General features: G+C 41.8%; 6 protein-coding genes across 14 annotated transcripts; 3 read left to right on the forward strand and 3 right to left on the reverse strand.

The window, feature by feature from the left end:
• The first annotated feature begins 2,975 nt into the window (after positions 1-2,975).
• On the forward strand, positions 2,976-88,574 carry sgip1a (SH3GL interacting endocytic adaptor 1a). Of its 6 annotated transcripts, none has more exons than XM_054752136.2 (24): positions 2,976-3,329; positions 4,094-4,138; positions 43,613-43,676; positions 45,214-45,238; positions 45,923-45,985; positions 47,335-47,398; positions 48,131-48,309; positions 53,264-53,275; positions 54,738-54,759; positions 54,841-54,925; positions 59,054-59,139; positions 59,763-59,843; positions 60,886-60,960; positions 64,128-64,895; positions 65,572-65,693; positions 65,794-65,947; positions 73,590-73,649; positions 74,516-74,627; positions 75,729-75,884; positions 76,653-76,788; positions 76,873-77,075; positions 77,858-77,922; positions 82,112-82,276; positions 84,663-88,574. In XM_054752136.2, exons 2-24 carry the CDS (start codon positions 4,129-4,131, stop codon positions 84,683-84,685), a joined length of 2,730 nt encoding a protein of 909 aa, XP_054608111.2. In that variant the 5' UTR covers positions 2,976-3,329; positions 4,094-4,128; the 3' UTR covers positions 84,686-88,574. The 6 variants fall into 6 exon arrangements, with proteins under 6 accessions (XP_054608111.2, XP_070410356.1, XP_054608109.2 ...); XM_070554255.1 differs by lacking the exons at positions 2,976-3,329; positions 4,094-4,138 and adding exons at positions 38,126-42,570; positions 66,631-66,690; XM_054752134.2 differs by lacking the exons at positions 2,976-3,329; positions 4,094-4,138; positions 73,590-73,649 and adding exons at positions 41,673-42,570; positions 66,631-66,690.
• A 2,900-nt stretch (positions 88,575-91,474) lies between these two features.
• On the reverse strand, positions 91,475-93,262 carry insl5a (insulin-like 5a). Its single transcript, XM_015970976.3, has 2 exons — positions 92,966-93,262; positions 91,475-91,929 (listed from the first exon to the last, which is right to left on the reverse strand). The coding sequence occupies exons 1-2, from the start codon at positions 93,135-93,137 to the stop codon at positions 91,793-91,795; spliced, it is 309 nt and encodes a 102-aa protein (XP_015826462.1). The 5' UTR covers positions 93,138-93,262; the 3' UTR covers positions 91,475-91,792.
• Positions 93,263-99,726: 6,464 nt separating this feature from the next.
• On the forward strand, positions 99,727-102,502 carry pars2 (prolyl-tRNA synthetase 2, mitochondrial). Its single transcript, XM_015970977.3, has 3 exons — positions 99,727-100,225; positions 101,004-101,249; positions 101,317-102,502. Exons 1-3 carry the CDS (start codon positions 99,911-99,913, stop codon positions 102,196-102,198), a joined length of 1,443 nt encoding a protein of 480 aa, XP_015826463.3. The 5' UTR covers positions 99,727-99,910; the 3' UTR covers positions 102,199-102,502.
• Positions 102,503-103,279: 777 nt separating this feature from the next.
• ttc4 (tetratricopeptide repeat domain 4) lies at positions 103,280-109,917 on the forward strand. Of its 4 annotated transcripts, none has more exons than XM_015970978.3 (10): positions 103,280-103,530; positions 103,613-103,730; positions 103,810-103,971; positions 104,056-104,133; positions 104,431-104,555; positions 104,664-104,750; positions 104,923-105,164; positions 105,474-105,558; positions 106,294-106,376; positions 109,772-109,917. In XM_015970978.3, exons 1-10 carry the CDS (start codon positions 103,420-103,422, stop codon positions 109,869-109,871), a joined length of 1,191 nt encoding a protein of 396 aa, XP_015826464.3. In that variant the 5' UTR covers positions 103,280-103,419; the 3' UTR covers positions 109,872-109,917. The 4 variants fall into 4 exon arrangements, with proteins under 4 accessions (XP_015826464.3, XP_070410365.1, XP_015826465.3 ...); XM_070554264.1 differs by lacking the exon at positions 109,772-109,917 and adding an exon at positions 108,578-108,731; XM_015970979.3 differs by lacking the exon at positions 104,056-104,133 and having other exon boundaries at positions 103,810-103,986.
• A 6,911-nt stretch (positions 109,918-116,828) lies between these two features.
• Positions 116,829-117,868, reverse strand: LOC107392637 (placenta-specific gene 8 protein). The gene is made up of 3 exons (XM_070554265.1): positions 117,609-117,868; positions 117,324-117,511; positions 116,829-117,252 (listed from the first exon to the last, which is right to left on the reverse strand). Exons 1-3 carry the CDS (start codon positions 117,673-117,675, stop codon positions 117,040-117,042), a joined length of 468 nt encoding a protein of 155 aa, XP_070410366.1. The 5' UTR covers positions 117,676-117,868; the 3' UTR covers positions 116,829-117,039.
• Positions 117,869-132,957: 15,089 nt separating this feature from the next.
• Positions 132,958-134,586, reverse strand: LOC107392904 (uncharacterized). The gene is made up of 4 exons (XM_054752130.2): positions 134,517-134,586; positions 134,276-134,436; positions 134,007-134,183; positions 132,958-133,167 (listed from the first exon to the last, which is right to left on the reverse strand). Exons 1-4 carry the CDS (start codon positions 134,584-134,586, stop codon positions 132,958-132,960), a joined length of 618 nt encoding a protein of 205 aa, XP_054608105.2.
• Between the last annotated feature and the right edge of the window lie 8,762 nt (positions 134,587-143,348).

Genomic DNA, 143,348 nt, shown 5'->3' on the forward strand with positions numbered 1-143,348 from the left:
AAGAGATGCAGCAAGACAGAAATGAAAAAGAAAATGGAAGACAGAGAGAAAAGTGATGAGGCGTGAGGAAATTGTAAACAACAGGCCCAAGGCAGAATAAACGTTGGAGAGCAAATGAGGGAGAGGAGGAATCTAGGAGGGTTAGGACGAGTTTAACCTGATTTAAGATTGGAGGCAGAGAAACCTGCCTTTTGGGGAATCTGTTCACACAAAGGAGCTGCATCAAGCGGGAGGTTAAAAGGAAATGACAAACTGACTAATGAAAAGGCCACAAGACAAAATAATTCAAATGAAACAAGCGCAAAATAAAAGAAAATATAAAACCTAGCAAAAAGGAAATGTAAGCTTTGGATTGCATATCAGACCTAATGATACATTCAAGTGCGAGCAACACCTAAATCAACTTCTTTTGCTGATAACCTGTATAGAGCTCCGGACGTCACGTGACTCTCAGAGAGTAGATGCCATGTTGGCAGGCAAAAAAGTTAAGCAAAATGAACGTGATCGGCTTGGATTTTACTCCGTCGGAGTTCACTTCACACTTTAAAACTGAAGAAATCGTTTTATATAGTCAGAAATTAAATAGACTAAACATCTCCGGCCCTTAGTGTGCCCCTGGAATACTTTTTAAAACGCCAGAAGCTGTCGGAGCAGACCTCTTACCGGATTTGAGATACCCTGACATTTATAATTTCCTTGTTAATTTTCCCTCATCCTACTCCGGAGCATCGCTAAGAGCATACAAAAGCCTGGAGGATACAAATGGACTCAATCAGGGTTTGTTGTTAGTATCCAGATCTGGATTCTTCCTGCAAAGGACAGTGTTGTTGTCACTGGGAGGGTAAGTGGAGATTTTTGTTACCATTAGCAACAGCCCGTTGCAAGATTATGTCTGTGTGATCTGATAATTGATCAACCATTGCTTAAAAATGAAATACAGCTTAGCCGGTTCATTGCTGTGATCATAAAACACGTAAACGGCAGCACGCAGAAATCACGAGGCAACGTTTTACGTGATGTTTACTTGTTGCTATGAGTAATAAGACCGAAAAAGCCACGCCAAAATAAGTTCAGGAAGCCCACTAAGAATCGTAATAAAAGCATTTAAAATAAATACCATACACAGTTGAGGAAACGTTGGTTTAAGTACCTGATATGAAGTGGTCGCTGCATAAGTGAAAACCTTTACTCTCGGGGTCCCACAGTTTCATTTTAGACTGGAGGCTAGCACGTTTCATTCATGAAACAATAAAATTAGAATATCTGTTTTTGGAGAAAATCAATAAAGCTTTTCTGAATTTCCTTATAGAAATAAACAAATAAATAAATAATAAGGAAATATCATAAATAATGAGGAAATTACTTTCAATCAAGCAGTAGAATTGATCATAAGTTAATAAAAAAATGTTTTGAACTGCGTAGTGATGCAGCAGGTTGCAATGTTGACTCTCAGTGAGATGATTGCAGGTTCAAATCCTGGCTGTTGCCATTCTGCATGGAGTTAGGGTGTTATGTTCTCCCCCTGCAGGTGTGTGTTTTCACTGGGTACTTCAGCATTTTCCTACTGACCAGAAAAAGACACATTTCAGGTAGAGATTTTTATTTCTGGTTTGTGTTGTTGTGTTGATGGACTGAAGGTCTGTCCAGGTTGTCCTCCCAGCCAATGGCTGCTGGACAGAGACACTCGCACCCAGTAGATGTCCAGTATAGAAGATATAAGTGATAATAAGTTTAATAAAATTATTGAACAACACTTTGGACAATGATGGACGAGGAACATCCTGACACACACGCACACCTGCATGAACGTGTATGCACACACACACACACACACACACACACACACACACACACACACACACACACACACACACACACACACACACACACACACACAATGCTTTAAAAGATCAAACGCCTTTATCATTAAAGATGTTTTCGTGCTTCATGCTGAAAGTTAGAGAAGTTTTGGTGTCATCTCACAGAACACCAGCAGGTGGCAGGATTTGTTTGGTTATTTTTTCTTGGGAACCAATTGAAAATAGTTATGCGTTCAGTTTTATAAAACATGTTGTTCGGTTAACTTAGCTGACCAAATTCTGAAGCTCTAAGATGTCAAAATAATAGCTAAAAATGCATATTTTATTTTTGTAGTTAAGATAAAATTCTCAACATTTACAGAAATGTGTCAGTGCGGATCTGCTTTGCTGCTGAGGGCAATAAAGGAATTTTCAATTTTAGTTTAGAACCAGTTTCTTCATGATGACTTAATTCCGAGTTTAATTAAATTAAATTAAATCTAATTTGAAACACCTTGTTAAACGTGTTATAGAATTTAACAATTACATTTGTTTTCTGTTATTTGTATCATAAATAAAAATGGCTTTATTTAAGTAATTTTGCTTATTTTTAATAAGTAATCTTTTTGTAACAGCAACATTTTTACATATAGATAAATTAAATATATTTGCATAGTCATTTAATTAACTAAAACGAAAGAAATGAATGGATACATGATTTTAATTTGTAATTAGTGATGCACCATTAATACTAATATGTTATTACTGAAATAACAGAAATAGATTTACATCAGAAAAAATAAAATTATAAAATTTCATAAACAGATGAAAGATTACAAATTTGAGTTAAAAATAAGAAAATAAAAGAGTTAGTTAGAAGCAGCTTTAAATAAAAGGGTCTTTAGCTGTTTTTTTAAAGTGTCCAAAAATTAACCCAATTTTTCTATTAATATTATTATTATTATTATTATTATTATTGTTGTTGTTGTTGTATTATCCTAATCTTGAGCTTTCAACCCAAATACACACACACACTAAAAGAAAATGACTGTGCGCATGCACAAACACAAGCACACCCTCCTTCCGGGGGCCGGTCTGTTGACAGACGTTTGTGCTCGTTGGTTGCAGCTGTAGCCTGCATTGCCTTGACGTCACGCTGATCAATCCTGTTCCCAGAGCGGCGCACACAGACAGGAAAAAGGTTGCTGAGTGAAACAGACTGTCAGAGAGAGGGTAAGGTGGGAGGGAGCCACGGGGGAGGAGAAAATAAGAGGGCAGTGTGAAACCACAGTGTTATTCCATGCAGGGCCGGACGTAGGGGCAGGCACACACAGGCAGCTACTGCAGAAGCTGTTAATGCTCAGCACAGGGCAGGACAGGATAGATATTTTATGCATTATTTAGTCTCCTTCTGTTCTTAACCTGGGATATGAACTGACCTGACTTACTCCCACGTGTTTGTTTCCTTTGTGACCAAATATTTAATGTCGTTCACCACTTGGCAGACTTGGATTCTTGCACTGACATAAGGTAGGGTGGAAGTGAAGGGGGGGTGCGTTGGCATTCAGATGCATAATTTGTACAGTTTCCTGTGTGTGTGTGTGTGTGTGTGTGTGTGTGTGTGTGTGTGTGTGTGTGTGTGTGTGTATACATGTATTTTTGCTGTCTTTGCCTATTTGCATTTGCACACATGTACGTATTTAGTAGCTTATGCTCTCATTTATTTCTGAAGCCAGAGAGCGATTACTAACACAGCGTCCATCCTCTTGGGCCATACTGTCAGGAGATTCAGGCGTAAAGCCATGTGACTCCACAAAGAGCTGCAGGGATTGGCTGAGGTCATCCGTGACCTCAACATGCTGCCTCTGCCACCCCCCCTACAAACACACATACATGAAATCCCCCCCTCCCCTCCCTCTCAGTCTCTCCGCCTCCCTCCTTCCCTTCCCTCTCCCTGCTCTGCCTCTTTTTCTTTTTTTTCCTTCAGCTGGTTTTTTCCTCAGTGCTCAGCATCCTCGGCTGTGTGTAGGTTAGAGCAGCAGCAGCAGCAGCAGCTGTAGGATCATCTATGGCTCAAACCTGAGCATAAATCCACACCTAGCCTGGCTCCTGCCCCTCCTCTTTCATATCTTTTTCTCCCTCTCTTCCTTCTGGGCCAGTTGACAGGCGAGTTAGCCAGGGCGTTAGCCACAAGCGTACAGCTGCTCTGCTGCACATCGAACCTACTGTCCATCTGTAACCGGGGGGATTCTTCTCATCTACCCATCTCTCTACACATCCTGCTTTCATTTCAGGCTCTTTGCAGATAGAGGAATGAAAATCTGCAACCATGATGGAAGGTAAGAAACCATTTTCCTTCCTTAAAACATACCGGATGATCCTCTCACATGTCCTTGTCCCAGAGCCTTGTTTGTTGGCAAGTGTGAGTGTAAATGCATGTGTGTTATGGAGGCTCAGATCTATGCTACCCTGTGATTTTTTTTGAGTGCATACATTTTAGTGACGTGCATGTTATTCTTAGGAAAGGGCACAGCCACAGAATGTCTACCACAGGGACACACTGGTGAGGCCAATTGAGGCATTCACCTTTGTGAATGTATGTGCATATGTCTGAGGACCCCCCCTTTTCCCACTTCCCATCGTGAGGGATTATTTGGATTTATTGTGCAGGACGGCTTACATGCCCAGCTGGTCCTCTTGTATAAATTCTCTTTGTATGATGTGCTCTAAAATGTGTGCTCGCCCTCGCCGTGCTGCTCGTCACATTGGATTCCCTCCCCTCATGAGGGCTGCACGTCTGCCAGTTCATATCCTGCATCAGTGCTGCTTCTTATGAATTTGGTCAAAAAAGGAAGGTGTTGATGACGGTGTTTTAGCATGATGTCCCTTTAACTGATGACATCAGAAGCAGGCCGGTGATATCGAGATGAATCCCTGCGGCTCTGCAGCTGGCAAATGAAACCCTCCATCCATCTGTCTCATTTATCTTTTAATTTTCATGTTTTCGGTCTTTTCTGTGTACAAAATGTCAGCCAACCTTGAATTATGTAAGATTTCCTGGTCGATGTTTTGTTGCTGCAGATGCATCACTCAATCTATTTGCATAAAGAAACATATAATACTGTTTATCATCTGTTTACTCTGGTAAATTTAGGTAATAACCTCAACGCTAAACTAATGTGCTACGGAAGGATCTTATTAGCAGGCTGCCTGGTTGCGTGTGCATATTTAGAAATTAGTGGATGTAACTGCTTTCTGCTGGTTTTCCTGTGCAGAAGTAGGCCTCCAGACCCGCGGTGACTTCCATAATGACAAGTTAAAGTGAGATTCAAATTATTTGGACTTTATGAAAAACATTAAAACTCTATTACATCTTTATTCACTTTGCTGGTTTTCTAATCTGTGGTAACTTTTTAAGACATATTTGTAGATTTCTGTTGGTGAAAACAATGAGAAATGAATGAAAGTGGCTTTTTTTAATGTGTTAAAGTCACAAGTTCAGAAGTCCCAAACCATGTATAAGATCTCTCATTGCTCGTCTCAAATGTATGGAACACTGAGAAACCAGTTTTAAAATCTTATTTCTGATTATAATCAGTCCCTCTGAGTTTTTCATGCAGGCTGAACATGGAAATAGTCTCCTACACTTATCTCCTGCATTAGCTTCTGATAGAAAATAGATGGTGAAACTCTAGGATTAGAAAAGCCTACGAGATCTACGTCACACTGTCACCTAACATTCATTGATTCACCCATCTTGGCTTGCAACGGGGAAGGCAGTTGTTGTTTTAGCGTCCAGGAATCAGCAGAGAACACCTCGGCCAGTAGAAGCTTAGCATTAGCAAAACCAGTGCAGCAAACAGAATCAGTGGTAGAGCTGCGTTGCTGTTAGCCAGTACGAATACAAATATCAGGAAATGAGACTCCAGATTTGGGCTGAAAGGAATCATCGATTGATTCGAATAGTTTGATTAATGAAATTCCTTGATTCTTTTCTTACTAATTCAAGGCTTCTTTAAATGTGCGCACCACAGTCTGAACACACTGGTAACCCAAGTGCTGTGGAGGAAAATAGAGAAACTAGCAAAGACGCAAACCATTGTAAAAGGTCCCAAGTTTGGGATCTAGAGTTAAACTACGAGCAGATTAGCTAATGCTAAGCTAGCTCGTAGCACGCTCATGATCAAATGGGGAAAAACACGATGGAGGTGAATAACTAAACTCCACGAGCAGAAGAAAAATCCCCACCATCCCCTTTATTCGTGGATGTGTGGAGCTGCAGCAGATACCTCGAGTCTGGTGGTTGCTACAGAGAGTCAGAAACTCTAGTCTGCTCCACAACAGGAGTAAGGCAAGCCGTTGTAGCATGTAATTCACAAACGCTTCTATTTTTAAATACAATTTAGACTGGATTATGTTGCCAACCTACATAATAAAACAGATAAGCCACCATTATATTGTTACTAGTAGAAATTAAATGTCATTAGCATTTCCAGTAGCTTACTGCTGAATATGTTAATGGAATAATTCAATTCTACTGTGATGTGGCTCACTTCTAGTTCCTGAAACAGGGGCATCAGAGCTTTGTTTCCCCAGAGTGCAACTTATAAGGCATTCATTCCTATAGCGACCACTGCAAATGTATTGATAAAACGAGTGATCCGTTATGCTGTAATATAAGGCTGAAATGGAAAAAGCTAGAGTTGGCCAAGCAGATATAAGCAGGTTGTAAAAACAGCCAAGAACACCAGCATGGCTACACATTAATACGCAACAGCGAACCACTCAGTTGGTCATCTCTTTCTGTTTTCATCTTTTTATGCCTTACACATGAAATTTAATTTTGTTTAAGCAGGAATTTAAACACAGCTGCTCTATAGCCAGTAGTTAAGGTTATAAACAGATTTTTTTTGTGATTACTTCTTAGTCTGATTACCTTTGTGTCTTGAGTGATTAAAAAAAAAGGGTTTCCACCTTTGGAGTGGCAGTTTTAAATGTTTGTTAGGTTATATCTCCCCCCGACAGAGCACAGCCATATTTAGAGTACTGATCATTTTTCCCCCTTTGGCTTAGATTGAATTAGGAGGAAAATATCACAAAAGCAGAGTAGCTTGAGATGAGTTTGGCAAAATAACTCCTGAGTTTGACAGCTCGAAGATAAATTTCAGTGAAAGCGTTCCCTTTTGACCTCTAAAGTGGAAGCTAATGAGCTAATTTATTGTTGCTCTGCTTCCTGCTGGTGTGTTGTGCTGTCGCTGACAGACGTAGGTTGTTAAGTAACTTATTCAACAGAAAAACAGACAGTTTCCAAATGCTTCCCATCCATTAGCATGGTTAGTGCAAGCTTAGCATGGGCTGTGTTACGGCAGGATTACAATCAGGTGTTAAAATTGAACGCTAATCCTCATTAGCTCTGCTTTTTAAAGCCCAATGCCATGGCCAGCGTAGGTTGTCTCTCACTGACACACAAGGTTCAAGATGTGAACAGGTTACTTAAAAGTATTTGAGAGGTGAGAAACCTCATGCTCTTTTGAGTGATGGCAGATTATTTTCCTTTGGACACGATGTTGGGAAGAGGACAGAGGAAAAAATGAGAAAAGACAAACTGGAAGCTTTTTAATTGATGCCTAAAAAGGAATAGTTTTCTAGTTTTGAGGCTTTTAATTTAAAAGTTCGATATGTGGCCAAACATGGTTGCACTGTGAAATCTGAACCATCTTTGTATAACTAAATGTAATAGTTGAATTGTTATTCATTGGTACCGATATCCAACTCAGTTTGACCCATAAAACAAGTATCAGTGTCTAATTGATAGTATGAGACACATTTTACATTTGAGGCTTTTTTCAATCTTGAATAGAAATCACATGTAAGGCCTAACATGATGGTTTACTTAAAATCCCCCTTGAATCAAGTGTGTGCAGGGGTGGTGGTGAAGAGTTTACTCAAATTTTTCGAGGTGGTGAATCCCATATGTTACTTCATGTGGATGACCAGAGTCCTGTATGCTACAGACATAATAAAATAACAAAAGTTAAAACAGATTAAAAAGTAAGACCCAATAAAAGAAATGAACTATTAAAAAACATTAAAGTAAGAGCTGTCAATTCTCACTGTGCATGAAGAATAGAACAATAGCATGGACTTTATTGATCCCACAGTGGGTAAATTCACTCATTAGGGCAGAATATACACTTAAGCTTGGGGCACACTGGAGACAAATGTGCCGCGTTGCGCCTGCGCAGTTAGTGAGAGTGGCTACAAGGGGAGCGCGGTGTTGGGTCCCAGAAGTGCCGCTTTGCAACGCTGAAGAAAGGCGCCAGTTCTATTTCAAGCACAGCAATGCCGCGGCTGTTTACAACATGCTAGGGTACTTTACAGCAGACATTACGACGCGCAACGGCACAAACCCAACTTTAAACTCCCAAAACACAACGGCAAGTCTGATCATGTAAAAACAAGAGTCACTTTCCACTTCCTGTTCTCAAGTCCCACGTGATGTGACTATCATGCGACTTTCCAAGATGCGCTCAGTGGCGCGCAGGGCTGTTGCTAGCTATTTTGGTGCCCTAAGCACAAAGGCTTCGTGGTGCCCCCCCCACACACACACACACACACATACAGAAAAAACAACACAATAACACAGTATGTGCAAGCGCTTCGCCTTAAATTTTCTTTAATTCTCTTGTATGCACAAACTGCTTATTATTTTCCAAAAAGTAGGATTGATATTTAGTGTGTGTGTGTGTGTGTGTGTGTGTGTGGGGGGGGGGGGGGGGGGTCATTTTGCCTTGGCCCCCAAAATGTCTTGAAACGGCCCTGGGTGTGTGACTGAGTTTTGAAGGTGATCTGAATTGTATCAAATGTATAAATATTACATGTGTATAACTTATTGTTTTATACAGGTAGAAACACGTAGTGGAGATAAATCTACCTACATTTTACTTTTCAACACTTTGTTTTGTTTTCTTGTTTTTATTGAACTATTTTCCTGTCCTGTCTGTCTCTCATCTTCCTGCATCTCCTCTAAACTCTTCAGAAAAACTGCTGCCTGGATTCTTACTTTTTCACCTCATTAGTTACTTCTGAGCAGATCAAAGGGATCTCCTGACCGCAAAGCGGAGTGCGCGATTCGATGTTGCGTCAGTGAGGTGAAATCACCGCAGTGCAGGTGATGAGCTCTGCAGTAGCAGAGCTCTTCAGGCACGAATAAGACAGAAAGTAGAGAACATGAGCGGACATGAACGATCGTGTGTAAATTATATTTTTTTGGTTGCGCCACTTTGAGAATGGCTCGTGCGCTGGACGCAGCAGCCTGGATCGCTGCGCAACAACGCAGCGCTGTGTCGCTCTCTGTGCTCTCTTCTCAAAAGAGTCAATAAATGATGTAATATAGGTAGAAAACTTTTTTCCGGCTCCCCTGGATGTGTAGGATATACAGCTCCCCCATAATTCGATCCCTGCTCCTGGATGAAAAGCCGGATATTTTCACAAGAACCCCCAGTCCGGACGTCCCGGACAGAGAGTGAAAAGTGGACACGGTCCATCTCCTTTCCTTTTTGTATTGTTTTCTCTCTGTAAACATGCTGTTAACTTGCTTTGCACATCTTCTAATTGAAATCTGTCTTTATCATATATATATTATTTTTCATAAGCTTGCGTTTGGTGCCCCTTCCCCGGCGTGGTGCCCTACGCGCTGTGCGTGTGCGGAGCGCCGGCGCTGGCGGCGCGTCCTGTGTGACTTCTTGACTTCTTAAAATCGTGTTGCTTTCGTGGCGTGGCGCATCTGTCTCTGCTGTGCCCCAGGCAAATAGGAAAAATATAAAACAGGTAAATACACAAAGGCAGTAGGCTAATAGTAGTAATCTAGTAGTAATCATCTTTCCTATGGTATTTTAAAATGTTATAACTTTGTTTTTATCTTTATGATTTTATGACGTTGTTATTTGTTTTGTGTTGATTTATTTGAAGCACTTTGTCATTTTCTGTCTGTGATGAGTGCTATATAAATTTACTTACGTACTTATTATTGTAATCTTCAGCAATGAAAAAAATGAATAAAATAGAAAATACTGAATATAGTACGGATGTTAGCAGCAAAGAGGATAATGCCAGTACCAGTTAAACTTTGAAGTTCTACACTCAGTGGGAATGAATTTAGCGTTCTGTTTTACATCTGGGATGTTTCAGTTTGCCATTAAAAGAGTGACAGATGAAGGCTAAAGAGTAGAATTGAGTCTTCAACCAACATTTAAAAACCTTTAGGGATGGAGTCTGTTTGACACTCACCAGGAGGGCAGAGTAAACGGGTCTTTTCATTGCAAGACTTTATTGTTGGGTTTTGTTTGGCCATTTATCAGGGCTCCTGGGCCATTGTGAGCCCCAACAACGTTTCATCTGCTAGACAGAAGCTCAAAGAATAGTTTCCAATTGTAAATATTTTTACTGGGACCCCTTTTATACTAGTCCCGTGGGGAACTGAGAGCCAGTGAAGGGATGCGATATTGTGGTCCATTGTAAATAATAAAAATGTTTCCTTTTTTACCTTCCGTTGAGTTCATTGTTTTCAAATTACGTTATCTTAAAGATTATAGGTATGATTACTGGGATTTTGATGTGAGGAGTCATGTGTTCACACACATTTTATTTTAAAAGCTTGTGTGAACAGTGTGACCTTTGGTTTTGAGCGGAGGGTAAGTTAAAGCTCAACACATTTAAACTTAATGTGCTTCGATCTATACTCGAGCACCCCAGAGTCTAAACATTTTGTTCTCTGTACATTTGTGTTTTGAGTGGAAAAAACCTTCTCCTTTCTAATGACCCTATGGCATTTCCTGTAGCACTACCAAGAGAAGCAACTTAGCAGGGAATTCTCAACACTGGTATGGCTCAAACAATAAAAAAGCTTCAGATTCTTGCATGAATTGGGCTAACAAACTTTTTTCTGCAGCTTGTTCTGAGGAGTTGGGCTCTTTGTAGACACATGGTGGGCTTTAGACACATAGTCCCGTTAATCCTTGTTTCTATCAGTCGGAATTAGACAGTCTCACAGATCGCCTGGCTTGGATAAAACCTGGATTGGGGTTTAGCAGAGCATTTAGCCATATGGTGGGCTACATGGTATTTCTTTAGGTCGGTTTGCCGATTACTTTGAAACAAGTATTTGATTATTTGTTAAAGAATGAAAGTATTTATAAATACAGGATTTATTGCGGTAACAAATTTAGTTCACTGTTTAATGTCCCTGTGTGTCTCCGCTCTTAACAGGCTTCAGGTCGTACAGAACGCGGCAACCAGGTTTTTAACAAACACCCCTAGAAGAGACCATATCACACCTGTACTGGCGCGGCTTCACTGGCTACCCGTAAACTTCAGAGTCAAGTTTAAAATCCAGATTTTTGTTTTTAAGGCCCTGGTTGGTCTGGCTCCGGATTACCTGTCTGATCTTGTCACTCGTTATGTGCCAAACCGGGCGTTGAGATCTGCTGATTGCCTGCTGCTTCGCGGTCCAACAATGAAATACAAAACGCGGGGGCAGCGTGCTTTTGTCCATGCTGCTCCGACACTCTGGAATGCTCTTCCTCTTTCAGTGAGGCTGGCACCATCCCTCCTCCGTTTCAAGTCACTACTTAAGGCTCACTTTTACGACCAGGCATTTTTAAATCCCTGACTTTTATTATTTTACAATGTGTATTTTTATTGACCGTGATTATCTGCTTTGTTGTGTATTTTATTGTTTACCGTGTTTTGTTTTTATGTTGTGTTTTTACTTTTTATTCTGTACAGCACTTTTATCGGCTGCCATGCCGTTTTTAAATGTGCTTTATAAATAAAGATGGTATGGTATGGTATGGTATATGATACGTTTGTTGCACACATCTGTTGACCCTGCTTTTGGCAGTAGTATGGGGTAAGCTCTTTTTGTTGTGCTTGGATCTGTTGCTGGTGCTTGGACTGAATTTTGTTATTGATTAGAAATCTTTAAATCTGTAGAACATGAATGTTTTAATCAACTGCATTTCTCTTAAGCTTAAAGTAACACTAAGTTGTTTTTTTTAAACTTCAAGCAAGAGCGTTAACATTGATCTCGGTGATTGTTGCGTTAGAAACTTGATCAGTTTTATATTTGACACCACTACTGCTACACTACCAGCCCTCTACTGACCAGATACTGCACTTAACAGTTTTGGTGGCACAGGTAGGTGTTTTATAGGAGGATCTCTTTACCTGTTTTATGGATGTTAGCCGTTATGCTAGCAGTTAGCTAGGGTATCAACTCAATTTTGTCACTTCATTCTACAAATTGTTGTTTGTTTCTATTCCTGTTAATATCTAGTTTTTTGGGTGTAGCACCCCAGATGTGCTGCACATTTCATCACTGAGATCAAAGCTTGGTTAGTAGTACGTTGTATGCTTCCTCTTCTGTACATTCCTGCTATGTGCTTCACGCAATCTCAGACCTAAATGCCATCTTGTCTTGTCACTGATCCAAACTCAGTAAATCATCAGGGCAAATGAATTTGAAGCAAAGCTTTATTCACCTACCATATGGATATGAAACAGACCAATATATCTCAAAGAAAGGAGACCGATTTTACAAACTGACACCTATTTAACATTTAGTGTCAGTGAACATAAGCAAGCTGTACCACAAACCAGTTTTGGGGATTTCCCATTCCTCCTATTTAGTTTGGCTTGATTAAAAACCACAGAGGCAGAAACATTCACCACAGCTTTACTTGCTGTAACTCTGATACACAGGATTTAAATCTGAACACAACTCTAGTTTTAACATACATTTTGTTTTTAGACACTTCTGCCCAAATTCACCAATTGATTGAGCTAATCTTAGGTGTGTTCTTGCTGTGTCGTGGTTCTAATTCCATGTTTTCGTTCTTTTTAAACACAGAAACAGTTTTGTTTACCTGTTTTGTAGCTACAGTTTCGCAGACGGCTGCCGGCTTCTTCAGGCTGATGCTGATCAGCGTCAGCCTGAAGAAGCTGGCAGCCGTCGACGAAACTGTAGCTACAAAACAGGTAAACAAAACTGTTTCTGTGTTTAAAAAGAATGAAAACTTGATTGAGCTAATATTGTGAGGCACAATAATGTTTAGCATCTTATTCAATTCACATCCAGTTGATCATAAGTAAAATGACTCATGATGGACCAGAACCATAAAGTTATGAGTTTGCTGCACGCCCCAGAGGGCAGAGACAAACCAGAGGGAGAAACGATCGGCCAAAGCAGAAAGATCAAGGAGGAGCAGTAGCGGGGTTGCAGCAGAAGGAGAAGAAAAAGAAGAAAATATCATTTATATAGAGCCTCTCAAGATAAAAATCACGAGGTGCTTCACAAAAACAAAAAATGTAAAATATAAAAAAGAATTTAGAAAATGGTTAAAAATATATTTAAAATGAGCAAAAAGTTGACAATTGTGATTAAAAAATGTTAAGGAGAGAATAGGAAAGAGGGAAATCAGTGGATCCTGAGGAAGGTGGAATAGGTGGGGAGAGCAGAATAAAGAGAGTGGTGAAGAAGGTCATACAAAAGCCAGCCTGAACAAGTGAGTCTTCAGCTGCTTTTTAAAGGAGACCACTGAGTCCACTGATCTCAGGCTCAGGGGGAGAGAGTTCCAGAGTCTGGGGGCCACAGCAGCAAATGATCTGTCACCTTTGGTCTTTAGCCTGGTGCTGCACAATCAGTAGGCTTTGGTCACTGGACCTCAGGGACCTGCTGGGGGTGTAGGGACCAAGGAGACCACCAATGTAAGATGGTGCTTGTCCATTTAAGGCCCAATAGACCAGAACCAGGATCTTGAAATGAACCCTGAAGTTGACTGGCAGCCAGTGAAGCTGGAGGAGAAGCGGGGTAATGTGGGTTTGTTTGGAGGACTTGGTCAGAAGCCGAGCACAGGCATTCTGAACCACCTGTAGACGGTTCAGGGAGGTTCTGCTCAGACACGTGAAGAGAGAGTTACAGTAGTCTAAGTGTGAGGAGATGAAGGTGTGGAGAACGGTCTCAAGTTCAGAGCGGGACAGAATGGGACTCAGCTTAGCAATGTTCCTGAGATGGAAGAAGGAAGAGCGAACAAGAGAACTGACATGAGAATCCAGGGTGAGAGCTGGGTCAAAGGTCACACCAAGATTCCTGACAGAAGGTTTGGTGTGAGAAGCAAGCTGACCAAGAGAGTCTCTGACTTTTGGAACCAGCTTGTCTGGGGCACAGATGAGGATCTCAGTCTTATCTTCATTCAGCTGTAGAAAGCTCCCAGCCATCCAGGTTTTAATAGAGTCTAAGCAGGTGTGTAACAGCTGCAGCTTAGACATCTCATGGGGCTTAAAAGACATGTACAGTTGGATGTCATCTACATAAAGATGGTAGGGGATTCCTTTGAAGGAGCTCAGGATGTGCTGAAGAGGAAGCAGATAGAGGAGGAAGTGCAGAGGTCCTAGCACAGAACCTTGTGGGACACCATGGGTAAGAGAGGTGGTGGAGGACCTAAACTTGGAGATGGCCACAGAAAAGGAGCGCTCAGAAAGAAAGGTGTCTTGTGAGTTAACCATGTTAGCTTAAACTCGTGTGCTAACATCGCAGTATTGTACAGATTACTATCGTGTACCAGACAATTAAAATATTATCAGTCATTTAATATAATATTAATACTAATGAGCGTCTGTCAGCGGTTTCAGACTCGCTAATATCCGTTCACGTTTCGTAGTTTAGCTTAGAGAGAGGGAGAGAGACGCCTGTCATCCGGTTCTCGAGCTCATGCGGGCTTCTGTGAGCTGGATCCGACCCAGACATCAGCAAGCCAGTTGAGCTGATATTTTTTAAAGCTACACATGATCTTTCTCTTGAGGTCCATGGTGGTTCTGATCTGGTTCCGACCCAGAAAGCTTGCTCGGCTGGTCTGCTGAGCTGAGAGAAAGACGCCTGTGATCCGGTTCTGGAGCTCATGCGGGCTTCTGTGAGCCGGATTTGACCCAAACACCAGCGAGACAGTTGAGCTGGTATTTTTAAAAGCCGCACATCCTCTCCTGGTGGTCCAGGCGGCGGTTCTGATCCGGTTCCTACCTGGAAACCAGCTGGCCTGCTGAGCCGCGCATCTCTTCTGGTGGTCGGTTCTGACCTGGTTCTGACGGTAATCTGAGCTCCAGAAATCCGCATTTAATTTTTTAAACCCTGCCTCGGGTCTCTGGAGCCCAGCGCGGACCTCCCTGTCCCGGTAAATACCAATGCGGGCTACAGAAGTCTGTCTTTTCAGCTGCACAAAACGCCCTCAGACACGGAGATGGAGGCGTTGTTTCTCTTGTCTGGAAACCCGTGGACTCGATGTCCGGACACGCTGGAGTTGGTACAGCCTTCACAAACTCTAGTTTAGCAACATGAACACAACCCAAAACTAGTAAACACACACACCGACTGGATAACATGACCTCTACCCTACAACTAGCCACTCTCCACACTGAGCTGAGGCAGCGCCGAGCTTCTAACTCCCTTTGGTTACATCAGAGGTTCAGATTTAGAAAAAAGCTTTGCCGAGAAAGGCCACGTTCTACTAGAAAAACTCTGCTGTTATGTATTTTAAAACCAAATAGCCACAATAAGCTATTTAACTAGTATTTTTGGACAGCATTTTATATGAATTAGAAAAAAAATTAACCTGCAATTTTCTCTTTAAGATTAAATTCTCATTAGTTGTCACACACACTGATGAAATGTGCTCTCTGCATTTGACCCATCCCCGTGGGGAGCAATGAGCTGCACACAGACGCGCTCGGGCACTATTTGGTGGTTTAACCCAAAATCGAACCCCTTAAAGCTGAGTGTCAAGCAGGGTGGCATTCAGACCCGTTTTTAAGAGTCTTTGGTATGGCCTGACCATGTATTTGAACCCTCAATCTCCCAGTCTCAGGGCAGACACTCATGCCACTAGTCTAAACAAATTCCTAGTAGCTGTATGATACTATTGTGCCTCTATTTGGCAATAAATGTGTCCCATTCAGTTGACACCATGCTAACTAGTGTGTGGCTAGCTACAGTAAGATGTATTTGTTGTGTTAAGTACACCTATTTAATGCAACAGGCATTACAAACCTTCCATTACTCACATATGTTATTTATGCAGAAAGATGAATAAAAATGAGAATGATCTTTCATGTTTGTAGAAAAGAAAACACCTGATGAAAAAGCATCTTTGCAAAGAGGTGTTCTGTTGTTTTGGTGGAATTAATCAATGATTACCAGTTGGGACTTCGGATTAAAGACCAAAGGGCTGCTTAAATCTGGGGGGAGGGGTTGCAGTCGGAAATGGGATTTGACCTCGTTCACAAGAACAACAACCTTTAGAGAAACATATCCAAATGTTTGCTTGTTTTCTAGCCACACACACACACACACACACACACACACACACACACACACACACACACACACACACACACACACACACACACACACAAGCTTATGTAATGATGTTGATGATTCTGGGCCAGATAAGCAGACATGTTTTTCTAATCCAGTGCCAGTAAAGGAAAGAGGGGTTCTGTTTTCTAACTGATGTTTCAGACTCGCCGTGGAAAATGTTCTGGCCAGTAAAATTAAGTTTATATTTTCTTTAAAGTTTGTGTTTTTCACAGCAAAGTGTTTTGAAGATTTTTATTTTGATCATCATTTTCCATTAATACCTAATCTTCTTGCATTTGTAGTTTTCTATATCCCTATTAGTGCTGCACGGCTTTATTTAAATAAAGATGCAACCCAGGGAAAATAAGAATCAAACAGGAAGTGGTGAGCATCATTAATCCCTGAAGACTAATCGTGCTGCGTCCAGCCTGACAGGGCTCTACATTATGGCTGTCAGTGATTTGGAGTCACAAATGTGCCGTCTAATTAAATCCTGGAAGAGTGACTTTATTTTTCTGAAGAAAAACACACTAGTGTTGTGGTTGCGTTAGCGCTAATGTCATCAATTTAAAGGCGCTGTGGGAGAGTGTTTTTTAATGTTGTTAATGATCAAAAAAGCAACAGGAAGAGCCTCATGAATCCATCAAAAGGCAACATTTAGGGGAGAAAAATTCAAATAAATTTAGTTCAGTGCCTATTAAAGAACGTTAATGAGAGGATGGCTTTGATTTTTGACAAAATGTTCAAATCTCCAGAGACGAGGCTCAAGTCTCCTAACTTAGGTTTGGCAGAGAACTCGATGGTGAGCTAACAAGGTTTAAATTATGCCAATGGATGTACATGGATGTACTTGTGTGTCCTTTTGGTTCATACCTAGCTTCCTACTAACAAATGTAAGTGTTGCGTCCCTCCCGAGGTAAGATGGCTGTGTTCGAGGGAGGGAGGGCAACACATGTAGCCTACTTGAGTTAAAGTTAGCGGGTTTTATTGTTTACAGAGGTAAGAAATCCTTCCCAAAGACCGGGAAAAACTAACAGAAAACTCTAGCACACCCTTTGGTGCAAAAGTTTAACAAACTGCCAACAAAACGTAGGAGGCGAAGTTACCATAAGTTTTTGCGGTAACTTAAATCAACACAAAAGGGCCTCCTACACATAAAGAAAACTAAAAGAATTCTAAATATGAATTTTTAAATGAATGAGGTTGCAAGACAGAAGGGCCAACAAACAAATTTGATTTTCAAAGGTTCACAAAAAAAAAAAAGAAAATACAATAAAATAAAGATCCAATGCACAACCTGATTTTTCTTCACCTTGTAGTTTTTTCAGAACACAACAGAAACTTAACGAGCTTACATCAAAGAGTCAAAAAGGATCAAACTACTCAACAACTCTCAAACGACACCCAAAAGGTTTCAGATGAAGGCAATTGGACTTCTTTGGTTTCTTGAAGACTGATGAGAAGAAAAACGTCTTTAAGAAACCAAAGAAGTCCAGTTGTTTTCATCTGAACCCTTTTGAATTCCACTTCACCAAGCCGGCTGAACACAACACAGCATGCACATAACCTGAGCACATACCCACCTGGACAGGACAGGGTTTTCAGAGATCCCCCATAGAGTCGCTGAGCAGGACTTTTGGTTAACTCATGCTGATGGTTAGAACTCAGTAGGAAATGACATCAGCAGATAAATTTGAAAAGTTGCTTGTGAAGCAGGATGGCGTCACAAGCAAAAGTGTGACTATGCTCCACCCCAATGATGCAATTCACTGGTTCTTGTTGCCTCACAGAGCACCATAAAAACTGACACTTCTTCTGGTCATTGAACACCACATTGTACATCAAACAGCAGCTCTCCCAGTCCTCCAAATGGATTGAATTGCTGTACTTCAACAGGATAAAAATTTTAATGTTACTGTAGATGCTGTAGAATTTCCCTCTGGGATTAATAAAGTATTTTTGAATTTTTGAATTGAATTGAATTTTAGCGCTGAACAGTGACAAAAGTCACTGCTGAAGCGGTTATGATATACTGACGTCTTTGCAAAGACAACAGATATGAGAACCAGGCCATTCCTGCTCAGTTTCTCCCCTCTCAGAAATTACCCTGAAGTTTCTACAATGGAAACACGTCCATAGCCTCTAAAAATTACTAATAACACAACAGAAATCAGCTGATATTTGGTAAAGGGATGTGTGAGGAGTATCTTCGGATCCCTAGAAGGAGCATCGGGTAAACAAAGATAGGACTGGTGCAGTTAAGAGAGTGCAGGATCTCCATGGGGGAGGTATGTTTTCTCAAGGGGGAGGAGAAAAAGAAAAAGAGAAGAGAGGACAGGCATCATGCATTTTGATGACTCACTTCTTATTTTTATGTAGCAAAAGTGATGCTTTTAAAGTTGGAGCTCTAGTGAGGAAAATTGAGAAGCACCTACGTCTAATTCCATGTCTTTCAGCCAACATGCCTGATTCCCTTTGCTATTCCTGTTCCATCTTCCTAATTATTGCTGGACTGAAAACAGGGTGGTGGGAAAGCCCTCTGGGATGTTGGCTTTATTTGGCAATTTAATATTGATGTGCCCCTCTAGATAATGTGTTCGTCTCCCAGTCTGATTCTTAGCGCTTGGCTCGGTCTCGTAACTTCACTTAATAATTAAATAACTGCAGTTAGGCTGAAATGCATGTAGTCTTTTTATTTGTTTGGTAGATAAACATCAGAGCATTTAACCATTAAATGGTTGATTCAGGCCTGCCTGGTCTCAGTTACAGATTTCAACAATCAGGTCAATGGCGTGGTTCTGCTCTGCAATGCGCAGGAATGTTACAGGGGCTGAATTAAAGGAATAGCAATGCCACGTTTAATCAAGATTATCCATTTGGATGAGATTATAATTAGATTCCCATTCACGGAGCCAAAGCATATAAAGACTCTGGATTTAGTTTGCCCATTTTCCAAAACTTTTATTTACTTTTGCTTTAAAGACTAGAAGCTATGAAACCCTGATATTTACAGCAAATGATGTCTAAGCCAGAAGAATATACACACAATTATAGGAATCACAACAAAATTTGCTTATAATAGTATTTTCATTAATTATATGTTCACGTTTTCATTTATTTCATTTATATATTTAGTTATTTTTTTATTTTCTTTAGCTGTAGCTCCTAAATTCATTGAAAAATGTCTTATAGTGTGGGACAAATCAGCTCTTTGCCTGGGTTGAGTGCTGCATGTTCACTTAGAAGCCATACCAGTGCAAACAGATGTCGTTTCCAATCAGCTGAGGATGCACTGGTGCAGTGACGCAGGAACAAAGCTACAGGAAGAGATCAGCAGTGTTTAGTTTGATACTGGGTGGGTTGAGAGATATAGGGACGAGGGATGAATTGAAATGTTTAGACGAGAGAGAGAGGGAGATTAATGCAGAAGATTTACGGTTATGTAGGTTATTTTAAGGAGGCCCTGGTTGTGTAGCTTCATCTCACCAGCTGTGTGTGACACATTCCTGGGTTCAGTCTGTTTGTTTGGCATCACTGTGTTTGTGCTGCGTTACCATGACACATTGCTGTGTGTGTATTAGACTATAGGCTTGACTTTCTGGAACTAAAGAAAACATGCTTCTCTGATTCTTGTTTGTAGAACTCAAAGTGCAGTATTGTGCACTTACTGGCAACCCAGTGTCATTTTACAGCGTACCAGATCCATTTGTGAGATGTTTTGATTGAACTTCATAAAAGGGGTGCGAATTGGCAGGAATCTGGCAGTACAATATACAGTATATCACAACCCCTAAAAACAACTGGAGGACAATGGAGACAAAGGGTGTTTCTCAATGCCAAGGAACCTCACCTTGATGTCTTGGTTCCTCCCCAGTTGCCTAGGACATACGTCATCAGGAACCACCAAGGCGTGTTACAATGTTCATACCCTACCGAGGCATCTGTTCTCCATTTGTAAGCCGTTTAGCTAGCTGAGCAAGGAAACACAGGAGGTGTCTTCTAGCCTAGCCTTGGTGAAAAATTTCCCAGAATACAGCGCAGTACTTTAAAGTTTAAATGTAAGCTGTAGCTATCGGGTTGATATCTGAAATGTTTTTTTTATATCCAAAGCAGTTAGCTATGGTTGGTTAGTTGCTTAATAGTTGCAGCTTCGGTGGCTAGCGGGTCATAACTCGTGTGCATATTTAATTGAACAAATATATACACAATTTAAAGAGTAAAAGACTTGTTATATATCTATGTTGAAACATACATATTTTTACAGTTAAAACTTCTAAAGTTCAGGCAGTTTCACTTTTACCCCTTAAATAATAAATATTTCTGTGGAAATATGCTGTAGACATCAGTGCCAGATGCCAGAACAGTTGCCGGACGGTTGTTGGAGGAAATACGCATAAAGGAAACATAACATTTGGAAATGTACATTAAAATTGTCTCGTATAATGCACGAGGACTCCCAGTGGGGCAGAGTGGAGCTGATAAATCACAACGTTTGGTTGTGAATGAAATTCTGGAGTCATGTTACATTCTGTGTGTCCAGGAGACATTTTTACCCAAACAAGATTTAGAAAAGCTGAACTGTGTGCATGAGCACTTCCATGGAGCAGGTGAATCAACCTCTGACCTGAGCTCCAGAATAGTTCGTGGCAGGATGCCTGCTTGTGTTGCTGTTTTTTGGCACAAAAAATATGATCACATGGTTAATCTTGTCAGACTGAATGTTGATTGGGCAATAGGAATTGAAGTTAGAACTAAAGATAAGCATTTCCTTATTCTTAATGTTTATATTCCCTTTGAGTGTCCCCAGAATGAAGATGAATATCTCTGCAGGTTGGCTTTTATAACATCTTTTATTCAGGACCATGTATCCAGCTGGGTTTATACTGTGGGTGATATGAATGCAGATGCACCAGATTGTAATTCTTTATTTGCAGATCACCTACAGAAATGTTGCTCTTATAATGGTTTTATTCTGTCCAGTAAAATGTTCCTGCCTGGTAACAGTTACACTTATATCAGTGAAGCGTGGCATACAATATCATGGCTTGATCACTGCGTTACCACAGCAGATGCCCATGATGCCATAGAGTCCATGAGGATTGATTATGAATTTGCTGCTACTGACCACGCCTCATTATCATTTATAGTAAATTGGGATGATGTTCCAGCAGTTATGCCTGTGAACACTGGCATAGGTGTGGGGAAAATAGACTGGTCTAATCTAACCGACGTGGACATTGTGGAATACCTGAGTCAGTCTGACAGCTTGCTGGGTAAGATTGAGATACCAAAACAGGCTGCTGCATGTTATGACATCAATTGCAGACATCCTCAACATGGGGCTGAGCTGTGCGCTTTGTTTGAAAATGTTGTGGAATCACTTTTTGCCTCATGCAGGTTCCTGTGTAAAACTAAAAGTTATAAGGCTAAAACAGGGTGGAATGAGTATGTGGAAGAGCTTCTTGCTGAGGCTAGAGAAGCATTTAAGGATTGGGTTGAGGCAGGTCAGTGGCTTTCGAGCAGATCACAGAATACCTCTCACAAAGCTGTCTGCTTGACCCTTACCAATCTGGGTTCAAAAAGGGCCACTCCACTGAAACTGCTCTGTTAGCAGTGACGGAATCCTTAAAAGAAGCTAGAGCGACTGCCAAATCCTCAGTGCTTATCCTGCTTGACTTATCGGCTGCATTTGACACTGTCAACCATGGCATCCTTTTGTCCACACTCTCTAGCATCACAGGGCATCACAGAGAAAGAACACGCCTGGTTTGAATCTTACCTCACAGGACGATCATTCAGTGTAGCTTGGCTTGGACAATCCTCTACTGTGCACCATCTTGCCACAGGAGTCCCCCAGGGCTCTTTACTAGGACCTCTTCTCTTTGCCATATACACCACCTTGCTGGGTGAGATCATTCGATCACATGGCTTCTCCTACCACTGCTATGCAGACGACACCCAGCTCTATCTGTCATTTTCACCAGACGACCACACTGTCTCTGCACGAATATCAAACTGTCTCTGACATATCAAATGGATGAAATCCCACCATCTCCAACTCAACCTCTCTAAAACCTATAATAAAACCTATTTAGAAAGGCGCCATCTTGCATAGCAACATATTGATCATAAAGTATAGCCGCTTGTAGTGCTAATCTAGGATATACAGATTAATCCGGCCAGTTGAATTAGCTCTTATATCCCAAATTAGCTGTGTTTACTTCTGCACTCAACACATGTTGTGTTTGTAAGATCGAATGTGGCCATAAAGTTTTACACGTTTGTGTTTGTGAGATCATAAATGATGCTGAGGAGATGGTTCCTGTGCCTGTCGCTGCCCAGGCAGCTATCCGAGGGATGAAACATGGCAGATAAGATTTCATTAGCAGACATCAGGTCAGACCACGGGGCGGAGAGCCCATTGATTTTCAACATGTCAGCAGGGTGAGACGGCAGGGAGGAGGAGAGGAAGGAGAAGAGACTTGAGAACCCAAAGGAATGGGAAGACGTAGAAAAATGCACCTCACTGAAATTAAATCACTAACTAGAAAGTAACTGTTGTATTCAGTGTAGGAAGCTACCACTCAGCAGTGTGAAAAATGCATTGTACCAATAAAAGACAAGGACAGTACAGTATGTAAGTTCTGACTCATTTTATGGTTGAAATAACCAGTAAAGCTATTACTGAGCCAACCTAATATTCTTCTAACAGATGCACATTATAATCCCCTATAAATGACCTCACGTATTTCTGTTGTCACAGCCTGCACTCCTTTCTTCGTCCACTGTTCTCCTGCATGGATGATAATTATTTGTGTTTTGTCTGCAAGACTCAGACCTCCAGAAGTCTCATTAACCCAAAAAGACGTTTGAAAGTTGGGATTTGTGATTTTCCTTCTCGACATATTTGTGGTTTGTTCTTGAAAATGTGAAAAATCTTGATTCCTTTCAAGCCCCCTTCACCACAATGTGTGATTGTTTGGTTTGATGCTCAGAAAATACATAAAGTTGGAGATGATGGAATAAAGCTAACTCAGCTGGGTTGGAAGGTATTTTTTGTATTACTTTATATTTACCCTGGTCTTACATGTAGTCTTTTAAACACACAAATACATAATTGTTAGAGTTATGGTCTAATATGGTTAAATTAAAGGAGAACAGCAGAAAACGTTTGACATTTATCTAAAATGCATCTAGTTTTGTTTCTGGTAAAGATTGATGTATAAGGTGTGCGGTGTGTGAAATTTGTATCATTAAAGAAATAAAAATCCGTACCAATGATATTTTATTTTAGTGTCAATATCTGCCAATAATTTTGGACATCCCTAGTGGTGGTAAAATGGACAGGGCCCAGATTCAAACAGTGCCCCACACAAACCCTAGCCTGACCAGCCGGCCTCATGCCTCCTTATGGGATTCAAATAACTCCACCCCCTGAGAATTTTAACCAAGCCAATCAGCATTGAGCAGCGTACGACACACACACCGCATCGCTGAGTAACATAAACAGTGAAGTTGGCAACTGAAGCGGAGTTCGTTGCAGCTCTTTCCTCTGTTCTAAATGACTTGAACGTGTCTTTAAAACCACGACGAATAGAAGTGCTAAAAGCCTTTCTTCTAAAAAAAAAAAAAAGATGTTTGCACCATCGCCAGACACCATTTTTGACTACAGCTAAAAAACTACAGCATTGCGCGGTACATTTCCACCTTTTTCTGGATTTGTTATTTTGTAGCTGGCTAGTCCCGCCCCTTGTGTGCCTCTCTGCCTTTGAGTAACATGACTAGTTCTCTGTGTAGAATTAAATGGTAAATGGCCTGTATTTGATATAGCGCCTTCTAGAGTCCTGGAACCCCCCAAGGTGCTTTACAACACAATCAGTCATTCACCCATTCACACACACATTCACACACTGGTGGTGATGAGCTACGATGTAACCACAGCTGCCCTGGGGCGCACTGATGGAGGCGAGGCTGACGAGCACTGGCGCCACCGGTCCCTCCGACCACCACCAGCAGGCAACGTGGGTTAAGTGTCTTGCTCAAGGACACAACGACAGCGACAGACTGAGCGGGGCTCGAACCTGCAACCTTCCGATTACTGGGCGAGCACTTAACTCCTGTGCCACCGTCCTCCACAAGTAAACAGTACGAGTCTGGCAGGCCAGGCCACACAAATCCAAGAGCACCGAGTGTACCCCACATGGGTCAGCCTCACATCCGTTTGACGCAAGCAATTGAAAGAAATACTGTCATCTACTTTGATTTGGTGCAGTTGTTGTGCTGGATTCTCCCACAATGACCCCTTTTGTTAATTTACACTTTCTAACTACTTGCATAAGGCTGACTTTAACAGAGACAGGGTTTTTGTTACGCATAAACAATACAATTTAGATTTTACTCCCTGTTTTGTTTACATGGAGTGTGTGATCACTCGTGTTGGGTGTAGTTGACCAGAGTGTGTAAGTGCAGTTCTGATCACTTTGTGGGTTATATAAGTCTTTAGAGAAATAAAGCTGCTGGGCTTCAGAGTGACACTTGAATTGATGGTGCGTTTCTTCTAACTGCTTCCAGATCCCGTGCTATTCATCATGGTTTCTCTGCCTCCATTAATGTTCCTTCCACTTGTCCTCCTCTCATTAGCTATAAACAGTTCTGTGGGCTCTGACTCTGAAAAGATGCCGTCGGTGATTCTCTGTGAACAATAGTCAGTCAGAGCTGGTGTTTCTTTTGCCACTAAAATCTGCCCAAACCTGTAATCTGGATGTGGGAAGGGGAGGGATGCAGTCTGTGGTCTGCCCTCACCCGAATGAACTGGGATTAGATTGTTGGGAGGAAATAAGGCAAATGTAATCCACAGGAATGTGGGACAGCTTTTTAGGGTTGTCGCTCAATAAACGGGACCCTTCTGAAAGGGTTTCCCATTCCTTTACTCATTTTCCTCCCTCCTTTTTTCCTCATTTTCATAATTATGTTTATTTTCTACAAACTGAGTACTTTTCTGTGCCTCCCCCAGGGCATGTGGAAGAAGAATGTGACTACTTCATGTGATGTTAGCACGTGGACACATACATACACCCATCCTGATTGCTCCTCATGTGGAAACCTTTCATTCTGCAGACTCAAGAACTGACTAAAATTGTGTTCCTATCATTTTGAACATATTTTTCACCATCAACCAACAAATTAGCATACTCCATTTACATACCACTACATTTTCCAACAAGTTTTCTCTTTAAAGGAGCAATATGTAAGTATTCCAGTGAAATAATCACAAAACATGCTAACATCTTAATCATGTTGGAAGGAAGGTTACAGTAAAACAGATTTAATTCTTAGCTGGCCAGAGGGTTGTCAGTTTTTCTCCTTCAAAAAAAATACTAATGAGGGGCGTAGTCACTGTTACACTCAGTGAATTTGTGAGGTCTCCGGCGAGCTAACGCTGTTAGCACCGGCTGCCAAAAAGCCCCAGAGTTGTTTAAAGAACCAAGGCCACTAAATAAGAGCGACTCAGAAGTTTTTTCTTGTACCCCAAACCTCTACGTCACACCGGAAAGCATCATCGGCACAGATTTCAAGTGGAACGTCACTGCTTCAGATAGAATCCATTATATCGATGGAGGTGATTCAAACCAGCCGCGACACGGAAATTTTCAGGCGCATCCCAGAAAAGATAGGATCGGGTGCTTTTTTCTTCTTCTTCTGAGGCACGTCAATTTACACAGTTAACATAGGGCTTGACAAGAAATCACATACGGTTTCAGTGTAAAACGGTTTCAGTGTAAAACCCCCTGGTAATTTCACAAAGTAAAAGACTATTGCAACAATACAATTTCATATCTTTGTAGATTACATAAATACGTGTGACCTAATGGCTTATTTACTCCCAGCATATTCAAGAAGTGCAGAGGTGTGCTTTTCATAGTTTTAATGCTGGCAATGGAGAGGAACAACATCACATGACAAAAGCAATATCAAACGTAATTTCCTTCTTTTTGGTTTAGTGGCGAATGTCATAAACTCGAGCCGTGTACTGTGCAGCGAAAGTTGCAAGTAAAGGGTTCCGCTCCACTGATGCTTCCAGTGTGAAGTAGGGGTAAGAAGCCACGTAACTTTTTGTTTTAATCTAATATCAGTTAAAGAAGTCTAGAGGATGACACTAAGTGCTAACAGTAACTTAGATGCAAATAGTCAGCTCTAAAATTTCTCAAGCTACTTTTTCAATTACCAACAAGTTGATATTAGAGTGAAATGTGTGTGTGAAGTGAATAATGAATCAATCGTGGTGTTTTACTCCCTTTAATGAGTCGCTCAGGACTATGACAGCAAGCTAACAGCAAACAGCTGCACTTCTTGTAATGCTGGAGAAATATTACAGTAATAAGTGTAGTAAGTGCTCCCTACCGTGAAACACCCAAGAATGCTAACACCATATGACAATGTATTAATTTACTTATCAACTTACTGTCTATGAGTCATCTTCCTTCGTCATCTAGAATCTTCTGGTGCTGAACCGTAACTGACAACAACCATGAACAGCAGCGTGAAAGTAATTGCAGTAACCAAATTTGACCATAGGATGTCATTCTTACATATTGCACCTTTAAATATAAGCTCAGAGACATAATAAACATATTTCTTGTCTACAACTAGATATTTTGATGATTCAACATGCATTACACACCATAAAAAAATAAGTGAACTGCTTGATGATGTAAAATGATAATTTCCCTTTAGTTTTTTTTGTTGTTTTTTTTTTTTGTTATTTGTTCATGGCCAATCTGTTCAGAAAAACGGATTCATCTCTGACTCATGTCAGATGTGGTGGGCTTGTGTGGTTGTAGGTGTATTTGTGTACAGAACGGTTTCTCACCACTGACCATCCATCCTTCATCCTCCAACTTCGTCTCTCAATACAACAAAAGTTTTAAACTCAGTGAAAGCACCAATCTGAAGCTCTAAAGAGCTCTTTTCCTCTCATTAGTGAATCACACGTCATGGTACACCTACACCATCTTCTGCCACTTGGCTCAGCTACTTAAAGGTGCAGCATGATTGTTACATGAGAATAAAATGTCACTGAATACATGTGGTGTCGACATTTATGATTCATGCCTGCATACATTTTCCACATTAATGAATGTTTATTATTAATGAGTAAGAAAAATTCCAAACAGCTTTCTGAGACAATGCTCTCATACTTTTAGCCAAATAGGAATGTGAAGAATAGAATAGACTTATTGATCCCACAGTGGGGAAATTCACTTGTTACAGCAGCGCAAACACGAGAATAATTTGAAGAAAAATAATAACAGAAGTACATGTAAATGCACATTAGGGCTGCAACAAACGATTATTTGGATAATCGATTAATCGGATGGGGTCTCGACACGATTAATCGATTAATCGGATTACATGGGGAAATTTTTAAAAACTGCTAGGGAAACGTTATTTCTCTCCTTCCTTCACTTTATTTAACACAACATTATTAGAAAACAGTTCAATAGCAGAAAAACAACATGCCATCACCTAAATTGTCTTATAAGGTGTATAGACAGAGACCCTAAGCTACATCTATCTGTGACCTAAAATGCTTGGTCCAAGTTAAACAGCTTAAGGGCAATTCTCATCTGTTTTGTTTGATCTCATCTGTTCACATTTATTTTAAATGTAATTAAACATAGGCTGTGAATTAATCAAAATTGATCACTATTTCCAAAACTGACTGAAAAAATACCAAATAAAACAAAAGTAAATGAATGCCATCCTCCTTGCGATGATGCCCTGGGCAACTGCCATAAAGTCACATCAAGAAATGCTGCTGATCATTCCAATGATCCCAAATAGACTCACATTAGGCCACATGAAAGCAACTGAACCCAAAAATATATTAACCAGTATATAACTGCACTCTCACACAACACGCCTGCAGCAACAGTTAGGACTCCTCCCTCCCTTTTAAAAGCGTTTTTGCTTCTGAGGACATTGTGGTTGTAAAACCACATGCTAGTAGTCTGGCCCCGGTGTGATCAACCAGTTTCTGCGGGAATGTGACGGCGGAACCAGGGCCAGATTAACACTTTGTTGTACCCTGGGCAACAATATTCAAGGGCTCCATCATCACGACCCAAGGATCACCATAATGTGGTCACATACAGAATATTTTACTGTAATATGCAGTAAATATACTCAATACTTGAATGCCTGACAACACGTAACCCGCCCAGAGTAACCTTTGACCCACCTCGTGTGGACTGACCAATGAGGAGAGGGTCTTAACTTGAGGCCCTCTCTTCATTGGTCAGTCTGCATGAGACTGACTCTCAACTGACATTCAGTCGTAGGCAGCGAAGCGTCTCTGTGCAGCGCAAAAGCCCGGGTGGACAGTTTGTTTAATATAGGGTAACCATATTTCCATTTCCAAACAAGAGGACAGGGGATCTGTGCCTATGACGTCACACTATGGCAACGCCACACAAACCATGTTGGGGCCCATTTTTTGTAAGAACTAAATTAATATCAGATTCTGCCAATTAAAGGGCTCTAAAACAATTCATATATAAATATTTAGCATATTTAATGCAAAATCTAATTTTTCTGCTTTAGTTCTGCAACAAGGTTTTATTAATAATAAATTATTATACCTTTTGTTTTACTACAGCATCGGTACGCTTCCTGTGCAGATTATTAAGGATGCTTGTTTCAGCTGTGAGATTAGACGATAGGATCAATGAAAAAATAACTAGTCACACACTCCATGGAAACTTTCAGAGAATCCACAAATAGTGGCTTTCAAATGGTTTTGTTACTTTTTGCAAGTTTATAAAAGAAGCAGATGAGACAGCATGTCTGATAATTTAGTTTTTCATCTGATAATATTAGAACATGTCAGTAATGTCTGAGGGGCTTTTATAAACACCATATAACTAACACTACTGGAGAGGGCATGAATTACACAGAGGCTTCTGGGGAGCCCAGTTATTGGGGGGGGGGGGGGGGGGCATTTTGCCTTGGCCCCCAAAATGTCTTGAAACGGCCCTGGGTGTGTGACTGAGTTTTGAAGGTGATCTGAATTGTATCAGATGTATAATTATGACATGTGTATAACTTATTGTTTTTTACTGGTAAAAACGTGTCGTGGAGATAAATCTACCTACATTTGACTTTTCAACACTTTGTTTTGTTTTCTTGTTTTTATTTAACTATTTTCCTGTCCTGTCTGTCTCTCATCTTCCTGCATCTCCTCATAATTCTCCAGAAAATCTGTTGCCTGGATTCTTACCTTTTCACCTCATCAGTTACTTTTGAGCAGATCAAAGGGATCTCCTGACCGAAAAGCGCAGAGCGCGTTTTCGATGCTGCGTGAGGTGACATCACCACAGCACAGGTGATGAGCTCCGCAGTAGCGCGCTTCAGGCACAAATAAGACAGAAAATAGAGAACATGTGCGGACATGAACGATCGTGTGCTAATTATAGTTTTTTGGTTGCGCCACTTTGAGAATGGACCGTGCGCTGGAAGCAGCTGCCTGGATCGCTGCGCGACAATGCGGAACCGGTTCGCAGCAGCGCAAGTCTGCCGGCTCTCCCTCACGCTGATCTGCGGCTCTCCCTCGCGCTGATCTGCGGCTCTCCCTCGCGCTGATCTGCCGGCTCTCCCTCGCGCTGATCTGACTTGCTCTGGTCTGCGCGCAACGGCGGGCGGGAAGGGGGGGGGGGGCTTTTGGAAGAGTTGTGCGACACAACGAATCGATGACGCAATTCGTTGCCAACGCTTTTAGTAATCGATTTTCATCGAATTTATCGATTTGTTGTTGCAGCCCTAATGCACATAGGCAGCAATCTAGTATTGTACCCTTTGACCACTAAAAACTACAAATAAAAAATGAATAACTTGGGTTCTAGAACAATGCAACAAACTGTAAAGAACTCAAACGTACTATATAAATCTGGTATTGCTCAGGTATTGAACACATACTGAATATTGTATTGATGTTATTGTGTACCAGGATAATGCCAGTACAGCTTAAACTGAGTAGTTTTACTGTTACTGCAGAGGGGATGAATGACCTACGGTATAGTTCTGTTTTACATCTGGAATGTCAGTCTGCCTCTGAAGGAGCTGTCCATGGTCTCCACAGTGGAATACAGTGGGTGGGAAGGGATTTTTAAGATGAAGGTCATCTTCCTCAGCATCCTCCTTTCACATGTCTCCTCATATGAATCCAGTGGGCAGACCAGAACCAAGCTAGCTTGTTCAGTCACTTCCTGTCTCGGTCAAAGCTGCCCGCACCTTAACAGACCAGAGCAGAGTGGATAACCGAGCCAACAACAGAGTGATAAAATGATTCTAGCAGCTGGGAATTAACTCTGAAGGACCTCAGCCTCCTCAGGAGGTGGTGGCAGCTTTTGCCCTTACACACAGAGCATCTGTGTTGTTGGACCAATTCAGTTTACTGTTGAGGTGAAACACCCAGGCACTTAAAGGTATCCACCACCTCAACGTCTGCACCCTTGTTGTTTACTGGTGAGTGAGGAGGAGTGTTTCTCTGGAAGTTCATCACCATTTCCTTTGTCTTACTGATGTTCAAGTAAAGGTGGTTACGCTCACAACAGTCCACAAAGTCCATGATGACTGGCCTTTACTCCAGGTCATTCCCCTCAGACACACAGCCAACAACGGCTGAGTCATCAGAAAACGTCTGGAGGTGACAGCTGCTGGTGTTGTAGGTGAAGCCTGAGGTGTAGGCGAAAGAGTGAGAGCACCGTACCCTGTGGAGCTCCAGCACTGCACACAACCACCTCAGACATACAGTTGTGCAGCCTCACATACTGTGGCCTGTTGGTGAGGAAATTGATGGTCCATGCAGTCAGATGTTCATCCACTTTTGCACCCCTCATCTTCTGCTGCTGTAGACACGGCTGGGTGGTGTTGAAGGCACTTGAACATGATTCTCACAGTGCTGTTTTGCATCTCGAGGTGAGTCAGAGCCTGGTTCTGCAGGTAGATGAGCGCATCTTCCACTCCCATGTTTGGTTTGCAAATTGTAGTGGGTCTATTTCCAGGCTCACCACTGAATGTAGATGGGTGAGGATGAGTTTTTCCACGGTCTTCATCAGATGGAAGGTCAAGACGTCTGGTCTGTAGGTATAAAAACTGAAGTTAAAAATAAAAAGAAATGTCATTCTGAACTTAAACTAAGGGTTATTTTTATGCTCTGCAAAGTTGTTTCATGTTTTCATGATCCAGACAATCAGACTTAGATACATTTCTTGGCTTTGTAAGAAAAGACCTGTGTGGTTGTAAATGAGGCAGACGGGACTGGAGCAGTAGCTCAGGATTTAGAGCGAGTTGTCCAGTAAATGGAAGGTTGCAGGTTCGATCCTGGCTCCGGACAGAGAGTTCTGCCGTTGTGTCCTTGGGCAAGACACTTAACCCACCTTGCCCATTTGTGGTGGTCGGAGTGACCGGTGGCACTCGGCAGCCTTGCCTCTGTCAGTGCTTCCCAGGGCAGCTGTGGCTACAAAGTAGCTCACGACCACCAGCACGTGAATGGATGAATGATGCACTGTAGTGTAAAGTGCTTTGGAGTCCCCTGACTCTGAAAGACGCTTTGCAAGTGTGGATCATTTATTATGAGTCAAAACAATCTTGGCCCAAAGGCCCAAATAAACAGAGGAATCCTAATCAAGCTTCTTGGTTTCATCAGGAGCCAAAGTCCCAAGCTAAAGAAATTTTTTGGGGTTCCACATACTTTCAGTTCAGATACAGGATAGCTTATTATGATGATGATGATGATTATTATTATTATTATTATTATTGGTAATAATAATAATAACTTCAGGGCTCATTTCAAGATCCTGGTTCTGGTCTATAGGGCCTTACATGGACAAGCACCATCATACATTGGTGATCTTCTCAGTCCCCACACCCCCAGCAGGTCCCTGAGGTCCAGTGACCAAAACCTACTGGTTGTGCAGCACCAGGCTAAAGACCAAAGGTGACAGATCATTTGCTGCTGCGGCCCCCAGACTCTGGAAAGCTCTCCCCCTGAGCCTGAGATCAGTGGACTCTGTGGTCTCCTTTAAAAAGCAGCTGAAGACTCACTTCTTCAGGCTTTGGTGTGACCGTCATCACCCTCTCCTTGTTCTGCTCTCCTTACCTATTCCACCTTCCTCAGGATCCATTGTTTTTCCTCTTCACTATTCTCTCTCTCTCTCTCTCTCTCTTTCTCTCTCTCTCTCTCTCTCTCTCTCTCTCTTTCTTATTTTCTTTACATTTTTTAATCACAATTGTCGATTATTTTGCTCATTTTAAATATATTTTTAACAATTTTCTAAATTCTTTTTTATATTTTTACATTTTTTGTTTTTGTGAAGCGCCTCGTGATTTTTATCTTGAGAGACGCTATAGGAATGATATTTACTTCTTCTAATGCAATTGTCAGGGACAGGGAGTGTAAAAGCAGAACTCGTGTAGCCTAACAAATCCACTCAACCATGAAGGTCTTTATTTTTATTGTGTATCCAGTAGAAACATCATCCAATCAGCTTTAGGTCTTAAAAACAGACAGGATCAGACTAGCGAAGGCCAGAGTCCAATTTAATCTCCAGTCGGAAAGAAAAAAGAAGTCTGTCTTTTTGATGTTTTTGAAAAGCAGCTGACAAACACATCAGTTTTGAATCTTAGCTGTAGCATTTAAGGAGCTTTCCCATTATTTTTAGTTTGTTCAAGAAACCCATGTAAAACATCATTTGAAAAGTGTCTTGAAAACACTTTTCACTGACTCACAGGATTGTTTAGCCATTTTTTTAAAATGCTGGTTAACACTTTTTAATTGTTTTTAAGAGTATCATTTATTTAATTCATCATAAATTTAAAGTCTGTCTCCCATTTAGCAACCATGCTGTTAACAAAGACCAGGATTATTTTTGAAAAATAATTCCAAATCCAGAATGTTTAACAAAAGTTGATGTCCCAATTTCACCTCTGAAAGGCATTTTAAAAAAATCTAATGAGTTGACTTCTGTTATTTTCCTTTTTTATATGTTAATGTGGCTCAAGTGGTTGACTGCAAAGTGGAAGTTATATTCCAGCATGTGGAAGTGTTTCTATTTGTGGGTCCTTTTTAATACTATGGCAATTTATTGTAATAGCAGCTGTTTGTAGGACTCTCCCTCTAATGTCAACATCAAGAGAATGGAAACAAAAAGATGTGTTATTTAACATTTTAATTTACTTGATGCAATAGGAGTTGGAATTGACTGACAGTCAAAGGATCAGAGGAAGCTAGTGCCTAACGCCAGCAGTCTTTGGTAGAGGGGACATCCTGGACACAGATACAAACACTCAGTCACAAACTCACTCACGCCTATGGACAAATTAGTCTCCAATTGACCTAACATGCATGATTTAGGTCTTTGGGGGGAAAGCTGGAGCATCTGTAGAAAACTCACACATAAGGAGAACATGCTAACTCCATGCAGGAAAGCTGCAGACAGGATTTGTCCTGTAACTTTCTTACTGCAAGCAAAAAATAAAAATAAAAAACAGTAATGTGCAATCATTCAGCCCTGGAATTGTAATTTAACGACTAAAAAAAGAATCTAAATTAATTATATGTCATTGTTTTAATTGAATTATATTTAATATTTGATCAATAGTTGTAGTTTTGATCCTTTTTATATTATTCAAGGTCCTATTGATTTTATTATTGTTGTTGTTGTTGTTGTTGTTTTTATTCAGTGTTTGGTACTTTTGTTCTTGTGGTTTTGAAATGCTTTATAAATGAAGCTACAGTGGTATTCAAACATTCATATATAAATGTTTTTGTAGTTTCCTTTTTTAATTAATTTAGTGCAGAATTGTCTAAATTCTGCTCTAATAAGGTTAAGTACGGGTCAACCCTATGATGACGGTAATTAACATGTAGAGCTGCTGTGTGAAAACAGTTGAACGTAAACTTGTTCTCAAATGTTTTATAAACTCGTCTGTTTAAAACACTGTAGATCATCCATATTGATTCCTGGGAGCTTAAACCATCCTAATGCACTCACGGTTTGATTTTACACGTGAATTTAATTTTTTTAAAGTTCAAAAATAATCATGAAATATTTAGATTCAAGTGATTATTTGCTATCTATAGAACCGCAGGTGTTTCCGGTGATCCGTGTGAGACGTGAGCAGGATTACTTAGAGCTAAATACAGAAGGACACTCCAGTTCTCATATCTGCCACTCTGGTCTCTGAAAGTCTGGACTGACCGCTTTAAAAAACATCTTTCCCTTGTGTCTCTGTGTGGAAATCCATGTTAAAAGCTACTTTACTGGCCCTGCCACAGGGTCCTTGGTGGTTGCTATTTAGAGCCTCAGGATGAGAACCGTGTGTGTGTGTGTGTGTGTGTGTGTGTGTGTGTATGTGTGTGTGTGTGTGTGTGTGTGTGTGTGTGTGTGTGTGTGTGTGTGCGCGTGTGTGCGTGTGTGTGTTTACAGTATGTTTCAGCGTATAATGTACAATGCATTTGTATTGTCACATGTTTATAATGCAGCCTATCAGTAATTTTTAGTTCTTTCTGATTTTTCCCTCCAGATGGTTAAATTAGTTTTAAAGGTGCATTATGTAAGAATGACACCATGTGGTTAACTTTGGTTACTGCAATCACTATCTAAATACGTTCGGTGAGTTTCATGGCTTTTGCCAGTTACAGATCAATCAATCAATCAATCAATCAAAGCTTTATTTATAAAGCGCCTCCCGCAACCCTGTCAGGAAGCCCAAAGCGCTGAACACTGTTCAGTTGAAGGTAAATATATTGAATTAATCAAAAATAAAAGCAATTCAAATTACAAAATACAAATTACAAAATAGGTTAAACATTTTGGTACAGGACAAATGTGTAAAACAATGGATTTAGTGAACCAATGAAAACTGTGAAATAAATTCAACATAAAAGAGGGCCAAAATCAAACATGTTCTGGAAACGCCAAGCGGAGGAGGTGTGTTTTTAGGTGACTCTTAAAGACTGGCAGAGATGGGGACAGCCTAACTGAGGGTGGCAACTGGTTCCAGAGTGACGGTGCTAGGACTGAGAAAGCCCGGTCCCCGCGAGTACGACACCTAGAACGAGGGACAGCGGCACCAGAAGTTTTTAGATAACAAGCAAATAAGATAAGTAAGTAAAGACAAGTATATAAATCTATTGTCATATTTGGTAGGGCACACTTACTACCCTTACTACGGTAGTGTGCTTCTGTCATGAGAGGAGTTTGCTGTCTTGCCGTTAGCTTGCTGTTGTAGTTCTAAAAGGTTTATTGTAGGAAGTAAAACACCACAATTGGCCACTTCACACATACATTTTACTGTAATATCAAGTTGTTGGTTACAGAAAAATATCTTGAGATGTTTTTAAGCTATCTTTTTGCTTCTAAGTCACTGATAAAATTGTTAGCTCAACGTTAGCGTCTAGCCAGCTTCACCTGATATTAGAGTGAAACAAAATGATGCTGTGGCTTCTTGGAGTACAAGAGATCATTTTTAGGTTGCTCCTTGTTTATTAGCTTAGAGTCTTTAAACATCTATAGAGCTTTTAGACTCCAAGTATAGAATTATACATCTCGGCACAGCAGTTAGCTCACCAGAGACATGTTAGTTTGTTAGCCGTTTAACTAGCTGAGCAAGAACAAATGGGAGGTGCCTTGTAGCCTGGCCTTGGTCAAAGTTTTCCCAGAATACTGGCCGAATTTTCTAAATTATGGTGGGTCAGAAGCCGGTGGCTACTTCTGGGGCAAATTTCAAGTTTAAATGTAAGTCAGCTAATCGGGCTGATATCCTAAATGTTTTTTTATTTATATCCAAAGCAGTTATCTATGGTTGGTTAGTTGCTTAATAGTTGCAGCTTTGGTGGCTAGCAGGTAGTAACTCTCTTACATATTTAATTTAACCAAAATATACACAATTTAAAAAGTAAAAGGCTCGTTGTACATTTATAGGGAAACTTATATTAAAACTTATGTATAAAGTATAACATTACCTCTCGTGTCACGTGACGTTACTTGCATCACATGACCGCGGCTTCTGCAGCAGTCATGTGATGCAAGTGTGTTCCATTTAACTGTTTGACCAAGGAAGGACAGCGTCCTTTTAAGCCAGACTTTTTTTTAAAAGGAGCTAAACTGACAACCCCCCAGGCAACTGAGAAGGAAATCTGTTTCAATGTAACCTTCCTTCCAACTTGATTGAGACATTAGACTGTTTTGTGATTGTTTCACTGTAAAATTCTTACATGTTTCACCTTTAAATTGCTACAATATTTTTCACATTTTCTGATGTAAAAGCTGCTGTTTTATGTCATCATGCTTGATCTAGATCTGCCACCATGATGTTAAATTGAATTCAGACAGTTTAATTGAAATTGTAAGGATTTTAAGCAAAAAGAGTCCCAGATGAATGCATCATCCCCATCTTCATACTCCTTTGTTCTGTGAACCAACTGCCAACACACTAATATATGATTTCTGGCCCTGACCCACTTTCTGTTAGAGGTGGCTGATGTCACTTGGCAAAATAACCCCCTTTTTAGAAAGTGTGTAGCATTATATTAAATCAAACAGATCTTGCAATAGTCTAGTCTACAAATAGAAGTATTAGTGCATGATCTGTTGGTGCATGACAAGTGTTGGATTTGTCATCTCACGGTGCAGCCACCTGGACGGTCTGGTCGCGTTCTAATTTTAGCATCCCCATGCCTTAATGCAAACCCTCGCTTTGTCTTAGTGATCCAGATGCTTTCCTGGCATGCCTGATGAGATTCAGTTGTCACTGCTGATTTCTGGAGATTTGCTTTACATCTGAATGTTTTTTCTCTTGTAAGAATTTCCCATTTTAAGTTAAAATTGGATAAATATGGAAGATTATCATAACAATGTTAGAGAAAATGCAATAAATGGTCATAAAGATGAAATGCAAAAGGTTTTTATTTTTTATTTGGTTTCAGTCAAAACTAGTTTCCATCTATCTTTGTATCTGGTGCAGCTGGATGTATTATCAGTTGTCACAATCCAAACTAAATATTTAGCTCTAACTTTGCCAAATAGTGCATCTTCGTAGGTTATGGTTCACATTTTTATCCAGTTGTCTTCCAGGGCTTTGCATCATCCTCTGGGATTATTGGATTTAAACACATTTTGCTCACCTGTTTCCTCCTCCTTGTTCCAACAATTTTAGGTCGTTTTTAGCCTTCTGTAAGCAACATTTCCACCGTATCTCTTTATTTGTCTGTTACACTGATGAACAGTTTTTCTGCCTTCCTGTCTCACTGATTCCACTCTTCTTCCCATTTCTACATGATTTTTTTTTTGCCTCCCAGCCTTCGCGACACTACTTGCTTAATGTTTACTTACCCACCTGCCTGTCTGTGGATCATCATGGCTGCGTAGCAGCTTGACCTTTGCTGATGTTCTGTTTTTCTTTCTAAACATGCTCAGACATGCACACATCGCTGGCTCTTACTGAATGGAAAAGACTTTCTTATCCATTTTTGGGATAAATGCGTACAAGTACAGCCACAAGAGCGTACTGTTTATTTACCCAGGTTAGGATTTAAATAACAAAAGACATTTAATCTCTACTAAAAACATCTTTTTAAAAAAAGCCTATGTTGTATTTTTGTCCTTACTGCTTACTATTCACAGCAGCACAGGTCTCCCATTCAGTCTGGAGTGGTCTGGCCGTGTCCTCTCCTCTGCAGTTGGCAGTGCAAGCTGTGCCCCTGTGTGTGTGTGTGTGTGTGTGTGTGTGTGTGTGTGTGTGTGTGTGTGTGTGTGTGTGTGTGTGTGTGTGTGTGTGTGTGTGTGTGTGTGTGTGTGTGTGTGTGTGTGTGTGTGTGTGTGTGTGTGTGTGCGTGCGTGTGTGTGTGTGTGTGTGTGTGTGTGTGCGTGCGTGTGTTACTGCTTCGTTGGCTGATAGTCTCTTCATCTCTGCTCCCTTTGGGGAGGCTTGTTAAACAACTTTTGCCTGTCCAAAAACAGACCGATCCTTTGAGCGTCCTGAGCAGCTGTCAGAATTTGAGTCCAGGTTTTTGTGAATATCTCTAGGGGTTTGTGTTTCTGAATCACTGTTTACCTATCCATTTAAATTTTCTTGTTCTGCCTCTTGTATATGTGGGAATGAAACATCACTTCCTATACTGGCAGATAGAAACATGCAAACCCATTGGAAATCACATAAAATCCTCTGACTAGAATCTATGTGCCTAAAACAAGCGATTTCAAAAAGTCTCTGTTTGTGACATCACAAACAGGAACTTTTTGTAGTAAAACAGGCATGGGGAATCCTGGTCCTCAAGGGCCGGTATCCTGCATGCCTTTGCTCCAACACTTCTGAATCAGTGGTTGAATCACTTGTGCAGCAGCTCATCGATCTCTGCAGAAGCCTGTTAATCACCTGCTGATTGAAACCAGGTGTATTGAAGCAGGGTTGAAATTAAAATATGCTGGAAAGCGGCCCTCTATGGACCAGGGTTCCCCACCCCTGTAGTAGAAGAATAAAACCACCTCTCATGCGCAACAAAGAGATGCTGCTGGAGGAGCAGCAACCCTACTCCAAGCCCCTCCCTGATATCTGAGCTTGTTAGCTTATAGCAGCCTGAGCGGGGGATGGGTGGGCGTGGCCAGCAACAGCTTGTTTTCTTAAAATGATAGAACACTGAGATGGCTCATTCTGGAAGATACTGAAATGGCCGATAATAAAACTGCTGAAATTGTTCAGTGAGACGGATTTAGTGCAAAGAACTTCATGAACATGTTTTTTTCTACCATAAAACTATTCTAACTTAAGAAAAAAGGCATAATATGCCCCTTTAATACAAATCAAATGAAAGCTATTTACTTGATCAATTTTTACTGATAATTAACCAAAATAATCAATTACTTAAAATCCAACTGTGAAATGAAAAGAAAAAAGTAACTGGGGTGATGGTGGCACAGGAGTTAAATGATCTCCTCGTAATCGGAAGGTTGCAGGTTCGAGCCCCGCTCAGTTTGTCGCTGTCGTTGTGTCTTTGGGCAAGACACTTAACCACTCCTTGCCCGCTGGTGGTGGCTGGAGGGACCGGTGGCGCCAGTGCTCGGCTGCCTCGCCTCTGTCAGTGCACCTCAGGGCAGCTGTGGCTACATTGTGGCTCATCCCCATCAGGGTGTGAATGTGTGTGTGAAAGGGTGAAAGACTGATAGTGTTTTAAAGCGCCTTGGGGGGTTCCAGGACTCTAGAAGTCCCTATATCAAATGCAGGCCATTTACTATTTAACTGATGCAGACCTTAAACAGGTACAACAAAGATTTAGACTTTATTTTCTGACAAAACTTAATCTGTTACTTAATTATCTTCTTTTCTCTTATTTAACACAGTGAAGTAAATAGATGCTTCTTTACCTTCGGCTGACATGTTTCAGCCAGAACTTCCGCCTTTGTCAGAGTTTTAAAGATAAATATGGATAATCTGTTTCTATTTTAAAGTTTATTTTTGCTCATTTTTAAATATTAAGCTGTTATTTGTTATGCCATTTACACATAAGCTAAATGTAATAGCGACAATGACACAATTGTAGTGTTTTAATGTTGTTTGTGTTTGTAAAAACTAGTTCCTGTAGGCTGAAGGGTGGAACAACATTATAATAACACATTTGCTTCTGCTCTGAGTGACGTTCCTCCCGCTGTGAGTTTGTTTTCACATATTGGAAAATCCAGACTGAGTTACGCATTTTCTTAGAGAACAGGTGAGCGTTAAAACTATTAAACAATGCTTGGAGAGGAATTCTTATGAGCTTTTTATTGTGCAAATCCTCTGAACAGTTGAGAGTTTTTGAAATAATTTGTTGGCCTAATTTATTTTAGGTTTGGGAACTTTTCTCTTGTTTGGATTAAAACTTTTTGGCGTTTCCTGGAATTGCTGTGTCTTGAGGATACACCACTAATTATGCCAGCACTTGAATTAGCATTCCTCTGATTGGGAGTCCTTTTTAAACTTCACCTCATACGCGTCTCAAGCATGTATCTTTAATTTTTCTTCTCTGCTGCAGCTCATGCATGCTTAACTTTCCTTTCTTGGTGTGTTCTTTTAAATGCATGCGGTGTGAAGCTGCCATCTGTATGCTACTGAATACTTTCCCTCGCACTGCTGTAAATCTGTCGGCTTTTATTTGGAGCCAAAGTGGATTTATTGGAAAGGAGAAAGGAGCAAAAAACAGAAAACTGATTAAAAATGTTCGAAAAAGTCTTGAAGGCTTTTATTTTGCCCTTTTGAGGAAACGATGAAAAAGCAAAAATGTTCACGTCATCAAAAAACTGAAAGATCAATGAAAAACTTGCCATGAGAGGTAATTTATATGTTATGTTTGACCATGACTATTTCAGTTAGTATTACATCACCAAGTTCAAACTAAAACACACATTACAATAATAGAATACCAAGTCTTATTTAAGGGTTGACACAGTTTCCTGAAACTTTTAAGCATTTTTAAATTAAAAAAATTCAAATTCAGACATCTGAATAAATACTGTAAAAATGGTGAAGATTTTTATTTTATTAGAACTAGAAGCCAAATACAGCAACCATTACCTTTTTGGTTAAAGATGTCTGGATGTGGAAGTAATGGAGGGGTTACGTCCCCGACAGGAGGTGTTTAAATGTGAAGGAGGGGGCAACATAAGAAATGTGATAGTGGAGTTAAAACGGGTTTAATTGTTATAAAAGGTTCTAAAAACAAGTGCAAACAGATGGCGAGCATTATTAAAATTATGCAAAACGAAAAATTCACTATAAGGTTAACAGTTAAAAGACAATTCATCAACTATATAAAACACCTGGTTAAAACTTTATTAAATGTTTTACCTAAACCAAAGGTGTTTTAAAAACACAACAAAGTTGATAAAAGTCTAAAAACTAAAACCGAGTTAACCTTAAAACAGAGTCAACTAAGTTGACATCAGCCAAAGATCCATGTGGATCACTCAGAGTTTTTCCCTTTAAAACTTCTCAACTCAGAGTTAAAACTCATCACAAATGAAAGGGTTGAACCCAAACTGAGACCTGGAGGACAGCAGAACCCCTGCACTGCTGCCTCCCAGACTGCTGAAGGCACCGCCTTTTTATCCCAGGTGTGGGTCATCAGGAGGGTTCCGCTCAGCTGTGCTCCTCAGCAGCCTGGAAGAGAGGATGAGGAGGGGCGATGTCGGGCTGATCACCAGGGCTGGGTGATCCTGGCTCCTGCATCCCAATGGCCAGGCTGGTAGCCGTAACAGGAGGGGACCATCTCGGTGACAGGAATTCATTTGTGGAAACCACGTCACAAAGAAATCCAAAAGCATCAAGGCATTCGAGAAAAAATGTAAATTACAATATTGAATTTGTTCCAAAATTACAATTTATAGAACTTGTATTTTGAAAATAGGGAAACATTAAACAAGAATCCTTTAATGTAAAGATTTGGAAATACAATAAATATGGATTGTAGAATGTTTTGGGATACATTTTTCATTTGTAAGTATTGTAAAAGAAAACTAATTAGAAAGAATGTGTTTGTAACAGTAATAAGGAGCATATATCATGAGATTACTCTTCTTACTGCGTCTTTTCCTTCGCGCAGAATTGTTTTGATTCTTTATTTTTAGTTTTATAAGTTACAAATAATTACGTGTTGACCTTGTTTTTTTGCTTCTGTTGTATTTATTAGATTTGAATCCATTGTTGCTCTTTTTAATCCAACGAATGACTGAATTCTTGCAGACGCGAGTGCAGCTGTGAAATGCTGTGGAGGCCTGTTTTCATGAATATTGATCAGGGTGTGGCTCTGTGTTCATGTCACTGAATGCAGAGACTTTTCCCTGTTACAGCTGCTGCCTGCGTCCTGTAAGCTTTCGTTTGCGTCCCTCATGGCAGGATGTTTACTGGAGCTCTGACTGTAAAACCGTAAGATGCAGATAACTGTGTCCTCTCGTGTTGAAGCTACTTCCCTTGTTTCATTTCCTGTTTTGGTGGTTTTCTTTCTGGGTTCATGGGGCGCTTTCAGACAAAGATTCTAATTTTCAACAACTGCTTCAGTCATTGACTCATAAGTGCAGTTACTGGTGTTGAATTCTAGAGCGACATGGATCAAGGACAGGATACCTGATCTGCATCGGTGTGTCGTTTAAACCAGAGGCAGCATCAAGTTCCTCATCTGAGGAACGGCGTGTATCTGCAAGTGGTATGAGGAAGAGGTCAGTAGCTAGGTTTTGTAATGATGAGTTCAGAACAAGACAGAGACGAGGGAGAATGAGAGTGAAGGAATCGTCAGAGAAGAAATGGAGGGGGACAACTGGGGTTTTATTCTGGGTAAGGAGGAAATGGAAGTGTTTGAGATTAGTGTAACATTTACAGGAGATTGAGGTTAAACGTGAGATGCCATAGAGGGCCGGTATAAAGCAGAAATGAATTGCCTTTTTATGAGGAACAAGAAAAAAGAAGCTCTTTTCATGCTTCATTACAGTCAGGGGAAATAAAAGACATTGATGGACACTTTGCAGTTGAAGCTTTTATTTAAAGCTGCTTTTACATAAATCATTTGTTTTCTTATTTTTAACTCAAATTCGTACTTATCTTTCATCCGTTTATGAAATTTTATCATTTGATGACTTTTTTCTGATGTTAATCTATTTCTGTTTTGAGATCATTATGATTTTATGACTTTATGTTTTATTTTTATTTTTTATCTATGTGAAGCACTTTGGGATTCTATGTCTGTGATAAGTGCTATATAAATCAAATTTACTTATTACTTATACAGTTAGATTAATCCATTTTGATTTAAAAGAAATCAATAGAACACATGTAAATTTTAAAATATTAATTTATGTTTCCAACCTGAATAGGCTTCAGACTCATTTAACAACTCTCATTAGCGTTAGCATGTTGTTTACCTCAGCATCTCAGTATTTTTCCCCCAACATTAGTTCAGTTTTTTTTTTTCAGTCAAATCAGTGCATTAGCAGTCTTGTGCTGTATTGTGTACAATAATATTGAGTTTTGTGTCTGACCTACAGTAGCTTCCTCCGTCTGCGCTCAGCAGCTGCCCCGGTTAAACTGCTGCTCATCGATTTTCACAGAGCTAATGAAGTTTCCGTTCAAAAAGGTTTCCTTGATGACTGCAGGGTCGTACTTTCATCCGGGATGACCATGAACACATTTATAGTTTACACTGTGTGTGTTTTTAGGTCTGTGCTGACAGTCACTCGATAATGCATGAAAATGTTGCCTTTGATGCCTGGGATGAAAGATGTACAGCTGACCCCAACGGGCCTTTAACCACCCACTGAAACCACCTTTCAGCCTAGCCTTTGCTTTCTCTTTGTGAGTGTTTCCTCCTCTGTTTTCCCAGGATTGAAAAAACGTACCAGGAAGGCCCTTGGGTTACGGAAGAAAGAGAAGGACAATGACTCCGCGTAAGTCTTCTCATTGCTTTGCCGTTTCCCGTGTTGTCCAAAATGAGCAGGTTGGAAGGTTAAATAGTGCAAGTTTTTGGTTTATTTTAGAAAATAATAATTTCATTAATCAAAAAATGTTATTCTTTGTGAAATATCGTCCTAACTTCACATTAAACCCCTGCTGGCATCCATGAAGTATTTAAAACCTGCCATTTCCAGTCCTGTACTCGTCTACTGCCCTCTAGTGGAATATTTTCACGTGGCAAGGGCCAATTTTATTTCTATACATATGAAATTTGAAAAATTAGAATAAGGTATACAAGTTTATTTATTTCAGTAATTCAACTTCAAAGGTGAAACTAATATATGGGATAGACTCCTTACATGCAAAGCCAGATGTTTGAGCCTTTATTTGTTATAACTATGAGGATTATGGCTTATAGCTTATGAAAATCCCAAATTCAAAATCTGAGACAAATAGAATATTGTGAAAAGGTTGAATATTTGGGTTAGGGTTGGGGTAACAGTCTAATCAGCTAATGAGTCCATGAATCATGAGTCCCTGAGCCTTTAGATCAAGGGTATTCGGTTCTGGTCCTGGAGGGCCGATATCCAGCAAGTTTTAGTGGTTTCTCTGCTCCAACACTTGACTCAGTGGTTGAATCACCTGTGCAGCAGCTCATCAAGCTCTGCAGAAGCCTGCCAATTACCTGCTGATTAAAATCAGGTGTGTTGAAGCAGAGTTAAAACTAAAACGTGCTGGATACCGGCCCTCCAGGCCCGGAATTGATTTTTAGACTATTATATTGTTATAGAATTACATCAATAAAGTCAAACTAGCCAGGAAATTGTTTCATTTCAAAACTACATTTTTGCTATTTGTATTCTCAGATTTTAGGAATGAAGGGGTTAACGGTCTAGCATTCCTTGAGGGAATGTGTATAACACCCCCTTGTTGATGAATTATGGCATTATATATGTTTTGGTCAAATAGGTCGAAATAAGATTGTGTGTGATTGCAAGCAACGTTTCAAGACTATGGGTTCTGTCAGCCTTTGGATTTGCATCCAGTGTTTCGTGAGAGATTCTGCTAACAGACGTTCAGGGCTGACACCAGCAGCAGTTGGTTGATGTAAGGGCAAAATCTGAAGTAAAGAGAACATGTTGGAGACAACGCCATCAGCTCGTAGCTCAGTTTCTGTAAAACGTACTGACCTATATCTGTGTTTGCTGAGGTGCATTAATTCTGTCGGCCATATTGATTTAGGTTAACTTTAAAAGTTCACAATTTATAAAACTAAAGTATGCTTTTATGAAAATCTAACCCTAACCCAGTCATTTATGTGGTATCTTGCTAACAGACAGGCACAGACAAAAATAGTATGGCCCTCATTTGCCTGTCTGGGGCAGATGACACAAATGAAAGATTGTGTTTTATTTAACACTTTTAAAACCTTGTGTGTGACTCTTGTGGGGAGCTTTTTAAAAATGTCCTCTTGACTAATTTCAGTAGTGAATTTTCATGTTTTTTCCCTTCTCTCTCTATTTCTCACAGAGGGTCCCCGGAAAGAGACAGCGGTGTAAGTAAACTATCTTATTAGAGGAGTTTGGTCATTTGTACATTTGTTTGATGTAAGTATGTGCAGCCTATTTTTGGAAGTAACACAGTCTTACCAAAAGGAGGTAAATTAATTATTATCTGTGTTCTTTTTGCCTGCCAGGAAGTCCAGGAGGCTGAGTCGGTACTGATCTGCTCAGAGTAGACTAGCAGCTAGGCTAGTTGTGTGTAGCATTTAGATTGGACTTAAAACCTCATAGTTTTGTTGTTTAGCTCAGCAGTCACAGTTTCAGCTGTCTGAAGGGTGTGTGTGTGTGTGTGTGTGTGTGTGTGTGTGTGTGTGTGTGTGTGTGTGTGTGTGTGTGTGTGTGTGTGTGTGTGTGTGTGTGTGTGTGTGTGTGTGTGTGTGTGTGTGTGTGTGTTTGGGGGGGGGGGTCATCATCAAGACACAGATATGGAGTTAAAAAGAAAATAAAATAATTTCAATTCTTGTCATGATAAGTGTTTGCAAAATTGGAATATTGGACAATAAAATGTTCAGACCTTAATTTATAAAATAATCTGGGTTTACAGGATGGATGTTTAACGGAGAGAGCTTTCTGAAACAAAAATCCTGCTGTGTTGTCGCCATAGTGGAGGTCTTACATAATATACTTTTCCTTGAGTGTCTGGAGGGATTTTAATCAAACCGTCTCTGTTTTCTCAGTCTCAGAAGAGGACGAATGGGGCCCCTAATGGCTTCTATGGAGACATTGACTGGGACAGATATGTAAGTTAAATTCTGTATTCAAGTTTGAAACTCTGACTTAACTCTTTCTGTTTTTACTTGCACATAGAAAACAGATATTTTATACTAGATGTTTTAAAGCTCTTGTGGACATTTTGTTTAATCAGAAAATGTAAGTAATAAGTATATTTTATTTATATAGCACTTATCACAGACATAGAATCACAAAGTGCTTCACATAGATCAAAACAAAATAAAACATAGTCATAAAATCATAATGATCTAAAACAGAAATAGATTAAAATCAGAAAACATAAAGTCATGCAGTTATAAAATTTCATAAACTGATGAAAGATTACTAATTAGAGTTAAAAATAAGAAAATAAAAGGTTTAGTTAAAAGCAGCTTTAAATAAAAGGGTCTTTAGCTGTTTTTTTAAGTGTCCAGACTGTCAATGCTACGTAAGGATAAAGGAAGATCATTCCAGAGTCAGGGTGCAACAGTCTGGATAACTGATCACCTCGACTTTTGTATCTGGTCTTTGGAACTTCTAGAAGGTTCTGGTCGGTGGACCTGAGGGCTCAGGTTAAGGCTTTAACAGTTCAGTAATATAGGGAGGAGCGTGACCATGTAGAGCACTGAAAGTTATAATCAGGATCCTAAAATGAACTCTAAAGTTAACGGGTAACCAGTGCAGAGACATTAGAATAGGAGTGATGTGTGCTCTTCTGTTTGCTCCAGTTAGGAGCCTCGCTGCAGAGTTCTAGACCAACTGAAGGTGGTCAAGGGCCTTTTTATTAAAGCATGTGAAGAGTGTGTTACAGTAATCTAGATGAGAGGAGATAAAGGCATTGTTAACCATTTCAAGTTCATGTTTTGACACCGACTTTCGCAGTTTGGAGATATTTCTTAAGTGATAAAAACAGTTTTGCACCAATTTTTCTGAGTGGCCTTCAGGAGACATTGATTGGTCAAAATTAACACCCAAATCCCTTAAATTTGTCTTGACGGCAGAGGATAAATGACCAAGTTTTAGACTAATCAGGGGAACCATGCTCTCAGGGGCAATGATCAGACATTCAGTCTTTTCAGAGTTTAACTGAAGGAAGTTATCTTCCAACTAGCTGGTGAAAACTTATAGACACTCTAGTAATTCACACAGTTTATAGAACTCAGAATCCTTAGAGGAACAGTACAGCTGAATGTCATCTGCATATAAGTGATAAGAGACATTATGAAAAGAATCAATTTTCTGTCCAAGAGGTGTATGTACAGCAGAAACAAGAGTTGACCCAAAACAGAGCCTTGGGGTACCCCAGAAAATTTTGACATTGCACACTGATGCATTTTCTTTTTGATATACTTACATAGAGTATATATGTGTGTTTCAGAACTCTCCTGAGGTGGATGACGAAGGCTACAGTATAAGACCTGATGAAGAGTCAGAGGAAGGAGATATCCTAAATCACTTTCAATCTAAATCTTTTGATTGTTTTTAACCAAACTGCAGCTGTGTAGCCAGGTTTTCTTATTAAGCGAGACTGTGTGTGAAATATCAGCTTCAAATAAAAGGGCCTAACATTTGGTGGGATTTTTTCCCCCAAAAGAAATCATTGAGTTATAAACTGCAAATCTAGAAATTTCCAAACTGGCCCTTTAAATCATTTAGTCCTGCAATGTGGGTCTTTACCGTCTACAAAAACTCCAATATTAAAAGAAATCTATTATTTTATTTTTTAATCAGCGTTTAGTTTTAGGTAATATGTGCCTAAAACAAACAGTATCTAAAATTCCCTGTTTGTGACATCACAAACGGGGAAATTTGACCTAGAACCACCTGCAGAAGAGCAGCTGATGCTGAAGGAGCAGCAGCTCTACACTGAGCTCCTCTTAGATATCGTAGGTTCTCAGACGATAGCAGCCCGAGTGGGGTATGGGTGGGTGTGACCAGCTGCTTGTTTTCTTAAAGTGACAGATCCCTGAAATGGCTCATTGTGGAAGGTACTGAAACTGTTAATAATAAAACTGCTTGAACTGCTTTAGAAGGATTTAGAGCAAAGAATTTCATAACCATGTTCTTTATAGACTTTTTTTAGCCTAAGAAAAATAGTTTTGATATATTTCCTGTGGAATCAGTGGTTATTATGAGGTTATTTTCGCATTGTTTTTCTTTGACATTGCACCTACTACCAACAGCCAAAAAGTCCCACTTCTTCTCGTCTGATGAGTCTGAAGAGGAGGAAGACCACAGGAAGAAATTCAAAATCAAGATCAAGCCGCTGCCTGCTGATTGTGTTATTGCGGCACCATCAGTGGATGAGCTTAAAGCCTCCATAGGCAACATAGCTCTGTCCCCTTCTATAGTGGTGAGTAGGTCCAATGTCACTAACCAGCCTCGATGCTTAGGTTGTCATTTGAGGCTCATTCTTCTAACTTCTTACACTTTTTAAAATAAATTATAGATGTTTATAAAGTATGCAGCTACTATTGGGATCTCTCACACACACACACACACACACACACACACACACACACACATACACACACACACACACACCAGAATGTCCATTTCTCAACTTTTGTTTTCTAGCATGCGTGCATAGGTGAACACTTTTATTTGCACACACACTCACTCCAGCTTTCCAGGCTTCTGTCATCATGCAGACTTGCGTCTCCTCCTCTCCTGTATATAAAGATGCAGGAGTGCTGATTACTGATGCGCTCTAGCCGTGACACGGCACATTCCCATTGGCACAGCCGTTCGGTCCTCTCCCCACAGACGTGCTCGTCTCAGCGCACCCCCACAACATTTTAAGGCTGTAAACCCCCTCACTAAACATTTTATGCACTTTTCTCAGACAGGCATTAACATTTTCACACTTTTCTCTCTTGTTTAAACACTCTCAAAGTTTAAACGTGTGTGCCTGTGGACGCAGAACACAATGTGCTGTTGAAAAAAACATGCAAAACTACACTCACAAAAAATCCGCAAAACTGCGAAGTCACGAAAGGGACCACTGTAATCTGTTTTGAAGACACCCTATGGAACAGTGGACTGATTCCATACTTTTAACTCTCCATGATTTTAGGGGTCAGTAGATTTACATGATGGCTTATATTTCATGTAGCTAATTTGTGAGACCTCTGCATTCTCTTTAGCTTGACGTTATTTAACATCAGGTCCAGCAACAGAAGCGGTCTGTGTCTTGATGCCAAGAAGCGGAGTTTTAGTCTTTGTGCAAAGCTATACAGCTCATTTAAGGAGTCCGAAACAACCAAACAAATCCCTGTTTCACATCGTGTAATTAGCTGTGGGATTCCTCTGCATGCTTTGGTGTTTTTATGCCTTTCCAAATGCAAACCGTAGTCCCGGTCTTTTCCATAGAGGACAGTTAGCTTAGGTGTCTGCCTTGAATAATTTACGTAGGAAAGTGGGCACAATGAACTTGTGTTTCAGTCTGCTGCACAGTGATATTACCTGTGGTTATCCGAGCTTCTGGCCTCAATAATTTAATCCAGCTTCAATGTGTTCACCTGCTGTCTTTGTCCATCTTATCAGGTGTGAAAGTCTTTCGTGCTTGTACATGTGCTTTAAATCCTATTGTTGCACAGTGAAAAGAGAAGACTTTGACTGTTATTGACTATGTGTGTTATTAGGTTACACATTGACAAGTTTCAGGTGTTATTCAGCAACATTTGTAGTAACAGATTCATTAAAACGTTTCGTTTCAGCTAGTTAGATGTGAGTGTTTGTTGCAGACTGTTAGGTCTTGTCATGGTCTGTGTCTGCGTTTTTCCCCATGTGTCTCCTGATGTCCTCCATCCCTCTTTAGATTCCCCTTTTGTGTCTCTTAGCACCCTCATGTGTCTTTTGTCTGCATCTTATTTATGTGCCTTCTGCTTGTAGCCTTTCAGGTCATCCCCAGCCCCTCCAGTTGTAGCTCCAGCCTCTTTGTCCCCAGCTCTGTGTGTGTGTGTGTCATTCCCCAGCTTAGTGTGTGCGTGTGTGTGTGTGTGTGTGTGTGTGTGTGTGTGTGTGTGTGTGTGTGTGTGTGTGTGTGTGTGTGTGTGTGTGTGTGTGTGTGTGTGTGTGTGTGTTCTTCTCCAGTCAGGTCCGGTGTCCTCCCCTGCTCCTTAATAGAAGGATTTGAAGTTCGCTGAACCGACAGCCATTTTCCCTCTATTTTTCTCTGTGTCTGGTTTGATGGTGTCACTTTGGTGGTGCACATTTGTAGTCCTGGACTTATTTTCAGACAAAACGTAAAGTAACATTTCCCTCTATTCGAAAATAAGCGCTTTCTTGGTATCAGAATGTGTCTTTAAAATTCATGGACGTCATATGTGAAATTCATTGCACGCAACAAGCAGAATTAGAAAATAGCATTTTTAGCCTCGTTGACTTGCATTAATTTCTTTGTTCTTCCGGGGACCCATGGTCCATAAGTAGATGGGTGTGACCTAGCCTTCCTATGTGAGCGTTTCAGACACCTATCAGCTGCAAAAGGATTCCACACAGCTGGTCGTGCAAAGTAATGAAATCACTGGGGAATTACAAGATCACATATGATTTCACCAGTTCACGCAACAAGAAAGGAGAAAGACGGCAGTTTGTACTCTAAAGTCTCTACTCTATTTTCCACCAGTTAAGCAACTGGAAATCTGCACGTGTCGTTAAATTTGAAAGTCGTCCTGTGTTTGGTTTGCTGTCCGGCTCGAACAGGACTGCTAAGCTTGGCGTGTTCTGGAAGCATGGCACGTAAAAAAATAGACCAGAGGCATAAATTTCGTGAAGCAACACGACACTTGGATGCGTCCAAGACACCCCGCTTCACTGCCAGTGGAAACACACCTGACTGTAACAGTAGCTGGCTGTGTATTAAGCATTGTGGATGTTGTGGATGCTGACACAGCTGGGGTGTCTCAAACCCATCTGGATCCTGTCCCAGTTGAGCTGTAATGAGTAAAAAGGTGTAGGAAATAAAGATAACCTAAGAGGCTTTGCCATCAGATTGAAGATAAAATTAGGGTTAATTTGAATTTAATTGAAACGTAATTAACTTGTGATAAAACTGCATCAAGAAAATGTTCAAATTTTGTGTTACATTAACCTTTTTTCTTCCTATTTGCAATTAATCTTTTGCAGAAATATTCAACAATTTAACTGAGTATTAAAACTTTTTCTGACTGCCAAACTGTTGGATCAGTGGAGTCAAACACAAACTCGCAAAAGTTGGACAAAGTTGTGAAATACTGACTTTTACTTGCTGTTATTTTTTTATCTTTCATTCAGCTTGTTGCATAAAACACTTTATTTGCCCAAAAAGTGTCTCTGCCCAAAAAGTGTCTCTTAAGTGCCATTAAATCTCACTAAAGTATTCCACAACGTGTATGTATTTAGCTGTGTTGTGTGTAAATATGAAGGATGGATAAACTAACACTTGGTGTTTTACCACCCGGCATCTACAGCTACTTTAGATGTTATGTTTTATCTGCAGGGTAGCTGCTGGTTTCACTCAGAAGCTGAAGCAGAATAGAAAAATCACACGACTGCTTTTCTTTGTTGTAATTCATTTGTTTACCCGCTCTTGTGTTCCAACTGTTAAATGTCATGTTGTGGGGCAAGAGTCTAACCCAGGACATGCAGAATCAGAGTCAGATTGTATAAAAAAAAATATTTATTGACGAAACGGTGAACTAAGGGGCGCACTGGAAAATCCAGCGGGTGCAGAAATGGGAAGCGGCGTCTAGGGGGAAAAGTAGCAGAGGTGAGTATGGGAGTTGTAGAATGGCAGGGGAATTGCTGGCTGAGGGACTTACAGGTTAGATAGATGAGAAGCGTGTGGGAGGGGTGAGCCGGGGTAAGTCCAGGTAATGATTGTAGAGCGGTAGAGGTGAATGAGGAATGGGATCCAGACCGATGTGGTTCTGGGAGGGAGCGAGAGGTGGAGGAGATCGGGTCGGCACTTGGAGGAGGGTGAACCAGGAAACGAACTAGATAAAAATCCAAAACGGCATCGGGGAAAACTGATGATTATCCATTCCAGACCTGAGGTGGGGTAAAATCCAAAAGTAGAATTAATCCAAGTCACGAGGGAAAAACACGAGAGAACAAGAGCAGAGATAAGCGAGGGCTAGAGACTACCAGTCAGTAGTTAATCATCCGGCGTCGAGTCATGTCCACCTTCCTTCTTATAAACCGGCCCGCTGATCAGCTGATTGGAAATAGCTGTTGCTCCCTCTCCTGAAACCAAAACACTCAGAGATAGTGAGATGATGAGATGAGTACTCACCCTGGCTCATGACATTAATCTTCTGTTAGAGTTTTTAATGTCGTTGTTTCCGTTTTTTGTTTCTTTTGTTGCCTTACGCGATGCTAACCTCTATAGAGGAGTCCGGTAAGCCTCTGCTTTGTTTGTCTTTTCTCAATAATTGCACCTTTTGTCTCTCTTTTCTCTTATAGACTCCTTACTTATAAATCAACCTGCTTAGTTGATTTCTCTGCACATGAGACGCACACAAAAAAAATCAGTATTGTCTGACAGGGGTGGATCTGGTAAGGGTCAAGGGTGGGCCAGTGCCACCCTTAACAACAAGCCTGGACCACTCTGTGGACCCCCCCAAAAATTACAAAAATGAGATTTGTTTACCAAAGTATATAATAAGTACAATTTCTACTGTTCATATTGTATTTATTTCTAAAAGAAAAAGCAGAATTAGTGCTAAAAGATTATGCCGAGTCATGAAACCGAGATGCTCTTCCTGTTTACAGGCACGGTTTGGCCCACTGTCGTTACTGAGCCACGTCCTTCCCCGTTCCATCCAATAAAATAAACTCTTTCCCCCAGCTCGTCCCTCCCACTGTTACATCACTTGAATCACTCGTGGCTCGCTGCACAACTAGAGCGAGCACAAGAGAGAGGGGTTGACACGAGGTGGATGAGCAGGCGAAGCAAATGAAAGAGACGAGGAGGGCAGATGTTAAGGGAAATTTTGAAGGAAATGCAGAAATTGGGTGGCTGAATTACATAAGAAAGAAGGGCAACTGAGTGGTTCAAAGATAAATAGTAATATCAACAGCTCTATAAGAGCTGACAAGTGATTTTATTCATTTCCCATTCTTGAATTTCTACAGTTTGTGGACTTTTTTCTGATAGCAGAAGCAGAAAATAAAGCTCAAACAACCTGCTTCTACAAAACGCAGTTAAAAAATTTTCATTAGAGCAGCTTAAAACCAACACTCTGATGCATAAGCTGTCTGCTTTACTGATTTGTCACTCTCTGATCAGGTATCTCTTCTCTCTTCCTTTTTGCTGGTCACAGAGACGTAGCCCGGTAAGTATCCTGTCCCTCCGTCTCAATGGGGTCGGACTAACTTTGTGCTGCATGGCCTCTTTTCTTCCTCCCTTGAGACTCTTGTCCAGTAAACAACAAGTTACGTGTTCTTCTGCTGAAAGAAGTTGAGCATTTATTATTTAAAGCTGCAATAGCAATCAGCAAAACAAGCTAGCTGTTGGTTTTCACCCCCAGGTCTGATAACAGAACCTGCATTGCCACAGTAAACCAGAGAGCGCTAAACACCAGTCGCCGTTTTCTAGGCCCTAACATCTTCTGTTGTCCGTGACTTCAAATAGTGTTTTCTTTTTGTGACTCTGGTAGTTTGTCCTAGGGTTGAAGTGGTAGCAGCCGGCTGTTATTTGGGAGTGGAGAACCTCTCACACCAGTGGTGTTCTGCTGCAGAATGTGCGTAATGAGTGGATTACCCAGGTTATTGCCTAAGTGCGGTGGTCGGGTGCGACAGACATCCTGATGGTCCAGTTGTTGCTTGCCTTTCAGAACGAGTACCCCTTCATTATTTTTTTATTTTGTTTCATCCCATAAACTAGTTATAGCTATATGTGTTAGAATGTTGTTAAGAGGCACGAAAACTATGTTTTAAGCTAGCTTGTTTGGCAGATTTGCTATTGCAGCTTTTATGTGTTTGTGTTCTTGTTTTTGAACAACTTCAGACTTTGACTGAGAAAACATTTTCACTTTTTTTGACAGCTGGTCCCTTTGCTGTCTCGTGTTAGTCAGTCTTTGTTGTATCTCTTCATCTGTTTCTTTCTCCTCCCCTCTCTTCACTCTGTCATCTTCGATGCATTTCCTAGCCCCATGTGCCCCGATCACACTAAATCCACACTTGCAGCGGGGAGCTTGGGATCGTAGCTGGAAAGGAAATAATGTTTGGGTTTTCTTCTCCATTGATAAACAGCTTGCAACTTCAGGGGTTCATTTATGCTCCAGATTCATCAATTTCTCTCTTTGTCTTTGATGACAAGTGAGGCTTCACACAACTTCAAAAGATATTCTTAAAATAGATATTTCTTGCTTTTTGCCTAAATCTAGTGGTTTTATTGACATTAACCTGCTGCAGGCAGCAGCAATGCACCACACTGATATTTTCTTCCCTGAAAATATATAGTTTCACTAGAATAGTTTCAGTCTTGTCTGATTAAGAAGAGAAAATATTTTTATGTAGCGCCTCTATGGATAAAAATCACAAGCACGACAAAACATTTAGAAATGACTAAACAAGATAATAAGGAGAAAAAAAATCCTTTTAAGATTCAAATTCTTGTTCTAATCTGTCCTAACCTTCACAGTACAACCAGTAGTTCTGTCCTAAACACTAAATATATGTTGTACAAGCTTTTGTAATACGGGTTAGGGTTGTTTGCAATGTCACCGCATACAAATGCGTGTTATTCTTTGACTTTTTAACAATTTACTGTTATCATTTTTCCTCACATGGCAGGGTTTGAAAAGGAACACATCTAGTAAGTTGTGATTTTGTTGCACTTCAACTCTCCAGTGATGTAAGCTTTACGTGTGGTGAACGTATTATTTTGTGCTCCCAGGTGAAGAAATTGCCAGACCGAGACGCGCCATTCCTTCTGTGCCCGCTGTGGCCCCCACACCGGCTCCAGCACCCCAACCACCCAGGTAAGAAGATCCTCTCTATGACAGCCTGAATGCTTGCCAGCACCCTGCCCTAATGCTTCATGTCTGTTTTATTCCTTATGTAATAGTGTCAGAGGTCGGATCGCTCAAGGCACTTTACAAAGTAATTAGAACATTAGAGCGACTTATATTATGCCAATGTTTACTTCCTAAGGAAACCCAGCAATCCCTCATTAGCAAGCATGTGGTGACAGTGAAGAGGAAAACTCTAAGAAACAGTCTCAATGAATAAATGATAAATGACCTACACTTGTATGGTACTTTTCAGGGTTAGAGAACTCCAAAGCACATTTGGGCAGCAGTAGCTCAGGTGGTTGAGCAGGTTGCCTCATGATCGGAGGGTCATGGGTCATGGGCCCGATTCCAGCTCCCGCAAGGGGTATCCTGCTGTTGTGTCCTTGGGCAAGACACTTCACCCATCTTGCCTGTGTTAGTGGTGGTCAGAGAGGCCGATGGCGCCAAATGGCAGCCTCGCCTCTGTCAGACCTCCCCAGGGCGGCTGTGGCTACAAGTAGCTTACCATCACTAGCAGTGTGTGAATGTGAGAGTGTGAAAAGCGTCTTTGGGTGTCTTGAAAAGCGCTACATAAGTTCAATGCATTATTATTATTATTATTATTATTATTATTATTATTATTATTATTATTATTATTATTATTATTACAGCACACTACAGTGTATCATTCACCCATTCACACACTGGTGATGATCAGCTAATGCAGCCACAGCTGCCCTGGGGCTCAGTGACAAAGGCGATGCTTTCTAGCACAGGCATCACTGGTCCCTCCAACCACCACTACAAAACAAGGTGGGTTAAGTGTCTCGCCCAGGGACACAACAGCAGCATTCTGTTGGGAGCTGGGATCAAACCTGCGACCTTCCCATCACTGGACAACTAGGGCTGGGTGATATGGCCTAAAATTAATATAACGCTATACTGAGGATTTCACCTTGATAACGATAAGTGAACGATGACTACAGGTATGTGAAGAAACAAAGTTGTCCACTAGATGGGGCTGTTACATGTATCGTGTTGAGTCACATTTTTGCATGAATCAAGGTGGTACAGCTTCTTAAAGGGACATGACCGTTGCCAACCTACACACATCTTTTCATTTTTTTATTATCATATTTATTGACATGGGACAAATTATCACGATAAGAGTCAGAAATTTCGATAACGATACATTTTCGATTTATAGCCCAGCCCTATGGACAACCCACTCAACCTCCTGAGCTACTGCTGCCCTATAATCCCCCCCCCCCCTCCCATTGCTGATGTACAGAAACACACCTGGCACACCTCCTCTTGCTCGCATTTAACTTGTTTTAAGGAAATGTTGAGAACTTTTGAATTCTCTGAAAAAGCACTTCAGTGAAATACATTTTAATGTTTACCAAGAAGATGCAAACATTCTGGTGACTTTAGATTTAGTGAAATAATGAGAAAAAAAAACATTATTTTGTTGTGTCACTCTTGTGTAAAATGTAATTTGACAGGGTGAATAACATTGAATTATTTTAAGCAGACAGCTACAATTATGGTATGAATTTTTTACAAATTGTTTAAAGAGTTATCTTATGCTGAACGTTAGGGCTGCAACAAACGACTCTTTGGATCATCGATGAATCGGATGGGGTCTCAGCTCGATTAATCGGAATAAACAGGCAAATTTAAAAACTTCTATGGAAGCAATTTTTCTCGCCTTCCTTTACTTTAACAACAAAATGTGATTCGAAAACAGTTCAGTAGTGTGCAAAACAACATGCTTTCACCTAAATATATCCATAATTAAACTATGATCAGTAAATGTAATGTATTTCATTAACGTGTTCAGTAGTAAGCTACTGGAATTGTTAATAGCATTTCATTTCTACTGCTGCAAATGTAATAGTGACATATCTACTATGTACGGGTTAGCAATAATCCAGTTTAAATTATGTTCACAGACAGGCACGTTTGTGAATTACATGCTACAGTGGCTTGCCTTAATCCTGCTGCAGTGTTGAGCAGAGCAGACTCAAAGCAGTAACCTGATTGCAGCAGTTCTGCTCCATAGTGCTGCAGACAGCTGATAAACAGGATGGGGGTGACTTTTCTTCCGCTTGTAGAGATGATATTTTTAGTTTCATGACCATCGTTCTTTTTCGAAACCCCATTTGATTGTGACCCTGCTACCAGCTAGCATTAGCTAATTTGCCTGTTGTTACCATCAACATATATACTGGACAATGCGTGTCCATAGGCTCCAATAATACGTTTTTAAGCCAAAATGGGAGGTGACCACCACCGCCATTTTGACCGTGTCACAGGTTCCGTCAAGCCCAGACAATTCCAAAAAAGGGAAAAGAGTTGGAGCTGAGGGTGGGGCTGTAAGGCTGGGATGTCAAATGACGACACCCGTCGAACTGAAGCAATGTAGCTACAAGCTAACCCAAAGCTAACGCAGAGGTGGGAGCTAAACTAACGGAGGTAGAGACCTAGCTACAACCGGAGTTAACCGTGCACAACACCAGAGCTTCTGAGTCAGAGATGCGCCGGGCTGACCGCTGCGTAAAACAGTGTGGAACACAGAGGTCTCCCGAGAGCTTCACAAGCCGGCAGCCGCGCAGCAGACAAGCGCCACTGCTATCAGAGATGCGCAAAGCTGCCGCTGGGGAGAACCGGGTGGAAAACATCGGTTTTCATCCAAGAGCTCCACAAGCCGGCAGCCGTGCAGCAGACAGGCGCTGCGGCGATCAGAGATGCGCCGAGCTGCAGGGAGGGGACCTTACCGATAGTCGGAACCCAGCTCCACCAATGTGTTATATTTCAACCCATTTTCAAAAATGCAGCATTGTGTTAAATGCACTGGGTTTTACCCTATTACATTTAAATTTCATGGTGAAACAGTACATGTTAAAATCTAAGCTCAGCTAGTGCAAAAGCAGCAGTGACCTAAAATACATAAATGTAATTTTACTTATTGTAAAAAAATTAAGTGGAGACTTGTTGGACGCTCAATTAATGCAATTAATACTACAGCAAGTCATTTTGTCCAACAATTGCACAAATTATATCCAAAAAAGAACGCACAATCGGCACAACTAATGGTCTAAGTTGAGAGACTAAAAATCGCGGAACAGTTTTCAGACGAGGCCTTTCGCCGGAGCTAGCTCTGCGGTCACGTGGGTCTGATGCTCATTAAATATTCAGAATTTTAGGCATTTAATACACTTAAACAGAAGAGTGACAAAAAATATTCAACCCCCCCCCCCCCTCAGAGTTGTCATGAGTTTAAACTAGTTCTATTAAACATAAAAACATGTTTTGGTACCAGGCTGTAAACATGTTTATTTCTGCTGTGAAATTGGTATTTTCAACATGGGAGTCAATGAGGATTTGCTCGCTTCTGACACCAGCCCCCCAGCGGATGAGGGTGGAACTGCAGTTTTTGTCACTTCCGTGTTGGCTTCAATTTCATACCAGTATTATGGGGGCTTGGTAGTTACATGCGTTGCCAACGCATTTCTTAATCGATTTTTATGGATTTGTTGTTGCAGCCCTATTGAATGTGCACAAAGCCTTGACTTATTGACTTACTGTACTTAAAAAGTGTTGATCTTACATAAAATGCATGTTTACTTGTTTTTAGGTTTAAACATATTGTATAATTCTCACGGAATTGTATTTTAGATATGTGGCGTTCATGGCTCTCTCAGACAAAAGGGGTCCCGACCCCTGATCTAGCCATCATTTGCCAAAGCAAATAGATTTTGCTCTGCATTTTGTATATATTCACTTATATAGGATGGCTTGTCAGGCTAGCTCCATACAACTTTACTCACAATGATGTAAATGTCTTTTTTAAAAGGACATGTTGTCTTTGTCTCTGTGTTTTCTTCCTTCCAGTAGTATTTACATTTATTTGGGCTCAGACCAGTTTGTATAATTGAAAGGATGATGTTTCCTCCCACAGAAGTCTCTGTTTCTGAAATGTCTGAAGCAAAGAGAACCACTAACAAAGAATGAGCAGCTGTCCTACTATCAGACAACTAAAACTAGAAAAGCAGGTGCTGCATACAGCATGCAGGTAGAAGGTGAATACTAACAACCCTTCTGCTGTTGCAGCAATCAACAAGCAGCAGTCCATGCAGACACCACAGCCTTATTCGGGCCTCCTTTGGAAACGACCTTTGGAGAACAGAAAACTGAAGGTAACCCTCCTCTTTCTTTCTTTTGTCTATTTTTTTGTATAATCCTCAAAATGGGCCTTCATAATTTTCTGCTTTAGTTCAAAGACTATTTTTGTGCTGACAGATGTTAGCAGCACGCTGAAATCGGCTTTCTGAGATGACTTCACCTTCTCTCATTGGCTGTCAGCCCAGCCTCACTTGGCTGTCATAACATACCCTCTTTCTTGATTTCCTCTCTTCAGTATTTCCATAATTATTCTTTCTTCAGACTCACTGCTCAGCTGTGGATTGAGTCTGTCTGTCTTTCCTAAGGTCACCGTTGAAATCGGCCCCCTGAGGCTACACTCATGCACAGCGCAGCTTGTTAATATGTAAACGTTGCCATCACCTGCTCACATGCAGCCCTGCAGGATCCTGTGATGGAAGTAGTGAACGAACTATTAGCAGTTACATAAGTGCCACTTTAGGTGTAATAAAAATCACTTTTTTCCTCTATTGTAAATTAATTCAAACGTGGCAACATCTGTGTATTGTTTTGTTTCCTGTTCAACACATATGCTTTCCCAAGCTCCAAAGAGTCAAGAAACAGTTATTTCACTGCTTTTGCCCTTCACGTGACCTTCTCTGTCCCCTCCTGAACTTAGTGGTTCTTTCTGAGTCCGGTGCGTGGGGAACCCCTTTCCCAGAGCCTGAATCCTCCTTGACCAGGTCCTTCCCCACAGGAAGTAAGTGTTATAATTCCCATGGTGCCACAGTCCTCATCTTCCCAGAAAGACTGCACAGACCCACCATTCCTTGTGACCTGCCCGCCATCCCACTAACAAGCAGACTGTTCCAATGTGGATCATCATTTCATTTCACAAGCCATTACAACAGCACGACTGGTTGTGTTTTGTTGCTCACAAAACTGTTCCGTTCTCCTTTTCACCAACCCATTCCACATGAATGCATTCCCTTTGCATTTTGCCTTATGGTGACTGAGTTGAACAGTTCTGTGCTGCATGATGGGTTTATTTGGATATTTGATTTATAATCACAATACATATCATTTTTTAAATATCTAAACATGTGACTTCAGTTAAGTGTCGTCCTGTGTTGAGTTGATGGTCTCAGTTACCTGTTTTTATAATAAATTTGCTATGGTCTCCATGATGAATGATTACCTTGTGAGCCACTTTCTGTGGAAAAAATATCTCACATGCTCCTGATTTTAAGAGGGGGCCGGAAAATGGTAGGATAAGGATCTTATTCGTTAATTTACATGAAATGCAAATTAGCTAACAGCAATGTGACTCTTCCGCTGCTTTCTTTTGCTCTTCTGTCTTGGGTAAAAAAAAAATGCAAATTTGATGTTTTATCTCACAAATAACACAAACCTGAAGGAGTTCTGCTATGTTGTGGAGTTGCTAATGCTAACGGTTAGCTTCTACTAGCTGAGACACTGCTCTCTTTTTCCTGGGGAGCTGTCCCAAGTCAAGGTGGGCAAGGCCATGAATGCAAAATTTCCATGTGATGTGGAAAACACCTGACCTGGTCGTCTCTCCTGCCTATTTCCTTTCTGCAGTTAATGCAGGTGATGGAGGGTGAAGAACATTTAAGGTTCAGCATGCATGTGAAACTCAAAGTGACACAAAGAACAAGTATTACACAGTTACTCTGCGAAAGAGACCTTTAATCTAGTTGTTGGTGTTGAATGCAGCCCATCCTGAGCAAAACATATCCATGCCAGAACAATGAGTCAATACTGAGCTAATGGTATCATTGCAGCTCCTCCTCCACTCCCACCGAAGAATGTTCCAACTTCTCCCCCAGTGACTGGAGAGCCCTCTGGAGATGAGGAAGGTAAAAAGTCTTCTGGCTTCCCTCTAGTGGCAGCTGATTCTGGTCTTCTCATCATTTTCATCCTATTTGATCTAAGTGCAGCATTTCATACCATTTCTATTCTGTTCTTCTGAAAAGATTAGCTTCAATTGGCATTATATGACGAATGACCTGCACTTGTATAGTGCCATTCAGAGTCCATACCTGCTGGCAATTGTAAGTTTTATCCCACTAATATTTGCCCTCTTCGTGTTGCGCTTGTCTCCTCCTCTTGTCCGCCCCCAGACCGGAAACCTCTCAGCTTGAGATAGTTTTCAATGTCTAAAAACTCTGAAACTTTTCATATATGTAAACACAACCATAAGTGTTTCTCAGCCTGATGTTGCACATCTCCACTATCTTCTTGTGTAAAGTAGTAACTTCATGAGGGATCATATTTATAGATGTGGCTAAAGTCAGCGATGACGTTTGTTGCAATATAGCGACTTTGGCGCTTAAAGGGTTAAGCGTCGTGCCCAAGGACACAACATTGGTCATACTCTCCTTGCGTGGTTTACACCATTTCTTTCTGGCTGCTCTCAGTTCATTCAAGTCAAATCCCACTCTTCAAGTTTGTTTCCAGTTACCGCAGGAGTCCCCCAAGGTTCAGTTCTAGGCCCCCTTTTATTCATTACCTATCTGCTCCCCCTTAGACAGATATTCCACAAATACAATATCAATTTTCACTTTTATGCCAATGACACCCAGTTCTACATTTCCTTCTAACCTAATTCTTTACTTCCAGCAACCTCTTTGTCTGACTGGCATTTGGAGATCAGACCATGGCTCTCTTCTAATTTACTCAAAGTCAGTAGTAATAAAACAAGATTCCTACTTGTTGGCACAGCTTCCACCTTAAACATCACCCAGCTTCTCCAAGAATATTGACAACTCCATCGTCCACCCCTCTCCTAAAGTGTAATGAATAAAAAGGGTCAATTTCCGCCATCGAACTGACACAGCATAACCTTTCATTCACGCCGGAACTGCTGGGTCAGGGTTGCGCCAGCTGGAGGATCCAGACACACAAATCAAACTTTTTCTCACTCATTGTTCTTCAACGCAGACATAAACAAACTGTCAAGGTCTCGCCAGACGCAAAAGCCTTATCTCTCTGCTAAAAGTCAGACGGCTGAATTCCTCACTCTGAATAAAAGTCCAAGACTTTTACAACTCATGATATAAATAATCATGTGTGATGAATGAATAGGATGTCTGAATCAGGTGTTTGAATGACCTGTGCTTAAATCAATGAATTTGAAATGAATATTGTTCTTACAATGATCCATTCCTATCACAAATCACAATGTGTTTGCTTTAACAAGTTAATCATTATCTACACTCATACACATCTTCATAAGATACAAATTAGGTTAAGGTTCACTTCACATAACATTTAAAGATTCTTTATTCACAGAGTTAAGAATCTTGTATCTGAAGGAAGGAGTGGCTTTCGGAGGAATGTTTTGGTAAAGCCTTCCAGACATGGCACATTCTGATTTGCCAGAATGGCCGGAAATCATAATATTGTGGTTTATTAAAACAGGATTTATGTCCCAATTATTCAGTTTCCAGCTGAACCCCGATTTGGCCAAATCGGGAAAGAAGTCCCTTTTGAAGCATCTCTTTTGACATCACACCACCTACACATCACATCCCATCACATCTCATTATTCATACCTTGTCATGTATAATCATTAGTTTAGAAAAGAATAAAATTCCTTTTAACTATATACTTGACTCTGTCTGAATTAATACGAAGTGTGTTCATGGTCCCTGAACAAGCAAAGAACACTAGACTCGTCTGATTAAACATACAAAGATCAATCAGATTGATATTTCATGTTTACATGGAATAATCACATCTTATTGGTTATAACTAAATTGCAGTCGTCACACTATACAGCTCCGGAAGTCATGTGACTCTCAGAGTAGACGCCATGTTGGCAGGCAACACAGGTAAACAAAATGAATGGGATCGGCTTGGATTTTACTCCGTTGAAGTTTACTTCACACTTTAAAACCGAAGAAATCCTTTATATAGTCAGAAATTAAACAGACTAAACATCTCCGACCCGTACCATGCCCCTGGGATACTTTTTAAAACGCCAGAAGCTATCGAAGCGGACCTCTTACCGGATTTGAGATACTCTGGCATTTAAAATTTCTTTGTTAATTTTCCCTCGTCCTACTCTGGAGTATCGCTAAGATCATTAAGAATGAAATACCGCTTAGCCGGTTAATTGCTGTGATCATAAGACACGTAAAGGGCAGCACGCAGAAATCACGAGGCAACGTTTTACGTGATGTTTACTTGTTGCTATGAGTAATAAGACAGAAAAAGCCATGCCAAAATAAGTTTAGGAAGCCCACTAAGAATTGTCATAAAAGCATTTAAAATAAATACCATATACAGTTGAGGAAATGTTGGTTTAAGTACCTGATATGAAGTGGTCTCTGCATAAGCGAAAACCTTTACTCTCGGGGTCCCACAGCTTCATTTTAGCCTGGAGGCTAGCGCGTTTCATTGTGATGATCCAACGTTTGTGGCGTTCCGGATCTTGGGGAATCCTGTAGGCTCTTCCCTTATCCCATCCGCATCTGTTCTGACATCCTGGGGCACAACAGGAATCTACTATATTTCCTGTTTGATTGAGTTTTCTGACAATAACAAATAGCCCAGCTGTGGGCTTTTGCCTGCCAAGATGGCGCCGTTCGATTTGAACTGTTGCATGCCGGGAGAAGTGACGTCAACTCCCGGAGCTCTATAAAGTGTGACTGCTACAAAAGTAAAGAGTTTTGGCTTCTTGGCTCTGGAACACACTTCCCACAGTCATTAGGACCGGAACCAGCTCAGTGGCCTGGTGGTATGTGTCTGCCCTGTGGCTGGGTTCAAATCCATGGCTGGCTCATATCAAAGACTTTTAAAAAATATGGGAACTAATGCCTCCCTGCTTGACACTCAGTGTTTTATATCTGTAAGGTGACCTTTGGTCTTAGAAAGGTGACCTCAAATAAAATGTATTATCATTATTATCTGTCCAGCTCTCTGCCGCTAACCTTTTCTGTTCCAATTTTTTTTAGGATATTTTACTTTCTTATGTGAACTTCTAACAAGTGTCCTCAAATGTCTTCCGTCTCCATTTCAGAAGCAAACGGTTCGAGGAAGCCCTCCATAGCAGACTTGGACAACATTTTTGGACCAGAGCATTCTCCTCCTGCAGGCGAGGAGACAAGCGACAAGTGGGTCTGCTTCAGTGAACACTCCCCTGCCGGACCTCCGCTACCGAGGAATCACACCCCCCCGCTGCCTTCCTCACCACCTCCGCCAGAAGAACCAGCACCACCACCACCACCACCAGCCTCCCCACCTCCACCTGATTCTCCTGCTCCTCCTCTACCTACATCACCACCTCCTCCAGAAGAGAATGCTCCACCTTCCCCAAAAGAAGACCTCGCTCCTCCTCTTCCAACTTCCCCACCGCCTTCTGAAGAGCCAGCTGTTCCTTCCACTTATTCAGGTCCTTCCACGCCCGAAGACCAAAATCCTCCCACCTCTCCACCCCCTGCACCTGCAGTGTGTAAATCACCTCCGGCTTCCTCCCCTCATTCTCTTGACTTACCCCCTGGTGTCCCATCAGTTCCCTCCCCCAAAGAGGGCACCCCAGAGACAACGACGCCTCCTATTGAACAGCCTGCAGCACCTTCAGTCCCACCACCTCTAGTCCTCCCTCAAGAGGAACAGTCCAAGATCACGAACACCTCCCAGCCCAAAGAAGATGGAGGTGAAACAGCCACTTCACGCAAAGATGCCAGCCAGGGCAGTTGGAGCACGCCTCCACCACCTCCTCCTCCTACATATCGTGCGGTGGTTCAATCACCAGGTCCCGCATCTGGAACTAGCAGCACAAACAGCGGTGAGTGGTTCATCATTTAGACTGGAGAAGCACCCTCAGCAAACAAAAAACAACAGTTTTAAAGGCAGAATTACAAATTAAATCAGATGTTGTTTGGTTTGATTTAAAAGGTTTTGCTTATCCCCAAAAAAATATACGTATATTCAAAAGTGAAAAATGTGTTTGCGCAGCTTTTTGTTTGTTTGAAAACTCAATTTGTGGGCGGGGCCTTGTGGGTGATGAAATACTTCCTCATTGACTAGAGCCACAGAAACGACCTCAGTGTAATATTACTGAGAGCTCATCTGCAGATGCGTAGGCAGAAGGAAGACAAAGGTGGAAGAAGGAACGCTGGTATGAACAGTAAATGTACTTTTATATTTGTACAATCATAACAGCGTTCCGCAGGGACTGGTGTTCCTTCCATGACACGGCAAATGAAGAGAGATCTTTAGTCATCCATAACAAGGCTCCGCCCACAAAACAAGATATCATCCACCCATCCATCAAACCCAGGACCTTCTTGCTACAAGGCAACGGTGCGAGCCACTGCACCACAATATATTTGTAAAGCTGTTCTATGTTAGAACGTTGTTAAGAGGCATGAAAAAATGTTTTAGCAGCTTTAATCTTTTGTCCATTGTATTCTGGAACTAATTTTGTTGCCTGAACCGGTTTGTTTCTGATCTCCTTACAGGTTCCTCCTCACCTGTGAGACCCTTTACACCTTCATCAGTCAACCCAACCCCGCCTCCACCTCCACCTCGACCCCCTTCACGACCCAGGCTCCCCCCTGGGAAACCTGCTGTTGGAGATGCAGTAAGATGTAGAATTTTTGTGTCATGATTTTTTTTTAATTCCTCTTCTGACAAGCTTCTTTTTCTCTCTGATTCTTGTTTTTTTTTAAATATATTTTCAGAATCGGCCATTCAGCCCACCAATTCACTCTGCAAGCCCTCCCCCCATCGCCCCGTTAGCGCGAGCCGAGAGCACCTCCTCCATCTCCTCCACCAACTCCCTGAGCGCCGCCACCACACCCACAGTCAACAAGGAGCTGTGTGTGTCCGTATCAGGTGTGTGAGCCCCCACTGACCTCACAGAGGAAAGAATAAATACAATCCCGCTCATTTTCTTTAACATCATTTTCTTTTATATTTACAAATGTGCATTAATGTCTATTATTTATTTTAGTTGTAGTCCTTTAGTAAAAGAATGAATAAAGTAAAACCAAGAGAGAGAGAGAGTTATTGTGTCTAGTTTCAGATGAGTTTTTGTCACACACACACAGAGTGTGAGTGGGAGGTGAGAAGAGGAAGCAGGGTGTTGATTTTAAAGTGCAAACATTTTTAATGAGTTAGTGACACAATAGTTTACATTCCTTGATCTAACTTTAGAGCCACATTGGAGGTGGCTGCGGTGCAGCAGAGTTGTGATGGGATTAGAGCAAATCACTGCAGACTTTAACACGGCTGAGTCATACTAGGTTACAAAACAATCCCCAATCTGTCTGGAGGTGGCTGCAGGTACAATCAGATTAAAGGCCTTGAATTAGAGACAAAATAAATAAATAACTTCCTCTGAATCAATTAGTCATGCATCATTGTTTCCATTATTATTAATTATGCTTATCCATATTTCACCAGTTTTTTTTACTCATGACTTTATTTGACCTTTTGTTTGATGTGCAAGACACTGCTTATTATTTAAAAACCTTCTTTTGCTATTTTGCTTCTTTATTCGATCCTTGGCTTGTCAGAAGACGATGCTTATGTAGACAAACTGCCCACCTTTGAGAGACACTTTGATTCGTTTGCAGGTATGGTAAAGTGTCCCCTCTGGGAGAGGACGGGGGACGGGTCGGGGTGCATGGAATGCCATGTGAATCAGTATGAATATAATTTTTAATCTAAGCAAATTAATACATTCTCATAAATGAAAACATATCTGAAAATGAAACATTTCTTATGAAAAGAAACCCCTATCAACACGTCTATTTGTATTGGTTTCATCATTTATTTATTTTCTGCCTACATGAATTTATTTCATGGGGTTATTTATCTATTTAGGTATCTATTTCATATTGATTACATAGTATTTTATGAGGGTTGGTCTTGGAAGTGTTCCTGTGTGAGTTTCAAATCTGTTTGATGATATTTATCCAGAATGTTTGCTGTACAGATCAGTGATGAAGTTCACTGCTGAGTGTTTTTGTGGTTTTATATTTAGGTCAAGAAATGAAGGTTGTCCAACAACAACAGGCTTTTCTCTCGTACTTTCACAGTTTAAAATGTATGTTAAAGCTGCTATGTGTAGTTGTTACCATTAATCTCCGGATATATCCATCGAAATGTAGCTGAAAAGAAATGAAATTATGCTCGGTTGTTGAAAAATATTGGCAGCTAACACATAACTGTAAGATCAGGTCTAAAATGCATGGAAGCTGGTCTAAGTCTCATAATTATGAGATAATTTTTTCTTTTTTTTTATCTGGGTGGCGGGAATGGGCTTACTCAAACACAAAAATATCATTTGCGTGCAATGATTTAGGTGTGTACGGCCCTCTATCGCCAGGGAAAATGCACACCGTCACTTTAAAGCGGCACTGCAGACGGTGTTGCAGAGGGTGCACCGTGTGGTCGTTAGGTGAACTGCAGGCAGCAAAATGTGCACTCCTGGAACGTTCAAGCCTGTTTATTATTATTTACCTAGTTATTTACTTATTTTTTTGTTATTAACTACTGCCTTAAACTCAAGTAACAGAGAAAGCTGTCTTCAGGCAAGCGTAAGGAGAGGCTGATGATTGTCGGGGGTTAGTAGGGGAGGGCATTGGAGATCCAGGGGAATTTGGCAAGTCACAGTGGAAAGTTATCCTGGAAACAGTGAGCCAGTAAATGCCTTCGGTTTTCCTGCTCCCTGCCCTGGTTCTCAAAAATTTTAAAGTCCTGTAGCTTGGCACCAGCCATGATGTGCAGCACGACTCTGGGCAGAAACAGGCTCACAAACGCAGAGATCCAGGCTGGAATTATTATATTATTATTATTATTATTTAGGGCTGCTTCTGAGCACCCAAACTTAGCCAGAACCTGTGCTGGATGCAGGAAACCAGACAGGAATTCGTCGCCTAGAGGCCCAAGTCTCCAAGTCTCGGTCAGAACCAGGAGGAGGAGCGGCCTGTGTCGAAAGTAGAGAACCAGGGATGAACTTGTCAGGTTTCATCTTCAAATGTACGTTTCCAGAGGCTAACCTAGCTTATCTAAGGGAAGAAGAACACATCCTCCTCGTGGATGCTTACGTCTCGGCACGTGCTCTCATAATGTGGTACCAGCCCGAACCCTTTCAAACTACATGTAATCAGTACCTCTACATGCAATAGGGAGCCTAAGTCTCCCCCTTTTCCGGTCAGCTCACGGGTCCCCGGAAGAACGGAAAAAATGAATGTAAGTCAACGGGGCTAAAAATGCTATTTTCTAATCCGCTTTGCCTTAGGCCCTGGATCGCACATATGTTGTACTGCAATTTAAATGAAAACTAATGATGGGCATTTCGACCACGCCAGTCACGTATTTTGAGATTTATCAGCTTGTAAAAGTTCGTAATTAGCATGACTACAAACCAGACATCAGCACATATACGACGTCTCCACATTACCTCCTCTCCCCTAGCGTAGCTGCTACTTACCAAATGACCAGATTTACGTGGTTCTTTCCCTCTGATGGAAGGCTTCGCTGAACTTACAGCCGTTTTCCCCTCCATTTTTTACCGTGTCTGGTTCGATGACGTCACTTTCGTGAAGCGCATTTGTAGTCCTGGACTTATTTTCACACAAAATCTAAAATAACGTTTCCCCCCATTTGAAAATAAGCACTTTCTGGGTATCAAAATGCTTCTTTACAATTCACGGACATCTCATGTAAAAACCATGACACAAAACAAGCACAAATAGAAAATGTTTAGCCCCATTGACTTGCATTCATTTATTCGTTCTTCCAGGGACAAATGGTCCATAAGTAGTTGGGCGGGACTTAGGCTCCCTATGGTGGCAAAAAGTACTAGATGTAGTCATACAGTCAGGAGTTACTGGATATAGAAAACTGTTTTATTTTAACCCTCTTAGGCTCAAAATAAGTTTTGATAAAAGGACGAACAACTAAGTCCTTCAGAGGTACTTCTGAGTTTAAAAATGCTCATGAAATACGTGTGTGGAGTTACCAGGTAGGTAGGTTTTAACTGTTGCAAATCTGCAACGCCTGCCTCCAGAGGGTTAACAAAAATGACATAATGCAGCTTTAATCCTTGCAGATAAAACACACACCTGATTATGAGGTCTACGAAGTCTGTTGTTGTTTCACTACCTCCATTTTCACTCAGATTAGGGGCACATCACATGTTCTTTTCTCCCCTCTTGAATGTGGCAGCACTTTTCAGTGAAACCATTTTCATTGTTTTGCCAGCTCATACCTTCCCACACAATGTCCACACACTTGATCTCTTCTATGTACACATCATCTTTTTGTTTCTTACTCATTTATTATTTATTATATATTTTAGAGAGAAAAGCAAATCCATCATCACTTTCTGAAAGATTTATTTAGAAAAAGTTTTCTAAAGTGTTTCCTTTTTTTGTCCATCTGTCTGCCTGTGATACTTTTCACTCTGTTTTATGACTGTGCACCCGTGACTTTCTTGCCATGTCACCATGGCAACCTCCCATCTTTATTTATGCGACAGTTTTTTTTTTTTTTTTTTTTTTTTTTGTGCAGCACAGCCTCTGCCGGATACCTTTGCTTTCATTTTTTAACCCCCATGACGTGTATGCCTGTGTGTTCAGTGAGTGTGTCTGAAGAGCTCCTCATCCGTGGATTCTTGAGAGCCTCACAGTTTCAAAACACACACATGTCCCACTTATAGAGCCAGATGAAAGCCCAATGTCTGCTGTGAGAATCAGGCTGAATCTGACAAGCATCTGTTTGGTATTCAGGACACCTTCTCGTTACGACGAGTGTGTGACACAGAGTTTAAGTTTACCGAATTCTCAAACGTTTCGTGACAACACCTTCTGCTCTCACACTTGACCCTAGACTCCCACCTGTCACACCTGTTACTCTCATGCCATCAACCGCCGCCACCACTCTTGTTCCATCGCCCAACACTAATGATTCAGTTAACAGCACACAAGACCGAGCTTCTTTTTTTTTTCTCCCGTGTCCTGTCTCGCTGTGAAGCAAACAGAATTGATGTCTGAATGCTGGTGACAAGCCTTACAGATTTACTCTCAGGTGGAGCATCAAAGCGTCTGCTTTTAATGTCACGCCTGATACTTAAAACTTTATTGTTATTGTTTTTGAATGCTTTTTAATTTTGACCAGACACTGAGACAGAGGTGAAAGAGAAAGGACGAGGCATAAGGCGGGGGTGGCGGGGGTGGGGGGTTCACAAAAGTAAACAATCAGTGATGAACAAGAGTCTGCTTCTAGAGCTGCAGAAAAGGGACACACAACAATACAACAGGAGCAAGCTATCACTGCGTCAACTTGATAAAGAAATATAAAATCAACATTGTTTTACTGAACAATCTCACGATAATAATCACAGTGCATTTAGTGCCAACCATAGTCTTAAGACCTTTGTTGAGCGTGCCCAAGTCCATACTTATGAGAGCACCATGTGAGCACATGTGTGTGTACATGCGCTTGTTTATGTAAGGTTTCTCTATAGGAGCGTCCAATAGAGAGTGTGAGGGGCCACAGATCTGCCCCCCAAAGATGCATAGGAGATGGAGGGAGCTCCACGTCCCAGAGATCCAGGAGCTGCCCCAGAGCACAGGGACCCCAAGGAGACTGCGACCAGAAAAGCCCCTGCCCCCCTCGAGAGGCGCAGAGGATCGCCTCGGCGAGGCCACAACCAGCAGCCGGCTGAGCCCAGGACCCAGGAGCGACCATCCCCGCCAGAGACCCAGCAGAGCCCAGGGACCCAGATTCCACCAGGCAGCCACTGGGATTGATCAGGCAGAAGCCAAAAATCTTAAACCCCCTGACCTGTGAGCCACGAACACTCTGGCAGACCAAGACACCACACTCCTCACCAAGTGTGGCAGGGGGAGGAGAGACGAAGATGTATAGCATCAAAAGAAGTCCCAGGAGAGGGGAGGAGTCACAAGACTGAGCTTACCGTTCAGACGAGTGCAGTGTTCTTTTTGCTATGAAGTTCACCATGTAAAAGTAGAAAATAATATTTTATATACATATTTTTTATAATTTGGTTATTTTTCCAAAGTTTGCTAAAACCTCTCAACTTTTAAAGGGGACATAATATGCAAAACCCACCTTTTGTGGGTCTGTTTTCTGTCAAGATCAGGAATAATGTTCCGTTTCAGAATTTCCCTGTTTGTGATGTCACAAATGTCCTTCAGGCTGGGGGAGCAGCAACTCTAATCTGAGCCCCTCCTGATATTGGAGCTTCCCAGCTAATAGAAGCCAAACTGGGGATAAGTGGGCATGGCCAGCAACAGCTTGTTTTTTTTTATTTGAGAGATCTATGAAATGGCTCATTCTGGAAGGTACTGAAACTCTCTAGAATAGAGCTCCTGAGATTGCTCTGTGTGACAGAGATTTTATGCAAAGAGATTTGTAATGTGTTTTTATAGACTGTAGAATTCTGGATTGCAGCTTTAACAAAACAAAAATGTTATTTTCATTGTATAAAATAAACTATTTTTGATTCTATGGCAAGGATTCTGGACCAGCTCTATACACTTAGGGGGGTCCTGGAGGGTATGTGGGAGTTCACCCAACCAAGCCACGTGTGTCTTATGGAATTGGAGAAGGCATTCGACTGTGTCCCTCTGGGGGCCCTTGTCTGGTACCAGGGTCTGGTACTCCATACTCCCGAAGTACCCCCCCATACTTCAGGAGTAGGGGGTACCAAACAGGCCCGCTGATACGGACCGTTAGGTCCCTGTGTGACCGGTGCCAGAGCTGGGTTCGCATTTCCGGCAGTAAGGCGAGCTCGTTTCAAGAGTTGGACTCTTCCAAGGCTGTCCTTTGTCACAGATTCTGTTCATAATCTTTATGGACAGGATTTCTAGGCGCAGCCAAGGTGTTGAGGGCATCCGTTTTTGTGGCCTGAGGATCAGGTCTCTGCTTTTTGCAGATGATGTGGTCTTGTTGGCTTCATCAGAACATGATCTCTGGCTTTTGCTGGAGCGGTTTGCAGCCGAGTGTGACAGCGGCTGGGAGGCTGGGATGAGAATCAGCTCCTCTAAATCCAAGATTGTAATCTTGAGTTGGAAAAGGGTAGAATGCTTTCTCCAAATCAAGAACGAGGTCCTGCCCCAAGTGGAGGAGTTTAAGTATATCACTCAGTGGCCTGGTGGTAGCGTTTGCCCTGGGACTGGGAGATCAGGGTTCGATTCCCGGTCGGGTCTTACTAAAGACTTTAAAAATGGGACCCAGTGCCTTCCTGCTTGACATCAGCTTTAAGGGGGTTCGATTGGGGTGTTAAACAACCAAATAGTTCCCGAGCCTAGCTGCAGCTCACCACTCCCCTCCATGAGGATGGGTAAAATGCGGAGATGAAATTCACCAGTGTGTGATGATGACAATGGGATGTTAACTTTATATTGGGGTCTTGTTAACAAGTGGAGGAAAGCTAGAGTTTGAGATGGATTTGTGCTGCGTCTGCAGTGATGTGGGCGTTATACCGGGCTGCTGTGGTGAAGAGAAAGCTGAGCTGGAAGGCGAAGCTGTCGATGTACCAGTTGATCTATGTTCCTACTCTCACCTGTGGCCACAAGCTTTGGGTAGTGGCTGAAGAAAGACGCGCTGGAGGGACTGTGTTTCTCGGCTGGTCAGGGAACGCTTTAGGATTTCTCCGGAAGAGCTGGCTCAAATAGCTGGTCAGAGGGAAGTCTTGGCCCCTCTGCTTAGGCTACTGCCCACGTGACCCGACCCCGGATAAGCAGAGGAAAATGGATAGATGGATGGATGTCATCTTTAAAAAAAGTCAGAATTTTCCAAAATTTTTAGAGAACATTTTGCCTTTAGTGAAGAGACTTGTGATCTATGTGTGGAAAACTTTAGAGGATTTTTTGTTTGCTTAGTTTGCTGATATGGGAGCTTTATTTTGGAACCATTCATTTCTGGAGTATGTCAGGGTTTGTAAATGTAGTTTTTGGTCTCTCTGAAGGTGGGCTTACAAGTTGCCCCCCCCCCCCCCCCCAGGTTTTTTTTAAGACCAGCTTAATAGTCATCTATTCACCCTCAGAAATGAGTGATGCAGCACTTTCTTGTGCTTCTGAACGCTGGATTTGGTGTCATGGGTGCCATCTACAGGGCCTGTCTAGGAATAGCAGCCATCTTTTGTAATTAGAGGGAAGTTGTTTTAGTATCATTGAAACTTGGAAAGTGTTACCTCTGGACTTCGTCTCAGTCCAGAACCACACGTCTGACCCCCACTCAGTCTACTGAGCTCAAACCTCGTCTCAAGCCTGCAGGAGTCCACAAACACCACCTCATCATGCATCTTATGCCACCCCACCCCCTCATCCCCCCTCACCCAGTCTTCATCCCAACATCACACCTCACCATGATGTCCAATAGACCTACCATGTGAGACTCATGCTTCTGTCCTTCTCTCCTCTCCTCACCCACCTCCCTCCCTCTCCATCCCTATACCTCCTCGCCCTTCTCTCCTACACCCCACCTCCACTCCACACAGAGAATGACCAGCCATCCCTTGTTTGGTTTGACAGAGGGAAGTTTTATTTAACCTTTGAAGGTAAGTTTGCTCCACACCAGGGTAGTGTGCACACACTCCTCCAAGGCTCATCTGTGCAACCTTCACCCTCTCCACTGCCCCACCCTTCTTCTATCCTTCTCCCTCTCAGTCCCTCCATCTCGATACCCTCACCATGCTAACTTTTGACCTTTAACCTCTCCCCATCTGCTTTCAAATGTCCGATGTTAAAACGTTCAGCTTTATTTTTCATCCAAGAAGACTCATCTTTCTTTGTGCACTTTACTAATCACTTTGTCATCCCCCCGCTGGTCTTCTTGCTCTTTTTGGTTCAGTCTTTAAGCTTTCTGGCTTCCTTCTGATCTCGTCAGAGTGCTTCAGCTGTGCATCTGGAAACGGCATGTCTTTTTAGTGGTCTGCCTCTCTCTCTTCTTTTCTAATCTAGCACTGCGTGTTCACAAATATCTTTAGAACATTCTGCAAGAAAATCATACCTAAGAAGAATGTTTGACGTTTCACAGTCAAAGAGCAGAGAGAAATGTGTCCGTTGTGCACAAAATTTGCCGTTCCACGTTTACTAACTCAGTGTTTGTGTTCATGTTGGATAAACATGTCATATTGGTCCATTATTGTAGTTTCCTCATGTTTTGTTCTCATATCCTCCCTCCATTATTGGATAGGAAGAGTGTAAAGTCTTGGCCTGAAAGTTTTTATCATAACTGATGAATTTTTATTGGCATGTGTGTATTTTTCATTTTGCACTGAAATTGTAATCTCAAAATCAAAGCAGGAGTTTGATTTTTGTTTTTTTACATGTATTTGAAAGAACTTTAAGCTTGATTCATTGTAAATTATAGATATTTGATTCTAGATTAAAATATGTTTGTGTCTCTCTCTGTTGCCTTTAGGATGCTCCCGAGGACCTAGTCCTCTCACCATGGGCGCTCAGGACACACTCCCAGTAGCTGCTGCATTCACAGAGACAGTCAACGCTTTCTTTAAGGGAGCTGACCCCAGCAAGTACATCCTGACACACACACACACACACACACACACACACACACACACACACACACACACACACACACACACACACACACACACACACACATTCTGATTACAGCAGAATTGTTTACATTTAAAAAAAAATTTACTTCTTTATTGTTTTCATCAAATGAACCATCTCATCTGTAACAGTCATGCAGTGTTAAAGACCAAGTTTACTGAGAAAAAGTTTTTTATTTGTTATTATAATACATCACTCTGAGTTTCAAATGCAGTCTAAAAGTGTAAATAGTCTTCTACACCTATTTTTTAAACTAGCCATAGTGAAAAAAGAAGTGGAAATGCTCAGATTAGAAAAGCAAATCAGATCATGGACTCCCCCATCTTGGCTTGCCACAGGGAAGGCTGTTGTTGGTTTAGAGTCCAGGAAACAGCAGTGTGTCTTGGCTAGTAGAAGCTAACCGTTAGCATTAGCAACTCCCCCACACGGCAGAACTCCTTCAGGCTTGTGTTATTTGTGGAAATAAAACATCCATGTTGCAAGGCAAACTGAGTTAGTGGTAGAGTCATATTGCTTTTAAACAATCAGAGGAGAGATGTCCAAATATCAGGAAATTGGACTCAAATTTCAAAGCTCAGCTCTGCTCCGCTTCACTTCTGAATCCTGAAACAGGAGCGCAAGAGCTTTTTTCCATAGAAATCGGCTCTAACAGTAGAGACCACTGCAAATTTGCTGACACAACAAGTAAACTTGGTCTTCAATTGGATGCAATCCACTGCAGACGTGTCCACAGTGTATGGTATGTCTATTTATTTTCATTATTTTATTATTACTTTTATATTAGAGTTTGAATGAAAGCTCTTAATGAATTTCTTGCATCAATTCCTGTATTGATCATGGCTTTTTCCTGTAGGCTTGTATTTATTCATCCCTGCTTATTAGAGTTCATATTGAGATTATTGATTCTACATGTTACTCATCCTACCAGCACTTTAATAGTTTTGTGGTGTTTAAATCGTGACTTTTTATGGCAGTTTTCCAGGGCATGTGAGAATTTAGACAAACTGCCTTTCAAAGTTTATTTATGGATAATCTACCCTCCTCTTCCTCTTTAGGTGTGCTGTGAAGATCATAGGTGAGATGGTTTTATCGTTTCCGGCGGGAATCACGCGGCATTTTGCCAATAACCCGTCCCCCGCCGTTCTAACTTTCAGCATAACCAACTACAGCCGACTGGAGCACGTGTTGCCTAACCCCCAGCTGCTCTGCTGGTAAAGTCCTCACTACCGTCAACTCACACCTGTTTCCGTTTTATCGATCTGAAGCACAAATAAATCTCAGATAGGGGATAAATGAAAATATCTAACTTCAAAATTCACCCTAAATATTTAACAAAACTCTAACCTCTCTGACACCCAGTCAGACGTGGAGTTTTACTCTACAGCCTGTTTATAATGTGTAAAAATTCACATTTAGAGTCTTTGAGATGCAAAAAGTAATTTTATTACTAAATATATTTTAGCATCAATGATTAAAAACAAACGACAAGTTGTTTAGTGTTGTGGCGTCGGTTCTAAAGCTGTCAAACTTTGTATGATTGGGCTGATTAATCATTCACAGGCTGTTAAACCCATTAAGGTCTGATGCATCGTCTATAAATATAACTATGATTAACTCATACGCTGCTGCACCAGGTCTTAATAGGTTAAACGATGAACTCAGAGGATGAGCAAACTGCTGAAATCATTTTAACTCTGAGTGCAGAGTCATCTTCATGTCGGGTAGATTTTCTCTTTGTTTCTGCCGTGTTGTGTTGCACAAATGTTAATAATAAGGATTGCTTTGCTACTTGGGTGCTTTGGGTAATAAAATGAAAATGTTGATTCCATCTTTAAACTGCCAATTTCTTAAGGGATTTCTGTGAAAATGCCTCTTTTTTTTACTTTTCGTTTCTGGATTTCTACTTTTTTACAAATTGTGAGTGAAAATTCTTTAAAAAGCTACACAAGCTCACTGGTTCTTGTTTTCCACACCAACAGCGACACCACCACACAAGCCAAGTCCGATGCCAAGGACTTCTGGGTGAACATGCCAAACCTGATATCACATTTAAAGAAGGTGTCGGAGCAGAAACCACAAGCAACCTACTACAACGTGGACATGCTCAAGTATCAGGTTAAACCAGCTTTGAAGTCAGTTCTGTTGATCGTGACTCAGCAGGGTTTCAATAAATGAATTAACGTTATGATCTTCGGTTAGGTATCGACGGAGGGTCTCCAGTCGACTCCTCTGAGCCTGGCGGTGAGCTGGAGGTGTGAGCCCACCAGCACCAACCTGAGGATAGACTACAAATACAACGGGGAGGCCATGACGACGCCAATGGCGCTCAATAACGTCCAGTTCCTTGTCCCTGTGGACGGAAGTGTCTCCAAACTACAAGCTGTCTTACCCCCGGCTGCATGGTACGGCCCATTCTGATTATTTAAAATGGTGGTTTAAAAGTCAACTTCACTGAAAAAACATTTTTTTAATTGTTATTTCTGATTATAATTGGTCACTCTGAGTTTTTCATGCAGGCTGAACATGAAAATAGTCTCCTACACCTATGTCCTGCTTTAGCTTCTGATTTACGATTTTAAAAGCGTGATAGTTCTACGTCACACTGAAAATTGACATTCATGGACTCCCCCATCTTGGCTCGTCACGGGAAAGGCTGTTCTTGGTTTAGCATCCAGGAACAGCTGAGTGTGTCTTGGCTAGTAAAAGCTAACCAATAGCATTAGCGACTCCACCACACAGCAGAACTCCTTCAGGCTTGAGTTATTTGTGAAGATAAAACATCTACATTGCAAAGCAAACAAAGTCAGTGGTAGAGTTGTGTTGCTGTTAGCCAATCAGAGGAGAGATCTCCAAATATCAGAAAAATATAACTACAAATCCTGTCGTCTGAAGCTCTCCTCTGACCTGGCTCACTTTTAGCTCCTCAAACAGGTGCACCGGAGCTTTTTTTCCCCCAGAGTACTACTTACAAGGCATTCATTTGTACCAGAAACCACTGTAAATGTATTGAAAATATGAGTAAAGCTGGTCTTTAATGCTGCTTTATTTTTTTAAGTGTTTTACAGAACTGTAGTTTTCATCCTAATAGAAAACTTGAGAAAAAACAAAAGTGTTCTTCATGTTTTGAATGTGAAACTTAAGTAGTTCCAAAAACGAGGAGTTTCTCTTTCTCTAATTCTGACAGGAATGCAGAGCAGCAAAGAATCCTCTGGAAGATCCCTGATATCTCACAAAAATCTGAAAACGGAGGTAAGCTTAAGAGCTGTCTTACCCCCGGCTGTAAATGTTGGTTTTTAACCTGTACCTGAAAAAATAACAGATTACATTATTAAAATGTCAGACACATAGAATAAGTAAAAGTTGTCAACCCTGGAAAGACGTCAACATTTTTTCAAATGTACTTTAAACAGCTAAAATGATACACACACTCTAAATATAGTTACTGGCCAAAGTTAAAATATGAAAACTAGAGAACGGATGGTCTCTCTGAGTTGAAGCCATAAGTAGGAACACCTGGAGCTGAACTAGATTCATCACCAAGGATGGTGGAGGCAGTTAATCAGGCCAGAGTGGAAAAGTTCAGCGTATTAAGTGTCAAGGGAACGGGTTCCTAGGAGATCGGTGCCTCCTTCTGTCTGATAGCAGCATTACATTTACACTATGAACGTTGTTATCCACACAGTGATATGTATCTACATATTATATAGATCATATGTAGAACATTTACACATATGGTATTTTTTCTATTTGTGCATCACAAAAACTGATTTCTTGTCCCGTGTCTTCAGTGTGCATGCTTTAAATACACCCAACACCAAGGTTTTGGCTTTGCAGGCTCTGATGAGTTGACGTGCTCCCTCACAATGTAGTTTTTAAGTTCTCAATGAATTAGCTGATTAGGGAGTGACAGAATAATTAATATTTTCACAGCGGTCTAGAATTTAGGGTTTTTCCTCATCTGAAAGCCACAATTATGAACATTTTAAGAAATGAGGACCTAAAATATTTAACTGCATGTGAAATGAAACTATGTTTATGTATTTAGCAGACGCTTTAGTCCAAAGCGACTTACAAGTTATAATCGGCATGTTGCCCTTGAGGCTAACAACAACAATAACAACAACAACAACAAACAACTTCCAGTCAGTCGTGGGTGGCAGTGAGGCAGCATGATGAATCATGGAGTGGACAGTAAAGAAGGGGACGGGTGCAGGGAGGGTGCTAGTTTAGAAGAAGCTCTCTGAAGAGCAGGGTCTTCAGGAGGTTCTTGAAAGTCGAAAAGGAAGCTCCTGTTCTTGTAGCGTTTGGCAGGTCATTCCACATTTGTGGAACGATGCATGAGAAGAGTCTGGATTGTCCTGAGCGTGGTGTACACACTGCTAGCCGACGGTCCTGTGATGACCGGAGCAGCTGAGCCGGGACGTAAGCCTTTGCAAGAGGATTCAGGTAAATGGGAGCCATACCATCGCGGACTTTGTATGCTAGTGTTAGCAATTTGAATTTGATGCGTGCTGCTAGCGGTAGCCAGTGGAGCTCAAAGAACAGAGAGGTGACATGTGCTCTTTTTGGCTGATTGAAGACCAGACGTGCCACTGCGTTCTGGACCATTTGAAGAGGTCTCACAGTACAGCCTGGAAGACCAGTTAGAAGGCCGTTGCAGTCATCGAGGCGGGAGATGACAGTAGATTGCACCAGGAGCTGGGTGGCATGTTGTGTTAGGTATGGTCTGATCTTTCGTATGTTATACAGCGCAAAGCGGCATGAACGAGCAACAGAGGCAACATGATCTTTAAAGGTCAGGTGTTCATCAATCACAACACCCAGATTTCGAACTGCCTTTGAAGGAGCCAAAGATGGGAAGTCATTTTGGACTGAGATATTGTGCTGTATGGATGCTTTTGCTGGGATGACAAGTAGTTCAGTTTTAGAGAGGTTGAGTTGGAGATGGTGGGATTTCATCCATTTTGATATGTCAGAGAGACAGTTTGATATTCGTGCAGACAGTGTGGTCGTCTGGTGAAAATGACAGATAGAACTGGGTGTCGGCTGCATAGCAGTGGTAGGAGAAGCCATATTTATGTTTATGTATTTAGCAGACACTTTTGTCCAAAGCGACATACAAGTGATAATCGGCATGTTGCCCTTGAGGCTAACAACAACAATAACAACAACTTGACATCAATCATGGAGAGGAGGGAACAAAGGAGTGGACGGTAGAGAGGGGGGGACGGGTGCGGGGAAGGTGCTAGTTAAGAAGATGCTCTCTGAAGAGCAGCGTCTTCAGGAGTTTCTTGAAAATTGAAAAGGAAGCCGCTGTTCTGGTAGTGCTTGGAAGGTCATTCCACATTTATGGAACGATGCATGACAAGAGTCTGGATTGTCCTGAGCATGGTATAGGCACTGCTAGCCGACGATCCTGTAATGACCGGAGCGGCCGGGCCGAGACTTAAGCCATGTGATCGAATGATCGAATGATCTCACCCTGTGAGGTGGTGTATATGGCAAAGAGAAGAGGTCCTAGTACAGAGCCCTGGGGGACTCCTGTGACAAGATGGTGCACGGAAGAGGATTGTCCAAGCCAAGATACACTGAATGATTGTCCTGTGAGGTACGATTCAAACCAGGCGTGTGCTTTCTCTGTGATGCCCATGCTAGAGAGTGTGGACAAAAGGAAGCCATGGTTGACAGCATCAAATGCAGCCGATAAGTCGAGCAGAATAAGCACTGAAGATCTGGCAGTCACTCTAACTAACAGAACAGTTTCAGTGGAGTGGCCCTCATTCACTTCATAAGCGGAGAATGTGCTGGGAGATGGAAGAGTGGAGGCAACAAGAGAGGAGAAGTGGTTGGGTGCCAGGGTTGCGGCGGAATGAGACCATTGGGGAGGAAGCAGTGGACCTCCCATGTAAAGTTGTGCTGAAATGGATGAAGTAATGATCAGAAAGATGCAGCGGTGTGACAGAGATTGTGTCTATGGCACAGTTTCTGGTGAAAATGAGGTCGAGTGCTTTTCCAGCTTTGTGAGTTGGAGGACTTTGTACTAGTTTTAGATCAAATGATGACATTAGTGACAGGAAGCCTGATGAGCTGGGATTGTCCAGCTGAATATTCATGTCTCCAAGGACCATTGTGGGACAGTCGTGCTCAGGAATGGAGGAGAGCAGGGTGTTGAGTTCATCAAAAAAAGTCTCTGAGTTGACCTGGTTGGCGATATATGACAATTAAAACGATTTTTTTTGGTACAGTTACCTAGATGCCATGGTATTCAAAGGAGTTGTATTTAGTGATGGGTAGCAACTGACTGTATATCCATTTGTTGGAAATTAACATGCCCGTTCCACCACCTCGGCCAGATGCACGTGAAGTGTGGTTAATTGAGAGAGCAGATGGGGCAGCATTGTCACATGGTTTGATCCTGGTCTCAGTGAGAGCCAGTGCATCGAGTGACAGGTGGTTTGTATATGCGGTAATGAAGTCAGCTTTGTTTACAGCTGATTGGCAGTTCCAAAGTCCCATAGACAGGTGGGTGTCTTCGGGCGGAGTTGGTTTTAGCGAGCAGAGGTTTTGAAGGTTGCGAAAGCGGTTTGCTGTGTGTGACCTTCCTCTGAAGCTAGTGATCACAGGTATAGGATAATGGCAATTTTGCAAGGTGTCGATGGAGCAGCGTCTGGGTCAAGTTTGTTTGCTCTGTGTACCTGCTCTGTGTGCTCTGTGTACCTGCTCTGTGTGCTCTGTGTACCTGCTCTGTGTGCTCTGTGTACCTGCTCTGTGTGCTCTGTGTACCTGCTCTGTGGACACGCGCAGGTAGACACGTATGTCTTCACACCAGAGGGGCTGAGACACAAGGGCTGACACTTCTGCTGACGCTTCAGTTATGCCACCAAACTTATGCTGTGCTACTAGTTGGAAACAGGTGTTCATGCAGCAGCTGATTGCAATGGTTGAGACCTAGATCACCTGATGAGTGTTTTCAGGGAGGGGAGAAACGGCTAGTTCACAGCCCCTGATTGCACTCATTGTTTTCACTTGGCCCAAACCGGAGCTACTAGACAACAGGATAACCCACAGATGAGTTTCCTTCTCTTTCCCAATGGAAGATAGTGCAAAGCAAAAGTTTAAGAAGACAAAACAAGCACCAACACACTCAAGACCCTTCGGTGCAGATTCAAGAAACTATATCATATTTGAGCTTTACTTTCTGAAAGAGTGACAAAAATGTTGAACTTAGTCCACAATATTTCAATTTTTTTAGATGTGCCTGGATTGTACCGAGCCAAGTCAACTTTATTTGTAAAGCATTTTAAAAGTGCCCAAACTTACCAAGATGCTAATAAGATAAATGAAACGTTAAATCTCATAAGTTATAAAGAAATGGCAAAATAATCAGCAGGATCAATAAAATCAGTTAAAAACTACTAAACTCACTTTCCTCCTCCAGGTGTGGGGTCCTTGCTAGCACGTTTCCAGCTAACAGATGGTCCCAGTAAACCGGCTCCACTGGCGGTGCAGTTCACCAGCGAGGGCAGCAACTTATCAGGATGTGACATTGAACTGGCTGGACCAGGATACCGATTCTCCCTCATCAAGAAGAGGTTTGCTGCAGGTCAGTGACACGAGGCCCTGCTGTTATGCTCACGCAGTCACTTAAACACGTCGGTTGTGATTGTAGGGGAGGTGTGTGCATCTTTGGTTCTAATTAAAAACAAATGATTGTGTGAATATTTTAAGCCTTTGTCAGATGACTGAAAAGCCTCTAAGCCTTAATTTGCAGATTAAACAACGAACATTAAAATCCATCCATTTCCGGCCACTTATCTGGAGTCGGGTTGCAGGGGCAGTAGCCCAGACTTCTCCCTCCCCAGCTACCTGGGCCAGCTCCTCTGGGAGAATCCTAAGGTGTTCCCTGGTCAGCCGAGAAACGTAGTAGCTCCAACGTATCCTGGGTCTTCCTCTAGGTCTTCTCTCAGTTGGACGAGTCCAGAAAACCTCACCTCTACCTGCTCCTCTCGATGTGGAGGAGCAGCAGGTCTACTCCGAGCCCCTCCCGAATGACCAAGCTTTTCACCCTATCTCTAAGGGAGAGCACAGCCACTCTGCAGAGAAAACTCATTTTGGCTGCTTGTATCTGCAATTTCGTTCTTTCGGTCACTACCCAAAGCTCACGATCATAGGTGAGGGTAGGAACGTAGATCGACCAGTAAATCGAGAGCTTCGCCTTCCGACTCAGCTCTCTCTTCACCGTGACAGACCGGTACAATGCCCGCATCACTGCAGATGCAGCTCTAATCCACCTGTCGATCTCACGCTCCATCCTTGCCTCACTTGTTTATAAGACCCCGAGATACTTAAGCTCCTCCTCTTGGGGCAGAAACTCGTCCCTTACCCGCAGAAGGCATTCTCCCCTTTTCCGACTCAAGGCCATGGTCTCAGAATTTTGGAAATAAAAATGTCTAAAAAATCTAAAAAATAACTAAAGCCAAAAAGTTGAACAAGTAATAAAAAAGCACTGAAATAAAACAAAATATTGCTAAAAAGAGAAAGAAATTAATTTTAAACCCTCATAATATTCATGGTTTGAAACTTTACACTTTCAGCTCTTTCAGCAAGTTCCCTTAAAATGGTTCAAAGTATCCTGATTACTTCAGCACTTATCAGTTTGACCACATTTATAGTGAAAGTCAGCTTGAGTATGTTGAATGATCTGTCTTCACTGTGACTCTGAAGCCTGATCACAAAGAATGTAATTTGTTTTAGCAGCTGATTTTCAGCTTCATTTTCAAAATAAACACCAGCAGACTAAAACATGTTTTGCTGCTCAAACATGAAAAATAAAAAAAATAAAATACAGCGAGAAACAGTCACCGAGCCATTTTTTTTATAAAACGTAAAGACAAATAGTTTACTTGTTACACATAAAATAGGCCCCTTTCCACTATTGGAACTTCCTGATAATTTTACCAGACTGTCACCTCAGTAGAGTGGCTGGGCGGGGCTTGTGATTAACTCATGCTGATTGGTTGTAACTCAGTGGGAAATTATATCAGCAGACATCGCCAAACAGCCAACATTTGTATAATTGGGTGAAGTGGTATGTACGTAAAAAGAAAATAAGCAGCATTCAAGCTGCTTTAAGATCATCGTTTCCAAACTTCAAACGCTGAAGAATACAGTGAAAATCTTCACTCAACACTGAACCGTATGCTGCTTCGTGGTTTCCTACTGAGGCCTTTAAAAAGCAGTGTTTCTTCTGGTTATTGAGTCCCGCTTTTTACATCACACAACTATTCTCCCAGTCCCCTGAATGCATCAACTTACGGAGCACTTTGACAAAATAAAATTTTTTAAATGTTGTTGATGTCCATGGACGCCTTTTGATGCTGATCAGTGACTCACTACTGAAACGGCTGTGATATGTTGATATCTTACCTTGAAAGCGATGCTTTCACATGGAGACACAACGTTCAAGAGAAGCCATCATATTTCCCCACCTATAAGTTTCCCAGAACTTCAAAAGTGGAAAGACACTAAACAATTGTAATTATCATCAATTGTAAGAGTCCTCAGACGAGTTAAAGGGAAGGTTACATTGGAACAGATTTCCATCTCAGTCGACTGGGGGGGTTATCAGTTTTCTTCTATCAAAACAACAAAAAGGAACGTAGTCACCTTTAACATCTGTGAGTCTGTGAGGTTGACAAGTCTGCCCCAAGCTACTGCTGTAGTGCCGGGATTGGTAATTCAACATGGCAGACAAAAAGCTTCAGAGAACCAAAGCCAGTAAACAGGAGCGACCCAGAAGTAGTGAGAAAGTGATTTTTTTTTTTGCTCAGAAAAATGGGCTGCTGTAGCCAAATCTGGCCACAGGATCTCATTCTTACTTCATTCTTAGATATTGCATCTTCATTTGTGTAAAACAATGAGAGTAGCACCTTTTATGTTAACAGTAAAACTCAGCAGTGTATGATTGATTTCTTTTGTTGTCTTGTTAGGAAAATACTTGGCTGACAACTGACCGGTGCTACTGAGAGCAGCACTGGTGGGCGAAACGACGGTCGTAGATTTGAGACGGGCACCATGACCAGAGGACGGATTCACACCAGACTCTCCATTCCATGAACCCACACAACAGCTCCACAGCGCCCCCAGCAGTATTGTGTGTAACTTGCATCTAGCGTTGTGGAAGTTTCAGGTCGTGTAATTCTAGTTTTTGTTTTATCTCATAACACATGTGTTGCTGCAGTCAGACTCCTGGGTTCCTTCGCCCCTTTTCTCTATAACGTCTGTGCCTCTTGTCTCCATCACTCCTCTGGTCAAAGGGTGCAGGGATTAATCAAGCTGCAGCTGCCTGACAGCAACCAAAAACTCAAACAGAAAGAATATTGGACTGGGTTTTAGAGGATTTAATGGAATCAGTTAGCTGCAAGAAAAGCATTATTCACGGGTATTACAGGGTCATGTGACTGACATCTCTTTGATACACACACACTGAGAGGATTTTAGCCTGTGAGGCAGCTGCAGCGATGAGTCAGTTCACTGGTTTCAAAATAAAATTAAAAAAATGTTTCCTTCAGAACAAAAGACGTGTAAAAAGTGTCATTTTAAACCAGTAATATGTATCTTAAAGGGCGTTCAGTGTTTTCCTTGTATTGTTGAATAGCATCTCTGTTGTTCCCGGGACAGCAGTGTTAGACACCAGAGTACATGACAGCATTCTATTTTTATTTATTGAAGACAACGATTTGTTGTATAAAACATGTGATTCTGTATATGAATAGAATTTGAGTGGTATCAGAATCCTTATGTGTATATTTGAATGATCTCTCTCTCTCTTTTTGTTATCTGTGTAGTTGGGTAACCTGTGTACAGTATAAGGTATAATTTTTTAATTTATTTCAGATATAATTTTTTAAGCGCAACAGAAAATTTGAGCTATATATGGGTGGTGGGGTGGGGGTAATTTAAAGAAAATGATGAATATCTTCCTGGATGCTGTTTTATGCTTTGTGAAAGCAGTGTTATTGTAGAGTTAGACAAACTCCATATTTTTAAATGTTTGTGTTTTATTTTGAAAGTTTGAGCGAACCAGCAAACCCGTCGTGGACTTGTAGATGTTTACCTACTGGTTTATCGCTGGGTCCTTCAGCTGCTTGTTTTCATTAGACTGTTCCTGAATCAGTTTTATACGTGTTGGCGGTTAAGCCAAGTTTACGCTTCTGTGTCAGCTCCACAAGGGAGAGACGCGCACACACTGACAGAGATGTCTTGCTCTTTGACTTCTCTGTCTCCTGGGGCGTGTTGCAAAGCAATTCCTCGCCAGGACACTAGAGGGCGTAGCACTGTTCTGGGGTATCCTGTCATGAATCTGGTCCAAGGTAGAGCAGTTACTATTGTGTTTTTGTATTTCAGAAACTTTTTAACACGGACAAATCTGTCTCTCGTTCTCCTCCACCTCCTCATGCACTCGCCACCTCTAAACCCACGTTTCCCGTCATTTCCGTCCACGTAAAAAAAACGCTTGCTTTTTATTCCTCCAACCATGGGTGAATAAAACTTTCATATTTTTTAGAGTTTTTCCACAGGGTATTCTTTAAGCAGCTCCGTTTCTGCCGCTAGATACCCTCAGCTTTCTTTATGTTTTTGAGAGCCCAGTGGCGGTGCTGTTGACGAAAGCGGCGTCCTGACCAGTCACAGGCTTGCACTCTCGGTCCATCTTTGCGAGGTCTCTCCAGCAAGGCTTGCAAAGACGGTTAATGACGTTATGTGTCTCTGTGCTGACGCAGAAGCATAAACTAGGCTTTAGATCCACAGAATCAGATGCTGGCTGGGAAGCAGCTGAACGACTCTGAGCAGAACCACAGCAGCAACCAGCACAGGTTTTACTGGGGCTACCTGGTTTAGGAGAAAGGAAACTTTCAAAATAAAAGCTTTACACCGTGAAAAGTTTGACCTTTTTGTAGCTGCTTGGAAACCGTTCACTTAGCATAAAGACTGGGTTTCTATTCAATAGTTGAATAATTACTTGCCACCAGCAGCAAAACTCCATTAGGTCTAGACAGGTGTGTAAATGAGAGTTGGGTTCCATGTCTGCAGGTACGAGATGGCGTTCTGCAAAAGAATTATTACCGACAGACTTTTTCCAAATGGAATGCAGCTCTTGTTAACACACTTGTTTCTTTTCATTTGTCCAGGTTTAAATATCAATAAATGAGACATAAGTCTGCTTCATAGTAAATTATTAATACCAAGTTGTAACATGCACCTTAAAGTTTCCAAAGTTTAATGGATTTTTAGATATAGAGACTAAATAATGGGCGTGCAGTTCAGTCCACCTTCTTTTGTTTTAACCCAAAATAATTGACTCAACCATAAATACGATAAAAATAATCGTGTTTTTACCAGGATTTTTTTTATTTTACTAAGTGCTCATTGTAAGATAAGTTTGCACCAACAAACATGCTATCACTGGTGTTAATGGTTGTAAGTTCAGAGTGAAATCATATGGATTGGGCTCGATGTTTTTTGTTGTTTGTTTTTTTTTACGGTCTTTATGCTAAGATAAGCTAATGTGAAGCTTTGTGTTTTAGCACACACTGATTGATTGTGCGTTTCCCCAAATGTCGAGCTGTTTATTTAAATACGACGAAGAAAACAATCTGTTGTTTGTCAGCTGCAGTGATGACATTTGGTGATTGTGGTACCCTTACTTGAACAGGATTTGTTTACTGAGACAAGTCAGATTCTTTATTCCAACCATAATCTCAAACAACTTTGACGATAATTCACCAGTTAAACTCATCTTCTGTTTTTATTCACCTCACTGGAACCTGAACTCCCAGAATATATCACGTGCACGCCCCGATCCTCCTACCAGCGCTTAGATTCATGGCTTTATTTTTCATAAATGTAACGGTCTCTGTGAGATGACGCAAATTGAATGAAGTTGTGAGACAAGAGTGTGACCAAAATGGTTGTTTTTTTTTTGTTTGTTTTTTTATTTTACGTGTGTGTAGCCCAAAAAGACAGAGAAAAAGAAAAATTAATATTTTTAACATGCATAAAAACAAAACAAAATATATCTTGTTTAACAATGTGGGAAAAAAAACACTGTGCTGATGATGTTCAACTTCCTGAATGCTCTGAAACTCAACATGAAGAACAAAGTATGTGTGACGTGTAGTCAGAAATCTGTGTACTGTACCATGTGTCTGCATTCTGCTAAATGTAACCAATCACGTTCTTGTGGCTGAATCTGGGGGAAACTTTAAGCTCACAGCAGTACTCCGAGTATTAAGTACTTTTAAATAGAGATGGTTTGTTTCAGAAATATTTGTTGTGATTTCAGATCTGGACTGTGCCGTTAATGAAATCTTTGTTCTGATCTGACTTATGTGTGGTGAAGATCCAGACTGAAGATGAATTTTAAAAGTGAGGCAGTGATGAACGATTGGTGCCATTTAGCTCCTGGTTGTTCTTTGGTTTGTTTGGTTTTCTCTGTGTTGACCGGATGACTACATGTCTGACAGGACGTTTAATTTTTCTTATGAATTGTGAAGCTTTTAGTGCAACAGTCTCTACCCATCATCAATCACCAAACACGTCTTTTCAAAGACCTTTTTAGGGTTTCCAGCTCTTCATCTCTGTGACGAGTCATCACTAAAGGATGAAGCTGGTTTGATGATGGGTGGCGCTGAAATGACTTGTGCTGAATGTCACTTACCTTGTATTATCATTAGGAGGAGAGCAGGGAGTGTGTTTATGTGTGCTAGAAGCCAGAATGCTTTTTCATTCTGTACCGTTAACCTCAAACACGTGTGAGCTGTTTGTACAGAACATTATGATGCTAAAAAGAACCGAGGAACTTAGTTTGCTTCTTTCCAAACCCATTAAAAGTTATAACTGGATGCTTGTTGTTATGTGTTATTCTAGATGTTCTTTGTTTTCATTATTTTAAAATGATATTAGGGCAACGGTGGAAGAGTAACACAGCAGTTTCCTGCTCCTCCACTCTACTGGTTGAAAATGAAAATGAAATTACAGCAGTTGTATATCATCCTGCTGCAGCCTGAACAATGAGCTAACACTAACATGAGCCAACTAACACTAAAATAAACCACAAAGTCAAAAGATCCACACTGTCGGACAAAAATATTATTACTTACAAGCAGCAAAGCCAGGTCACCATCAGTCTGTGATTTTTGTAGCCTTTAGCTCCCTCAAACTACCGATGTTCACTCTGGTTTTAGCTCTTTGCGTTACCTCCAAAGACAATACTGTCTTACATTTACTTCCGGGCTCCACCATGATGCCAACAAAAAAGCAAACTTATTTTTCTTTTTGTGCTTTTCACTGACAATTGGCAAACGGTAAAAGCTAACAGTGACATGACAAAGTCATGTCACTGTTAGCCGTAACAGCCGTAAAGCAGGAAAAGAGCTGCCCCTTATAGGGCACCTCCCTGCTCCACAAAACTAAGTGCAGTATCTGACCAGAAGAGGGCTGCAGAGTGGTGTCAAATAAAAAACTGGTCAAGTTTCTAACTTAACCATCACTGAGATTAATGTTAAAGCTCTCGCTTGAAGTCTTAAAAATGATTTAGTGCCAATGGGACGTTTTTGTCTGCTAAGGTCACAAGAGGGTAGTATTTTGTTATTTTTCTCATCGTGTTCCCTTGGTCTATTTTCAAAATTTCAAATTGAATTTCTAAACTTGTCCAGAGAGAGGTTTTGGAACAAAATGTTGTACCATATGCACAAAAAGTGGTGAAATGGCATCCAAAAGAAAAGCAAAAATCTGCCCAAATGGACAAAAATGTCCCTAATGACGCCTGGGGGTTAAACAACACAAGTCAATAACACACTTCTTCGAAATCAAACTGGCCAATTAGGAAACAACACAGATTAACAGTCAATGTCACATGCTGTTGTGCAAATGGAATAGACAACAGGTGGAAATTGTAGGCAATTAGAAAGACATCAATAAATAATAGCATGAGACGGATACTGCAACCCACACAAGTGGCTCAGGTAGTGCCGCTCATCCAGGATGGCACATCAGTGCAAGCTATGGCAAGAAGGTTTGCTGTGTCTGTCAGCATAGAGTCTTAACCATGGAGGGGCTACCAGGAGACAGGCCAGTACATCAGGAAACATGGAGGAGGTCGTAGGAAGGCAACAGCCTTTATGCACAGACGTGCATAAAGATTAACTTTGTGGACCCTTTTTTTCCCTTGTTTTTTGTTTGTTTGTTTAAAGGGACCCTATGGAAGTTTGACAGCCAAAACATGTATAGAAATAATAAATTTCTTCTTCCTACATTCTCCTGCAATGCCCTGGTCCTGTAGAATGAGCCCTGGCATTTTTACTGTGATTGCCTGTTTTTCTGTAAAATCACAGAAAAAGAGAGCTGCTCGGGTCGAGCAGGCTGCTTCATGCGCGTTCACGCTCAGGCATAGCCCGTAGCATTTGCTATCAGTAGCTCTAGCAGCAGAGAGAGAGGTAGTGCCAACTCAGCGACTTTGTTGCTGTTCCTAACGCCTAGTGATGAACCTAGCTACATTTCTGAGGACCCTTAGCTACTTTCTTCTAGATATTTCCTGCAAATTAGCAACAAAATAGCCATTTTCGCTCCGAACCGTTCTTTGAACGTTGTTTCAGCTGTCATCAAGGATATAAATATTACAGATACAAAAGATGTTACTAGCTCACCTGGTAAGACGTCAGACTCTCGTGCAGATGAACCGGGTTTGATTCTGGGTGTGAACATAGTTTATTTAGAATTTATTTTTTACATTAATGGTATATTTTTTTACAGTAAGATGCCCAAATTTTTATTTGAGACTCGCCGAACGGCATTGAATTCACAGATAAAAAAGATGTGGGATCAACTTTCATTTTGGAACAATTTTTCAAGCAAGGGAAGGGGATGATCTGAGCATGCAGGAAGACTGAAGAGAAAGGTACAGAACCAAATTATTTAATTAATTAGCTGCGCATTCTCCTGTCCTCTGTCCTCCGGGCCACACACACACACACATGGGACTGTCTCAGCTGTTGTTTTTATTAAGGAGTGTGCACGTACAGCATGCGCGCCTCGTGCACGAGCCTACTATTGAAACAGCCGTTACGCTTTTGGCCTGAGGGGGCAATCTCGAGCATAAAAATTCAAAACTCTGTAAAGTCCCTTTAATCTTGGAATTTTGTGATTTTTTTCCTAAACAAAGAGTGAAATAATTTCAGAATTTAGACAACTTTAGTCAGGATTTTCTTTTTCATCTTTAGTGGTAAAAAGTCAAATCTGACTTTTTCTTTAATCCTGATTTAAAGGAACACTCAAGTGGTCTACATTCTGCCAGACTTTTAATCATGCATTTGCCAAACACAACAACAATAATAATAATACTAGCAGCACAGCTCAGCTTGACTAATCTGATCCACAATGATTAGAGAAAATAAGAGCTTTCTTTCGCTGATACGTAGATCTGAAATGACTTATGGAACTTTTTGCACAGTAAAACTCTTGGAAGAAGAGAGTACCGGTGTCTTGTTTTATAATTTCCTGCAGTCTTTTATGGATTATCCTGTAAAGTAGCTCAATGAAGGATTAATTCTTCGCATTTATGTAAATTCCAGCAGTAATGGCCTTTCACATGCATTTTTAATTAGCTGCTTAATGATTGTGCAAATTGACATTTATGGAAGTCTTTCTCAATTTTGCTCAGAATTCAAGTTTCATTTGTGATCTGATGACACGATGATTTCCCTCCACAGAAACAACTTACTGTCTAAAAACACAGACGTGCGAGCCTGGTGCAAGAACATTTATTTTGACATTTGTAAAATATAGAGTACAAGTCAGCTTTAAAACGAGAATGGAAAATCTTTGGATTTAGTCAGAACACAAGTTCAAGACACAGTCTGAGTCATCGGTCTTACATGCTTTAATAACATCTCCATTTAAAATATAATTAAACACATTTTTAACACATGTTCTCCAGTTTGGGTTCAAACACACAATTTAAAAGATGCTCCACATTCACATGTACACGTGTAGGACACAGTGAGATGCCTCGGATTTGTGTTTTTAGCGACGACGCAAGATGGGAGAGTCCTTCAGGAGGTCTTCAGCAGAGGTAAGAGAGGTCATTCTTCCTGCAGCCCACCTGACAGCACATGCTGGTCACGGCGTTATTAATGTCCCGTTTGCTCTGCTCATATCCAGGACTGCTTTCCAAGCTGTTCTGCTCACCTGCAGGCTGACCTGGAGCAAAAACAACACACAAAAAGTGAACATAAATACATTATCTTTTATTCTCTCCTATACCACTGATGTTCTTGTCTATGGAAAGTTTGAATTAAATTAATAAATTCAATTAGCTGTATTGCTGATGTAGGTTCCAAGTACTTTTTGACGTCTGTTTCCATGAGTCTGATTAATGATTGCACCTAAATGACTGCAGTGATTAGCTCTGAGGCATTTGTCCACTGCAGCATCGTTTTCTTTAGTCTAATCATCACCACTGATATGCTAACTGGATTTGTCTGACAGACAGTAAGACAGGAGGGATGGCCCCGAAAACGGACGCCTCCAGCATTTTAACAAAGACACACGGTCTCTTCTGCCATAATAAGACTAAACACGTCTCTGTGTGGAGACACATGTCTGCATGCACACCCACAGCCCTGCACACACACAGTAGTAAACACTCATTCCCTGTAAATACTCCAACATCGTTTTTTTTAATTAAATTTCTTAAAATGTTTATTCAGCATTGTGAATTTTGAGATTTTTTAATGTTTTAAGTATTTCTGCATTATGTTTTCTGGTTGTTTACTCGTTAGTTTTTATTTGACACCAACATTTTCCCACTGAGGGACAATAAAGGGATTTTCTATTCTACTCTAAGCAGCTTGATCAAAGGATTATCAGCATTTTGCAGCACTGTAACTTCCTAGTACGCTATTTGCGGCATTAATGAACTTAAATCTAACCTGAAAACTAAAATGGGTTCTAAATAAATAATCAAACATGTTACTGATGATATTTCCACCCTATACAACATCAAAAACAGCAGCAAATGTGACCCCAATAATGTGAGTGTCCCTGCAAATATTGCTTTTCTTTATTATTAGATTTCCGCCCCAAAAAAAGCACTTAAGTGGAAATCATGACATGTTTTTTTTTCACCAGGAAAAGTTTTTAAAAAGTTGTGATCATGAAGTTTTTTGCATATTCAAAACAATGGAGCAGAGAGACAAAATCTGCTGTGAAGCATCAAACATCAGAGTTTTCTCACCGTCCATCTCTGGATCACTGAAGAATCTCCTCCAGCGGGAGCCTCCGCAGGTGTAGACGACAGCCCTCAGGAACTCTCGACCGCACAGCTTCACTGCCTTCCCTTCTGCTCTGGCCTGATGCACACACACCACCACACACAGGACTAGAGGGAGAACCACCAGGGCGCGCATGCTGGACTCCTGGCTATCTGTTTTATGCTGTTTGTTGGTCTCCTAAGCCCTCTGCAGCGGCTCTGTCTCTTGCTCTGTTCTGGCCCGTTCTACACTGCCATCGGCTGTCTTTGTGTGTTATATACAGTCCACCTCCCACTTACTGTCCCTGTGACACACAAACACACCCATGCATTTTTTTATGCTTCCATTTATCTCCACAATCTCCGATCTCAGACCTCTAAAACAGACTAACGACCTGCAGCTTTTTACAACCTCATCATATTAAATGAGGTGCAGCCTCCTCAGACCCAGATAGCCCAGAGTCTCACGACAATGCATGGCTGACTAAAGGATATAAAGTGATTCCTCCTGCAGCCAGACAGATGTTTTCTGTGTTTATGACACTCTGATGACCATGTCGTCCTTCATTTTGTAGTAATTTGGGCCTTAAGAGGAGCAAAAATCAATGTTGACAGTTCATCATGCAGTCATTACGAAGCTGCTGATGAGAAACTCGATGTGACGTTTCACTTCGTCCATTTAGAGCCGGTTCCTCTTGGAACTTCTCTGAAGTTGTTTAGATGGCAGTGATGTCCGGGTGTTCGTGTGCAAACAGAAAACAAGTCTGTGAAAAACGTGTGTGTGTGTGTGTGTGTGTGTGTGTGTGTGTGTGTGTGTGTGTGTGTGTGTGTGTGTGTGTGTGTGTGTGTGTGTGTGTGTGTGTGTGTGTGTGTACTACAAACCTTCTCTGAAGCATTTCTGTAGAGAGCGTATGTGAACCTAGTTATTTGACCTGACTAATGAACTAAATGGTAAATAGTAAAGGGACTGTATTTGTAAAGCTCCTTCTTAGGGTTCTACAGCCCCCCAAGGTGCTTCACAACACAATCATTCATTCACACGTTCACACACACATTCACAAGCTGGTGATGATGAGCTAAATTGTAGCCACAGCTGCCCTGGGGTGCACTGATGGAGGTGAGACTGCCTTACACAGGCGCCACCGGTCACTCCGACCACCACCAGCAGGCAAAGCGGGTTAAGTGTTCTGCCCAAGGACACGACAGCAGCATTCTCTGGCAAAAGCCAGGATCAAACCTACAACCTTCTGATTATTAGACAACCATATCTCCTGAGCTACTGCTGCCCTGAACTATCCTTGGCAATGTTTTGTTTCTGCCTTCACATGACACTAACCTTAAAATTTCACAGCACTTCAGCTGAAATTTTTTTGGTCCTCCTCCACCTCCCTCGTCCATGGTGTCCCACAAGGTTCTGTGCTGGGACCTCTACTGTTCCTCCTTGATCTGCTCCATCTCCAGCACATGCTGAGCTCTTTAATATTGCTGTTTCTGCCAATTCTGTCTTTCTCAGGATTCCATGATTTTATGTTCCATATTCATTTATTTTCTTCCTTCACATTTTTACCTAAAAATTTTCTCCTTACCCATTTTTTATTACAATATATATTTTTTTATATACTTTTCCTTCTTGTAAAGCGCCTCATGATTTTTACCTTGAGAGGTGCTATATAAAAATTGTTTCTTCTTATAATTTCTGTTTCTCTAAATTCAGGTTATTAGTAAATAGTTATCTGCAACAGGTAATATTTAACTGTTCATAACTTTTCCACAAAATCATACTGCAAAATATCAGAACTATCCCTTTAAAGCAGTTGTAAGAACACGTTGGTGTTCTTGTGTCACCTGTTATTACTTTTCAAGACATTTTTCGAGAAAGTTCATTTTAAATTCTGCTGCTTATGAAAAAACAAACATGACAATGCAAAGTTAGGTGATAGAATCTGTCGTAATGCGGTTGCTCATATCTCAATGAGACATACAGTCGCCCTTTTTTCTGGGAGCTAAACATTTCAAAGAGAGCTGCAGCATAAATGGATGGAACAGACACAAACCTAATTTTCTCAGAAGGACATCAGAGCGTGCATCTTTGGTCTCTCTGAAGTTGGACAATAGGATGGCTCATGTTATCAGGTGTGTGTGTGTGTGTGTGTGTGTGTGTGTGTGTGTGTGTGTGTGTGTGTGTGTGTGTGTGTGTGTGTGTGTGTGTGTGTGTTTGGGAGGTATAATGGTTTAAAATCGCTGGTGTAAAATGCTATAAAGTCAGTAAAAAGTGCATTAACACAGACTTCATGTCAACAAAGGGACAGATTACATATACATTAGTGTGGTGCGTTCAATAAAAACTTGTCAATTGTACTAAAACAGCAACAGTGCGTGATAACAGAGTAGGGTTCTGAAAATCACAAACAAAAAGGAAAAAGCTGTTTTCTTAGGCTACAAGAATTCCAACCTCTTTGGCTTGGTTAAAATTAAATATTTTAAACCAAACATCTGTAGCTTTGAGCTGAAAATTGGCTTCAAAATCTGATTTCTAGAACATTGTTTCAGCAATTTTTAAGAAATGTTAAACAATGCAGGAATGCTTAAACTTCTCTGTCATCATTAATTGTTTATATCAGAACTCACTTTGTACCTGAGCTTTTTACTTTATGTAAAATCCAAAAAGGCCTAAATACTTAAATAAAATTGTGTTGTATGTCACATTTTATGTGTAAAAATGTTATGAGTCGACACACGTGCAATTTTTGTTTCCTTTTCATTGCACATGAAAATTACCTGTATTAAAATCTATGTGTGTCATAGATTTTTTGGTTTACATGTAAAACTGTCACCAGAGTCAAAGATCCTATTGTGCCCCAGATCTCCTGAGAAGTTTGATTACATCTGATGCTGCCAGGGAGTCCAGACAGAAAAGTCAAGCACAGACATGAACGTCTCACTTATGAACAAACGTACCTTCATGCACCTGAGGCAAAGTTTGATCAGAAATGAGACTACCTGACAAACGTCAATTGTTCTCGTCATAGCTCTTAACTCTGAGATCTCATCATTGAGGTTGCATGAGAATATTTACAGCAGGAGAAATAAAGAGATTGAAATAAAGCTAAAAAATTAAGAGTAATAGAAATTATAATCACCAGTAAATACTTTTGTTGTTGTTTTGATTCTTGATTTGAATTTGAAGACAATGCAAAGAACAGTCTCTATGTTGGTTAGCAAACCCAACTTTTCACCAGAATAATAAGAAAGCATCACCTCACCCCTTCACCCCCAGTGTCCTCTCTCTCTCTCTCTCTCTCTCTCTCTCTCTCTCTCTCTCTCTCTCTCTCTCTCTCTCTCTCTCTCTCTCTCTCTCTCTCTCTCTCTCTCTCTCGCTCACTCACTCACTCACTCACTCACTCACTCACTCAATCTATCAATCCATCTCATTTATACGGAGTTATTTTGTTATTTACAATATGCTAAATGCTAAATGTTTTGGAGACGGGTCAGGACTGAAATTTTCTGCAGAAATCATTATGACTGAACCAAGGTTTAAAAATACTCCTACATAAAATGAATGAATGAATTTATTGTTATTTTACATTATTATAACAGGAAGGGCTGCGCAGTGGCGCAGTGGTTAGAGCTGTTGCCTTGCAGCGAGAAGGTCCTGGATTCGCTTCCCAGCCTGGGATCTTTCTGCATGGAGTTTGCATGTTCTCCCTGTGCAGGCGTGGGTTCTCTCTGGGTACTCCGGCTTCCTCCCACAGTCCAAAAACATGAGTATTAGGTCTGTCTAAATTGTCCTTAGGTTAGGTGTGAGAGTGTGTGTGTGCATGGTTTTTTGTCCTGTGTGTCACTGTGTTGCCCTGCGATGGACTGGCTCTCTGTCCAGGGTGTACCCGGCCTGATTGCCCATTAACCACTGGAGATAGGCACCAGACCCTCCACCCCCACCCCCACCCAGCGGCCAAGCGGGGTGCAGCAGTGGCAGTTGCCGAGGCAAAATCTCGGGCGTGGGAGGAGTTTGGTGAGGCCATGGAGAAAGACTGTCGATCGACTCCAAAGAGGTTTTGGCAAACTGTCCGGCGCCTCAGGAGAGGGAGGCAGCAACTCGCTCACACTGTTTACAGTGGGGATGGGGAGCTGCTGACGTCAACTGGGGCTATAGTCGGACGGTGGAAAGAATACTTTGAGGAGCTCCTCAATCCCACCTACACGCATTTCGAGGAGGAACCAGAGCCGGGAGACCTGGGGATGGACTGTCCAATCTCGGGGGCAGAAGTTGCTGAGGTAGTCAAACATCTACACAGCAGTGGAGCCCCAGGGGTGGATGAGATTCATCCTGGGTATCTCAAGGCTATGGATGTTGTAGGGCTGTCGTGGTTGACACGTCTCTGCAACATTGCGTGGTCATCGGGGGCAGTTCCTGTGGAGTGGCAGACCGGGGTGGTGGACCCCATCTTTAAGAAGGGTGACCTGAGGGTGTGTTCCAACTATAGGGGGATCACACTCCTCAGCCTCCCTGGAAAGATCTACTCCAAGGTACTGGAGAGGAGGGTCAGATCGATAGTTGAATCTCAGATTGAGAAGGAGCAATGTGGTTTTCGTTCTGGTCGTGGAACTGTGGACCAGCTCTATACCCTTGCAAGGGTGATGGAGGGGCATGGGAGTTTGTCCAACCAATCCACATGTGTTTTGTGGATTTGGAGAAGGCTTACGACCGTGTCCCCAGGGGCACCCTGTGGGGGATGCTCCAGGAGTATGGGGTGGATGGCCTTTTGTTAAGGGCCATTCAGTCCCTTTACCAGAGGAGCGTGAGTTTGGTCCGCATAGCCGGTAGTAAGTCAGACCTGTTCCCGGTGAGGGTTGGACTCCTCCAGGGCTGCCCTTTGTCACCGGTTCTGTTCATTACCTTTATGGACAGAATTTCTAGGCGCAGTCGTAGTGTGGAGTGTGTCGAGTTTGGTGGCAGGAGAATCTCGTCTCTGCTTTTTGCGGATGATGTGGTCCTCCTAGCTTCATCAGGCTCTGACCTTCAGCTCTTGCTGGGTAGGTTCGTGGCCGAGTGTGAAGCGGCTGGGATGAGGATTAGCACCTCCAAATATGAGACCATGGTTCTCGACCGGGAAAGGGTGGCTTGCCAACTCCGGGTCGGGAGAGAGGTCCTACCTCAAGTGGAGGAGTTTAAGTATCTCGGGGTCTTGTTCACGAGTGAGGGTAGGAGGGATCGGGAGATCGGCAGGCGGATTGGTTCGGCGTCTGCAGTGATGCGGACGCTGAGCCGATCTGTTGTGGTGAAGAGGGAGCTGAGCCAGAAAGCCAGGCTCTCGATTTACCGGTCGGTCTACATCCCTCACCTATGGTCATGAGCTTTGGGTAATGACCGAAAGAACGAGATCGCAGATACAAGCGGCCGAAATGAGTTTCCTCCGTAGGGTGGCCGAACTCAGCCTTAGAGATAGGGTGAGGAGCTCAGACATTCGGGAGGGACTCGGAGTAGAACCGCTGCTCCTCCGGATCGAAAGGAGTCAGTTGAGGTGGTTTGGGCACCTGGCTAGGAAGCCTCCTGGATGCCTCCCCGGGGAGGTGTTTCGGGCATGTCCTGCCAGCAGGAGGCCCCCTAGTCAACCTAGGACACTTTGGAGAAGTTACATCTCCATTCTGGTCTGGGAACACCTTGGGGTCCTGCCGGAGGAGCTGGTGAAGGTGGCCGGGGAGAGGACGGTCTGGCGCTCCCAAGTTGGGATGCTGCCCCCGCAACCCGGACCGGATAAGCGGAGGAAGACAACGACGAGGACGATTACAATGAATCTAGAGTTGTAACTTTTATACTGCAAAGTAGTGTGTGATTAGTCAAGGTTAGATAAGTAATCCTGCTATGAGTTGCTGTACATTTGCATCACGTGAGCTATTCATTTGTTATGTTTCGGTATGAGTTAATAATTTTTTCTTTGTAGTTGTTTTTAAAGCGACTGATTGTCAGACACTTTTTTAGTTCTTTGTCCGATGAGTTCCAAAGTTTAACACCTTTTATTGATAAGCTCATTTGTTTCAGCGTTGTTCTACAAAATATTTGTTGAAAATCTCATTGTTGTCTTTGTGGTTGCTCTGTTTGAAATACTTATGACTGTCATTTGGTGGTTTGTATTTGACCTTGTATATGACCAACAGAGTGGAGAGGTTTACTTTGTCTTCAAATTTCAATATGTTTGACTGGATAAACAGTTCATTGGTATGTTCTCTGTAATGTTTTTTATGAATGATTCTGATTTCTCTTTTTTGTAAAATGACTATAGGTTTGGTATTGGTTTTATATGTGCTGCCCCATATTTCCACACAGTAAGTCAGATATGGTGTTTAGTTTTCTTTAGTATCGATATATTTTTGCATTTATTTTTTGTTTTTTGTATTTTATATGGTGTTTCCAGGATAGTTTGTGATCAAGTATTACTCCTAACCTTATTGATTACATTTCCATTGATTGATATATTTTGCCCTTCTTCTTTGATATAAAATTTTTGAGATTTGATTAGTTTGAGGAAATAGAACCCTAATTTGTAATTGTGTTGTTTTATAACACGGGAGAGAATATAGAATACAGAAATGTGCTATTACGTTAAAAAACACGCTTGACCCATTTCTGTTCCTGTTTACGCCCTGCCTGCAGGTGGCGCTGTGACATTCTCAAGCTCTGGTGCACAGCAAATGAAAACCGGAAGCGGAGCTTACTTTAACACGGACTGTGTTTGTAGTTTACAGCCGTCGTTTGGCATTCTCTTTCATGAATTTGTTTTAACTTAAGAAACCACACAGTCGTTGTCTCCATGTGCCTTCGGTTTTTTTTTTATTATTTTGTTTCAGCGCTGGTATCGTTACCTGTACTAACTTAATAAGCTAACATTTGTAGATTACTGGACTTTTGCACACCACTTGAACGTCTTGATGGAGCCAGCGACCCACCAGACCTGGAGGAGATCCTTTTATTACCTCCACGGAGCTTTTATTCTTCCAAAAAGGTTCCAGTCAGGTCAGGCTGAGCACGCAGCTGTCTCTGCGTCCCCTCGTGTCCGTCCGAGGCTCCTGGTGTCTCGTCTGTACCAGCCCTCGAACCTGCGTGATGTGGGTCAGGAGAGCCGGCTGGCGGGGCAGATGACCTGTAAGAGCCAGAGACTCATGCAGCAGGCTGGGCTCATCCATCCATCCAACCCAGGGTGCTACTACTACCTTCCTGCCGCCGTGCGCTCCATGGAGAAGCTGGTGGGTTTTCATTTGCATAACAAAATGTTTTTGAGCAACTGTTTCTGTGGGTTTTATCGTGCTTTTGTGCGTAAAAATAAAAATTAAAAAATTCTGAGGTCTGAGCTCTAAATTAGCTTTTGTTCTGTAATAAAGTAATATCCTAAATGCTAGCTCCTCAGGAGGGAGGGAGCTGGTGCCTAGTCATCTGGCATGATGTGGGGGACACTCAGGACAAGTCTCCAGTCAGTCACAGGGACGTAAAGTCACATTGTATCACATCTGGGGACAATTGTCTCAAAAGTGAGAAAACATGGCAACGTTATGCAGCAAGGCCCAGCTAGGATTCAAACCTGCAACCTCCTTGCTGCAAGGCAACAGTTGTACCAATTGCTACAACTATAAAAGAAGCTACATTTCCAAACACAATAAAGCAGGTCGTGTTGAATATTGACATCAAAACAGAACTTTTTGGCATGAAGTTTTGTTTGAATGGAGCCCGATGAGGACGTTCAGTAAGATGATGACATCTCAACGGTAAAGTGTGGATTTGAAAAGTTATCTGCACGTTTTAACATAATTAAAGGAAATGTATTCTGTGTTTGGTATGAAGAATAACTATTTAAACATCACCACTAGACTCTGGAAGAAATAACAATAACAGAAAATGCGATTAAGTGTCCAAACATTGACAATCCAGTTTATGTTTTCAAGTAAAAAAATAAATTACTGCTGTAACAGAGAATAATTGTATTTATTTGGTTGTTATTCAATTATAACTGGAGTTTTTATTCAACAGATTAAAGTGATTGACCAGGAGATGCATGAGATTGGTGGACAGAAGCTAGACATGCCTAGTTTATGCTCAGCTGATCTCTGGAAAGCCAGTGAGCGCTGGGATTTGATGGGAAAGGAGCTGTTCCGTCTGAAAGACCGCCACAGGGCAGACTACTGCTTAGGTCCCACCCATGAGGAGGCAGTGACGACCCTTGTCGCTCATCAGACGACTCTGTCCTACAAACAGCTGCCTCTGCTTCTTTACCAAGTAAGCCTCCAGCTTGTTACTGTCACTAGCTGTGGGTTTTTTACTGAGATTTCTTCTTCAAATCCAGATCACCAGGAAGTTCAGAGATGAACCCAAGCCAAGGTTTGGCCTTCTGCGAGGGAGAGAGTTCTACATGAAGGACATGTACTCATTTGATGTTAGCGAAGAAGCTGCGAACCAGACGTACGAGTCTGTGTGTGAAGCATACTCTCGACTCTTTGCCAGGTTGAGTCTGCGTTGCGTTCAGGTGCAGGCAGACACGGGAAACATCGGCGGTACTCTCTCACATGAGTTTCAGCTGCCGGCAGACATTGGTGAGGACCATCTGCTGCTCTGTGGAAGCTGCTCCTTCTCCGCTAATGCGGAGACTTTGTCATCAGGCCGAACCGACTGCCCACAGTGCAACACTGGCTCACTGGTAGAATCAAAGGGTATAGAAGTAGGTCACACCTTTTATTTGGGTAAAAAGTACTCCCATATATTCAAAGCCACCTTCAGCAGTGCCCAGAACAAGCCTGCTACTGCAGAGATGGGCTGCTACGGTCTTGGGGTGACGCGCATTCTCGCTGCAGCCATCGAGGTGATGTCAACAGAGGAAGAGATCCGCTGGCCGGGTCTTATCGCTCCATATCAAGTTTGTGTGTTGCCCCCTAAGAAGGGCAGTAGGGTAGATAAGGCGGCAGTCTTTGCAGAAGAACTGGTTCAGACTCTGGGAGAAGCTGTTCCTCATCTGAGAGGTGAAGTTGTTCTTGATGACCGCACACACATGACCATTGGAAAGCGGCTGAAGGATGCTAATAAACTGGGCTACCCTTATGTCATCGTAGTAGGACAGGTGGCTTTAGAGGAAAATCCAAAGATTGAGGTGGTGTGTCAGCAGACGGGTGAGACTATGTTCCTCAGTAAGGATGGACTCCTGGATCTACTGGGAAGAGTGGAAACTGTGTAACAAAACTTTAACAGCTGATCCTGTAAGAATTGTCATGATTGTTTATTTTGATGGTTGAAGTCCAAAGAATACTAAAGACTTTGTCTAGACATTACATAGGTTTTATTCACAAACGAGTAAATTTGCTGTTAAAAATGGCTTGATAAGGTCTCTGGGATTGATTAATGCTTTTTTTTCTTATATGCTCAATAAGAAGAGAAATAAAGGCACAGCTTTATAGTTTTACATTTTTTTTTCTTCCCGGTACCGGTTGCTTGTTTAAATGTATTTCTGAAATAAAGAAATATGTAGGAGCTCCACAAAAGAGGTGTTTTATTATTTAGCCTTGTCTTTCATTATCTTTATTTATGAACTTGATAATTGTAGATGAAACCATGAAAAAGATACAGCTATTATAAAGGTGGGGAAATGGAACAATAAGAGCGGGAGATAATTAATCAAATCACTCATGATAAACTAAGTTTATATCTTAGTTCTGTGGAAATAGAATTTCCCATCAAAACAAGCAAGTGGTGAAATGGTCAATGTTAAAAGAAAAACTTTAAACACAAGAATACAGTTTTATCATAAACCTTTTTAAAAGTTTTAGTAATAAAGGTTCACTTTTGCAAGTCATTTTGAGAGATCATGGAATTCAGTTAATAGGACTTATTGCATGATAGCCTTTTTAACATTGCTTATAAAATTAGCAAAAAACTGAGTTTCACTTTGGGCAGCTGTGGCTACATCGTAGCTTATCACCATCAGTGTGTGAGTGTGTGTGTGAATGGATGAATAATACACTGTAGTGTAAAGCGCTTTGGAGTCCTTACTCTGAGAGGCGCTATACAAGTGCGGGTCATTTATCGTTTACGTTGTTTATTTAAAATAATTTTGAGTGGCGCGTACACTGTTTACACACCCTGAATCACATACTTTGTTTTTTACCCTTCCACGGAAAAAATAAAATATTTGGAGTCCAAGTTAAAAAAATGTTTTTCTCCAATTTTGATATTTTTAAACAAACTACACTGGTAAGTGGTTTATTCTGAAAGTGGAACCAATATTTCGGGTTTAAGTTTCCGCACGGACTAGTAATAAACGCGCAGCGCAGAAACACATGCGTAAACAAGGCTGCGTTTATGCTTTTTTGGCTGTGGGTTCGGTTTCTGTAGATACATTTATAGTCTTTATTCCATATTAACGTCACTAAACAGCGTTTTAGCGCTAAATTGAGCCAAAATGGCGTCAACGGCGGTTCAGAGTGACAGTGACGACGGGATGGACGAATTCATGGACAAATTCAAGACGCAGAGATATAAAAAGGGCTTCAATGAAGACACCTGGGAGGAGGTAACTCAGACTTTCATCATCAGTCTTCAACAGATCGTTAGTTAATATCGAGATTTATTTAGTTTTTTTGTTTTTCTTCTAGGAGTTCGATAAAATACCCATGTTTATGAAAGAAGCCCCTGAAAACATCAACCCACGAGAATACCCAGACCTAGCATGTCTCCAGTCCATGATCCACGATGAAGACCGACCTCCAGAAGGTAAGTGTGTCCTTATCCGAACACAGAATGAGTCTTCAGTCACATATTAAAGTTTATACATGTTTTGTTTCCTCATCAGAACAAGCAAAAAGCCTGAAAAATGAAGGAAATGCTTATTTTAAGGAGAGGAGCTACAAACAGGCAGTCGTGTCTTACACAGCAGCGTTGAAGGTGAAATGTGGGGATGAGGAGCTCAGGGCTGTAATTCTCACGAACCGAGCCGCTTCACACTTCCATCTGGGTATAATGTCTCATGGTACATTCACCGTTCATTCACCTGTGTCAAGACATAAATATTAAAGTGCACTGATATTTTTTAACACAGGTAACATGCGCTCTGCACTGAATGATGCTGTAGCTGCAAAAAAGATCAAACCAGACCACCTCAAAGCTTTGATCAGAGGTCTGTAAGCTAATACTTTGCTCACAAAGTAACGAATCACAACAACTGTACTGATAAAAAGCCAAATGGATTTGTTTCTTTCCATATTTTTGATTGTATTTGCAAGAATTGGTCAAATGACATTGAAGTGGAATCTCTGCAGTGAGAAATAGCTATTTTTAGTACAACACAGTGGCTGCCAAACACCAGAGGAAACATATAGTAAATTATTACAGTTACACGTCAATTATTCTAAATGTCTGCTTTGGTGTTCTGCATTGATAATGACGGTGTTGGATTGTGTTTGTGGTCCTGCAGGAGCTCAGTGCTGCATAGAGCTGCGTAACTTTGCAGAGGCTGTCCAGTGGTGCGATGAGGGATTAAAGGTCCACCCCACTGACAAAAAGCTGCAGGAGCTGAGAGCAGCAGCAGAGAAACACAAAGTATTATTATTTTATTATTGCTGTTGGTGAGCTATGCGTGAAAGTTTTAAAAGATGAATGCATCAAGTTAAACCTATATTGTGTGTGTGTGTGTGTGTGTGTCTACAGAGAACAGCAGAGAGAGATGCCAGAAAAGCCAAGGCCAAAGAAAAGAAGTTACATGGTGAGAAAGAAGCTCTTCTCGTTGCTATAAAGGTAAAAATATCCTTATTTTTAAACCTTAAAACAAACATACAATATTCGCATGACCTGAATCATCCTGATTAAACACAACATGTGCTCTCTAGGATCACATCATTACAGAATGAGATATAAAATCACATATTTGTTTATGATCATCGGATGTGTTTTTGTGATCTGCGGACAGGACCGAGGTATAAAACTTCTGCCGCCTGCAGGGACACGTGTGCATGGTTCAAACAGTGATGATGAGGATGCTGGCTCTCCTGCAGCCATCGCCCAGCTGAGTCTGGATGGCCTGAGCTCCCAGGAGGTCACAGGGGCTCAGGTTTTCCTAGACCAGCAGGGCCTGCTGCATTGGCCTGTTCTCTTTCTCTACCCTGAACATCAGCAGACTGATTTTATCTCGGCCTTCTGCGAGAACACCTGGTAAAAAAAACTAAAAACTCTTCTTTATCTTAATTTAGTCTGAAATGACATTTTGAAAAAGCAACAATGACCAAAAAGAAAATTTGAGTTATAGAAATCAGAGAAGCTGTTAAAATGAATGAATGAATTCTTTATTGTCATCATACAGAGCATGACAAGATTACAAATGTTAGTTTGGCAAAATTAAAAATGTTATGAATTTGTTAGTAAGAAAATGCTTATAAGGCCACATGGTGGCGCTATTTGATGATTTGAATTCATGCTTTGCTCAAATGTGACTATCTTTTTAACATTTTAATGGTTGTTTAGTTTTAGAGACCACCTGACCGTCATGTTTGGAGAAGAGCTTCCACCTTGGGACACAGACAGAAAATACCACCCCCAGAATCTGCAGGTATTTAGTTTTGTGATGTTTAACTCATTCACTGCCAGCCGTTTCCTGATCACTAACGGCCTTCGCTGCCAGCGGTTCTCACCGTTTTTACTGTTTTTTTAAGAGTCACAGAACGTTGCGCGCTAGCATGATGTCGATGCCAAAACAACCAAAACAAAGAGGAGACTCACCTCTTTCATCAGGAAGAGTCTGCGTGTTTCGAGCGTTATCCGTTCTTTCATAACCCGTTGTCGAATTGTGATTGGCAGATGCTTTTCCGGTTCGCGCCTCTCTTTTTTTTTTTACAGGAACGGCCCAAAACGATCTCCAAACACATGGATGTGTTGCTTCCTGATCATGTGATCTGTGATGTATGTGGATGAAGATCGGCTTCAGGGCTGAGATGCATGTTCTCTCAGCGCGGGGGCTCGTTCCGATGCTCAAACAGTAAAAAAATGCAAATGACGACTTTAGTCGTCAGTGGCAGTGAATGAGTTAAGTAAAGCTAAGAGCAGGAAGGAAACAGACCAAAACATATAAGGTAGTTGATGACGTACTTTTCTTAAACTATAAATTATTTAATTCCTTTGAGTTTAAAGTTCTGAGAAGTTTAACCAAGGAGGTTTATTCTCTATAATTATAATATGTAGAAAAATGTCTGATGGAGTTAAAATCCGCATTGACAGACAAAGTTACGCCAGTGGGATTAAACATCAACAGTCCGACCGAAGGTAATTTACTGTTTTGTACTTTCAGCTCTACTTTGAGGATGAGGTGAAACAGACTCTCTACCAAGTAGATCCAGATGCGTCCCTCTTGAGGATTCTGCAGCATAAAAGGTGATTTTATTTCTAAGAAACTGAGTTTAGGCTAAATTCTTACTATTTATTGTTAAATGTAATCATTGTTTTTATTGTGGCTTACATTACATTCTGACATCATTTTTGCCATTTATAAGTTATAATGTAATTTAGTGTCATCGCTATGGTTACTGCAGGTTTTTGGTTTGTTAAAAGGTGAATCAGATTTCTGGTTAAAGCCCGGATCACACGGTTCTTGTCACGCTGTGAGAACTCCAGAAAGGCGGCACGCTGTACGGCGCAAGATTTCTGAGTCGCTCCAACAGGACACCTCCTAAGCAGACCGCTAACCAAAACAAAGCTGAAGATAAAATAAAGCACCGCTGGTAACACTTCGCTCATCTTCCTCAGAACAAGGGTCATTTTCAAAACCCTCGCTTTGGCGCCAGACTCTGGCTTTGGGTCTCCTTTGTCCATCTTTCAGCTAAACGGCTGATCTGTCTTCTGGTCATTCATCCTTCTCCATTATACATAAAAACCTGCTAAACTACAGAGAAGTAACAATCTATCTCAGATCACTCCAATATCTGTCTCACTATTTACCCCGCAGCTCCGTGACGCCTCATCACACCCGCTGTCACAGAGCGGAGCGTCCTGTGTTCCTCTGCAGCAAAACGCTGCTGAACCATCCTTGTTGGTTGAACATGTGCGGTTTCCACCAACAGAAAAGGGATCTCATGTTTTTGTGTTTGATTTTTTAGGTTTGTGACCACATCTCCTATCACACTCTCATAGATCAAAGAATCACGGTTTTCATAATTCAGCTGTCGGTCTAAAAAAATTGTGTAATTATTTTAGCATAACTCTGGCTTAACTTGGGCTCTTAACCCTCTCAGGCTCAAAATAAGTTTTGGAAAAAAGGACGAACAACTAAGTCCTTCAGGGGTACTTCTGAGTGTGTGCGTGTGTGTGTGGGGGGGGGGGGGGGGGCAGCAGTAGCTCAACAGGTTGAGCGGGTTGTCCAGTAATCAGAAGGTTGCAGGTTCGATCCTGGCTCCAGGACAGATAATTCTGCTGTTGTGTCCTTGGGCAAGACACTTAACCCACCTTGCCTGCTGGTGGTGGTCGTAGTGTGGTGTAAAGCGCTTTGGAGTCATTATTCTGAGAGGCGCTATACAAGTGCGGGTCATTTATCATTTAAAAAATGCTCATGAAATACGCATGTGGAGTAACCAGGTAGGTAGATTTTAACGTTGCAAATCTGCAACACCTGCCTCCAGAGGGTTAAAGTCTCTTTCTGGATTATTTCTATTAAACAATGGCACCTTATGCTGGCTGACAAGCATATCACACAAATAGTCTCTGGAACCGAAGATGGCGACTTCACGATTTTTGTTTATAAATGTGCTTCTGTAGCCAACAAACGGAGGTAAAACACGTTGTTTTACGAGTATTATTCTCATGTCATGTTGTGTTTTCATATTTTTATATTTTAAAGACTTACTTGTCCGTGAAAGGTTCATCAACTCAACATCAGCTGAGGTATTCCTTAAATTTGAAGCATCTAAGCGGTAGTCTAACGCTATTGGTTAGTTCTGGTCGGCGCTCAGTTTCCTATTGCACGGAGCTCTGCGGGGCAGGGGGCGTGCTAGCAAAAAACAAAAAAGGACGCATTGCTTACATCATACCACAGTACATGATGAGATAATCACTTTTACGGATTTCTGAAAAGGGAAAACTCCTGAAAGCAGCTTTAACAAAAAATAAAAACTGTTGTGTAGTTTATAATCTGCATTTTAAACATACATTAAAACCAAAACTCAGAGAGGCGGAGTCTTGCTGCTGCAGCATCCCAAAGGTGTGTTTTCATTGGTCGATTGCAGACAGTAGTCGTAGGTTTTCAAGCATGTTTGTAGACTGTCGGAGGCTGATTTGGGTCGTGAGACGGCTCAAAAAGCTGCCGCAGAGCTAGTCGGACTGGATGTGGAAATGAAAATCACCCTCATATTCAATGTTTTTTTACACGGTTATGCCCCCGACGAGGGAGTTGGCTAAGATGGCCACAAATCGCATAGTGTGATCCAGCTTAACCCTAACCTAATTTCATAGTTTAAGACTTTTTAATTGCTTAAAGGTGTGGTTCACCTGTTTAATCAATACATGTGCAGTGGTCTCTAGTAGGAATGAATTCCTTGTTAGTTGTACTCTGGGTACAAAAAGCTCTGGTTACTCTCTTACAGGATCTAGAAGTTGGCCAGTTCAGAGGAGAGCTTCAGACGACAGGATTTGGAGACTTATTTCCTAATATTTGGACATTTCGCCTATGACTGGCTAACAGCAGCGCAACTTTACCACTTAAGTCTAATTTATACTTCCCCGTCAGCTCCACAAGACACACACTCGCTCACGGATGGAGGCAATTTGCCCTCGTACTTCTCCGTCTCCCGGGGAGTGTTGCAAAGCAATTCCCCGCCAGGACAACAGAGGGCGTAGCGCTGTTCTGGGATATCCTGTCATGTATCCGGTCCAAGATGGTGTGTTTTATTGTTTATTTTTTGTATTTAATAGACTTTTTAACACGGACAAATTTGTCCTTCATCCTCCTCCACCTCTTCATGTGCTCGCCACCTTTAAACCCACGTTTCCTGTCATTTCCATCCATGAATAAAACGCTTGCTGCGTATCTTTTCACTCCTCCAGTCACGGGGGAATTAAATGTTCATGTTTTAAAAGTTTTTCCACGAGGTATTCTTCAAGCTTCTCCGTGTCTGCCGCTAGATATTCTCGGCTCTCTTTATGTTTCTGAGGGCGCAATGGTGGCGCTGTAGACGACAGCAGCGTCCTGACCAATCACAAGCTTGCATTCTCCGTCTTGACGCACAGATGTTTAGAAAAGAGAGCTCGACTCCGTCCGTTCTTGCGAACCTGCTGGAGAGCCCTCGAAAGGACGGATAGTGGCGTTGCGTGTGTCCTTCCCGACTCAGAGGAAGTATAAATTAGGCTTTAGTTTGCTCTGCAATGTTGAAGTTTTATCTCTACAAATAACACAAGCCTGGAAGAGTTCTGCTGTGTGGTGGAGTTGCTAATGCTAACAGTTAGCAGAGGACGTCTCGGCTATTAGACGCTGTTTCCTGGACACTAAACCAACAGCAACCTTCCTTGTCGTGAGTCAAGATGGGTGAGTCCATGAATGTTACGTGACAGTGTGACGTAGATCTGTCAGGAATTTCTACGTTTCACCGTCTATTTTCTATCAGAAGCGAATGCCGCAGATAGGCGTAGAACACTATTTTCATGTTCGGCCTGCATGAAAATCTCAGAAATAAAGTTATTTCAGTGAGCCACACCTTTAATTGATTTGAAAACAAATAAACATTCTGGTGTTTGTGAGTTTCTCTTTAAGGGTTTCTAACGATTTCTTTCTTTGTTCTCAGGTTTTTTGTCAAGGCGGGCACGCCCAGCTTCATTGTTCTGGTGAAAGGCTCTTCGTTCTGGAAAACGTTTTTGTCAGAGAAGAAAATACACATTAGCTGAAAACACAATTAAGTATTTTTAATGTCAATAAAATAAGAAATCTGAACTCTATGTTATCTGCTCAGATATCAGCTGCTCTGGTGTGTTAATAGACCAATCAGGGAGTATTGATTAGATACAAACCGGTGTGATCTCAAACAAAAGCAAAATAAAACTCATTTAGAGTTTTAAAAGGGAACTTTTTTATTCTGCTGAACATTCATGATTATGGGCATGATTTAAATTAATAACCCTTTTTCTTTAAAACCCTGAAGTGCCCGACAAGAAAAGGACACCTGGCGATACATCTGTTATGTTTCAGCCAATTAAAACATTTTCAATATGAATTATTTTGATCACTTTACTTTTTTTTCACAACAATGAAGAAACTAAATAATCTGATGCAAACGTTGAAAGATTACTTACTAGAGTTTGAATACAATCATGCTTTAAAAGTAAATATTTGAATGAAATAAAACTTCCCAATCGTCTGAAACCTTCACCGATGGCATCTTCATCGGTTACAAAGATGAGGACAACGTTGACTGCATCTGCAAGAAGCAGAGAGGTGGAAGTGAAGGACTGGGATTGAACATCTAAAACAACTTTCATGAGAAGAGTTGACCTTGAGATGCTGTCAGCTTCAGATCTCAAAAATAGAGCGTTTGGTGGTGCGCTGTCAGATGGCAGTAATGAATGCATAGACCCTCTTCAGATGAGGAGCAGAAGCTCATCGTGCCTTAAGCTGTTGTTGCCACCTCTCAGGACAGTCTGTCCATTTTCCTCTCCAGAAGAAACACCTCGCGCCAGTTAGAGGCCAACATGGGCCTCTTGATGTGTGAAAAGAAGGTTTTATTGACTATTTTCCAGCATGGGAAGCCCAGCAAATACGCACTGCACAGGCACACGTGTGATCACTTCGCCTGTGTTTTTTGTGAGAAATGCCTGAACAAAGACGGGAACTGTCTTCAGGAGTACCACGATGCACAAACGACCTAAATGGATGGTTTAACTGAGTGTCACTTTATTAATGTTTCAGAATCCTTTCTGTGCCTCTTTTAGTCTTGTTTGGTTTCAGAGACGACCGGACCATCGTGCTTGATTAGAAACGTCCACCTCAACATGCAGGCAGTAAACATCGACCTAAAATCTGCAGTTATTTGTGATGTTAGTAAAGATTTATCTGACTAGTAGCAGAAGGAAAACATAATAAATAATGGAAATGTGATGTTTAAGCAATGCAAAGATCAGGAAAGAGACAGGCTTACTGCACTTATCTAACTATAGCCATGAAGTGAAAGGAAAACCGTTTTGGACTTCAGACTATTCTGTATGCAGACTTTTACATTTTAACATCTGTGTACAAACGTAAGATAAAAGGTGCATTTTATTTTCTCTTTATTAATTTTAAACACATCCATCCATCCATTTTCACCCACTTATCCGGAGTCGGGTCGCGAGGCAGTAGCCTAAGGCGAGAGGCCCAGACTTCCCTCTCCCCAGCCACTTGGGCCGGCTCCTCCGGGGCAATCCCAAGGTGTTCCCTGGCCAGGTGAGAGACATAGTCCCTCCAATGTGTCCTGGGTCTACCTTTAGGCCTCCTCCCAGTTGGACGTGCCCGGAAAACCTCACCACGGAGGCATCCTGACCAGATGCCCGAGCCACCACAACTGGCTCCTCGATGTGGAGGAGCAGCGGGTCTACTCTGAGCCCCTCCCGGATGACTGAGCTTCTCACCCTATCTCTAAGGGAGAGCCCAGCCACTTTGTGTAGAAAACTAATTTCGGCTGCTTGTATCCTTGATCTCGTTCTTTCAGTCACTACCCAAAGCTCATGACCATAGGTGAGGGTAGGAACGTAGATCGACCGGTAAATCGAGAACTTCGCCTTCTGACTCGGCTCTCTCTTCACCACGACAGACCGGTACAACGCCCACATCACTGCAGATGCAGCACCAATCCGCCTATCGATCTCATGCTCCAGTTTTCACTCACTCATGAACAAGAGATACTTAAACTCCTCCACTTGGGACAGGACCTCATCCCTGACCCGGAGAAGGCATTCTACCCTTTTCCGAATCAAGATCATGGTCTCAGATTTAGAGGAGATGATTCTCATCACAGCTGCTTCACACTCAGCTGCGAACCGCTCCAGCGAAAGCTGAAGATCACGTTCCAATGAAGCCAACAGGACCACATCATCTGCAAAAAGCAGAGACCTGATCCTCAGGCCACCAAAACGGATGCCCTCCACAACTTGGCTGCACCTAGAAATCCTGTCCATAAAGGTTATGAACAGAATCCGTGACAAAGGGCAGCCTTGGCGGAGTCCAACTCTCACTGGGAATGAGCCCGACTTACTGTCGGCAATGCAGACCAAGCTCTGACACCGGTCATACAGGGACCTAACAGCCCGTATCAGAGGGCCTGGTATCCCATACTCCCGGAGTACCCCCCACAGGGCCCCCCGAGGGACGCGGTCAAACGCCTTCTCCAAATCCACAAAACACGTGTAGACTGGTTGGGCAAATTCCCACACACCCTCCAGGATCCCCCTAAGGGTATAGAGCTGGTCCAGTGTTCCACGGCCAGGACGAAAACCACATTGCTCCTCCTGAATCTGAGGTTCAACAATCCGACAGACCCTCCTCTCCGGAACCCCTGAATAGACCTTACCAGGGAGGCTCAGGAGTGTGATCCCCCTGTAGTTGGAACACACCCTGCAGTCCCCCTTTTTAAATAAACAACATATTTCTTTTAAAATTCACATAATTTAGAATTAATTAAAGCATGTAATTATTTCAGATCTTTGCAATAATTTTGCCAAGGAGTTGATATTAAACTAAATTATCACCTGTTGGGCTATTTTTATTTCAGTTGATTATTTGTTTTCATTCTGCTACTACTCATATTAGTCTTTTTTAACATAATACATTGTTTTAAAGACAAATATAAAAAACAACTGTGTGCATTCCCTTTTTAAAGTCAGTGGTAAACAGAAAGCAAATGCTTTTGTTTGTTGGGATTTCCTGGTTTCTGTAATGGTTTAATTGGAACTGATTTCATCGAGTTAAATTTGGGGGGTTCTTTTTTGGGGTTTGCTGCAGTCTGGGACACGCAGTGGGGAAAGCTTCTCTTCCTGAGAGGTGCAGTCGTGCCATAAATCCTGCTAAGGTGGCGAGATTCAGTGAGTGCTTTGGTTTAGCAGGACAGGATCTTCTCCTAGCCCACCTCCCTGTTGAAGAGTTTATTACTCGTTTTGACACGCTCTCCCTTTAAGATTAGGAAAGGAGGGCATAGGGCAGAGCCGTGGATGTCTGATGAGACCCAGGCCTCCAGGCAGGCCTGCAGGAGAGCTGAGCAAAAGTGGAAGCAAGACAAACTTCACGTGTCCTATGAAATTTATAAAAAGTCACTTTTTGATTACCAGGAAGTGGTACGACAGGCTAGGATCAGATATTATGCCAACATTGTGGAATCAAACTCTCATGACCCACGCACTCTCTTTAAGGTAATTGATTCAGTACTGGAAACTGCAGCTTCTGCCTCCAGGTCCACTGCTGCGTTGGCCAGGACATGTGAGGATTTTCTTCACTACTTTGTGGACAAGATAGCAATGATTCGGGCTGCTACTGTAGGTCGCACTCCTGTTTTGGTGGAGCCTATGCCACTTAGGGCAAACCTGCCAGCCTTCCAGACTATATCTATGACAGAGCTAGAGGAACTCATTTCTAGGCAAAAACCTTCTGGTTCCATTTATGATGTTCTTCCCCCAAGGATGCTTAAGGAGGCTTTTTCTGTTCTGGCCCCTTATATACTGTTTATCTTAAATACCAGTCTGGCCTCTTGTGTGGTTCCCCTTACCTTTAAGAGGGCTGATGTACGACCACTGTTGAAAAAGAAGGGGTTGGAGGAGGCTGTGTTGGCCAATTACATACCTATCTCACATCTTCCTTACTTATCTAAGCTGCTTGAGAGGGTTGTATATTTACAGCTGGTTGCATTTTTAGACACTAACGAACTCTGGGAGATGTGTGTGTGTGTGTAAATGTACATGTGTGTGGGTATAAATGTTCTTATGTGTTTTTTACGTATTTTTATTCTCATTTATTGTAGTTGTATGTTTCAGAGAGCGAACATCTACTGAAGCTAAATTCCTTGTAAATGTAATTTTACTTGGCCAATAAATCTGAAATCTGAAGCTGAAATCTGAAACCTCCAGAGGATCCTGGCTCAGTATAAGCAGCCATCCACCACAACTCACTGGGGATCGAGAAGACACACATACACACACACAAAATATATACCAAGTAGTGTTTCTATGGTTACATTGTGATTTCTTAGTAAATATTCTATTTGGTGAGAGATAAACTTTATTGCATTTATCCTAGTGAATCTATAATTAAACGGATAAACTAGTAGTAGCACATCTAATGTCAAAGAAAGTAAAATGTTGTTATCAGGAGAGGGAGAATGTTTAAGTGGTTAGCAACAGTGTTCAAGCCGATGGCCCCCACCATGAGGCTACAAGTCTCTGGGCGACGCCATATTAGATGCCATGTTTCCCTCTACGGGAGCCTATAAGGACAAAGTGCATTTACTTATTTGTAACAAATGGTTACAAAACTTTTGCCATTCTTAAATGTTGTTTTACACATTTACTACTTCACTCATTGCCAGTGATGTAACGAGGTCTGATGTGGTTGTCATTTTGCTGAAGTTTGCGCTCCCCATGGCTTTTTGACCCTAATAGGCATCTGTTGCTCAGGTCTTACTCCAACATGAAAATACCGCGTGCTTGCAACAATTTAGGTATCTCCTGCCTTCTATTGCCAGGAAAAATACACGCAGTCACTTTAAATGTAGGCTGGGATCGCGTTAACCGGATATTTTGACGGCAAAATCTCAAGGCTGCTGGCCATTCTGACAGACTGGAATTACCCCAACGCATTCACATTTTAAACGTTATGCACAGAGAACACAGAGGTAACAAATTACATCAAGACAAGATTCCCATCAGAACATCACGACCCAGCAGCAGAACCAGAACAAGGCAGGTAAAACATTCCTACTTCAAGTTAAATCATTTCATTGTAACATTAATATGTTGCTGGACATGCTGGACAGCTTGTTTAGACTACAAATTAAAAATTAAATTGTGAATTTTAATTCATTATTATGTGAGAAATGGTTGTTTTTTTAACTCTGTTAAACAACCATGTCTAGCGCGACCTCTGATGTAGGTGTTGTTTCTGTACCTGCGTGTAACATATATTGATAACTTATTTTATTAAGACCCATCCAGAAAATAAAACTTGGCGCAGTGCCTGTGTTAGTGGGAGTAACGTTTCTGGGAGGCTACATTTTACTTTTACTTGATTATAATCATGTTGCAGTAGCGCTACGCTTACTCGAGTGATATATTTTCAGCAGTAATGAAACTTCTGAGCTCCGTTTGTTTCCTTTCAGGTCGTAGGGATCTGCAATGTCGACTGTAGACACACCTTCTCATTCAATGTGTTTTCTTTGTTTTCATGTTTACATTGGGAGAATCTCACTGAAGGCATCAAAACTACGAATGAACACATTTGGAGTTATGTATTTAACCACAAAAGGAGAAATAACTGAAAACATGTTTTATAAAATAGCCACCCTTTGCTGTGATGATCTTTAAGAAATGGTTTCTATTACACAGGTGTGCCTTATCAGGGTTAATTATTGGAATTTCACTTGATTCACCTCACAAAGCTCTGCAGAAGCTTGTCAATCTACTGCTGATTAAAGTCAAGTGTGTCATGGCCTGTGGCCGTCTCCAAGTTTAGGTCCTCCACCACCTCTCTTACCCATGGTGTCCCACAAGGTTCTGTGCTGGGGCCTCTGCTCTTCCTCCTCTATCTGCATCCTCTTCAGCACATCCTGAGCTCCTTCAAAGGAATCTCCTACCATCTTTATGCAGATGACATCCAACTGTACATCTCCTTCAAGCCCCATGAGATATCTAAGCTGCAGCTGTTACACACCTGCTTAGACTCTATCAAAACCTGGATGGCTGGGAGCTTTCTACAGCTGAATGAAGATAAGACTGAGATCCTCATTTGTGCCCCAGACAAGATGGTTCCCAAAGTCAGAGACTCTCCTGGTCAGCTTGCTTCCCACACCAAACCTTCTGTCAGGAATCTTGGTGTGACCTTTGACCCAGCTCTCACCCTGGATTCTCATGTCAGTTCTCTTGTTCGCTCTTCCTTCTTCCATCTCAGGAACATTGCTAAGCTGAGTCCCATTCTGTCCCGCTCTGAACTTGAGACTGTTCTCCACACCTTCATCTCCTCATGCTTAGACTACTGTAACTCTCTTTTCACGTGTCTGAGCAGAACCTCCCTGAACCGTCTACAGGTGGTTCAGAATGCCTGTGCTCGGCTTCTGACCAAGTCCTCCAAACACACCCATGTCACCCCACTTCTCCAGCTTCACTGGCTGCCAGTCAGCTTCAGGGTTCATTTCAAGATCCTGGTTCTGGTCTATAGGGCCTTACATGGACAAGCACCATCTTACATTGGTGATCTTCTTAGTCCCTACACCCCCAGCAGGTCCCTGAGGTCCAGTGATCAAAGCCTACTGGTTGTGCAGCGCACCAGGCTAAAGACCAAAGGTGACAGATCATTTGCTGCTGTGGCCCCCAGACTCTGGACCTCTCTCCTCCCGAGCCTGAGATCAGTGGACTCAGTGGTCTCCTTTAAAAAGCAGCTGAAAACTCACTTGTTCAAGCTGGCTTTTGTATGACCTTCTTCACCACTCTCTCTTTATTCTGCTCTCCCCACCTATTCCACCTTCCTCAGGATCCACTGATTTCCCTCTTTCCTATTCACGCTATAGAAATGATACTTTCTTCTTCTTCTTCATGGCAGAGACACAAACAACATGCTGGACAGCAGTTCTCGAGGACTGGAGTTGCCCACCCCTGACGAAGCAGACTAGCAGACAAACTGAACTTGCTTTATTTGGACCTAGAAAACTGAAAAACATGGAAAGGATCTGAAAACTGTCATAAACAAAGGGTTTAAATACACAGGGGTGTTCAAGAACGAGTAAGTGTGAAACGGTCAGGGAGAGCCGTAATCAACTGACATAGATAAGGCAAGCAAAAGAACAGAGTGGCAAGAACTGAGAAAAAACTCCAAAGCCACACGTCATTACTGAGCCTGAACATCTCCCTTCTGGACAACATCAACTGGAGGAGAATATGAAGGAGCTATCAAAATCGGAGCAGGCTGCATGACAACAGTTTGGTGCTGCGTGTTGATGATGACGGGAGTTTTCTTGCGATGTTTTAGCTCACGGTGCATCTGACACCAGGAGCACCACACACAGCAACAGGAAGCCATTATGTCTCTAACGAGAGAGCCCTGTAAAAGAGCACAGTGAACATGTTAGCTATTTGTTCACATTATAATGGAGAGGTCTGATGTTTTCATACCTTGATGCCATATTCCTTCCGCATTAAAGACCTCACAGTCAAAGCAACAGGAGGAACAATTACAGGTACCCAACAGGATCCAAAGTAAAGACGGTAACACATGTCACACAAAGGGAGGCAGCTGTTCTCTCCAAATCTTCCTGTAACTGTACACTGGAGGAAAGGGTAGCACCAGAAACCATAGCAACCTGTAAAACATGGGATGATCTGGATTAGGTGATTTTAGGAGATTAAATTAAAATCAAATTAAAAATGAAAGTTCAAATTAAAACGTTTGAGTCTTACAAGTGCCTGGATCCTCAAAGCAGTCAAAGAGACCACTGTCCCAGTCTGTCAAAGGCCGCTCTGCCATCACTCGTCACGCTTAAGCAACAGAGAAATGTTATCCTGTTAGATGAGAGTAAAGCAGAAACCATCAGCTCAACAGCATGGAAGAAGACTTCAAAGCCAGACAGCTCATAAGAGTTTGTATTCGTTTGTAGTTAAAGGGGACATATTATGACTTTTTTCTTATAACACTTTGATGGTCAATACAGGACATGTTCATTAAAATTCTTTGCACAAAGCCCCACTTGAAACATCTCACTTTGCATATAATCAGTCTGCCTCATGTATGAATTTCACCTTTTAGGTTCAATTATTGAAATAAATAAACTTTTCATCAAGTTAAATTCAAGACTTTTTAAGACATTTTCAAGACCACTTCTATAAAAATGAATACCTATTTCACAGCCCTATTGTCAAGACCCCACGAAACTTAAATACCTACACTTGGGGCAGGACTTCGTCCCGGACCTGAAGAAGGCATTCTACCCTTTTCTGACCCAAGACCATAGTCTCGGATTAAGAGGAGCTGATTCTACTTCCGGCTACTTCACGATCGGCTGCAAACCGCTCTAGCAAAAGCTGGAGATCACGCTCTGATGAAGCCAACAGGACCACATCATCTGCAAAAACGAGAGACCTGATCCTTAAGCTTGGTTTATGCTTGACGTATTTACTTTCCGCTTGGTGATGCGGCTCGCGGATGGAACGCGCTTCACAACTTGCACCGTTTATGGTTCATGCGGCTTGTCTCTGCAGTGAGCCAATATTCTCCCAAACTGTAGGGGGCAGCATGGAGCTCTACGGCATGCATCCAACACTACACCATAGTAGAAGTAGAAATTACTGTTGTTTACAACATGGCATTCTAGCATTTTTAACAGCGTCCGCGTCTTTTCCGACAGTGCAAGCTATTTCTCTCCAAGAATTATTAACAACATGTTGATCACGGTGATCTCTGAGAGCTGTATCATACAAATGTCTGTATTTACGAACCTCTGCCATACTAGTTCTTGCCAGTCTGCCATGTTTTTCCGCATCCGACCGTCTGCGTGGTTAGAAAATTTCCTAGGTGCGCGGTGCGTAAATTTTGGGCCATGCGGAGGATGGGTGGAGGGGCGTGGTTGTTAAAATGACACAATTTCGCCGCGCGGAGCCGTGCGAACCTCGCGGACGCGTCAAGCATAAACCAACCTTTAGGCCACAAAGATGGATCCCCTCACCACCATGACAGTGCCTAGAAATCTTGTCCATAAAAATTCTGAATAGAATCTGTGGCCAAGAGCGGCCTTGGCGGAATCCAACTCTCACCGGAAGCGAGTCCAACTTCCTGCTGGCAATGACGATCCAGACTCTGACACCAGTTGTACAGGGACCTAACAGTCCGTATCAAGGTGCCTGGTACCCCATACTCCCGGATTACCCCCCCACAAGGTCCCTGGAGGGACGCGGTTGAACACCTTCTCCAAATCCACAAAACACATATAGATTGGTTGGGTGAACTTCCACACATCCTCCAGGACTCCCCTTAGGGTATAGAGCTGGTCCAGCCTCCCAAGGCCAGGACAAAAACCACATTGGTCCTCTTGAATCCAAGCTTGTACAATTGTTTATTGCTTTGCTGTTGGATGCGACTGAGCACAGAAAGTAGCTAAAATGCTACTGTACGTTGGCTTCAACCAGACTTTAAGATTGTCCCCCTAACTCACTGCTAGACCAGTGCAGCCAAGTAGTAATTTGCTGACAGCGTCAGGTTTTTCAGCTTAGCCATCAACCACAGCTGGTTCTACATAAATGTGGAGCAGAGTTTTTAACCTGATGATGGTGATATAATTACGGTTTTGGGCTGAAATATCAAATTTAAAGTAAGTTGCACTAAACTGCCACACTAATGAATACACATGTTTACAGCACTATTAGACACTCATCTATACAGGTTATCAGCAAAAACAGGTTAATTTAGACATTACTTGCTCTTTAAGTGGAATTTTATATTTTTTAAAAATAGTTGTTTTGCTGCAAGTCATTTGGTATGTGACAATGTTAAAAAATGATGCTTTTGACATGTATAAACAGAAAAGAGAACATAGTGACACCTACATCCCAATTCAAAAGTGAAGAGTGGAATATGCAAAAGGAAAATATATCCAGCAGGCTCTAGTTCAAAGTTGATAAATTGTTTACTTACAGTTTTTTTTTTTGCCATTTACATTTTCTTTTTAACTCTCTGCTTCCTGTTGAATAAAATAAGATGTTTAAATAATAAACATGTGATGTGTATTTGTAGATTAGTAATTCATGTTACACAAAATTTTCCATAATTTCCAGTGACAATTTTATTTAAAAAAGCAAAAAGTGTTAGAAACCATTTGAGAGCCGAAAGAGCTGGTTCGCTTTAGAGAGCTGAGCGGTATGAGCAGGGTCCGAAATTAACACTCGCCAAATGCGAGCAAATTGCTCCATTTGGCGAGTAAATTTTTGAGCTCTATCTGCCACATGGCGAGTAAACATTTGCACCAAATTAGTTATGTTTATCAGTCATCTTCCATGGATTTCTGATACTCCTCCCGCCTGCATGCAACGTACACAAACGTACGCGAAACGTGAGCGCCACATCCAAAGTCATTTCCGCCGATCCCATTCAATCAGTTTATCAAGTTAGCAGTTGGCTTCGTGTTGAAACTAGCGGTGAAATGTGGCGGTTTTTAACTGGAGTCAGCCAGCCTTCCAAAGGAAAACTCGTCGAACTGGAAGAAAAACCACCAGGACCAGTGGCAACCAGAAGATTTTGTGAAAAGTGGCGAACTGGAGATGGCGGAGTCGTGAGACAATGGCTGCATTATGATGGCCACGTAGCGTTGCTGCCTTTCACAGACACTTTTCTGCTTGTGCTGCAAACAGGATAGCCGTCTTCTATCAACTGTCCCTCAGCATTCTTCAAATATCCAAAAAATGCCCGTACTTCCGACTTTTGTCTTCTTTGAGGGATAATAAATGTCACGAGTGCTGCCGTCTCCTCCTTTGGCCATTATTTTAGCTTTAGCTTCAAGAAAGTTTTGGTCGTAAACAACAAAGCGCGCATGTGCCGCCGGCAACTTCAGCAGATGATACGGTGGCTGGTAAGGGTCACCGCGCCTACACCGCAGCCACTGTAATCCACTGAGGTAATATATATATATTTTTAAACAAGACGGTTATTATTATTGTCAACTTTTTTACCGGGGTTTACCGCTACACCGGTTACCGTGACAACCCTAGCCCTGACACACTTTCAGATATTCTCATGGTGCAGCTGTGCTCTCCAGAGATCAAGGAGTAGGACCCAAATGAGGCTGTAATGCTTTGGCACAAAGACGGTGTCAGAAGCAGGAGGCCAGACTTCATGGACAGAGAAAACAAGGAGTCTGACTAGATTTCAATGAAAGAGTTCATAAAAACATCTCTAAAAATAAATCAATAAATAGTAAAAATGACAAAAGAGTTGTTTTTCTTATTAATTGATGTTTTAATTATTTTGTCACTCTGTTTGGAATCAACATAATATAGAATAACATGCTTTAGGTAGATCTAAATCATTTAGAATTTTGGCTGGTAAAAAATATGCTTGGCCGGTAGATTTTCATCATCTACCAGCCAACTTGGCCGGTGAGTAAAAAATTTTATTTCAGACCCTGAGTATGAGCCTACAGAATTTCTCCCAAAACCTGTTGTGCTGAAGGAAGCATGGCTGTGGAGATTTGCACGCCCTGTTGTCACAACTGTAAATTGAGGAAGTAAATGATTAATTTTTGAGGTTGTTTTAAAAAAATAATAATAATATGAACACGTCTCTAATCTGTGTTAATCCTGAAAAAAGATATTTTTTACTGGAAATCTGAGTAAACAATTTACATTTGTGACACATTTTATTTAGCTTCTATCTGGAGTATTTCTCTTATCCAATGGCACCATCTAGTGGCTGACAAGCATACCACACAAAAAGTCTATTCCTCTGTTTAAGATGGCGACTTCATGTTTCTGTTTATAAATGTGCTTCTGTAGCCGACCAACAGCGCTAAAACACGTTGGTTTACGAGTATTATTCTCATGTCATGTTGTGTTCTCATATATTTATATTTTAGAGACTTACTTGTCTGTGAAAAGTTCATCAACTCATTGCTATTGTGTCTATTACAAAAACTGACTCTGGATCTGTACAATAAATAGCCCAATCACATCGATAGGGCCTACTCTCGCGAGAAACTGTAAGGTTATATAATGTGGCCCGCCAGTTTTTGCTGTGATCAATTTTTGGCAAGGGAAATTATCTTTTTTTTTTGCCATTTTTGGGGTGTTTATGAATGTGGACGAGACCCAGCATCCTGTGATGGCACTAATAACATCAAGAGATAATAAATAAGATAAGATTTAGGTAAATTTAACCCTTTACACGTGACCAGGACTCTGTGATCAATTTTTGGCAAGGGAAATGATCATTTGTTGCCATTTTTGAAGTGTTTATGAATGTGAAAGACACCCAGCATCCTGTGATGGGACTAATAACATCAAGAAAAAATACAGAAAGTAATATTTAGGTAAATTTAATCCTTTACACGTGACCAGGACGATGTGATCAATTTTTGGCAAGGGAAATTATCTTTTTTTTGCCATTTTTGGGGTGTTTATGAATGTGGAAGAGACCCAGCATCCTGTGATGGGACTAATAACATCAAGAGATAATAAATAAGGTAATATTTAGGTAAATTTAACCCTTTACAGGTGACCAGGACACTGTAATCAATTTTTGGCAAGGGAAATTATCTTTTTTTTTTTGCCATTTTTGGGGTGTTTATGATGATACAGTTGACAGTATGAGCACAATAACATCAACAGATAATACATAAAACCCTTATTTGGTCAATTTTAGCCTCCATGAAAATCTGAGCGATTCGATCACTTTTTGGCAAGTAAAATGCCATTTTAGTTGTCTACAATTAAATCATCAATAAAGAATTTAAATATATTTTGAGGCGTTTCTTACAGGTAAACTGGAGGGTGTAGTCTCTATTTGGCAAGTGACAATCTTAATTTCATGCGCTGAAGTGCTTTTATCTTGTTACTTTTAAATAGAGCAACGTAATGTATAGATAGTAACAGTGTCATTAAAGCCAAAGCTTGATCAGTTTAAATACTATTTTTCAAGTAAAAATGTGCCCCAAACTAGTTAACTGTGGCTCCATGTCAAGTGGACTAAAGAAAGGAAGGGGGGATAAATCAAATCGCTGGAGAAATGTTTATTTACATTTATACAACGTTTACAGGGTGCCATTTTACATTGTTTATTTATTTTTTAGTATCAAGGCAGTAACATAAAGAAAGCCAGTTCCTACCACAAATAATCTTTCAATCGCAAATATTGCAAAAAGGATTAATATGTCCTCATTGTGAACGTTTAAGACAAATAGCAACACTTAAAACAACTTCCGAACTGGAAAAACTAATATCCGCGATAAACATCTGTTTAAGTACCGGAAGAGGTTACCTCTGCTTTCTGAATGTCCATATTGCTAGATATGCCGAGTTTTAGGGCGAAATCCTGGGGAATTTCGTCTAGAAATGCAATTACCCTAACCGTGCGCGATCCCGCGGTGGCTAATCATTTTTTGGCAGCGAGTTGATTTATGGCACAACACCGGAGTTCCCCCCCCCCCCCCCTCACCCGGTTGATGGCGGGAGATGCAATATGTGCGGGAATACCCCCCAACCACACACACGCACACACAAACACCAGGCACGAAATAATGCAACAGTTGGCAACATTGTGAAAATTAATATCGTGATTGGATTTTGTTTTCATATCGCCCAGACTTACAGCAGCAAATCAAAAATTACATTCAAACCTTTTCTACCAGTTTATAACATTGTCTGACCTAACTTTCCAATTCTCCACTAACAAAGCATGCCTGCTTTTAAATTTCCTCGCCTGACACTCACTTACCACTTATCACTTACTTAGCGGATAATGCTGCTCTGGTTCCCTGTCCGAACTGCTGGCTGCAAAAGTCTCCTCAGAAGCAGACTTGTGGACGAGATACCACTTCCCCGTGTTCTGGTTCTAGCGCACATCGGGTCTACGTCAGAACAGAAGCCAAATGGTCCTAAAATTCGATTAAGGCAAGCCGTAACAACTTGTAATCTTGTTTAATATTTAATATAGCAGCAATTTATTTGAGAATTAATTGTATTCTTAAAATTACAAATGAAGATGTGACAGCTCTGTTAGACCTCCTGACGTCACGTGACTCTCAGAGGGTAGACGCCATGTTGGGAGGCAACAAAGTAAACAAAATGAACAGAGCGGCTTGGATTTTACTCCGTCGGAGTTAATTTCACACTTTAAAACCGAATACATAGTTTTATATAGTAAGAAATTAAATAGACTAAACATCTCCGACCCTTAAGCCTGATTTATGCTTCTCCGTCTGCGTCAGTGCGGAGACACGCAACGCTTTTATTCGTCCTTGCGTAGGGCTCCAGCAGGCAAGCAAGTACGTGCAGAGTCGAGCCCACTTTTTTAAACATCTGTCGAACGAGACGGATTACGCAAGCTTGTGATTGGTCAGGACGCCGCTGTTGTTTACAGCGCCGCCATTGCAAAGAGAGCCAAGGATAATGTCCCTGGGATACTTTTTAAAACGCCAGAAGCTGTCGGAGTAGACCTAGCTCTTAGCGGATTTGAGATACCCTGAGGGCGTAGGAAGAGGGGGAGGGGGGGACGTGTCCCCTCCAATATTGCACAAACGCGTATTTGTCCTACCCCCCAATAACGTGGAGATGAACAAAAAAAAAAAAGATTTTGAAATATATGACTCGCGAGCTTTTATTTTGAAAGACACCGCGGACTTCCCACCGACACAGCCCCTCCCCTCAGGGAGTCAGACAGACTGCTGAAGCAGGAGTCAGGGGCGGGGCGCAGTTACAGGAGTCAGAGATGAGACGACAGCAGCAGCTCAGCGAGTTCTTCTCATGGGCAAAGAAAGAAAGAAAGGAAATGTGAGTTGGTAATAATTTAGTCCAAGAGGATAATTGTATTTTTGCTCAAATGTTAGACTGGCTGACTGATGTAAACATCTTGCTAAACAGCATTAAACAACATTACTAGTCAACAAAAAATGGCGAATTTGACAGTAACAGACAAAAACAATTTGACACGAAATAAATAAAAAGTAGAATCTCCACTTAAACATGGAGTTTGTATGTGTGATTGTTGCTTGTTTGTTACATTCCCATCAAATTTTATTTTAAAACCATATTCATGTCACTTTTTTCATATAAGAGATCAGATGACGTTAAGCAGGAACCAGCTGAGGGTGAGACAGAGAGAGCCAGACCTGCTGAGGATGAGACAGGGAGAGCCAGACCTGCTGAGGATGAGACAGAGAGCGGCTGAGGTGCAGGTAGGTGCTACAGTGAAGAGTGAGATGATTTTGTGGCTGATGAGAGGAAGATTTGAATGTGATAAGTGAACATGGTTAAACTTATTTACAAGTAGAGCTGGGCAGTATGGCTTAAGAATAAAATAAATTCTGTACATGCATCCTTAGAAATATATGAAAAAAATAAGTGTTAAACTCTGTATTCTGGTGCATTTACTGCAATTTTGGCCACTGTTTTTTCTTTTGGCCATCTGAAAAAAAATTAATTCCAGCTGTTGTTGTGAGTGAATTATTTCTTTTTTCTTTCTGTCAGAAACAAACTGATTTTTCAGATTGTTGGTCAGCATTGTTGTCTGATGTAGTTTAAAATATTCTGATAAGTCAGATCAATTCAGACTGAATATTCACAGCTTTAGTCTTGTATTAAATCTGTTTACACATCTCTACCTTATGTATAAGATAATATATCCTACATTCATATTATTAAATAAAAATGAAACAGTTCTGACACAAAAACAGCTTTTTTAAAATAAAACGTCCACATTAGCCAGTAATCAAACCTGGATCTGGCTGATGGGGAGACTAAGTCTCTTCCCCTTCTGGTTGGCTCATGGGTCCCCGATCAAAAAATAAATAAATAAAAGAATGTTAGTGAACAGGGCTATAAAAGTTATTTTCTTCTTTGTCTGGGCTTTGTCTTACGCCCCGAGTCACATCTGTGAGGCTTTTCATATCCTAGAGTTTCACCTTCTATTTTCGATCAGAAGCTAATGCAGGAGATAGCTGTAGGAGACTATTTTCATGTTCAGCCTGCATAAAACACTCAAGAGTGACCAATTATAATTGGAAATAATCATTAAATAAAAAATTTTCTGTGAGGTTGACCTACACTCACCTAAAGGATTATTAGGAACACCCACCAAAATTGGACAGTTGAAGTCTGGAAAAATGTTGCCTCGTATGATGAGTCTGGATTTCTGTTGAGACATTGGTAGAATCAGAATTTGGCATAAACAGAATGAGAACATGGATCCATCATGCATTGTTACTGCTGTGCTGGCTGCTGGTGGTGGTGTAATGGTGTGGGGGATGTTTTCTTGGTACACTTTAGGCCCCTTAGTGCCAATCGGGCATGGTTTAAATGCCACGGGTGACCTGAGCATTGTTTCTGACCATGTCCATCCCTTCATGACCACCATGTACCCAACGTCTGATGGCTACTTCCAGCAGGATAATGCACCATGTCATAAAGCTCCAATCATTTCAAATTTGTTTCTTGAGCATGACAATGAGTTCACTGTACTACAACGGCCCCCACAGTCACCAGATCTCAACCCGATAGAGCATCTTTGGGATGTGGTGGAACGGGAGCTTCGTGCCCTGGATGTGCATCCCACAAATCTCCATCAACTGCAAGATGCTATCCTATCAATATGGGCCAACATTTCTAGATAATGCTTTCAGCACCTTGTTGAATCAATGCCACAGAGAATTAAGGCAGTTCTGAAGATGAAAGGGGGTCAAACACCGTATTAGTATGGTGTTCCTAATAATCCTTTAGGGGAGTGTATATATTGACCTATTACAGATTTGTTAGATTTCCAAAATGCCCCCCCCCCCCCCCCCCCCCCCCCCCCAATAATAGACTTGTTCCTGCGCCCTTCCCTTGTCCTACTCCGTAGCATCGCTAAGAGCTAGGGCTGCACGATATTAAGAAAACCTGCGATATTCAATAACAGTGCTTAATATTGCGATATCGATATAACTCACGATAAATGAACAAATACTAAAGTATGCAGTGTTGATGCCATCTGGCGTGTGACGTCTGCTCTGGGTTCAAAGCAAACAAAAACTAATGCATGAATTCCATTACAACATACCAATTTTTTTGCAAAAAATTTGCAGCTGCACCTGCTACTGTATTAGCAGCACAACAACAAACTGCATGCATGCAGTTTCTCAGTGACTTTAAAACATCACCTCCACCATAAAACTTTTTCTGATGCTCCAAATACAGAAAAACATCCCTTACCAGGGTTTTTTGAATAAATAAAATCAGAAAATAAGTTTAAATGTTAAATAATAGTTAACATCACTTAAATGCAACAGCAAATTCTCTCATTGCTACTGAACATTTTCTCCACTTATGTGGTTATGATATAAGGCTGTTGCTGTAATTGGGAAGTGAACTGTGCTGGGCCAAACTAGGAGAATATTAAGATTTTCTGAGGGAAAGAGAAAAACAATTGTCTACCTTTCAGAAGTGGAACTGGCAAAAAAACTACATGGACAATATGTGAAAACGTTTGTTTTTAACCCCAAATTGAACAAGTTTACCTAGATCTTAAAAAGCTGCTCAGATGATGAAACTGCAACTATGATTCTGATAACAAGCTAACAAATTGAACTAGCTCCTCTAAGACAACCGGCTAGCAGAGCTTCTGACTGACAGTTTATGTGCAGCAGCAAATCAACTATCCTGATTAACAAGGTTAAAAAGCTCATAAATGAAAAATCACTTTGATGTGTGGGGGAACTTTTCCAGGCCCTCTTTAGCAGGGTGGGACTGGGAGGAGAGTGCTGTAGCCTTTTAGCTGGAAGCTAACCGGAGCCACCACCCGGTGGAACACTAGCGACATGGAGGGAGGTGGGTTGGTTCACCGGCACGTGTCGGAGTCAGCCCGGTTATTATCAGCTGCTTAACGACACCAAGTGGACTCGCGTTCATGTTTGAAAGCAGCGCTGATTCCAGAAACCTCAGCACAAAGTGCGTTCGTTGCTCTGAGCCAGCATGACGAACAAGGGAACGGCGCCGCTAACTGTTCGGGTGTTGCTTTCTATCCTAAGGGTCTACGTAGGGGGCGGGCGTATTACGTGAACGGACCCATCTGATTGGCCGCATATCAGAAGGGCTACATTTGATTGGTCAAATAATACTTTCGCGTAAATAACAGAGCTGGTTTACAAAAAGGTGATGTATGACACGGATGGAAATGTTTGAACCAAACATTTATCGCCATTTTTGATGTGCTTTGCGATGGGCCTATCGCACGTCCTGTTATCGCGATGACGATAATTTTTCGATATATTGTGCAGCCCTACTAAGAGCATATAAAAGCCTGGAGGGATACAAATGGACTCAATCGGGGTTTGTTGTCGGTATCCAGATCTGGATTTTTCCTGCAAAGGACAGTGCTGTTGTCACCGGGATGGTAAGTGGGGATTTTTGTTACCATTTGCAACAGCCCGTTGCAACGTTATGTCTGTGTGAAACGTTGTGTGTGTTCATAAACCTCAGAAAAATAACTTCAGTATTTTCTTAAAACATAGTTGTGAAACACAACCGTCAACTTGCATCACTTAACTCTTTAGATACCAAAGGTGCAAAATTACGACAAGCCACTTTTCTGACTGTAACGGGCTACAGTTGCAGATTTGATTACTCATTCTGCCAGGAGATGGCAGACATCAGTAACTTCAATCTAAGGCACCTTTTATGTGTGTTATCATGTAAAATGTTGGAGTAAATACAGTTTGAAATAATTAATTAAAAAAGTGTCCTTACAAATGAAATAAACAGATATTACTACCAGCTTCTAAAAGGTATTTTAAAAGACATGAGTTAAATCAATTAAATACACACACACACACACACACACACACACACACACACACACACACACACACACACGCACACACACACACACACACACACACACATATATCTATATATATCTATATATATATATATATATATATATATATATATATATATATATATATATATATATATAACCTGGTGCCTAAAGAGTTAATGAAACAAGAGCAGTTATGATAGTGATGGTATTAAATCTGTGTTACAGGTGAATCACTCCCAAAGATTAAATGACCCTCAGTTGAAGCCATGGGTGGTCATCAGGAATGATGGAGTGGTGCTAGGACCCACTGCAACTGTACAGCAGGGTTGGGAGAATGTTGCTCCCATGTGTTAGCAGTGTTGTTCAAATTATGGCAGCGTAACCATGCCAGAGATGAGGACATAGCAGTCCCATCCAAAAAGTGCAAGTGGATCAAGCCAAGTGAGGAGTCTCTGACAAAAGTAGAGTATCAGCAAGGCAAGGACATAATATTTAACAACTCACAACAAACCAAAAAAGTGAAGTCTTCCAAAGGCCATGCCACTTCACCAGCCTTCCCTGATTACGTGAATGATTACGTGACCTTTGTGGCAGCACTGCGCAAGACTTTTGTTCCCCCCAGCAGCGACGTGGGCGGAGAGGCCCGTCTCCTCATGCTCCACCAACGTGACCAACCCATATGCAGCTACTTCTCTGAGTTCTGGACGGTGGCAGCCAACCTCTCCTGGGGGAACTCCGCCTTGAAGGCTGTCTTAACTGAGGGACTTGCTGGCTACATCCGGGACGAGACCAGGCCAGGTGAACGTGGCCCATCCGACCCCGTCTCCTTTGCCCACAAGTTCCTGTTACCTGTTACCCTCCAGCTCACCCAAGGGCTGACAGATCTCAGGGCTCTGCTGGACTCAGGCGTGGCGGACCACTTCATGGATGCAGGACTAGCCACTCGCCTCCACATCCCTTCGATCAGACTGGAGAGGCCCATCACCATCACTTCAGTGGATGGAAGGCCCCTTAGGCCATTCCCCATTGGTCACTGCACACCTCCTCTCCGCATGCAGGTGGAGGACCATCAGGAAACCATCCGCTTCTTCCTTGTCTCCGCCCCTAGCGCACCACTCATCCTGGGCTTTCCCTAGCTCGCCCTCCATGACCCCAGCATTTCGTGGTCCACAGGCCGGCTGCTAGGCTGGGGACCCACCTGTGCTCACCACCAGCCGGTTATCCAGCTGTCTCCTGATGCTCCCGCAGGTTCCAACCCCGCAGCCAATCGGGACGCCCTTCCTGCACCCTACTGGGACCTGGCAGAAGTTTTTGACAAGGGGCAAGCACTGGCACTCCCTCCCCGGCAGCCTTACGACATGGAGATAAAGCTCCAGCCGGGAACAATGCCACCCAGGGGCCGCCTGTTCTCCCTCTCTCCAGCGGAGGACCGGGCCATGCAGGAGTACATCACGGAGGCTCTCAGACAGGGGATCATCCACCCTTCCACCTCTCCCGAGCGCTTCTTCTTCGTTAAGAAGGATGGGAGCCTGCGCCCGTGCATCAACTATCGGGGGCTTAACCAGATCACCATGGATCACCATCAAGGACCGGCACCCGCTCCCGCTGATGAACACCGCACTGGACTCTCTCAACTGGGCCACCATTTTTACCAAATTAGACCTTTGGAATGCCTACCACCTGGTCCGTATGAAGGAGGGGGAGGAGTGGAAGTCTGCTTTCATAACCCCTACAGGCCATTGGGAGTATCGGGTCATCCCCTTTGGTCTCTGCAACAGCCCAGCACTCTTCCAGTGCCGTATCAATGACACCCTGCGGGACATGCTGGGTCATTGGGTCTTCGCATATCTAGATGGTATCCTCATCTACTCCTCCACCATGGAAGACCACGTCTTTCACGTTCGAGCTGTTCTCACTCGTCTCCTGGAGAACCATTTGTTCTGTAAACTGGAGAAGTGCGAGTTCCATCAGTCCACCATCTCCTTTCTGGGGTTTGTCATCTCCTCCAAGGGACTGTTGATGGACCCTCTAAAGGTTTGCGTGGTCTCCAACTGAACTCCATCCACCAGCCTCAGGCAATTGCAGAGCTTCCTGGGGTTTGCCAATTTCTACCGGCGCTTTATCCGGAATTACAGTGTCATTGCAGCGCCTCTCACCTCTCTCACCAAAACTGGAAATATATCCCGACCGTTTCAACTGACCCTGGAGGGGGAGAAGGCTTTTCGTTGCCTGGTTCACCTCTTCAATTCAGCCCCCATCCTACTCTGGCCAGATCCCAGCAGGCCCTTCATCGTCGAAGTGGATGCTTCGAATGTGGGAGCCGGGGCCATCCTCTCCCAACGCGGCCCATACAGTAAGCTCCTTCCATGCTGTTTCTTCTCCCGGAAGTTCACCCCCATGGAGCAGAGATACGGGGTTGAGGATAGGGAGCTGCTGGCCATGAAATGGGCCCTCGAGGAGTGGAGGCACTGGCTCCTTGGCACGGCTGTCCCGTTTACCGTCTGGACCGACCACCAGAACCTAGTCCACGTCAGGACAGCTAAGTAACTCAACCCTTGCCAGGCCTGCTGGGCTCTCTTCTTTGAGCCATTCCAATTCCAACTGGCCTATCGCCCCGGCTCCAAGAATGCCAAAGCGGACTCACACTCCCGACAGTTCTCCCACTCTCCCCACACTTCCACTCCCGAACCCATCGTCCCGGTGGGACGCTTTCTAGCCACACTTCACTGGCCCCTGGAGGAGGCTATTCACCAGACCCTCGTCAATGAACCAGCACCTCCCGAGACCCCGCCTCGTTGCCTCTATGTTCTCTCTCAGTGGCGAAAGGAAGCCCTTGCCTGGGGTCACTCCTCCAAACTCTCCGGGCTACCCGTACTCTGCAGTTTCTCTGACAAGCCCTCTGGTTGCCACCCATAGCTAAGGACGTCAGGGAGTATACGGCAGCCTGTGACACCTGCGCCCACAGCAAGACCGCTAGTCAGCCCCCCTCGGGCCTCCTATGGTCCCTTCCGGTACACCGACGCCCTTGGTCCCACTTGGGGGTGGATTTTGTTACGGGGCTCCCCGCTGTGGATGAACTGGACACCATCCTGACTATCTCCGACTGGTTTTCCAAGGCCATCCACCTGGTGGTGGTGCAGAGCCTTCCCACCGCAAAGAGGACTGCCGAGCTCCTCCTCGACCACGTCGTTCGCATTCATGGCTTTCCCCTGGACATAGTTTCCGACCAGGGCCCTCAGTTCACGGCTCATTTCTGGAAGGCTTTCTGTCGCCTGGTGGGCGCCTCCGCGAGCCTCTCCTTTGGCTACCATCCCCAGACTAATAGCCAGACCGAGCGAGCCAACCAGCAGCTGGGTCGGTTCCTCCGTTGCTATATGTCCAGTCAGCCATCCCAGTGGCCCCGCTATCTCCTCTGGGCTGAACTGTCCCATAACCTCCACGTCTCCTCCTCCACTGGGCTGTCCCCCTTTGAGGTGTGCTATGGTTACCAGCCTCCGGTTTTCGCCCACCTAGAGGCCGAGGTGGGGTTACCAGCCACCCAGACACTGGTTCGCCGCTGCCAGAATGCTTGGATCAAGGCGAGGGCGGCCATCCTGCGTGCCAACACCAGGTACTCTAAACACCATAACCGCCACCGTCACCCAGGCCGCACCTACGTCCCCGGAGACCATGTATGGCTTTCTACCGCCCACCTTCGGATGCAAGGCGAGTCCAGGAAACTTGCTCCCAATTTCCTGGGTCCCTACGTGGTCTCCCACCGCATCATCCCGGTGACCTATAGACTCCGTCTGCCTGCCTCTCTTCGAATCCATCCAGTCTTCCATACCTCCCAGCTCAAACCTTGGGTCACGTCTTCCCTTGCCCCCTCGCCGCCTCCCCCTCCCCGCTTTGTTGACGGTGATCTGGTTTATACAGTCCAGCGCATCCTGGACGCTCATTGTCGGGGTCGTGCCTGGCAGTATCTTATTGATTGGGAGGGCTATGTGCCGGAGGACCGCTCCTGGGAGCCAGCCAGTGCTGTTTTGGACCCGCCGTTCGTCGAGGACTTCCACGCCCACCACCCTGGTCCTTCTGGTGCCGTCCCTGGATGGGGGGATCCTGTCACATCCACTCCCTCCAGCCGCCTCACTTCTCGCAAATCCTCAGCCTAGAACTCCATCTCCCATCAACCCTCATTACCGGGAATCCCCACCACGTCATCACCGTCATCTTCAAAAGCCGGAAGAGGACAACACACCACACTCAGTCATCGATTCTTCATCCCTGTCCGAGTTCCGAGCATTTATGCTCCACCATCAAGCCAACCAGCTCACCCAACTCAAAGTAAGCCTTTTCTCTTACTTTCTGGAACACCTCCGCAGTCCCACTCTCACTCTGGCCTAGCGTCAGTGTTCCTATATTAGCTGCGTGACAACAGCTCCCAATGCTTGCTCTTCCGCTTTTGAGTTCTCCCTTCACGCTACATTCCTACTAAACACTCAAGTTGTCTGTGTAGCTCACGTCACTTATCACACGGCTACTCTGACCCAACCATCCTTGTCTGCATGGGTCTTTATGGGTCAAATAGAAGACTAATAGTGTCTGAATCATGTACAATGCCTGAGATTCTTCACTATTAGGTGCATGATAATTAGCAAAATGTTCTAATATTCAGTTTTCAATATCAAATAGTTAGCCCGAACTAGTTGTTTTTGAACATTTTAGTTTCTGACACAAATACATCATAGAGAAAACATAATTTCTAATCAAATTGTACTACTTGCATCAATTTATGGCTTTCATTTTATTTCTGAGATAATTTATAGAAAAAGTATCATGTTAAGAATTATACCCAACCTTCAACATTCTGTTCAGTTTATTTATTTATAAAGCACTTTCCACACCTTATCAGCAGACCAATGTGCTGAATATAACCATAAAACACACAAGAACAAACAGTGTTGCAGAACATTAAAAGAAAGATAAAAAATAAAAACAATAAACTTTAAGAGAAAGTGAAATAAAAATCCTAAGATTCTGAACTTAGTATGACCCTGAGTGGGGCCCTGACCCCAACTTCAGGAAAAACTACTTTAAACATGTACTGAAAAATTATTGTTTCATCCAATATGTGTAGAAATTTGAATTTATTGTATTTTTTTCAACACTATTTCTATCTTTCCTCATTTTTTTATTACATGCATTCAAATAGATTCCCCCTTACTCACAGACCACTCAATGTTTTATTGTGTTTCTTTGCATCAAACCCCATATGGCCCCACATATAATTAATGAGCCTGCACAAATCCTGTTGAGACAGCATGTACTGGAGGAGGATATGCAGGTGCCATCATCATCATTGGAGCAGGCTGCATGACAACAGTTTGGGATTGCATGTTGATGACGACTGGAGCTTCTTTGCGATGTTTTAGCTCACGGTGCATCTGACACCAGGAGCAAACCGCACAGCAACAGGAAGTCATCAGGTCTTTACCAATAGAGCCCTGTTAAAGAACACATTGAACATGTTTGCTGTTTGTTTAGACTGCTTGTTTTGGTTTAAACCGGAGGGGATGAGTGTTCCATATTATCATACCTTGATGCCATATTTGTTTCGCATTGCAACCCTCATAGCAAGAGCAACAGGAGGAACAGGACCACCACAAAAGATATCACATGCAGGAAGACAGCTGAACTCTCCAAATCGTCCCGTAACAGTGCAGGCGAGGCAAGGAAAGCACCAAAAACCATAGCAACCTGTAAAACAAGGAAGGGTTAGTGAAAATGACTTTAACAGAATTTAACTAAATGAAATAAACAAAACATTTGAGTTTTACAAGTGCTTGCATCCTCAAAGCAGTCAAATAGACCACTGTCCCAGCCAGTCAAAGGTTGCTCTGCCATCATTCGTCAAAATTCAGCCACAGAGAAATGTTCTCCTGTTAAATCTGAGTGGAGTAGAAACAAGCAGTTAGCAAAGTTATAGTTAAAAGAGACCTATTATGACCTTTTTAACCCCACATACAAACCATATTTAAGAAGTTCTGAAAGAAGTTCGCAGAAAGCGATGTCAGCAGTTTTGTTCTTGACAGTGTCAGTACATTCCAGAATGAGCCGTTTCACTGTAAGGAAACATGCCATTTAGGCGACTGCCCCCTTCGCCATGATGGATGGCAGAGAATCTGTTTGCACACATTAAAACTCCTTTGAAGCTAGTCAAAACAAGCTAGTTTGTAGCCTTTTATCACTTTTGTTGTGTTGATTTCTAAGTAAAATGGTAATAGTTTGCTGTGCTGTTGGCTCAACTAACAGACAAGGATATAAACTCAACTTGTCTTTATATCAATGACCTTTGATGGAGTCTAAAGACGGGGATGGATGACAGCTGTTAATCAAATGGACCAGTAGCCCTCAAAGTATTTTTGGATTAGCAGCAAACACTTTTTATCGGGAAGAGTGATGCTCATGTGCTATATTGCTATATATATAAAAAAAATTAGATTCCCATCTCACTGTCCACAGGTGTCCTCCAAGCTCAGGTCCTCTACCAGAGGCCTGGGAGCTTCAGGCTTCTGCAGTATCTTAGCTGTTCCTAGAACTGCACTTTTCTGGACTGCGATATCTGATGTTTTTCCTGGGATCTGCTTTAGCTACTCCTCCAGTTTGGGGGGTTACTGTCCTGAATGCCCCGATGACCACGAGCACCACTGATGTCTTCACTCTCCAGGCTTTCTCAAGTTCTTCTTTGAGGCCCTGGTACCTCTCAAGTTTCTCATGTTCCTTTTTCCTGATGTTTCCATCACTTGGTTTTTGCCACTTCAACCACAACAACTGTCCTCTGTTGTTTGTCTGCCAACACAATGTCTGGTTGGTTCACCATTCCCTTTTTTCTGTCTGGATTTGGAAGTCCCACAGGAAGTTAGCTCTCTCGTTCTCTACCACCTTAGGGGTGTCTCCCACCGTGACCTTGTTGCTTTCCCTGCCAGCATCTTACACCCTGCAGCTATGTGGTGGATTGCCTCAGGTGCCTCTATGCATAGCCACCTTGGGTCTTGTCTGGTGTGGTAGATCGTGGCCTCTGTTGCTCTGGTGTTCAGGGCCTATTCCTGTGCAGCCATGATGAGTGCCTCTGTGCTGTGCTTCAGACCAGCTCTTTCTAGCCATTGCTAGGCATTCTTGATATCAGCCACTTCAGTTATCTGTCGGTGATACATCCCGGTTTGTCTTCCCACTATAGTATTTTCATTGCCTCCTACACTGTTCGCCATTGTCTGAGACATTCATTGAGCACGTCATCTTTTGGGGCCTTGTCCTTGATGTACTTATGGATCTTGGATGTTTCATCCTGGTCAGTGGCTCTCCAGTACATTCCGGTACAATATAATCATTATAAACAGTAATTGGAGAATGTTTAAGCTTAGATCTATCACAAAATCTGATTTTGCACTTGATTTGAACCAGTAGGCAATAAGAGTAATGCATTGAATGTCTCTAAAAACTAATGGCAGCTCCCATGGTTAGTGAACACAACACACTAGGAGAGGAGAGGACCTGCTGCACGGCTGTCAATCAAAGTGAAATCTGATCAAAAGTAACTTGAAAGTAAGAAAAAGATCTGAAGGTGAAAAATAAATTTCAAACGGAAATAAAAATTAACTAGTAAATTTTTTTTGTCTGATAACATAAAATCTGATACTGAAACCAATAAAAAAATCCAAATTAACAAAAAATGTAATCAATAACTGAATTGAATTCAAACGTATTTTCAAGTTGAAAGAAAAATTAAGTTTAACTTCATTTTATTTTAAATACATTTTTGTTTTCAAATTGTAAGTTCGAAATTTGACATTCAGATTCAAGCTTTTCGTTTCAGCTTCAAACCTTTTCTTGAATTATCCAAGCATTCTGGCTCCTTCTTAGCTCCTAATAGGATGTAATTTTACAACTGCACCCATAAAAAATATGTTTGCCTTTGTATAAAAATTATCTACATAACCGTTAAAGGGGTGCAAAGCAAGAATAAATAATTTGTTTTTTAATAAAGAACAAAACCATTTTTTTTCTTGTGACAGGTTATTGTGGTCTAACACTAGGTGGCAGCAGAGCTCTGCTTGTTTATATAGAGGTGTAGAAGTTTCCAGAGTGAGCTCATGCAACTGAGATGAGCAAGGTGGATGCTGGGTGTACATTAGGTCCATTGGATAAAGGTAGTGCTGTCTGTTTTTTACCCATTTCAAAACTTAAATTTATTTATTTGTATTTATTTAACCATTATTTACCCAGATGAGTCGATTGAGAACTCATTCTCATTTACAACGGCGATCTGACCAAGAGGCAGCAGCAACTGACATATTTAGCTTTACACCAAAGAAAAACAAGATAAACAAGATCTGGAATGAGCTGCCATGGATCTCAGGACCGCAGAGAACGTTCATGTTTTTAAGTCCAGGCTGAAGACCCACTTATTTCGGTTAGCTTTTATCTAATTATTCACTATAGTTTTATTTCTCGTTTTACATGATTATATGTTATTACTGACTTTGCATGCTTTTTATGATTATATTTTAGCACAGTTTCATTATTTAATAATATCATTATTTTACTGCCCATATGATTGTATTTATTATTTTCTAACTATTGTCATTTATATTAGCTCTTTTAGTTTAATATTTTTACTCATTTTAATCCAGTGTTTTCTCTGTATAGGGCCCTCTTCCCCAGGGGCGGTGGTTGCTGTTGCTTCCTGGGCGCTCTACAGTAGTGTTTAAGTGGAGGTGGGGGTCTATGCCCCCCACCCCCCACCCCCCCTCTGAGCGCCCTGACTTGGTGTGGAAGACCTGATGCTGCCAGGGCAGACGGCTCCTCTGATGGTGTTTCCTTGCCTTACCTTACTTGGCTCATCTGGACTCAGCCGAATATAAATTTTTTACTGATGTGTGTGTGTGTGTGTGTGTGTGTGTGTGTGTGTGTGTGTGTGTGTGTGTGTACGCGCGCGCGTGCGTGTGTCAATGTTTTCAAACTGTTATGGGAATTTGGGGTCATTTTAATTCTGTAAAGCACTTTGAGTCGCACTTTGCTTGAAAAGCGCTTTATAAATAAAATCTGATTGATTTATTGATAAAACAGTTACACATAAAGACAAAGGACTGTTCTCATTTACAATATGTACAAGCAATCTTTAAGAACTCAGAAGCAGACACATTGATCAGAAACTATTGATTGCAATGAATTATTGAAGGTAGATAACGGAACATAGCTTCAGTGATTTTTGCAGCTCATTTCAGTCATTTGAAGCAGCAAACTCGAATGAGGAGCAGCCAGAGGAGGTGCGAGCTTTGGGAGTAACCGTAGAGACGTATGAATTGGACCGTAAAATAATCACAAAACAGTCCAATGTAGAATGTTACTATGACAAAAATCTCCTTTCCAGCTGGATGGGGATTGGCAGGTTTTCTGTTTTCAAAAATGGCCGACCGTGACTGCTTTTCTGTTAACAAACAGCGCCACCCTCAGTCTTCCTGGTTCCAGAGCCAATCATATTTGAGCCTGGCGTGTTGCCTAGTCTGAAATCCAGGTCACGCTGTGTGGCCGTCTTAGCCAAATTCCTTGTTGGGAGCATAATCGTGTGAAAAAACAGTGAACGTGAGGATGATTTGCATATCTGTGGATGTCAAGTCTTACCGGCTTTGCGACAGCTTTTTGAGCCATCTCACAACCCAAATCAGGCTCTGACAGTCTACTAGGATACTTGAAAAGCTACAAATCCTGTCTGCAACCGGCCAATGAAAACACACCTTTGGGATGCCGCAGCATCAAGAATCTGCCTCTCTGACCTTCGGTTTCGATTTACGTTTAAGAACTGTATTCTAAACTACACACCAATTTTTATTTTTGTTAATAGCCCAAATTAAACCAGACTTATACTAAAAATAATTATGTTACGGCTACCAGCCTGGCCATTGAGATTCAGGAGCCAGGATCACCCAACCCCGGTGATCAGCCTGACACCGCCCCTCCTCCTCCTCCTCCTCTCTTCCAGGCTGCTGAGGAGCACAGCTGATCTGAATCCTTCTGATGACCAAACACCTGGGATAAAAAAACTGTGCCTTCAGTCGGTCTGCCTGTATCTGTTTTGTCTACGTGTGTGTGTGTGTGTGTGTGTGTGTGTGTGTGTGTGTGTGTGTGTGTGTGTGTAACCTTGGTCAGGCTGTGCTGTGGAGTCAAATTCCTATGCTTCGGGACGCTGGAGCACTGGCAATAAAGCTATTCTGATTCTAACGTTGCCCTATTTTTTAAGTCCACTATATCATATATTACTATATTATATTATCTTGTTTTTGAACACTGATTTTATAATTGTATCTCACAGTTTGGATTTTTTATGCAGTTTTTTTTTTTGTATCTTTGTTGCATCTTTTCAATTTGTTCATCACTTTGGTCAGCTGTCATGCTGTTTTAAAATGTGCTATAGAAATAAACTTGATATGGTATAGCATATTGCTTTTTAAGTAGTTCATAATTGTGAAAACACAGTCAGTATTTCATGATTGTTAAAACAAAAAACCTTTAGTGTCATATCCCTAACTGGCAACCCGAGAAACTGAAATTGCAGTAACCAAATCTGACCACAGGAGGTCACTATTTCTCGATTCTTACATAGTTCAGCTTTAACAGATCCGCTTTTGCCTAAAATTCCCAAACATAAATAAAGGTTTTCTTTTAGGTAAAATAGTTCTATGAACATTGATTTTGTCTTTTATTGTGTTGCAAATATATGTGCAGCTGTGCAGTTTCTAAACAACATTTTTAAAGACCTTTTTGTCTCATATATTTTTTAGACTTTAAATGCAACAAATATAAAAACAGTTTGTTCATTTAACCACAAATATTAAAATAAACAAACAAATTCCTTCCTGATAATATTTTCTGGTTACTGTTCCAATCACATTTTTATTTGCAAAGTGGCTTGATGTGAGATTACATGTGAGCGACATTGAAACATTTGCATGTTTTTCTTGTAAATTACATTAACTTTGAAATCTACAGGAAACTATTTTGGTTTTGGCAGCTCTTTAACGATGTGGTTGATAATAATGCAGGCTGAACATGAAAATAGTCTCCTACACCTATATCCTGCTCTAGCATCTGATAGAAAATAGATGATGAAACGCTAGGATTCGAAAATCCTCGAACCTTTTATTTTAGAACCTTTACAGCTTTTGGAACAGCACTGACAGAAAATGTTAAAAACTGTAAGGCGTGGCTTGTGGGAAAAAAACTTTTCAAAACGAAACATTATTGGCTTAAAGACCGGCGTTATATCAAACATGCAGCTGCAAGAAATAAAATGTTGACAGTGACAGATGAACACTGGAAGCGGCCTCAGATAAAAGTGAACTATTGAGGAACGTTGTTTTTAGGGTCAGTTGAACCCAAAGTTTCAGGCATAAGAATTCTGCGTTCCCCAGAAACAAAACCCACTTAGGATCTTTCATTCTAAATATCCCATGAATTAATATTTTATGAACTGCAACGCTTAACATTTTAATCAGAACTTCATTGTATTCATACATATATATTTTTAATCATTTAGAATATTTTCTGCTTTTTCCACAAGTGTCATCTTAGTTATCCACCACCAACTTGGCGTGAAAGGGACTTTACAAATAAAGTGAAATGAAATCTTCGCTTTTACCTCTGGGTTGACATAGTTATTTTTCTCTGTCAGATATCCTGGCTGATTACCTGTCACTAAGCGTTTTTGTCTCTAGATCCTATTTTAACATTATGTTAATTAGATTCAACATATTTAACAATGCTTGTTGTAAAGATGAACAAATAAATCCTACCTGACGTATTTTTCCAGCTGCATTCGAATCGGAAGAGCTTGGAAAACATCACTTCTTGTGTGAGGTGTGGTGCAATACGAGAAAACTATCTGTGACGTTGAATCATTTGCATGTTTCTTTTCATTTACATCCTATTTACCTGGCTAGAGAATTGTTTGGTTCCTGTGGTTCTTTAAAATCCTGCCTTTGAGGCTCCTTTTTATTTACTTTAAAGGCCTTGCGAAGATTATAGCTGATAATATAAGAAAATAGATAAATTGCATTTCTTGCAGAAATGCTGTTTGAATGCTGGATAGCTTAAACTGTTAGCTGAATCAGCTTAATAGCTGAACTGAAGCTGAAGCAAAACTGTCAAAATGAGCAAAACTCACTAACAAGCAAATAAAGCACAAAAAGTAAGTGAAGAATGGAGAAAAATAATCCTAAATAGCAAATAACTGAAATCTGTGGACATTGTATAAAAATCTGGATAGCTAAAATTAGGGATGCTCCGATCAGGTTTTAATCTGCCGATCACAGATACCGATCAGCCAAGAGGCCGATCATGGCCGATCAGCCGATTACCGATACCAATTACATAGATTGGCTGTAAATTGTTCATTTAGCTATGGTGAGTTCTAATGCATGTGTTACATATTAATTCAGAAAAAACATGGTTTTACTTCACTTCAAATTATGTAATATCAGTAACAATTTATAAGAAATTGAAAACATTAAGGCTCTCTTTGGGCTACAAATAGTGCAAAAAAAGTCAATATCTCACATCACCGCCTAAATCAAATTAAGTAACCAAGGATACATTCAGATACATCCAGTGAGCTGTTAAGCTCAGCATTGACACAGGACTGACATCTGAGCTACAAATGTCACTCGTGAAACTCACAAAGGATGAGACGCTTTCTTTAAGGAGTCCCTGGATGAAAGAATACACTGTCTGGTGGAGCTCTGGAAGGGCTACGTCGGCGAAATATTTACGTCCCGGTGGCATGAAGCGAGGTTCCAAGTGGGTTAGTCGTCGGCGGAATCCGGCGTCTTCCACAACTGAAAAAGGCTGGTCGTCTAGTCCAATAAACTCAATGATTTTACGGGTAATTTGCTTAGCCTTTTGACTGTCACGCTCATATGGGCAAGTGTTTCCAAGTGTCGGCTGCGTTAGCTGCCGTCTGACTGTGGCTGCATAGCCGGCTTCTTTTCATTGTCTGCGGTGAGCCTCAAAAACTCACCATGCTCCGCCAAGTGTTTGGTCTTTAAATGTCGGATCAAATTCGTTGTGTTGAATTTTTTTGAAGTGCTTCCTCCGCGGGGTATGTTTTCGTTGCAAGTGTTGCAAGACGCAAACTTAATATCACTCTCGCACACCGTTAAGAAGTTCCACACGGCAGACATGTTTGTCTTTGCGGGTCTGCCGCCACGCGCATGCGCACTAAGCGGGGACAAGCGGAAGGGTGAACTACCGGCCGGGAAGAGTAAGCGCCAGTGCCAGATCGGAAATGAAAGGCAGTGATCGGCGATCACAGATCACACACTTTTGCAGGAAAATCGGCCGATAATTATCTGTGGCCGATCAATCGGAGCACCCCTAGCTAAAATGTCTAAACACCTGTTATTTCAGTTGGACAAGTTTAACAGTTCAATCTTTACATTTAGCTGAACTGTGAAATTAGCAGCTTATGCTAAATTTGGTAACTGATTGCTGAAGTTGTTGAATAGTTGAAGTGAAGCTGAAACTAAGCTAAACTGGCAAATGAGCTGAATGTATTGAATGATGTGAAAGCAAAAAGCACCAACAAGCAAATAAAGCACAACACGTAAGTCAAGAAAACTAATCCTAAACAGCAGAAAACAGAAATCTGTGAACATTGTTTAAAAAACTGGACAGCTAAAATGTCTTAACACCTGTTATTTCAGTAGGACTAGTTTAACAGTTTAATTTTTACATTTAGCTGAACTGTGAAATTAGCATCATATGCTGAATTCAGAAACTGATTGCTGAAGCTGCTGAATAGCTGAAGTGAAACTGTAAACTAAGCTAAACTGTCAAAATGATCTCTCTTTTTAATTCTCATCAGAACTCTAGCTGCAGCATTTTGGACAAGCTGAAGACTTTTGACTACATTCTGTGGACTTCCTGAGAGTAATGAATTACAGTAATCCAGTCTTGGTGTAATAAATGCATGAACTAGTTTTTCAGCATCACTCCTAGAAAGGATTCTTCTAATCTTAGCAATATTCCGAAGGTGGAAAAAGGAAATCCTACAAACCTGTTTAACTTGGGATTTGAATGACATGTCCTGGTCAAAGATAACACCAAGATTCTTTACTTTGTACTCGGAGATTAATGTAATTCCATTCAGGTCAGGTGATTGACTAAGCAATTTCCTTTTCTGGATTTCAGGTCCAAAGACGAGAACTTCCGTCTTGTCTTGATTTAAAAGCAAAAAGTTTAGAGTCATCCAATTTTTTATGTCCTCAAGACAAGCCTGTAATCTACCTAACCGATTAGGTTCATCAGGGTTAATGGATAAATATAACTGAGTATCATCAGCATAACAGTGAAAGTTTATCCCATGCTGTCTAATGATTTCACCATTTGGGAGCATATATATAGGAAAAAGAATTGGTCCAAGCACTGAACCCTGTAAGGATGTAGTTTATAATTTGAGAGCCTCTGTTCTCTGCCTGCTAGCATAGATGCTATACTTTTTGTCCTAATATAGACTTAGAGATATTAGTGGTTCAGAGCTCTGCTCCTGCACCTTCAGACCTACAAAGCAGGAGATATTACCGTTTCCAGGATTTAATCTTCAGACTGTCTGTTCT

The sequence above is a fragment of the Nothobranchius furzeri genome, chromosome 8, assembly GCF_043380555.1.
Source record: "Nothobranchius furzeri strain GRZ-AD chromosome 8, NfurGRZ-RIMD1, whole genome shotgun sequence".
NCBI classification, from domain to species: domain Eukaryota; kingdom Metazoa; phylum Chordata; class Actinopteri; order Cyprinodontiformes; family Nothobranchiidae; genus Nothobranchius; species Nothobranchius furzeri.

What these genes read in the sequence shown, in the direction of transcription:
- sgip1a (XM_070554255.1), top strand. Translation starts at nt 42,540, where the DNA reads ATGGAGGGGGACAACTGGGGTTTTATTCTGG. An exon ending in ACACTTTGATTCGTTTGCAG is followed by an intron (nt 66,691 to 73,589) that starts GTATGGTAAAGT and finishes CACTCCACACAG; the next exon opens with AGAATGACCAGCCATCCCTT. An exon ending in GTCTTACCCCCGGCTGCATG is followed by an intron (nt 77,076 to 77,857) that starts GTACGGCCCATT and finishes TAATTCTGACAG; the next exon opens with GAATGCAGAGCAGCAAAGAA.
- insl5a (XM_015970976.3), bottom strand. Translation starts at nt 93,137, where the DNA reads ATGCGCGCCCTGGTGGTTCTCCCTCTAGTCCTGTGTGTGGTGGTGTGT. An exon ending in CAGTGATCCAGAGATGGACG is followed by an intron (nt 91,930 to 92,965) that starts GTGAGAAAACTC and finishes TTTTTGCTCCAG; the next exon opens with GTCAGCCTGCAGGTGAGCAG.
- pars2 (XM_015970977.3), top strand. Translation starts at nt 99,911, where the DNA reads ATGGAGCCAGCGACCCACCAGACCTGGAGGAGATCCTTTTATTACCTC. An exon ending in TGCGCTCCATGGAGAAGCTG is followed by an intron (nt 100,226 to 101,003) that starts GTGGGTTTTCAT and finishes TTTATTCAACAG; the next exon opens with ATTAAAGTGATTGACCAGGA. An exon ending in TGCCTCTGCTTCTTTACCAA is followed by an intron (nt 101,250 to 101,316) that starts GTAAGCCTCCAG and finishes CTTCAAATCCAG; the next exon opens with ATCACCAGGAAGTTCAGAGA.
- ttc4 (XM_015970978.3), top strand. Translation starts at nt 103,420, where the DNA reads ATGGCGTCAACGGCGGTTCAGAGTGACAGTGACGACGGGATGGACGAA. An exon ending in CTCTTCTCGTTGCTATAAAG is followed by an intron (nt 104,751 to 104,922) that starts GTAAAAATATCC and finishes ATCTGCGGACAG; the next exon opens with GACCGAGGTATAAAACTTCT. An exon ending in AGGATTCTGCAGCATAAAAG is followed by an intron (nt 106,377 to 109,771) that starts GTGATTTTATTT and finishes CTTTGTTCTCAG; the next exon opens with GTTTTTTGTCAAGGCGGGCA.
- LOC107392637 (XM_070554265.1), bottom strand. Translation starts at nt 117,675, where the DNA reads ATGGCAGAGCGGCCTTTGACAGACTGGGACAGTGGTCTCTTTGACTGC. An exon ending in CTTTGAGGATCCAGGCACTT is followed by an intron (nt 117,512 to 117,608) that starts GTAAGACTCAAA and finishes CATGTTTTACAG; the next exon opens with GTTGCTATGGTTTCTGGTGC. An exon ending in GGAAGGAATATGGCATCAAG is followed by an intron (nt 117,253 to 117,323) that starts GTATGAAAACAT and finishes GCTCTTTTACAG; the next exon opens with GGCTCTCTCGTTAGAGACAT.
- LOC107392904 (XM_054752130.2), bottom strand. Translation starts at nt 134,586, where the DNA reads ATGATGGCAGAGCAACCTTTGACTGGCTGGGACAGTGGTCTATTTGAC. An exon ending in GAAACAAATATGGCATCAAG is followed by an intron (nt 134,184 to 134,275) that starts GTATGATAATAT and finishes GTTCTTTAACAG; the next exon opens with GGCTCTATTGGTAAAGACCT. An exon ending in CACCTGCATATCCTCCTCCA is followed by an intron (nt 133,168 to 134,006) that starts GTACATGCTGTC and finishes AGTGTTTAGTAG; the next exon opens with GAATGTAGCGTGAAGGGAGA.